Source organism: Dipteris shenzhenensis, chromosome 29 (genome assembly GCF_047967505.1).
Source record: "Dipteris shenzhenensis isolate YYH24624 ecotype China chromosome 29, Dip_SZ_1.0, whole genome shotgun sequence".
NCBI classification, from domain to species: Eukaryota; Viridiplantae; Streptophyta; class Polypodiopsida; order Gleicheniales; family Dipteridaceae; genus Dipteris; species Dipteris shenzhenensis.
The window spans coordinates 47103026-47247204 of NC_141624.1; the positions used below are offsets into that span (position 1 = coordinate 47103026).

The 144179-nt window shown below is 42.6% G+C and overlaps 3 protein-coding genes across 3 annotated transcripts; all 3 read left to right on the forward strand.

Annotated features, from left to right (window-relative positions):
• The first annotated feature begins 14961 nt into the window (after positions 1 to 14961).
• Positions 14962 to 70906, forward strand: LOC147882936 (DNA repair RAD52-like protein 1, mitochondrial). The gene is made up of 4 exons (XM_087400608.1): positions 14962 to 15319; positions 33339 to 33376; positions 61165 to 61259; positions 70254 to 70906. Exons 1-4 carry the CDS (start codon positions 14994 to 14996, stop codon positions 70398 to 70400), a joined length of 606 nt encoding a protein of 201 aa, XP_087256734.1. The 5' UTR covers positions 14962 to 14993; the 3' UTR covers positions 70401 to 70906.
• Positions 70907 to 88556: 17650 nt separating this feature from the next.
• LOC147882937 (uncharacterized) lies at positions 88557 to 89767 on the forward strand. The gene is made up of 2 exons (XM_087401119.1): positions 88557 to 89513; positions 89724 to 89767. The coding sequence occupies exon 1, from the start codon at positions 88854 to 88856 to the stop codon at positions 89259 to 89261; it is 408 nt and encodes a 135-aa protein (XP_087257245.1). The 5' UTR covers positions 88557 to 88853; the 3' UTR covers positions 89262 to 89513; positions 89724 to 89767.
• A 32854-nt stretch (positions 89768 to 122621) lies between these two features.
• On the forward strand, positions 122622 to 127035 carry LOC147882938 (uncharacterized). Its single transcript, XM_087400535.1, has 10 exons — positions 122622 to 122874; positions 123147 to 123286; positions 123369 to 123463; positions 123618 to 124177; positions 124307 to 125071; positions 125186 to 125343; positions 125604 to 125680; positions 125780 to 125927; positions 126069 to 126218; positions 126352 to 127035. The coding sequence occupies exons 1-10, from the start codon at positions 122622 to 122624 to the stop codon at positions 127033 to 127035; spliced, it is 3030 nt and encodes a 1009-aa protein (XP_087256661.1).
• The last annotated feature ends 17144 nt before the right edge of the window (positions 127036 to 144179 follow it).

Here is a 144179-nt window from a genome sequence, read left to right on the forward strand (position 1 = left end):
GGCAGCCTTCTTCAAAGAGCTCAGTCCACTTGGACAGCCAATATTCTAGGTACGGACTATGAAAGCCTTGAGGGGAGGTAATGCTATTTTTTATACCAACTCAAGGAATGGTAATTTCCTGGTTCAGCACATATTATATGATGATAAAGATTGATGACTTACAGGTATGTGGTTGTTTCTAGATATGTTTAACCTTATTGCCTCATTGGCTATACCCCCATTAGTTAGTATTGGACATTCCTTGGTATGGTTTTTGAAATAAAGGGGTTTCTAATTAAATGGAAACGGATTTTGATTTCAAAAAGGTTTTTATAAAAAGAGAGGGTACAAATTACATTGTAACTGAATGTGTGAGAAGCAGGCCACATGCAATATACTAGAGTCTTGGACTTTATCTGTTGGTAAACTGAAAGGAAAGAGTAGAGTGGACACAAACTCAGAATACTTGCATTACTTGCTTGTACAATGAAGAAGAGTGAGGTCCTTAAGTAGGCACCTCATACATGCTCACTGACATCACTGATGACTTCAGAGCTCCACAATCATCTCCTCAATCTGCTCCTAGATTCTCTCAATCATCCTATGTGGCTCTTCCACCACCTAACTGTGCTTGTGGGCACCTAACTGTGCCTCTAGCACTCACACATAGAAACATAAGGTGTGCCTGAGGCATACACCTTGAGATATCCCATCAAACCCCCCCTCAAGGAAATGCCTCAGGCTATGTCAAGGATACATCTAGTCTCATAGTTTCTCATGCCATCTCATGGTGGTCAAGGATAAATCTATGGCTAGGTTCTCATGCTAGCAAGGGTTCCCATGGGTGTAAGGTAAACAAAAAGGGATACAAAAAGACCTTCCAATGGTTATCTCCCCTGCATGTACATGCACACAATGTCTGCAAGAGGTACCATGGAGCAAAACATACACATGGCCTACATCATAAGGTGACTAGAGGTGTTTACAAAACACACAAAAACACAATAGTTTATTTCATTCATTTTGGAGGACTATCCAGGCTGAGTACCTTGACATAAAAAGAGAGATCTGGAGCATACATAGAGATGATTTAAAATGCATAATCTTCAAAGGATGCCTCATCTTGTGGAGGCTCATCAACTGAAAGTAGATTTGCATTTTCTGTCTTGGCTTTGGCTCTGCAAAACTTCTCATTATGGTTGTTCTTGCCACAGTGCTTGCATGGATTAATTTTGAAGCAGTCCTTTGAAAGGTGATTTGTCTTTCCACAGTGATTGCAAGGGGTATACTTGCTCTTCTGGACTTTTACAGCATAAACAGTGTCATTGCCTTTCCTGAGCTCCATATGCCTTTCTTCTTCTTGGAGGGCAGAGATAATACCTTCAAGATTAGGATTCGGAAGATTTTTCAAAGTGGTAACTATGTGATCATATTCTTCAGGCATACTCTTAAGTAACACTGCCATAGCATCATCTGGAGTAATAGGAGAGTTGATAGAAGCTAATTGAGTCATAAGACTCTGCATATAGTTGACATGAGCTGTCAAAGTAGTACCACTAGCCATCTTCAATTCAAAGAAAGAGATTTTAAGTGATAGTTTAGAGATGTGAGAGCTAGCACTAAAAATCATGTCAAGCTTCTGAAGGAGACTCCAAGTCAGAGATATGGTGAATATAATCATCTCCTAAAGCAAGAGCAATGATACCGTATGCTTTTTCTTCTCTAGCTGGATCCCTTGCCGGTCGTGTAAGAGTTGAGGATTCTCCAGCATTGGAGGCCGTAGAAGAAGCGGTAGGAGTAGGTTTGACAAGTTCCCATAAGTTCTCCCTCATCAATGCAAATTTCACCTTCATCTGCCATGTGTGGAAGCCCTTTCCATTGAACTTCTCTAGATTCAATAGGGTAGCCATGAGAGGGTCTAACCCAGATATTGGGCAGTGTCTATCTCTCTTACAAGGCAAAAAATAACTGAAAGACTTCCAAAATATGAGCACTTGATGTAGCAAAGACTAGTGACCAATATTCAATCAATGATGCTTCTGCTTACATGCTTCATAGAAGTGGCTAAAATGAATACTTTCCAATCAAAACCAGGTCTAGCAATTCAAAACAAAACTGAAGCCACACTTGTACTGAAGTTATTGAAAGATTCAAAAAACCAGAAATGCTAGAGTAGCATTTTATGTAGCATCATCTTCAAAAACTTGTCCAAAACTGTCAAAACTAAAAGGCTGAACTTGGAGGGCTTGTAGCTCACTCTTCAAAGCAAGGAAAAGAGGGCTTTCTAAAGCAAAAGAAAGCTCATATACCAGAGAGAGTCCAGCACAGAGGTTGGATGAAATGGTGTGCACTTTTGCCCGGGAGAGTTGCTACAGGATGAACCTGAGTTTTGACGATTTCTCCCTTGTTACTAAACCAAATGAGCTGAAAAATGGCTCAAAATCTTCGTCTTGAGGTCGCCCATCTACTCCTAAGAGGGCTCAGGCAATGGCAAAGTAGGCAGGGAGTATTGAGCAGTAGAAGAAATGGCAAAAAATGCGCTGTTTGGGGAATGGCAGCCACCACAGACGTTTTTTCTTCAATTGCTTGCAGGTGGAAGTTCGCCCATACTAGAGGAGTTACCAGCTCAGAGGGTTTGGGCAATGGTCGTTTGTAGGTGGAGAACCAAGCTCTCAAAGATTTTGGGAAGAAAGAGAAAAATGGAGAAGAAGAAGATGAAGAAGATGATGATGATGTGGCAGAAATGGGCTCAAGGGGGATCAAAGGGCTCTGATACCATGTTGGTAAACTAAAAGGAAAGAGTAGAGTGGACACAAACTCAGAATACTTGCATTACTTGCTTGTAGAATGAAGAAGAGTGAGGTCCTTAAGTAGGCACCTCATACATGCTCACTGACATCACTGATGACTTCAGAGCTCCACAATCATCTCCTCAATCTGCTCCTAGATTCTCTCAATCATCCTATGTGGCTCTTCCACCACCTAATTGTGCTTGTGGGCACCTAACTGTGCCTCTAGCACTCACACATAGAAACATAAGGTGTGCTTGAGGCATACACCTTGAGATATCCCATCATTATCGACCGACTAGTTGCATGGCCTATTGTGCATATTGGAGAACCTATAGTAGCTTTTAGGGCTACGGTCAGGAGCAGGCTAAGGTATTCATTAACCCTTCAAATCCATGAGAGGTATCACAAGCGCCCTGTTGCTCACTCTTACCTAGAGGAAAATACATGGTTACAGGAGATTTCATGTAGATAATCTGACACAGATTATTAATCTACCACTACAAGGGGTGGATATGGCACCAATGACCACCATAGTGCTGACAAGGGACAGTTTGGGGCAGAGGGCATACTAATGGCAAGCCCCAACTTTTGGTACTTATCGAGGTGTCTAGCATGATTCATTCAACTATGTTTGACATTGGATACTTTTGTTCCTTCCTAAGGTCTTCACTCCCACCTCAAACAAGATCTTAACGACTCTGATGAGACATCACAAACTTGGATTTGGCATTCATGGCATGGCATGGTGCTCTAAGCAAAAGGTGCATCAAGGCAGCACCCTCCATACCTAGGCTGACACCCACCACGTACGTCTATTTCTAGAGAAGCATCTTACTATAATGTTCATCTACCAAGTCATCTGAGCCCCTACTATCTTGAACTTTGGAGAATGGCTCTACTTCGCTTCCCATCACCCACTTGAGCTCATTCATGGGATTGTGAGAAACTCCCTAGGTTGAGCGCCTATACAAGGCATGATGATGCCCTTCACTCTCAACCCTAAAAACTATGAAGTCACTTGTGCATCTAGTCCACTAAAGCAACACATACTGCTTGTCACCATGGTACCATTCTATCATGGTTTCCCTTCATGCCCTAAGGTTTTATGCTCACATTGGGCCTTCTGCCTTAGCATGAGTTACATAAGAGAAGATGCACCACTTCTTACATCGGTAGTGTAACTACTCGTGGAAACTATGTCCAAGGAGATAATATGCTCTGTATAAGAGGTGAAAGCATAAGTGATGGATACTAGAATGGAATAACCTAAAGAGCTAAATGCGTTGTGGCATATATCTCTAAATGTGGTAAAAGAAGTGAGTTCCTCATATTGAGGACTTGCCTCTGCTGAATAACTTCATGATCAATCGTGATCTCCTGTTGAGTATTTGTAGCATCTATGGCAAAAGATGGAGTTGGATCCATGCATGAATATGATTGCTATGTGTCATGAGAATCATACTGTGCTGATATGAGTGGGACTACCTCATTGTTGGCTCTTTCCCATGGTCTTTGCAGGAAGAGTAGGGTATTCTAGGTATATAGGGTTCCGAGGCTTTTTGTCACCTATAGATATATCAGTGTCATCGTTTCTAGTATAAGTGTAGCTTAGGACCTCGGTTCATATTCTGGTGAGAGACGTAGGCTTTAAGTGTGGTAAGCAAACATAGTGCATGCATGTGTGAAAGGAACGTGCATCATCATGATTGGCATAATGAAGGCTTTCTCCTTCATTGGGGGTTGAAGGGTTTAGGAGGAGTTTTAAGGGTTAGAGGGAGGCTCAGGGTTCAGAAGGAGGTTCCAAGTTTTAAAAGAAGGTTCCATGGTTTAGAAGAGGGTCCAGGGTTTAGAAAAGGTTCCAGGCTCAGAAGGAGTTCCAAGGTTCATAAGGGATCTAAGGGTTAGAAGGAGGATCTAACGATAGAGAACATGGTGGAGAACTCCTCTCCCTCGTGGATCATGGAGGTCAAGGATTGAGGGACTAAGGGTTTAGGGGGAGCATAGGAGTGGGAGAGGAAGAAGTTGTAAGAGAATGGGGGAGGAGAAGAGAGAGAAGCAAGAAGGAGGAGGGAGGAGGAGAGGGGAGGAGAAGGGAGGAGAAGGGAGGAGGAGAGGGAGAGGAGGAGAAGGGAAGAGGAGAGGGAGAGGAGGGCTTGCAAGGTTGGAGGAGAGGGGAGGAGAAGTTGCAAGGTTAGGACATGATTTAGGACGTGGAGTGCAAGAAAGCATGGACACTTGGAGACAATTGCTTGGAATGCCAAAGTAGAACTCAACACAATTCTCCAAAGAGTGTGGGCATCATTCCATTATGGGGTATTTATACAAGTTGGAGAGCTTCTCTCTCTGCATGTAGGAATTGTAAGACATTCTCTCTCTACATGCAGAACTTGCATCTAGGATGTGCATATAGAAGTTGCATGTTGCATGTTGCATGTAGGAGTTGCATGTTGCATGTAGAACATGCATGTAAGAGTTGCATGTTGCATGTACAAATTGCATGTAGTAATCATATGTAGAACTTGCATGTAGAACACACAGGTAGGAGTTGCATGTAGGACTTGCATGTTGAAGATGCATGTTGAGGATTCCTAAGAGAGATTATTCCTAGCCTTATGCAAGTACAAGCGGAGCTTTGCCACTACTCTACACACATTCTGTGCTACCTAAATCCATGTTGGCATAGAGAAAAGATCATTTTATTACCCGCCCATCCTCGGGTTATGGCTTATTGTGATCATGGAGTTGGGATGCCATGCATGTAATCTAGTAGCTGTGGAACTTGTATCATGCTAGTTGATCATGCTATAATGCCTTGGCATCAAACAATTTCTACTCTATTTCCAAGAATTCTGTATCCACCATGATTTGTTCAAAAAGAGATATGTGGCATGCTTCAAAGAAGATGACTCTTTGATAAAGTCTGCTTGTACTCTAAGCATCGATCCATTCATTGGGATTGAAACTAAGTGTAGGCAAATGGCGGTCGATGTGGATGGGGACCTCCAGAATGTATTACAAGATTTTGCAAAAGATAGCACTTTGGCAAAGGATGCAGTCAATGTTGCCGCACATTATTTTCTCATGCTGTTGAAGTGCTCAGATCAATGTGCCTTGGATGTTCCATTCTACACCACAGTACGGCTCGATCATTGGTCAATTAATGGTGTGATCCTCACCCAAAGTGTGTATGTTGGCCTCCCATTTGTGCCATCATGGAGCTGCATAGAACTTGGGATGGGTTCTGAGGCATGGAGGTGCACGTAGGTACTCTTTCAAGAAGATAACATCAAAGAGCTTGTGCCAATCAAGTTGGGGATACAAATTTCTAATCCAAGATTCATTAATTTGAGGCTAGAAGGGAGGTGCACGTAGGTACTCTTTCAAGAGATAACATCAAAGAGCTTGTGCCAATCAAGTTGGGGATACAAATTTCTAATCCAAGCTTCATTAATTTGAGGCTGGAAGGGAATTTGTCCATCCATCCACCTCAAGTTTTCATATCAGGATATTTGTTCTAGAAATCCTTGATGGGGTTACTGGGAAGTGGTATTACATCAAAATCATACCCATCATTGAAATTTGGCATGGGAGTGCGAATTGGATAATCTAGACCTCGATATTCAAAATCAAATATTGGGTCATTTTTTGTTGATGGCATCACAAGTAGTGTCGAAGGTGATGGCTAGACAAGGAGAGAATCTGGGGACATGGGAGAGTAATATGGAAGAGTGTCAGTTGTGGGAGGGGAATCAAAGGGGAGGGAGGGAAGAACTGGGCAAATGGTTTGAGTAGCTTGGTAATCCTCGAGGGTAGGATTAGCAAGGTAAGGGAAGAAGTTAGGTGTGAGGGGCTAATAAGTCTATGCCTATTGGGTTAGTTAAAAGTGGTGAGAGGCATGAGCGAAGAGATAATGAAGGGAATAGATGTTAGGCTAGAGCTCAAGGAAGGTTAAGAGGGTGGTAGATAGTAAGGGTAAGTGAGATTATGAGATTGGCACAGAGAGAGGTTAGATATGGGAAGCTAGATGTGAGATAGACCATGATATCCTCCGGCACTTCTTTTTTGTTGGTGCAATGGGATCATCAGCTGCTGCAAGGGTGGGATGCTGGTTATGTCATGCCTTATAGTGATAATAGTGATGGCTTTTGTAGAAATGGTAACAAACTACCAATGACCCTCAGGGGAGTACTACCCATGAGGCATACATATGCGATGAAAGCATCCATCCTGAGTGCAGTAAACATGGCATGTGTAGACAAGCAGATGAATTGTTTTCATCTTTGAACAAGTCTTGGAAAATTTTGCGTAGAGCTTTTGCCCCTATGGAACATTCCCATTTAATGTTTGGATGAGTGGATATGATCTTGAGTTGGAGTTGTTTCCATTGGATAAGCACGCGTGCTTTTAGGTGATCTTCTACTTGTAGAGTGGCCATAAGCTCCTAGTATACCACCATCATGCACTGAAGTGGGACTTCATTTGTGGTGTCTTCCATTGCCTCATTGTTTTGCACTAGCAATTGGAGTTCAAGATTTGAGATGGCTATCTTTTGGGATTGCATCTCATCCATTTTTTCCTTATGGTAGATGGATGTATATGCATCCTTAAGCTTTTTCATTTGCAAGGTGACTTGTGCTTGTTGACGAATGAATTCACTAGTATTGGACCATTTGTCGAAGACTTGTGCTTGAGCAATGCTTGCCTTTGTAGCGGTGGCAAGTTCATCCTTTAATACTTAGCATTCTCTTGTAAGCTCTTCAATGCAAAAGGTGAGTGTTGCCAAATATTGTTGCATGTCTACAAGCTTTTCTTGGAAATCCTAGAGCTCTTCTTTGTTTTGGATTAGAGTGATTCGAGCTTGGGTAAGTTCCTCCACCTACTCAGCATGTGTTAAGGTCAAGTGGTCATAGGATATTTGTAGGATTGCCGTAGGTTGTAGTGCTACTATTAGCTATATTTGGCTTTCATGGAGGTTGAAAGTCACATCTTGCACTGCCTTCTCTTGAGCTTGGAGAGCTTGATTCATGCACACTTCTTTAACCTCCTTCTCATCTATTTGCACCCAAAGTGCCATGGCCTCTATGGTGATTCCATGGAGTTGGTCTTGGATTTCTACTACAGTCTATCTTTCCAATTCTCGGGCTCCTCTTTGGCCAAGCTAGTGAACAGTTTTGACATTTGAAGAATTTGGTTGGCTTGATAATGGAGGATGACAGATGGTGATGAGGATTGGTTAAATTGTTGATACAATTGGTGCCCGTGTAGCCATCCTAAGGATTCTATAGTAATTGTTGGGGGTTATTCCAATGGTAAGTCAGCCACTTGGTTATAGTAGTTGTATTGCAGCTCTTGCACTAGATCTCCTTGTGGCTCATTGACTAGCATGATGTTGACAGGCAGTGCTGGTGTCGATGTAGCCTCAAGCTTTGGCTATTGTTGTTGATGGAGACATATTGGTTGCAACTGTGTGTTGAGCTGTAGCATCTCATGGGGCAATTCCTCATTTCCTTCCTCTAGAATAGGCATTTCTTCCGAGGTGTTCGCATTTGCCAATGTGATAGTAGGAGAAGGTGGTGATAGCTCCCATGATGGTGATATGGGGATGTCCAGATCCTCAAAATCTTTTGGCGACTGGGGCAGGGTCATTTATTTTTCTTTTATTGCCTTACTGATGATTACAGCCAATAAGTATGGAATCTTGCATTTTTTTTCAAATGAACCATCCAATTTCTTTGTGAAGAAGATGACCAAATAGTGAATCCAGTCTTGCTTTAGCTACCTACTCAGCAAAACAAATGTGTAGAGTGGGAGGGATCAATTGCCACACTTGACTCCCAGGATTATTGATAGGAATGTTGCTAGTTCCTTGAGATGAGGGTTGATGATGGTGCGAAGTAATATCTCATCCCTATGGAACTTGGTACCCTTGGTGAGAGGAGAGGCTGTATTTCAAGAAATTTGAATCATGGTACTATCGATTATAATATTGAGTTGGCTCTGATGTACTGTGATGGTGCCGTACTTGTTGCCAACCTGTGCATTGCTGGAGTGGTAAGAATGGAGAAATTCCATGATGTACATGGTCATTGTAGGACTGTCTTCCAAGGATTTTAGGCACTCAAACAAACTTCCAAGACCCCTTTTCTCTAAGAAATTCTTTGTTGCATTGGAAAGTGCATAAGTCGGTGTAGATGGCCACACAAGCTCCAAGGATTGGGCCCCATCAATGGTTGTGTAGGCCGATGGTGACTAGGGTGGCATTTGTACTTCTTGTGTCTCCATGTCATGCACTAAATACTCATTAGAGCTATCACTTTGAACCATAAATGCATTTGGTTGCCTTGGTTGAGAGGAGGTAGATGGATGCAAACTCTGGAGGGGGTTTCGTGGTTGAGGTAGTAGGCTCTTTCTTTGCATCCTCTTTAGTGGTGGCATTGTTTCTGAACCTGCATCCGTTTTGATATGGTGTACCATTGATCATTAGATTAGTTGGTATGTAGGTATGACAATTGTGTGTGTGTAGAGTGAGAGATCTTATTTTAGCACATGCTTTGAGAGTGTGGAATAAAAGTGTGTGGCATAATTATTCATGCAATCAACTATGTGTCTAAGTGAAAGTGTGTGAGTGCACATGACCTAATAACTAGGTTGGGGCTAACTATATGCTTCTTCTTTTTCTTGGATTTCATAGGGCAGTTATGACTCAAGCATCACTTCTGAGCCCTAGGTTGAAATCAGTTGATGCTACCTATATGTGCAAAGATGTACATATGTGAGTGAATGCTTGTGATACAATCTAATACTAACTAAGACTTGGGGTTCCCAAATCTTCATTATTGTTGGGGATGGCTTGTATGTTGATGCAGTAGCATGCTTCAATTGGCTCCCATTTATGGTTGTGTTGAAATAGACTCCATCCAATGTTTCTAGTAGCATAGCTCTGATGGGATTCATTTTTTTAACTCTATAAGGTCCTTGACCTAGATATTTGAGTTTGCCCTTATGGACTTTGGCATTGTATAGCAAAACCAGGTCACCTTCCTTGATGTCTTTGGATTTAATGTTTATGTCAAACCATGCCTTTCTTTTGCATTTTTCTATTGTCATGGTATGGTAGGTAACTAATATGGTCTCTATATGCTTCTCCAATTGATAGAGTCTTTCTTTCAGGGATGCATGATCTCCCATGCATTCATGTACTACTATGTGTAGGCTTGGTATTACAAATCCCAGTAGGACCACAGCTTCAAGGCCGTACACGATTATGTATTCCTTATACTGACCTTGAGTGCAGTTTGGTATGCCCATAAGGCTGCATTTAGTTTCTCTGCCCAATCAAAACACTTTGGCTCTACTGCCTTGGTGAGGATAATGCATAATATTTTGTTGGTGGATTCCTGTTTATTACCTTGGGGGTAGTAGGGTGTGCTTTTTCTATAGATTACCATAAAGCTAGACAAGAGTTCTTGGATAATCTCATTAACAAAATGTGTACCTCTATCCGACACATTTTCAATGGGGCATCCAAATCGAGTGATCACATTCTCATATAAGAACCTTGTTTGCTTCTAGCATCTGCCTTCGTGACTACTTTAGCTTCAGCCCACTTGGTAAAGTAATTAATGGCCACAATGATGTAGCATGCCTATGCTCCCTTTACTACTAGATGGATGGGACCCACAAAATCAATCCCCCATTTTTCAAATGGTTTTTGTGCAACGACTATTGTTAGGAGATTGAAGTCCTTGTGTTGTGGTTTAGTAGTCTATTAGCATGCATCATAGCTTTTGGCATATTCATAGGCATCGCCCCAAAGTGTTGGCCACACCAATAGCCTACAAGGAGGACTTTTCTTGCTGTTGCCCCCCTTGGAAATGTCCTCTTGCAATTCCTTCATGGACTTCACTGAGGACTAGCATGAAATTCTGACATAATTGATGCTTAAAGGCTGGAACAAGATTCAGAAGTTGATCCAATGTTATTTGCATTTTGGACTCCAAAATCTCTTGAAAAAAGAGTGTGGGATTTTCCTATTCCTGCTTGTCCTTTTGTTGTATCTAACTTCTATTTTTTGAGCGGGGTGTCTAGAATTGGAACTGTCTATTCCTCTTTGATTTCTATTATCTTGATTTTGTCACCAATGTTTTGCTACTGTGTTGAGTTCGAGCTGGGTCTAGCCACCAAATCTTGTCTATCTTTTGGAATATACTTCTGGTTGGGGGAGTCTTGTACTCTTCTTCATGTGTCTGGGGTTTTGTTAAATTGTTGTATGTTGCCATGCTAAAGTTGACTAGCTATAGCTTGTTGTCGGACGTCTTCTATTGGAAGACTGTCGGACTGTGTTTGGAGACTTTTGAGGTTGAGCTTAGCCTTACCCTTGTTTTGGAGTTGTGATCTTCATGCTTCTGATGTTGCATTATTCTCTAGTATTTGCTGTAGAGCTTGATTTCTTACTTGTGCCTAATTGGGCCACTTCATTGGCTTTGCTATCATTCTTGGTGCATCTCCAAGGCTGGGCATGGGCTTTGTAGCTTTAGATCTAGTCATTGCTAGTGCTTGTATATTACTCTGACTTCTTTGAGTTTGTTTATTGTAATCATCATTGATAGGATCCAAGTACACCATATGCACACCTGGTGGTGGCTTCTATTGCTGATTCTGATTACATCATGCATTATAGTTGATAATGGGGATTTCTCTTTCTCCTCGGTGCTTGTAAAAAAGTTCACACTGAGGAGTTATCTGTGTCCTTCCATGCCATAGTATATGCATGGTTGATTCTGGTTTTGCCCTTGTTGGTTTCCCCAATTCTATTGATTGCGTCTTCTTGGTTGTGTATTGTTGAATCTCTGTGGTCCTTGGTTGCCTACTATAATCTGATTGGCTGCCACAGGTGGGGCTTGGTTGTTTGAGTTTTGTACATGAGGAGGAACCCTTCCCCTATAATTTGAATTATACCAGCATCTTTCTTTCTCTGATTTCACCAAGGGGTTCTACATCCTTGGTTGTTGTTGTTGTCTTTGAGGTGGAACTTGTTGTCTTCTTTTTAGAGGTGGAGGTAGTGGATTGAAGTCGAGTTTCCTTTAAGCTTGTACAAATAAGTGTGCTATGAAATTTGTCACAATACTCCTCTTGATTAATTCTTCAGCAGGTGATTGCACCATCAATTGGGTAAGTTCGAGCTATACTTCACTTACTTTTGTGCCATGCATAGAATTCTCAGAAGAACTTGTTCCACTTGATGTGTAATCTGGATCGTGGAAAATGTCATCTTGATCATCTGTATGTGTGCTTGCTTCCAATCTAGCACGGTTTCTAGTGAAGTACGTGTAGCCAATTCGGTAAGGCGACATTTGCTCTTGAGGGTTATCCCCAACATGGACCAAGGTACTCACCATGTAAGAGAAAAATAAAGCACCTTAATCACTGACTACTGTAGAGTTGCATCTAGTGCATTTTCATGGAGTAGTCTGTTGGCACTTTCTTGATCTTTTAGTCTCAGTAGTTGATTATACTTTGTGCATAGTAGGACATTGGTTTGCTTGTTTCTCCCTTGTATTATCAGATAGGAGTCGAACCAAGCTCTACTTGGATTGATTGTGGATTCCAAGGTACAACTTTGTAGGCACCCCACTCGTTGCGGTGTATGCACTTGTCCAAAGTGTGTAGCGGCAATCCAGCTGATTTTGTTTGAAGGAAGTAGATAACAGAAGCCTTGAAGGAATTCTGACCACGAGGTGGCATTTTGTTGGATTTAAGGAGATGCCATATTCCCTGCATTTGATTAGAATTGCTTCAAGACATTTCAAGTGGTCTTGCTTGTTGGAGTGGATGCACAAATCATCCAAGAATACCTATAGGAACTTATTCAAAAATGACTTGAAAGCAATGAACATGACTCTCTAAATGTGGCCGGGGCATTACATAGGCCGAAGGGTGACTCTATATGCAAAGATGCCCCATTCTATAGCAAATGCTATTTTGGAGTCATTTGGCAGGAGCAATTTGCACTTGGTTAGAGCCACTAAAACCATAAGGATTCTCACAAATGGATTACTAATGCTCATAACTGGATTTACTCCATCTTGTCCAAACTTCTTATGAAGATCTATACACTATTAATGAATGTATTAAAAGAATGGGCCATTTAAAAACCTTTATTTTTGTAAAGTTAATACTTCATTACTATGGATAATTAAACTTCATATTTGAAGTGTCTCTTAATTTTCCAACTAATATTAATTCTATCTTTTGTGTTGATATAGCAAAGTGCTATGAATCTTAACCTCAACATGGAGATGGTGGATATACTTGTTGCAAAGCTGGTTATGCTTGCCTTTAAATAAAAATTCTTGCAGCCCTTTATCTTGGCCCACTTTAATGAGTCTAAAGGGACATGCGGTCAGCCAAAGTGGCCTAAATCTTAAACAAGTATGTAGGGTTCAATTTTCTTAGACCACAATATATTAATTTTAGTACAATTTTGGCCTATCACTCATTGTTTTACACAATGTGGTGATAGAGTTTGGAAATAAATTAAAGGATCTCAATGGGGTTTTCATGCTCATCATTTTGGTGCAATTTATATTGCTTTTGGTATGAGTCTTCATTCACTTTAAGGCTCATGAATCTTGGTAGAGCTGACTTATTACCCCTCTATGAACTCATGTTTTGATACATAGATGACATCCTATGTATTAACAATAATCTTATATAAAAATCATTCACCCAAACGTTATCAAAGATCAAAATAATCATTTTTGGATTTATCCTTTACCTCTTATTGAAATAAAAGAAACCATTCACAAATCCTTGAATGTTACTTGAATGTTATACATAAAATAGTAACTCTATCCACAAATTTCATGAATATCTATATTGAGATGTTAGGGGATGGAAGCTTTACACTATAAAAGTTTGATAAAACAAAAACACTGCCTATTTATTTGTAATACTGCCACAGCATTAACTGCTAACTGTCAATACCACTGAATGGTATATATTACAATTGAAAACCAGTACGGTTCATATAGATTCCTATTCCTAGACACACAAAATCAAGAAACCTATCTTGATATGTTGACCGCCTATTTTAAATATGAAATTTTTGCAAAGACACATGAGCTTGCTAAAAGAACTATTCATATTTTGAGCATCAATATGAAGACATTAAAGGTATTATTATTTTAAGTTGAGTACTAAACATTTTGAATATCATTAAATTGGAACATTTTATTTGCTCAAAAGAAAATAAATTTTCATGTTGCTAGATTCCACTCACACCACCTATTTGATGCCTATCTAATTATTCATAGAAGTTTAGAATTGTGCGATTGGCTACGTGGGTGCACTAGGTACATGTGGACTATTCAAGCTTCCTATCAAGGTGAAACCAACACTTCATGCCTCTCACTATACTCATTTCCACTTCTCCTTGTCACCTCCTTTCATCTTCAACATTATGAACTTGCTTGCCTTGGACTTGGTTAGTACACATTTCAGATTTACATGCATGGGTGCTTTGTTGGGTGCATGTGCTATCACATAAAATGAGAATGTATGGTGTTGACAACAATGGTCAAAGATTGTAAATTGACCTTGGGTTGATTTGGAAAACTAATAGCATGAGTTGATGAGGACAAGGGCCAAACAATTTGAAAACTGAGGACTAGGTACTTGTTCAAGCAAGTTTAATTAACAATGAGGTTTAGGGTTTTTCATTTTATTGACCTACGCAGGTTTGATTAACAGAAAGATGGCTATTTGATTTTTCTTGACCCATTTAGCGAGCGGTTTTACTTTGTTTATTTTGCCCTAATACTGAATACATTTTTGAATTCTTTCCAATTGGGACGACCTATTCGTAATTGTGTTTTATGTGCATCTTTTAACTCGACAAGCTTTGATCTCACCCACTTGGTGTTACAAATAGTGAGAAAAGTTAACATCATGGAACAAACGAACTTTATTCACAACAAGCATCAAGCTTTGGGGCAACATCCACTTAGGGTCTTAGCTCCCATCCATATTCAAAGGCGTATTCCCTTCTCACCATGTGCTAAAAGTCGAAAGAACTAGGGATGGGATGGGAGAACCTGTCAGCCTCGTCACCAAGGGGGGTTAAATCCACGTGTGGGATAAGCTGAGGATCAGGTAGGGTTGGGTTAGATTGCTTTCTTTTCTACTTCCCTGCAGAGGTTGTTATGTATTGTGTTCAAAGTAATGGAAGCCCCGGCCTTTCTCAAATGGCCTTCTCCACCTGTCGCCTCCTTTCCCTTCTTTGGCTCGCCCCTTCCCCCTTGCAACTTCGCTCTCAAACCCTCGCCCTTTAAGCCCTCATCCCCTTCTACCCCTTTAGTCTTTGCCGCCTCCTCTGATAGCCCTCGCAAGCTTGTCGTCCCCTACGCTGTTCCCCTCGAGGACTCCCCTCTTTCTTCCTGCATCACTAGACCCCTGGTGGAAATTCTTCGCGATTTGAATAAACGCGTACCCGACCAGGTCCTCAAAACCAAATTGGACAACGGAGTGCTGCTCAAATATATACCTTGGTACCTCCCCATACCTTGCTATTTGGTTTGCAATTATGCGAGACTGCTGTGCATAGGAATGCTGCAGCATTGATTGTAGTAACGTCTTGTGTATTCACCATTTTCAATATGCTGCCATCATAGATATGATAACCATATTAGACGTCAAACTTAGATGCTAGGGTTTCTTACATTGTTGCCAGTACACGGTGGAGTTGAAGCCCAATAAATTTCCCAGGTAGGGATGATCTCTCAATAAATTTCTCATGACAAAGGAGATGCCAGTATACAAGAATGAGTGGTGTCCTAACTGATCGTAAAGGCCTTATTTAACAGCTTAGCGAAATACGTTTATTGTCATAGTGCACGTGGGCAAATTGAGTAGGATATATGGACTTTGCGAACACAATGCAAGAGGCTTTTGGAACCACGTGGCTGATGAGAGCATGCCAATACGTGGTCGGAAGGAACATAAAGGAAAGAACTGAAATGAAATTGTATCAAAGATGGGCCCAAAATTGATTGCTTGTCAGTAAAGTGATGTGGAACAAGCGTGTTGTATAAGAGCACCGCTGGACTTATTTCAGATAAGACTAAGAACAACTATTAGGGAGGCTGCCACTGTATCTTACTGGGATACTTTGTATGAAGGGCTTGCAAGGAGGCAGAATTTAAGTGCTGGGCTACAAGACACAGACGCCAGGGATCACATATTAAAAAAAAAGCAGTATAAAACTTGTAAAGACCGATAGGAGGGGGCCACCACTAAAATTTTTGGAGAAGCATTTGCACGAAAGCAAGTGCTAAGAAGGAAGAAGCTGAGTTTGGCTCCAAAAGAGAGAGATGCTGGAGATTACTCATACCGAAACAAGCAGGTATAAAAGTAGTGCATGGAGTTTCAGCAGACAAACCCACTGGAAAATTATTGAGGGAAATGTCGCACATGTTTTTATGGGGCCCATGAATGCAGTAAAACAGGTATATATGAGGAGGGGGCTGCAATGGATTTCCTTGCCGCTCAAAAGACAATGATGGCCAACACAAGTGGCAAGGAACACAATAAAGTTAGCTAAATGAATCAGGACGTTGGGACAGGCTGCAAACAAGTGAGAATAGCCAAAACAGCGTCAACAGAGAGTTGGGCTTTATCTGGAGAGCAGCAGCAGCTCTTTTGAAGCGAATAGGCTTTGAAAGGAAGTAAGAAAGGCTCGCTTTTGGATAGTGATAAGGATGGAATGGAAATTATAAATGAACAGGGAGCTTATGAACTACCCCCCCTCCAAAATACATGACATGACACGTAGCCTTAGAAAACAATTTTTTTATCTTTGACTTGGAAACCTCCCACACCAATGTTCCATATCCATCATACTTATGTGCATCACATAGATGTGCAGACTCATCAATAGACAATGAACCAGCCAGATATAGAAGCTACTAAAAGGATATATATTTCCGTCCAAAGCTATGGACACAATACAAAAGAGAGATAGATCCAAAGTCCCACCAGAGCATGGTCCTTTGATCTTACCACGTACTTCTACTATCTGCTGGATATATCTAGACTTGAGTCCGCGTGCTCCACCTCAAGCGTATGTAGACTCTCTGTCCAGATCTCAGCACCTTACTGCCCTGATAGATAATCTAGGTCTCAGCCAAATGTAGAGCTAAGGCTGCAGCACTCCTGATCCTCCTTGACCTCCCTGAAGTAGGCCCAAGTATAGGCCTGCTGCTGCTCCTTACTGCTCCTGGAAGGCTTCACTGCTGGATGATTTATGAGGCCCAAGGTCTCTCCTTTTATAGGCCCAAGGCTGTTGGGGTAAAGGCACATTGCCACCCTTTAAAATGTTACGACCACTATGACTGTCTTAAGACAGTCATAGGGTGAATACCTAATCCTAATAAAACCTTTGAGTTTGTGGTGTGGCTCCGGGCATTCTTCACACACCCACACTCCTTGTGTCTCTGTCTCCTATCGTTCCACTCCCCTCTTTCCCTCACAAGTGGTATCAGAGCCACTCTCTCCCTCTCACTCCGGTCTACCCCTCCCTCTCCCCTCGGGCCTCGTGCCCTCTGTCAGCTTGCAGCTCCAAGGCGGGCGCAGCGCGCAGGAGCAGCCACGCGCAGCAGGTGCGCGACCAGCCGCGTGCAGCAGGCCCGCGAGCAGCTAGCTGCTACCAGCAGCCAGGCGTCCGCAGCCTACCAGGCGGCCGCAGCCAGCAAGGCAGCCGCAGCCAGCCGACCGGCTGCAAGGCAGCAGCCGACCAGCCAGTCGCGACCGCGACCAGCCGCGATAGGCAGCCGGCCGTGCAGCTGTTAGCTGCCGGGTCGTGTGACCAGCAGCAGCTGGCTGCACACAGGCAGCCGACCTCTATCAGCGGACGCGTGCACGTACAGGTACAGCCGTACCGGCTGTACCCTCAGCCAAAATTTCGACATTTTTTTTGGGGATCCGTGCCCTCGCAAGTACAGGGTACAGCAGGTACTCTGTGCGGGCATAGCAGGTACTTGCAGGTACAGCAGGCACAGAAATTTTTTTTTTGGGGAAGAAGGAAAAGAGTGAAGAGCACTCTGCTCTTTTGCGTGGTACATGCAAGTACGCGCAGAGGGCTTTTATGCTTTTGCTGAGTGCAAATCTCAGTTTTCGGGTGACAATTTCAAAGGGCTTTTGCCTGGAAGTGTATGCAGTGTATGCCTTGAGGTAGTGTGGAGCCAGGGTGCCCACATTGGTCTCGTTTTCCGCAGTGTATCAGTGACATTTCTTTGCAGGTCACATTTTGTGTACGGCACTTAGAAAATCTCAGTTGAGCCACGCTTGGCCAGGGCGCATCGAGTTTACTCGGTCCCTAACTGTCCATCGTTGACAGTGCTCAAAAGATTTTCTTTTCGGTGTTTGTACGTTGGGATCTGTGTTGCTACTGTGCACACAGGCAGTTTATGCATTACATTGTCAGGTGAAAGTGCCAGGAGAGTGCTGAATTCTGTATGCTACCTCATTGTTGAGGGTGTTTTTTTTCACTTGGTACAGGTGTCAAATCAAGGGGCTTTTGCCCAGATTTTGCTTGTGGGCACTTGAGTTACCGTTTGAGAACTTCAGATGCCTTTTATCCCCTTGGCAGAAGGGTGATTGGTTGGGATTTGTCCCATGCTTTGTTGCAGGTTTGTGACAGGCTGAGGTGTTTGGAGCTTTTTTTTTCAAGTGGACAAAACAGTGTATGATAAGTGGTTTATGCATATAAAATCAGTGCAATACCTCATCTGAGGTGGGAGAAGTGTCCAGGACAGCAGTGTTTTGTGCTTCGTCAGATGATGATGCACTGATAAAACACTTGTGGAACAGCTGCAGCATTCTGTAGTTACTGTTTTATGCCTATTTGAGCACGGTACAGTGTGTCAGAAGGTACAGTGACTGGAGGGAAAATTTTCTGTTTTGCTGCAGATTTTTTGACAGTAAAAAACAGCACTATTGTGAGTGCTCCTGGCTCTTGATAGAGCAGGTTTTCTGAGAAATCAGAATTTTATTTAGTCATTTTTTTGACTTACAGGGAGTCAGGCACTTTCCTTGTCTGATATGGCATCAGGGGGAAGTGAATCCTCAATACTGAACATAAAGAAATTGGAAGGGGCACACAATTATGCATTATGGGCAGAACAGTGTTTGAATGTACTTCTGCTAAAGAAGATTTCTAAGCCCATAAGGTTGAAGGGTGTCAAGCCATCTGGGATGGCAGAGGATGAGTGGGAGGAGCTTGATTTGTCCGCAAGGGCGGCTATCATGCTTACTCTCACTGATTCTCTTGTGTTCAATGTTCAGGTAGAAAAGACCTCTTATGGCCTATGGCAGAGGCTAGAAGAGTTGTATGCCCAAAAGAGTTCAGCCAGTAAGGTTTATTGGTTGAAGAAGCTTGTCGACCTTCGCATGAAGGAAGGTACAGCTATGACCTCACACTTGAGTGAGTTCAATGCCATCTTTACACAGCTTATCGCACAGGGATTGAACCTTGATGAGGAGTTCAAGGCTACTTTCTTGTTGTGTACCCTCCCTGAGAGTTGGGACACTTTCAAGACCACTCTGTCAAATTCAAATGTCACTCTTATGTATGCTGATGTGGAGAGCTCTCTCCTCATGGAGGAGATGAGCAGGAAGAATAATGCGGGCAGCAAGTCTTCCAATGCTTTGCAGGTACAGGAAAGAGGTAGGACTCAGCAGAAGGGGAGATCTGCTGGCAAGTCCAAATCCCGCAGTCAGTCCCGTGGCAAAAAGGATATTGAATGCTTTTACTGTGGCAAGAAGGGACACGTGAAGTCTAAGTGCTTCAAGTTTATACGGGATCAGAAAGCCAAGAAGGCTGAGACAAAGGATGCAGGCAGTGGAAGCAAAGGCAAAGGCAAGGCCAAGGCAGATGACTTGGATGCAGTGAATGTTGCAGCAGAGGACAGTGACAGTGACAGATATGATGTATTATGTTCTTCTGCTGTAATTGCACATACATTGGTTGTTGATGGCCATGACATGCACACCTGGCTCTTGGATTTAGGTGCTTCTTTTCATGTTACGCCTCATAGGGAGTGGTTTACTTCCTACACAGGTACTCATGGAGTTGTTCACCTTGGGAACAACTATGCATGTCAGATTGCAGGGATTGGCAGCATACAGATAGTATTCCCTGACAGACGCATATTTATGCTTGATGGTGTTCGCCATGTGCCGCAAATCAAGAAAAATCTGATTAGCACTGGCTTGTTGGATGACAGTGGTTACCACACCACATTTGGGGATTCCAAATGGGTGATTACCGATGGCCAGGTTGTAGTGGCTGAGGGTTATAAGAGTGATACCTTGTACCCTCTTTATGTTTCCAGTGTAGGTAATCATGTTGTTGCCATAACCGAGCTGCCGAAGGTTTCATTGTGGCATAGCCGGTTGGGACACATGTCCGTTAAAGGAATGCAAGAACTGTCACGTTTGGGTTATCTGCCGTCTCTTTCATTTTCAGATTTACCTACTTGTGATCATTGCATTTTTGGAAAGCATTCTATGACTCCTCATAAGAGGAGAACTCCCCAGAATAGAGCACCGCTTGATCTAGTGCACACTGATTTGTGTGAGATGCCACAGATATCACTAGGGGGTGCAAAGTATTTCATTACTTTTATTGATGATGCCACACGCAAAGTGTGGGTCTATTTCTTGAAGCATAAGAGCGATGCCTTAGATGCTTTCAAGAAGTTTGTCGCTCAGGTTGAGAATCGGACAGGACGCAGGCTGAAATGCCTCAGATCCGATAATGGGGGTGAGTATGTGTCACATGCTTTTGTACAGTTATGCGAAGCTAAGGGCATTAAACAGGAACTCACAGCCCCTCATAATGCATCTCAAAATGGTGTGAGTGAGCGAATGAATCGGACTATCCAAGAGAAAGTTCGATGTATGTTGTCTTATGCTGCATTGCCCCATGGCTTTTGGGCAGAAGCCGTGCAAACAGCAGTTCACCTAATTAACAGGTCGCCGAACAAGGCTTTGGAGTTGAAAGTGCCAGAGGAGGTGTGGTCTGGCAAGCCACCTTCATATAAGCACTTACGTGTGTTTGGCTGCGAATGCTTTGCTCATGTACGCAAAGAACTGCGCACCAAACTGGAACCAAAGTCTTTCAGATGCATCTTCATGGGTTACGGTGACGAAGGGGAAATGGGGTACAGGTTATGGGATCCTGTCAAACGGAAGATTATACGCAGCAATGACGTCATCTTTAAAGAGGATAGTGTACACAAAGAACCCATGCAACCTGTGGAATACAGGAGGGTTGTTTATGATGATGTCGGACAGCAAAGAATGCCCACTAATATGCAGTAGCAGGCTGCTGTAAATAACCCTGTTCAAGAGGGTATACAGGCTGAAAATCAGCCAGACAATTTTGCCAATGATGCACCACTGGATATGCCAGCAAATGGTGCTGTAGGACAGCCAAATATGGTGGTACAGCCACCCGTCATGCATGATGAACAGGCTAGACAGCAGCCTAATACGGAGCATTTTGTTAGGAGGAGCACCCGTGTACAACGGCCTCGTGACAGGTTTGTTCCAGGAGCCAATAATGTGGCTGATTTTATCATGCTGACAGATTGTGGTGAGCCTTCCAGCTTCAAGGAAGCTATGGGAAGAACAGAGAAAAGGAAGTGGGAGAAAGCCATGCAATCAGAAATGGACTCCCTACTTCAAAATGATACATGGGACTTGGTGCAGCTACGTGCAGGCAGAAAGGTTTTGCCATGCAAGTGGGTTTACAAAGTCAAAGTGGATTCAAATGCTTTACCGAGGTATAAGGCCAGATTGGTTGCCAAGGGATTTAAGCAGGAGAAGGGCATTGACTTTGATGAGATCTTTTCCCCTGTAGTCAAGATGGCTACTTTGAGAGCAGTGTTAGCTCTTGTTGCTCATGAGGAGATGGCTTTATGTCAGATGGATGTGAAGACTGCTTTTCTTCACGGAGATCTCCATGATGAGATCTACATGAGTCAGCCAGAGGGATATGTTGTTAAAGGGAAAGAGCAGCTTGTGTGTAAGCTCAAGAGGAGCTTGTATGGACTCAAGCAGGCGCCAAGAGAATGGTACAAGAAGTTTGATGCCTTCATGCAGTCCCAAGGGTATCATAGGTGTGAGACCGATCACTGCTTGTACACCAAACGGGCAAAGGATGGCAGTTTGATGCTACTCATTCTATATGTGGATGACATGCTGATTGCCAGCAAATCTCAGCAGGAGATTATTGCTTTGAAGAAGCAACTACATAAGTCTTTTGACATGAAAGACTTGGGTGATGCAAATCACATACTAGGTATGCGGATTACTCGTGACAGGTCTAAGGGACTTTTGTTTCTGTCACAGGAAGAGTACATTGGCAAGGTAATGCAGAGGTTTAACATGGAGGGGGGGAAGTCTATTAGTACCCCGTTCCCTCCTCATTTAAAACTCAGCAGTAAGGACAGCCCCAGATCAGATGATGATAAGGCTGAGATGGCCAAGGTTTCGTATGCATCTGCAGTTGGTTCTTTGATGTATGCCATGGTTGCCACTCGTCCGGATATTGCTTTTGCGGTGGGAGTCATCAGCAGGTATATGGCAAATCCAGGCAAGCGGCAGTGGGAAGCAGTGAAAGGCGTCTTGAGGTATCTCAAGGGTACCAAAGACTTGTGCATATGCTATGGTAGGCAGGATGCATTGATGCATGGTTTTACAGATTCAGACTGTGAGGGAAAGAGAGGAGTGGAATGATAGGAGAGAGAGACACCAGGAGTGTGGGTGTGTAAAAAATGTGTTGAGCCACACCGCAAACCCAAAAGTTTTATTAGGATTAGGTATTCACCCTATGACTGTCTTAAAGGGTGGCAATGTGCCTTTACCCCAACAACCTCCCACCTAAAGGCCAATGTGCCAAAAAGGGAGAAAAGAATAAAAATTACAGCAATATACAGTTACTGTATACAAGACCATAAAATAAGAATGGTCTCATCCTAATCCCATGATGTGGCGACAATGTGCAAACCGCTCTGTAGGCAAGCTCTTAGTGAGCAAATCTGCAGGATTATCATCAGTATGCACCTTCACAAGCTCAAGCCGCTTGTCTTCCAGTACCTCCCTGATGAAATGGTATTTCACATCTATGTGCTTGGTCTTCTGATGAAAGACCGGATTCTTTGCCAACATGATAGCACTCTGACTATCACAATGCAAAATTATCTCCTGTAATGCCCAAATCTCCCACCAGCCGAGTAAGCCATATTGCTTCCTTGCAAGCCTCAGTGGCTGCAACATATTCAGCTTCAGTGGTTGACAGTGCAATGCATTTTTGCAACCGAGACACCCATGATATAGCACCTCCTGCAAATGTGAAAATATAACCGGTAGTAGACTTCCGGTTATCTGCATTCCCTGCATAGTCTGAATCTGTAAAACCATGCACCAATGCATCCTGCCTACCATAGCATATCCACAAGTCTTTGGTACCCTTGAGATACCTCAAGACGCCTTTCACTGCTTCCCAATGCCGCTTGCCTGGATTTGCCATATACCTGCTAATGACTCCCACCGCAAAAGCAATATCCAGACGAGTGGCAACCATGGCATACATCAAAGAACCAATTGCAGATGCATACGGAACCTTGGCCATCTCAGCCTTATCATCATCTGATCTGGGGCTGTCCTTACTGCTGAGTTTTAAATGTGGAGGCAACGGGGTACTAATAGACTTCCCCCCCTCCATTTTAAACCTCTGCAGTACTTTGTCAATATACTCCTTCTGTGACAGAAACAGAAGTCCTTTGGACCTGTCACGAATAATCCGCATACCAAGAATATGGTTTGCATCACCCAAGTCTTTCATGTCAAAAGACTTATGCAGTTGCTTCTTCAAAGCACTAATCTCCTGCTGAGATTTGCTGGCAATCAGCATGTCATCCACATATAGAATGAGTAGCATCAAACTGCCATCCTTTACCCGTTTGGTGTACAAGCAATGATTGGTTTCACACCTGTGATACCCTTGGGACTGCATGAAGGCATCAAACTTCTTGTACCATTCCCTTGGTGCCTGCTTGAGTCCATACAAGCTCCTCTTGAGCTTACACACAAGCTGCTCTTTCCCTTTAACAGCATATCCCTCTGGCTGACTCATGTAGATCTCATCATGAAGATCTCCGTGAAGAAAAGCAGTCTTCACATCCATCTGACATAAATCCATGTCCTCATGAGCAACAAGAGCTAACACTGCCCTCAAAGTAGTCATCTTGACTACAGGGGAAAAGATCTCATCAAAGTCAATGCCCTTCTCCTGCTTAAATCCCTTGGCAACCAATCTGGCCTTATACCTCGGTAAAGCATTTGAATCCACTTTGACTTTGTAAACCCACTTGCATGGCAAAACCTTTCTGCCTGCAGGTAGCTGAACCAAGTCCCATGTATCATTTTGAAGTAGGGAGTCCATTTCTGACTGCATGGCTTTCTCCCACTTCCTTTTCTCTGTTCTTCCCATAGCTTCCCTGAAGCTGGAAGGCTCACCACAATCTGTCAGCATGATAAAATCAGCCACATTATTGGCTCCTGGAACAAACCTGTCAGGAGGCCGTTGTACACGGGTGCTCCTCCTAACAAAATGTTCCGTATTAGGCTGCTGTCTAGCCTGTTCGTCATGCATGACGGGTGGCTGTACCACCAAATTTGGCTGTTCTACAGCGCGCATATCCAGTGGTGCATCATTGGCAAAATTGTCTGGCTGATTTTCAGCCTGTATACCCTCTTGAACAGGGTTATTTACAGCAGCCTGCTGCTGCATATTAATGGGCATTCTTTGCTGTCCGACATCATCATAAACAACCCTCCTGTATTCCACAGGTTGCACGGGTTCTTTGTGTACACTATCCTCTTTAAAGATGACGTCATTGCTGCGTATAATCTTCCGTTTGACAGGATCCCATAACCTGTACCCCATTTCACCTTCATCACTGTAACCCATGAAGATGCATCTGAAAGACTTTGGCTCCAGTTTGGTGCGCAGTTCTTTGCGTACATGAGCAAAGCAGTCGCAGCCAAACACACGTAAGTGCTTATATGAAGGTGGCTTGCCAGACCACACCTCCTCTGGCACTTTCAACTCCAAAGCCTTGTTTGGCGACCTGTTAATTAGGTGAACTGCTGTTTGCACGGCTTCTGCCCAAAAGCCATGGGGCAATGCAGCATAAGACAACATACATCGAACTTTCTCCAGAATAGTTCGATTCATCCGCTCACTCACACCATTTTGAGATGCATTATGAGGGGCTGTGAGTTCCTGTTTAATGCCCTTAGCTTCGCATAACTGTACAAAAGCATGTGACACATACTCACCCCCATTATCGGATCTGAGGCATTTCAGCCTGCATCCTGTCCGATTCTCAACCTGAGCGACAAACTTCTTGAAAGCATCTAAGGCATTGCTCTTATGCTTCAAGAAATAGACCCACACTTTGCGTGTGGCATCATCAATAAAAGTAATGAAATACTTTGCACCCCCTAGTGATATCTGTGGCATCTCACACAAATCAGTGTGCACTAGATCAAGCGGTGCTTTATTCTGGGGAGTTCTCCTCTTATGAGGAGTCATAGAATGCTTTCCAAAAATGCAATGATCACAAGTAGGCAAATCTGAAAATGAAAGAGACGGCAGATAACCCAAACGTGACAGTTCTTGCATTCCTTTAACGGACATGTGTCCCAACCGGCTATGCCACAATGAAACCTTTGGCAGCTCGGTTATGGCAACAACATGATTACCTACACTGGAAACATAAAGAGGGTACAAGGTATCACTCTTATAACCCTCAGCCACTACAACCTGGCCATCAGTAATTACCCATTTGGAATCCCCAAATGTGGTGTGATAACCACTGTCATCCAACAAGCCAGTGCTAATCAGATTTTTCTTGATTTGCGGCACATGGCGAACACCATCAAGCATAAATATGCGTCCGTCAGGGAATACTATCTGTATACTGCCAATCCCTGCAATCTGACATGCATAGTTGTTCCCAAGGTGAACAACTCCATGAGTACCTGTGTAGGAAGTAAACCACTCCCTATGAGGCGTAACATGAAAAGAAGCACCTGAATCCAAGAGCCAGGAGTGCATGTCATGGCCATCAACAACTAATGTATGTGCAATTACAGCAGAAGAACATAATACATCATGTCTGTCACTGTCACTGTCCTCTGCTGCAACATTCACTGCATCCAAGTCATCTGCCTTGGCCTTGCCTTTGCCTTTGCTTCCACTGCCTGCATCCTTTGTCTCAGCCTTCTTGGCTTTCTGATCCCGTATAAACTTGAAGCACTTAGACTTCACATGTCCCTTCTTGCCACAGTAAAAGCATTCAATATCCTTTTTGCCACGGGAATGACTGCGGGATTTGGACTTGCCAGCAGATCTCCCCTTCTGCTGAGTCCTACCTCTTTCCTGTACCTACAAAGCATTGGAAGACTTGCTGCCCATATTATTCTTCCTGCTCATCTCCTCCATAAGGAGAGAGCTCTCCACATCAGCATACATAAGAGTGACATTTGAATTTGACAGAGTGGTCTTGAAAGTGTCCCAACTCTCAGGGAGGGTACACAACAAGAAAGTAGCCTTGAACTCCTCATCAAGATTCAATCCCTGTGCAATAAGCTGTGTAAAGATGGCATTGAACTCACTCAAGTGTGAGGTCATAGCTGTACCTTCCTTCATGCGAAGGTCGACAAGCTTCTTCAACCAATAAACCTTACTGGCTGAGCTCTTTTGGGCATACAACTCTTCTAGCCTCTGCCATAGGCCATAAGAGGTCTTTTCAGCCTGAACATTGAACACAAGAGAATCAGTGAGAGTAAGCATGATAGCCGCCCTTGCGGACAAATCAAGCTCCTCCCACTCATCATCTGCCATCCCAGATGGCTTGACACCCTTCACCCTTATGGGCTTAGAAATCTTTTTTAGCAGAAGTACATTCAAACACTGTTCTGCCCATAATGCATAATTGTGTGCCCCTTCCAATTTCTTTATGTTCAGTATTGAGGATTCACTTCCCCCTGATGCCATATCAGACAAGGAAAGTGCCTGACTCCCTGTAAGTCAAAAAAATGACTAAATAAAATTCTGATTTCTCAGAAAACCTGCTCTATCAAGAGCCAGGAGCACTCACAATAGTGCTGTTTTTTACTGTCAAAAAAATCCTGCAGCAAAACAGAAAAATTTTCCCTCCAGTCACTGTACCTTCTGACACACTGTACCGTGCTCAAATAGGCATAAAGAATTCAACGAGCTCAGTCCATATTTTTTTGCCAGAATGCTGCAGCTGTTCCACAAGTGCTTCACAAGTGCATCATCATCTGACGAAACACAAAACACTGATGTCCTGATCACTTCTCCCACCTCAGATGAGGTATTGCACTGATTTTATATGCATAAACCACTTGTCATACACTGTTTTGTCCACTGAAAAAAGGCTCCAAACACCTCAGCCTGTCACAAAACCTGCAACAAAGTATGGGACAAATCCCAAACAATCACCCTTCTGCCAAGGGGATAAAAGGCATCTGAAGTTCTCAAACAGTAACTCAAGTGCTCACAAGCAAAATCTGGGCAAAAGCCCCTTGATTTGACACCTGTACCAAGTGAAAAACACCTCAACACTGAGGTAGCATACAAAATACAGCGCTCTCCTTGCACTTTCACCTGACAAAGTAATGCATAAACTGCCTGTGTGCACAGTAGCAACACAGATCCCAACGTACGAACACCGAAAAAAAAAATCTTTTGAGCACTGTCAACGGTGGACAGTTAGGGACCGAGTAAACTCGATGCGCCTTGGCCAAGCGTGGCTCAACTGAGATTTTCAAAGTGTCGTACACAGAATGTGACTTGCAAGAAATGTCACTAAGTACACTGCGGAAACAAGACCAATGTGGGGACCCTGGCTCCACACTGCCTCAAGGCATACACTGCATACACTTCCAGGCAAAAGCCCTTTGTAATAGTCACCCAAAAATTGAGATTTGCACTCATCAAAAGCATAAAAGCCCTCTGCGCGTACTTGCATGTACCACGCAAAAGAGCAGAGTGCTCTTCACTCTTTTCCTTCTTCCCCAAAAAAAAATTCTGTGCCTGTTGTACCTGCAAGTACCTGCTGTGCCTGCACAGAGTACCTGCTGTACCCTGTACTTGCGAGGGCACGGATCCCCAAAAAAAAGTCGAAATTCCCTTGGCTGAGGGTACAGTCGGTACGGCTGTACCTGTACGTGCACGCGTCCGTACAGCCGGTACGATTGCCTGTCGCGGCGTCCGTACAGCCGGTACGGCTGGCTGCAGCCGCTGGCTGCGGCTGCCTGGTAGGCTATGGCCGCCTGGTTGCTGGTAGCAGCTAGCAGCAGCTAGCTGCTCGCGTAACTGCTGCGCGTGGCTGCTCCTGCGCGTTGCGCGCGCTGGCTGCGCCTTGCTCGCGCGCTGCTGCCCTGCTGCGCCCTGCTCGCGCGCCTTCTGACAGAGGGCACGAGGCCCGAGGGGAGAGGGAGGGGTAGACCGGAGTGAGAGGGAGAACCTGGCTCTGATACCACTTGTGAGGGAAAGAGAGGAGTGGAACGATAGGAGAGAGAGACACCAGGAGTGTGGGTGTGTAAAAAATGTGTTGAGCCACACCACAAACTCAAAAGTTTTATTAGGATTAGGTATTCACCCTATGACTGTCTTAAGACAGTCATAGGGGTCGTAACATTTTAAAGGGTGGCAATGTGCCTTTACCCCAACACAGACTATGTAGGAAATGCAGATAACCGGAAGTCTACTACCGGTTATATTTTCATATGAGGTTCTATATCATGGGTGTCTCGGTTGCAGAAATGCATTGCACTGTCAACCACTGAAGCTGAATATATTGCAGCCACTGAGGCTTGCAAGGAAGCAATATGGCTTACTCGGCTGGTGGGAGATTTGGGCATTACAGGAGATATACCAGTTTTGCATTGTGATAGTCAAAGTGCTATCATGTTGGCAAAGAATCCGGTCTTTCATCAGAAGACCAAGCACATAGATGTGAAATATCATTTTATCAGGGAGGTACTGGAGGACAAGCAGCTTGAGCTTGTAAAGGTGCACACTGATGATAATCCTGCAGATTTGCTCACTAAGAGGTTGTCTACAGAGCGGTTTGCACATTGTCGCCGGATCATGGGATTAGGATGAGACCATTCTTATTTTATGGTCTTGTATACAGTAACTGTATATTGCTGTAATTTTTATTCTTTTCTCCCCTTTAGGCACATTGGCCTTTAGGTGGGAGGTTGTTGGGGTAAAGGCACATTGCCACCCTTTAAAATGTTACGACCACTAAGACAGTCATAGGGTGAATACCTAATCCTAATAAAACCTTTGAGTTTGTGGTGTGGCTCCGGGCATTCTTCACACACCCACACTCCTTGTGTCTCTGTCTCCTATCGTTCCACTCCCCTCTTTCCCTCACAAAGGCCTGGTCAAAATAGCCGACTGGTCAGCCCTATTTTGGCCGACTCAGTCTGGCTAAAAACTGACCTGATTGGCGGCCCCTACCAGTCCAACCAGGGCCCTATATAAGGGTCTTTACTAGGCCCTTCGCAGCCTTTGTTCTAGGCAGGGACCCAGCCCTCTTGACCAGCCTAACCAAGGCCTGGCTGGCTGGCTCAACCAGCCCCAACCAGCCCTACTGTTGGCCAACCTATTTGCTGATCTGTCCCGCCATATTCCTGCGCCATTTTTAGGGTATGTTGCAGGCCATGTGCCTACCCACACGCCTCGCCAGATAGCTCGCCATGTATGTGCCTGTACCCCGAGATACCCCGCGATCTTGTGCTGCTCCATATCTGCCTCTTCCAGGCCAGATCCATGCCATGTATGCATCGCCATCTGCCATGGTCTTGGCGCCATGTGTTGCAGCAACTTTGATGCGTCTAGGTTCTTTCCTTTTTCTCTCAGATCTCTACCCCCATGGCAGCCATAGTGCTGCCCATGTGGCCTTTCATCGGTTCCCAGGTCCACCCCGCCATGCTCCCCTCATATGTGTTCTCATATTTTTTCTGTTTTCCCGCACACCATACAAGTCTTTGTCAACACACCGATGCACAATTGCATGTGATGGCTGGTTAGATAATAGGCGGAGACCTATTGTAAATATTATGGCATACTTCAATCGGTGGAACAATATTTATGAAGTCTGTTGATACTAGTGGACATTATAAATCAAGGGATACATATTTGGCATTTTAAAAGAAAAGATTTTGGATGTTGGGCCTAAAATGTTGTATGCTGCAAATTGTGTTCGTGCAGGGTCACTTATTGAGCAAGAATGGCCTTCTATCTTCTTCACAAGATGCACATGCCATTGTTTGGATTTGTTGTTTGAGAACATAGGGAAGTTGGCTTGGGTGGCTCCTATGTTGAAGCAAGGCACCAAAATTGTGAGCTTCATCACAAGAAAGCCACGTGTTTTGGCATTGTACAGAAAGTGTAGCTCAAAGGAGCTAGGGAAGCCTGGTCCCCCGAGATTTTCATACGTGTACATTGGGCTAGTAAACTTGTTGGACAGCAGAGTGCTCAATGGATTGAGAAGAATGCTTGAGAGTGATGAATGGCTGAAATTGAAGCCTTGTCGCACTAAGAAAGAAAATGAAGTCTCATTTATTATCTTGGGGTCTTTGTTTTGGCAAAATGCAAAAATGATAGTGAAAATTTGTGCACCAATCTTGAAGATAGAGAGGAAGGTACTACGGGGCTGATTTATGAGCACATGGATCGGATGGTCGAGAAGCTTCAGTCTATGAATGATGTTGATGCAGGGAGGCTTGATGATGTCAAGAATCTTTGTATTGATCGTTGGGATATGATGCACTCCCCCTTACATGCAGTGGGCTTGTTTTGCATCCTTTATGGAGAAGTAAGGGCCAAGATAGTGATGCAGAGGTTAATAGTGGATGGATTTAAGTTGCAGAGCGCTACACTAAGTATGGTATGGAGCAACAAGGAGTCCTTATTGATGAGCTAGATGTATATAAATCAAAGGGGGGTTCATTTGCTCATTCCATTGCAAAAGATGTAGGATGCAGTTAAATGGTAGGAAATATTTGATGCTAGCACTCCGAAATTTCAGCAGCTTGCAAAAGGATTCTCTCTCAAGGAAGTTGTGCATCCTCTTGTGAGAGGAATTTGAGCACCTTTTCTCTTATACACACTAAAACAAGGAATAGGTTGAAGCCCTAACTTTGGAGATGATCGACAAGGAGAAGGATGATGACAGGCTGATTACTTTGTAAGACTTACAAGAGCCAGTGGAAGAGACTTACACTAGAGGTGAGACAAGAGGACATGCAAGTGCAGGCTCAAGTGCTGAAGGGTCACATGATGTTTTAGATGCAGCTGCTATGGCTGCTACTGCTGTTGATGATGACGACAACGACGACGACGATGATGATGATGATGATGATGATGGTGATGGTGCTGATGCTGATGATGATAGTGATGATGCTGGTGCTGATGGTGATGATGATGGTGATGATAATGATGCTGATGATGATGATGATGATGAGGGAGAGGAGGAGGAAGAAGTTGACCATTGAGACTCTAGAGCTAGCACACTAAAGCTAGAGTCTTGACTTTTGTAGCCTCATATCTTTGTTGCAGCCTCATTTCTTTTGGCCTAGGCTTTAGAAGCTTAGAGTTTTCAACTTTGATGCTTGAAATCTGAAAGTTGGAACTTGGAAGTTTTTCCTAGACTTGTCTTTCTTGCAGCTTCTTTTTCTGCCTAGATTACTAGGCTTTAGAAGTTTAGAGTTTTCAGCGTTGATGCTTGAAAGCTGAAAGTTGGAACTTGGAGTTTCCCCTAGACTTGTCTTTTAAAAGTTTTTTTCAATCCTTTATCATTGATGTATTTGGCGACCGATGAATCATGAAGTAATAAGTCTTTCAAATTTCAATCACAATGTTTGTGGATCTAGATTGAAGATTCTATAGTCTGTTTAATGGTTTAAGAAATATTTTTGGAATTCTTAAGTAGTTGAACTTGAAACTTGAAAGTTGAACTTGTTAATTAAATTTCATATACCTTGTGTTTTGACAGTGTGGTTGAGCCAGGGGCATCTTTTCATACTTATTCCATACTTTCATACCCGTAGCGTATGCCGAATGGAAAACTATGTTAACGGGCTCTGCAGATGATTATGTGTAATGGAAAATAGTGTTGCTTTCAGTCTCCTCATGCTGTTGTCTATGATGCACCATTTCTGTAGGAGGTTGTAAGGGATGCTTGTTGGAGCCCTTCCCATGCCTAGCCTTGTTGATATCTTTGTTGCTCTTGTAGAGCTGCTTGAAGCTACCAGTTCACCATATCACGTAATTAATGTTATGTTTATGGGCAAGAATTGCTGGTCATATCATATTCGATATATCTCTGAAATATTTAGCTCTATAGAGAAGCGAAAACTCGTGTGCCTTGCCCCTCGCAAGAGACTTTCCCATATCGCTAAAAGCCCCATTGTTTGGGCACTGTTGAATGTGGATTTTATAGTATATGGTCGCTACTGTGCTTGATGGAGATGATTGTTTTTTATCGTTTGGAAGATTACCAATGAGCTTAAAGGCTGCACTCTTCATTTTGTTCTCACACGATGAGTGTACATATGTGCTTGGCTTTATCAAGGCTTATAAAGTGATGATAACCGAGAGCGAATATTTCCTGTAATGTCAAGAAACCAGTGGAACTTACGAGTTGGACGAGGGGGAGTGAAAGGATACCGATAAATGATGTTGTTGAAATTGTATAAGGATTCGGAATGCCCCACCAGGTGCCTTCTAGCAGGCTAGCATTTTGAGGCCACTTCTCCTTTAGTGCTAGCCTTCCTCACGGCTGAGTCTGCCCTTCACCTCCGGAGTGTTGACAGAAACTCAGTATGAAGACTTTGTATAAATGGATGCTCAAGTATGTGTGGGTGTGTGGATTTGTATGTGTGAGAGCATATGTTTATATTATGGTCTACACCCACTGTTGGGCGCTGATGACGTCAGTGGGGATGTCATAGTAGCTAGTCCCTGCTATGCGTGATGGAGTTTATGGTTTTCAACCTTATGATTGACTATCATGAGATTGAAACTACACTATGTTGTGTTTTTGGCAGATGACTTTGGGCATGTTCCTGGACTCATCTAGATATATACACGTCATGGCTCCCATTCTCCTTTAAAACTCATGTGCTTTTTCGGAATAAGTCAGATGTCATGGTCCGATTTATCATTTGAAGGGGGATTACAGGTGGCTCTAAGACAATTTGGTGCCCCAATCTCTTTCTGCAATTCCATGGTCACGTATGCCAAAGTGTCTCTCTTCTTATAAAAGGGATGAATGTTGAAGTGTTCTGCCATCTCATTGGTATTTGAAGAAGCTTTAGCATGGAAATCATTTATAGCTATCTTGTATACAGTATGTGATTAAGCGTTGTTGTCGTCGAATGTGGGTACAGGTACCATGCGAATCGAATGCTCAGTTTCTATGCACCAGGTTGGTCTATTACCTTCTTAAACCATTGTCAAATACACAAAGGGATAAGAGGAACTTATAGAGTGCAGATCCTGAGATTAGGCGTGTGACTTGTATGTATTGATGAACTTTGGTGTAACTATAATTTAATTTCAAGTTTCTAGTCTTGATCACAATACATGCGGTGTGCTTAACCTCTTGGGTCTATAAATCTCTTTGGCATTTCTATTGCACAGTAAATGTGTGTATTTTCTCTTACTGACCTAGACTATATGTAGATGTGCTAAAAATATCTTGCACAGGCTTGCCAATTTATTGGAAAGTCGTTGTCTGATCAGTCATGACTCTCATTCGATTGAGAATTACTAGTCATTTCCATAGAAGCAACCTGGATCCTGTTACTACATCAATTGATAGTTGAAACGTGCCTTTCTGATGTACTTTCAACATGTTGAATTCTTCTCAAGGTTTGCAGAATACGACAATTGAACTCCATTCGTGGATTATACATTTTGTGTTATTCATGCACATTCCTGTGTGCATGGATGCGCAAGATGTGCCTCTTATTTGAACAATTTTAAGTTTGGCTAGGTTCTGGTAATGATGCATTGGTTGAGGACTCCTCTTTCCATTTGAGTTTACTCCCAATGCAATCACATTGAAGAGATTCTGGAGTCTAAAAGTCCTAGAGGCAGGCTATGCTTGGATCTCCCATTCCCACTTTTCTTCTGTCTCATTGTTCCTTTCTCTTGCAGTGTATGCTTCTCATATTATAATGTATATGGGAACACACTTGCATAATGCAGGCACATGCCTGTGCATGCACGCACAATAGCTGCTGACATGCACTTAGTCCTATTTGCCTGCCTATAGTCTCCTGCAAAGGAGCCTGATCGTTAGGGTTATATGATAGCTGATCTGTTAGTAGTAGGGGTCAATGCCCTGCTTGTGAACTCTCAAACGAGGAGGCAGCGGGGCTTGATTTAAGATTAGGTGTTTGTGGAATAGGGCATCAGGGCTGTGCCTAAAGTCCTGGACTGTCATGCATGAGCCCTTTTAGGGCTGTTTCGGATTGCCACTGAGCAGTGGAGTGGCCAGCTCTGGGGCTGGTATGCCCTGGCAATAGTTAGTCTATATAGGCAGGCTTTGGCCTGCAAATATCCTGATTGAGGGTCTGGAGGACAGTTGATGGTTTAGGGCAGGGGATGGTGAGAGAGCAAAATGTGAGAAGCCACAAACTGAACCTGCAAGAATGAATAATGAGAGAAAGGACTTTTGACATGACAAAACCCTAGGGCAAACCAAGCTAGGGTTTAAACCCACACGCACCCCTCAACTCAACCACTAATTGTAATGGAAAACCTCAGATAAGGGGAAAAGTGCCTTTAACAGTGCCTTAATATGTAGGAACTGAAAACAAAATATAACACACAAACCTTGTCCCCTCCTCTCTCAAAGCACTTGAACTGTTAATGAAAATGAAGCTCAGACTAAGCAGATTATAAGGCAAAAATACTCTAAAATCAAACCAAAATCTGAGCTCATCCCTAGCGGGCTTTAACAAGTCTTACTAACAGCTGTGTATAACCAGACTAACCTACATGCACATGCAAAGCATTAAAACCACACTCACACTGTAGAGAAATAGAACCGCCTTGCTCGGCAGCCCTTTCATATTAGAATATGCCACCGCTTGCACCGTATTGGCCAGTCGTGACCTATGCTTGCACACGCACAGCATGGCCACCCTTGAAACTCATGAAGTCCTCATACGAGGTTTAAGACCCCAACATAGACCGCGTAGGGGAAGAAATATGATGCTCCGAGCTACGTAGTCATGGCCAAGCTCCAAAATCAACAACAACAAAATGGAACCAGCCACAAAGGGTGAGGTTGATGGATTCTCCCACTTAGACACAAAAGTAACTAAAGATCATTGGAAAAAGTTAAAAATGTTGTCTCTACCATCTTGAGATTTGTCAGCAACCACGAAGTTTGCAAGATCATCCATCAACAGTGCATGCCTTTGTCTCCCCCACTTAGACACAAAAGTAACTAAAGATCATTGGAAAAAGTTAAAAATGTTGTCTCTACCATCTTGAGATTTGTCAGCAACCACGAAGTTTGCAAGATCATCCATCAACAGTGCATGCCTTTGTCTCCCCCACTTAGACACAAAAGTAACTAAAGATCATTGGAAAAAGTTAAAAATGTTGTCTCTACCATCTTGAGATTTGTCAGCAACCACGAAGTTTGCAAGATCATCCATCAACAGTGCATGCCTTTGTCTCCTTGCACTACGCATCATAAGCCTTCTTGTAGCGAAACTTTACTGAGTCACCTCCTCTCCCACATCACTCACAAGCGAGTTTGCCCTTGTTGTTTCTGAATTTTGTCTTCTCTTCATGTTTCACTGTGTACACCAGTTCTTCTCCAAGAATCATTGTTTCAGATCGACATTCTTTACAAAGAAGCGATGAAATTGTCATTAAAGTCCATGCTCGCTGAACTTACTCTAAGTATTGTAACCAAATCTGCATATTGTGGAGGCAAGCTGAAAAGAAGCATTGCCCTGGCGTCTTCATCGTCTCTTCTTGAATTAACTATCTTAGAACTTGTTAATTTTGCTCCAAACAAAGTCTCGAGCATGTTCGAGTTCTGTGGTGCTGTCTTAGTTACGTCAACATGATGGAAATAGTTGGATCCTAGACCTCTGCCAAGCATGACGACTGTCTTCTCAATCTTTTGCTCCGAGGCTGGTATCTTTTCGGTTCCTTGATTGTTGCTTGGTTTCTTCTCAGTACCAAAAACACATCCCAAAGTCCTTTATCCATGAATAGGAGTCGCATGGCCAATTGCTAGGATGGAAAGTTCATTCAAGTGAATTCTGTGACAAATGGTTCCATCCTACATCTCGAAGAGCAAAACCATGGTCTGATACCTATTGAAAATAAAATCTAACACACAAACCATGTCTCTATGTCTCTCAATGGACTTGGATAGTAAATGAAAATAAAGCTGAGACTTGGCAAATTGTAAGCTAAAATTAAACAAAAACAGAGCTCATGCAAAGCATTCAACAACCCTATAAGCATGACTAACTTAGCTGTTGCACGACTCTCATTAAACCTCACATATAAATTACTTGATACCCACCGTTTGCATCATATTGGCGAGCTGCGACCTATGCATGCACACACATGCATTGCATGGACAGCCCTAACCCCTAAAGTTCTCATATGAGGTTTTAGACCCCAACATAATATACCAATATTTCCAACACAGTGTGTTGGGGCAGGACAACACATGTGGCTGGGGACATTTATAGGCCCAACACCCTTGTTGGCAGCATCATTATAGAAAGCAAGCCATAGATGTGTCAGCCTGTCACGTGGTAGGCCATAGATGGGCTAGATCTAGAGTATGTAAGAAATCCTAGATTTACTATATTTAGAAATGTGCTAAGGAACAGAAAGGAGACTGAGATAGCAGAGAACAAGGAGTAATTGTATTGCTTGAATGTCTGTAGGGTAGATGTCGTGTCATCCATGCAATTGGGCCTCTCTTATATAGAGAGTGAAGAGTCACACATGAAAGGGTGTGTACTCCAAAGGGTATGTGCATGAAGAGGTGTGTACCCCTTGTGAAGGGTGTGACCCTTGATGAGAGGGTACATTACAATAGAAATGTCTCTTCAATAGAATGTCTCTTGTGAAGAGTTGTGCCTCATTAGGAAGTGTCCCGTCGAAAGGGCAAGAGTTGTGCCTCATAGGAAGTGTCCCGTCGAAAGGGCATACCCTTCCACAAGTGTCCATTCATCAAACCATCCATAAGTCTAGAAATAGAGAAAGGAATACATCACAGATCGTGACATCCCCTCCCACTCAAAAGAAGACCCTGGTGGAGATAATGAACTGATGTAGAAAATATCACTGTAAATTCTGAAAATACTGCTGTAAAATGTCAGGGTACTGCTGTAAGTCTTCATCAAATTGCCAAGTAGCGTCGGAGTCGTCCAGATCTCGCCAAAGAACAAGGAATTCCGTGATAAGTCGATGTTGAGTCTCTCGCTGTCGATGGTCCAGAATACGCTCAGGAATAAGGAGAACATAATCGTCTTCGATTTCTGGGACATAATCACCTGCAGGAGGAACTGCTTTATCGCCTGGAATGTACGTCTTTAGCCAAGAAATATGAAATGTTGGATGGATTTTACCCCATGATGGTGGTAATTCCAATTTATAACTTAAAGGTGAATTTTTCTTGACGATCCGGGAAGGTCCATAGTATCTTGGTCGCAACTTAGGAAACACAGACTTAACCGTCTTATAGCGATGTGGGGCTACAAATAATAGCACCATGTCACCAGTGTTAAATTCCAGGTGACGTCGATGTTTGTTGGCAGACCGTTGATACCGCTCTTGCGCTTTTCGCATATGATCCCTGACTTGGAGTAAAATGTCTTGCATTTCTTGAACCAGTTGCTCAGCTAGGGCCACTCGATGTTGAAGTACAAAATTCGTTGGTACAATCGGAGTGTGTCCATAAGCTGCTTGGAACGGAGTCATGCTGATGGCACTATGGAAAGAGTTATTATAAGCAAACTTAAGTAGTGGTAGATACTCTTCCCAGGCAGCGAGGCGTGACTGAATATAATGTCGAAGCATTTCTTCCAGAACTTGGTTGACTCTTTCAGTCTGGCCATCTGATTCTAGGTGGTAGGCTGAACTGAACAGTAGAGTTGTACCCAAAGATTCGAACAGTGAAATCCAAAAGTGACTGGTAAACTTAGGATCTCTGTCGGATATGATATTCTTGGGCAATCCATGGTGTCGGAAGATGTGTTGTATGAAGAGTTTGGCTATGTCTGGAGCTTGTGCACTGCTTTTGCAAGCAACAAAGTGTGCTATTTTGGACAATCGATCAACAATTAGCATAATCTGAGTGTTACCTCTGGATGATCGTGTTAGTGTTGTAATGAAATCCATGGAAATACTTTCCCACCTTTCAGTTGGAACTGGAAGAGGCTGAAGAAGTCCTATTGGAAGTCGTCGGCTTGCTTTCATTTGTGGACAAGATAAGCAATTTGATGACGTCGCTTTTTATCTGAGGCTAATAGTATGTTGCACTGAGTAACCGATAAGTCTTGTTGATGCCTGGATGGGCAGCATAAGGAACTACATGATGCTCTTTTAACAAAAGACGTCGAACATCCTTGTCATGTGGTACACAGAGGTGATAATACAGAAGGTCGTCTGTATAAGAATAGGATGAGAAAATCTTCTGTTCGGAAGTCGAAGGTTGATCTTTTGAAAGAACCTGTACTGCTGTGCCGAAGTCTTTATCATTGAAATACTTCCCTTTGAATGAATTCGGAACATCCATAGATAATGTAGAGATTACCATAGCTGATGCTAGAGGTAACCTGCTGAGAGCATCTGCAACTACATTGCATAGTCTTGGAATGTACTCAATGGTCATGTGAAAGTTGGCCAGAAACTCAACCCAGCGTGCTTGTCGAGCGTCCATGACTGGCTGAGTAAAGATATACTTTAAAGAGTGATGGTCTGTTTTGACCACAGAGTTGGCTCCCATGAGATAATGTTTCCAAGAGCGATAAGCATGTACAATGGCAAGAAACTCCTTATCATAAACCGGGTATCGGGTTTGGATATCAAAATGTTTATGGCTGTCAAAAGCAATAACTCTGCCTTCTTGCATCAAGACTGCTCCTGTAGCAATATCGGAAGCGTCGGTCATGACCTCAAATGGAAGGTTTGGGTCAGCAATAGCCATAATTGGTGTGGTAGTGAGTGCTTGCTTGAGGTGTTGGAAACTATACTCTGTTTCGGGAAGCCACTGTGAAAAACTGCTGTGCTTTTCAATAATTCGGACATAGGAGCTGCGATTTCGGAAAACTGATAGACCTTGGTATGGTAGAAGTTTGCCAATCCGAGAAAAGAGCGGACATCATGAACATTCTTAGGAGTAGGCCAGTTTCGGATTACCTCGACCTTCTTGGGATCCACAGAGATGCCTTGAGCGGAAATAACATGGCCCAAATATTCGAGTTGGGTCTTGAAGAACTCACTCTTCTCAATGTTGATGTAGAGAGAATTTGCGCGGAGAACTTCAAAAACTTGGTGAAGATGTTGTTTGTGCTCATGTAGGGATCTGCTGAAAACGAGGATGTCATCGAGGTAAACGATGACGAACTTATCGAGGAAAGGCCTGAAGATGTCGTTCATTAATGTCATGAATGTGGCCGGGGCATTGTTTAACCCAAAGGGCATGACCAAACATTCATAGTGTCCATACTTTGTTCGAAAAGCTGTCTTGTACTCATCGCCTTCTCGTATGCGAATTTGATGATAACCTGAACGAAGATCAATCTTTGAGAATTGTGTTGCATGTAGAAGTTGATCGAAGAGGTCATTGATGCGAGGCAATGGATACTTGTTTTTGATGGTGAGCTTGTTGAGGGCTCGGTAGTCGATGCAGAGGCGCATTGACTTATTCTTTTTTTCCACAAGTAGTACAGGAGATCCGAAAGGGCTGCGACTGGGCCGAATGTGACCTTTGTCGAGTAGTTCGGTGACCTGTCTTTGGATTTCTTCATTTTGAGTGTAAGAAACCCGATAAGGAGGTTTCGACGGTGGATTACTGCCGGGAATAAGTTCGATTGGGTGATCCAGTGGTCGTCGAGGTGGTAACTGCTTTGGCAATTCTTGTGGAAAAATATCCAGGTAGGGCTGGAAAAAAGGTTGGTTGAGGTATTCAGGAGGATCCTTTGTTGGTGTCTCCTCTACTGTTGTAACCAACAGAAGTGAAGTCTTTACTTGACGTTTACGAACCCACTTCTTTACTTGTAGGGCAGAGGCAACTGGGGTTGAAGGAGAGTCCCTTAAACCAGTTAGCTCAATAAGTTTTCCCTGGTGGACAAACTGGATAGTATCGCTGCGAAAACTGATTGATGGATCATAGTCGTAGAGCCACTGTTGTCCGAGTATGACATCGTACCGAGAAAGAGGCATGATGTCGAAGTTCAACTTGTCCGTATAATGTTGGATGCGAAAAGACATGTTTTTGATCCTGGTGTTGCACAAGAAAGTAGTTCCATTTGCGAGTTCAATCTGATAGTCCATGAGACTAGGACTGGTGGTCAACCGAAGTTTGTCGACCATAGAACTAGCAAGGAAGTTATGAGAACAGCCACTGTCGATGAGGATAGTGACCGTTGTTCCACGAATCGATCCTTGAACACAAAATACTTGGGCCAGGGAAGGTTCGGGGTTACGGGCAAGGCTCAGGTGGATGGTGTTGGGGTAAAGGCACATTGCCAACCCTTCATTAAAAGATAGGACACCTATGACTGTCTTAAGACAGTCATAGGGTAAACCTAATCCTAATAAAACACAAGTGAGTTTGTGGTGTGGCTCATCATTCTTTCACACCCGCACTTGAGTGTCTCTCTCTCACTCTCATTCTCTTGCTCTTCTTCCTCCTTCACTCCCTCTTCAACTGGTATCAGAGCCATTCCCCTCCACTCCCTAGTCTACCCATTCCCTGAACTCCCTAGTCTACCCCTTCCGTACGGATGTACGGACAGCGCCGTACGACCGTACGTCGTACGGACGGACTGCGACGGCGCATTTTCGCCTGCAGGGCAGCAGACCAGTGCGCAGGCGGCGCAGCAGATCAGGGTGAAGGCGGGCTGCAGGGCGACAGCGCGGGCGCGGGCTGGGGCGTGGTCGCGGGCGCGTGCTGGGGCGTGGTCACGGGCGGCGACGCGGGTCGCGGGCCTCCTTGCACAGTAGCTGCTAGCTGCAGCTCGAGGCGCCGCATCAAGCAAGCAGCCAGCAGCTGCATAGCAGCTGCTAAGCCTCTCGAGGCATTGCGCAGCTGGATCTCCTTTGACGTGCGTGTGTGCGCGTAGAGAGCCAGGCAAGGACTCGACATATTTTTTTTTTGGGGGAAGCGTGCCTACTGCAGGTACATAAAGTACACCAGGTACTCTGCAGGTACAGAAAAGTACAGCAGGCACACAAATTTTTTTTTGGAAGAGGAATAGTGCTGAAGCACTCTGTTTTGTGCGTGGTGCATGCATGTACGCGCAGTACATGAAGCATTCCTGATGCATTCCTGAAGCATTTCAGCTGTATACTGTGCATTTGTTGAGGTACAGCAGCAGGTACTCTCGTGTCACTCACGCTTGAGGTGACTTGTGCCACAGTGGTGGTGTTTGCGCAGTTACTTGTCTTTCAGGAAGGTCAGATGCTTGTTTTGCAGAAGCTTCTATGCATTTACTGAGTGCAATTCTCAGTTTTGGGTGACAATTTCAAAGGGCTTTTGCCTGGACGTGTTTGCAGTATATGCCTTGAGGCAGTGTGTAGCCAGGGAGCACACATTTGCTTTGTTTCCGCAGTGCATTTGGTGACATTTGTTGCAGGTCACATTCTTTGTACGCACTTTGAAAATCTCAGTTGAGCCACGCTTGGTCAGGGCGCATCGAGTTTACTCGGTCCCTAACTGCCCATCGTTGACAGTGCTCAAAAGATTTTCTTCTTGGTGTTTGTACTTTGTGATTTGTGTTGTTACTGAGTACACAGGGGCAGTCTATGCATTGCACATTGTCAGGTAAAAGTGTCGGAGAGATTTTCATATTGCATGCTACCTCAGTGTTGAGGTGTTCTCCACTTGATTCAGGTGTCAGATCAAGGGGCTTTTGCCCAGACTTTGTTTGATAGCACTTGGGTTACCGACAGAGATCTTCAGATGCATTTTCTCCCCTTGGTATAAGGGTGATTGCTTGGGATTTATCCCATTTACTGTTGCAGGTTTTGTGACAGGCTGAAGTGTCATTTTTTTTTGGGAGTTTGCCAAGTGGTTTCTGCAATTTAACTCAGTGCAATACCTCATCTGAGGTGGGAGAAGTGATCAGTACAGTCAGTACAGCAGTGTTTACAGCAGTGTTTGTGGTTTGTGAGATGATTATGCATTGTTAAGCACTTGTTGAGCAGCTGCAGCAGTCTGAAATTACTGTTTTTATGCCTCTTTGAGCACAGTACAGTGTCTCAGAAGGTACAGTATTTGCAGGGTCATTTACTGTTTTGCTGCAGATTTTCCTGACAGTAAAAACAGCACCATTGAGAGTGCTTCTGGCTCTTGAATAGAGCAGGTCTTTCTGAGAAATCAGAATTTCTATTCAGTCTTTTTACTTCCAGGGAGTCATACTTTCCTCATCTGATATGGCATCAGGGGGAAGTGATTCTTCAATTCTGAACATAAAGAAACTGGAAGGAGCACACAACTATGCATTATGGGCAGAACAGTGCTTGAATGTACTTCTGTTAAAGAAGATTGCTAAGCCCATAAGGGTGAAGGGTGTCAAGCCATCTGACATGGCAGCTGATGACTGGGAAGAGCTTGATTTGTCCGCGAGGGAAGCTATCATGCTCACTATTTCAGACACTCTTGTGTTCAATGTACAGGCTGAAAAGACCTCTTATGGTCTATGGCAAAGACTAGAAGAATTGTATGCCCAAAAGAGCTCAGCCAGTAAGGTTTATTGGCTGAAGAAGCTGGTCGATCTTCGCATGAAGGAAGGTACAGCTATGACCTCACACTTGAGTGAGTTCAATGCCATCTTTACACAGCTGATTGCACAGGGGTTGAACCTTGATGAGGAGTTCAAGGCTACTTTCTTGCTGTGTACCCTCCCCGAGAGTTGGGACACTTTCAAGACCACCTTGTCAAACTCGAATGCCACTCTTATTTATGCTGATGTAGAGAGCTCTCTCCTTATGGAGGAGATGAGCAGGAAGAATAATGCGGGCAGCAAGTCTTCAAATGCTTTGCAGGTACAGGACAGAGGCAGGACTCAGCAGAAGGGGAGATCTGCTAGTAAGTCCAAATCCCGCAGTCAGTCCCGTGGCAAAAAGGACATTGAATGCTTTTATTGTGGCAAGAAGGGACATGTGAAGTCTAAGTGCTTCAAGTTCATAAGGGATCAAAAAGCCAAGAAGGCTGAAACAAAGGATGCAGGAAATGCAAGCAAAGGCAAAGGCAAGGCCAAGGCAGATGACTTGGATGCAGTGAATGTTGCAGCAGAGGACAGTGACAGTGACATACATGATGTTTTATGCTCTTCTGCTGTAATAGCACATGCTTTGGTTATTGATGGCCATGACATGCACACCTGGCTCTTGGATTCAGGTGCCTCTTTTCATGTTACTCCTCATAGGGAGTGGTTTACTTCCTACACAGGTACTCATGGAGTTGTTCATCTTGGGAACAACTATGCATGTCAGATTGCAGGGATTGGCAGTATATAGATAGTATTTCTTGATGGACGGTCATTTATGCTTGATGGTGTTCGCCATGTGCCGCAAATCAAGAAAAATCTGATTAGCACTGGCTTATTGGATGACAGTGGTTACCACACCACATTTGGGGATTCCAAATGGGTGATTACTGATGGCCAGACTGTAGTGGCTGAGGGTTTTAAGAGTGATACCTTGTACCCTCTTTATGTTTCCAGTGTGGGTAATCATGTTGTTGCCATAACCGAGCTGCCAAAGGTTTCATTGTGGCATAGCCGGTTGGGACACATGTCTGTTAAAGGAATGCAAGAACTGTCACGTTTGGGTTATCTGCCGCCTCTTTCTTTTTCAGATTTGCCTACTTGTGATCATTGTATATTTGGCAAGCACTCTGTCACTCCTCATAAGAGGAGAACTCCCCAGAATAGAGCACCACTTGATCTAGTGCACACTGATTTGTGTGAGATGCCACAGATATCACTAGGGGGTGCAAAATATTTTATTACTTTCATTGATGATGCCACACGTAAGGTGTGGGTCTATTTCTCGAAGCATAAGGGAGATGCCTTAGATGCTTTCAAGAAGTTTGTCGCTCAGGTTGAGAATCGGACAGGTCGCAGGCTGAAATGCCTCAGATCCGATAATGGGGGTGAGTATGTGTCACATGCTTTTGTGCAGTTTTGCCAAGCTAAGGGCATCAAACAGGAACTCACAGCCCCTCATAATGCATCTCAAAATGGTGCAAGTGAGCGTATGAATCGAACTATTCAGGAGAAGGTTCGATGTATGTTGTCTTATGCTGCATTACCCCATGGCTTTTGGGCAGAAGCCGTGCAAACAGCAGTTCACATTATTAACAGGTCGCCAAACAAGGCTTTGGAGTTGAAAGTGCCAGAGGAGGTGTGGTCTGGCAAGCCACCTTCATATAAGCACTTAGGTGTATTTGGCTGTGAGTGCTTTGCTCATGTACGCAAAGAACTGCGCACCAAACTGGATCCAAAGTCTATCAGATGCATCTTTATGGGTTATGGTGACGAAGGTGAAATGGGGTACAGGTTATGGGATCCCGTTAAACGGAAGATTATACGCAGCAATGATGTCATCTTTAAAGAAGATAGTGTACACAAGGAACCCGTGCAACCCGTGGAATACAGGAGGGTTATTTATGATGATGTTGGACAGCAAAGAATGCCCATTTATATGCAGCAGCAGGCTGCTTCAGATAACCCTGTTCAAGAGGGTATACAGGCTGAAAATCAGCCAGATAATTTTGCCAATGATGTACCACTGGATATGCCAACAGATGGGGCTGTAGATCAGCTAGATATGGTGGTACAGCCACCTGTCATGCATGACGAACAGGCTGGACAGCAGCCTAATCCGGAACATTTTGTTAGGAGGAGCACCCGTACACAACGGCCTCCTGCCAGGTTTGTTCCAGGAGCCAATAATGTGGCTGATTTTATCATGCTGACAGATTGTGGTGAGCCTTCCAGCTTCAAGGAAGCTATGGGAAGAACAGAGAAAAAGAAGTGGGAGAAAGCCATGCAGTCAGAAATGGACTCCCTACTTCAGAATGATACATGGGACTCGGTGCAGTTACCTGCAGGCAGAAAGGTTTTGCCATGCAAGTGGGTTTACAAAGTCAAAGTGGATTCAAATGCTTTACCTCGGTATAAGGCCAGATTGGTTGCCAAGGGATTTAAGCAGGAAAAGAGCATTGACTTTGATGAGATCTTTTCCCCTGTAGTCAAGATGACTACTTTGAGAGCAGTGTTAGCTCTTGTTGCTCATGACGACATGGATTTATGTCAGATGGATGTGAAGACGGCCTTTCTTCACGGAGATCTTCATGATGAGATCTATATGAGTCAGCCAGAGGGATATGCTGTTAAAGGGAAAGAGCAGGTTGTGTGTAAGCTCAAGAGGAGCTTGTATGGACTCAGGCAGGTGCCAAGGGAATGGTACAAGAAGTTTGATGCCTTCATGCAGTCCCAAGGGTATCATCGGTGTGAGACCGATCATTGCTTGTACACCAAACGGGCAAAGGATGGCAGTTTGATGCTACTCATTCTATATGTGGATGACATGCTTATTGCCAGTAAATCTCAGCATGAGATTAGTGCTTTGAAGAAACAACTGCATAAGTCTTTTGACATGAAAGACTTGGGTGATGCAAATCATATTCTTGGCATGCGTATTACTCGTGACAGGTCCAAGGGACTTTTGTTTCTGTCACAGAAAGAGTATATTGACAAAGTACTGCAGAGGTTTAAAATGGAGGGGGGGAAGTCCATTAGTACCCCGTTGCCTCCACATTTAAAACTCAGCAGTAAGGACAGCCCCAGATCAGATGATGATAAGGCTGAAATGGCCAAGGTTCCGTATGCATCTGCAGTTGGATCTTTGATGTATGCCATGGTTGCCACTCGTCCGGATATTGCTTTTGCGGTGGGAGTCATCAGCAGGTATATGGCAAATCCAGGCAAGCGGCATTGGGAAGCAGTGAAAGGTGTCTTGAGGTATCTCAAGGGTACCAAAGACTTGTGCATATGCTATGGTAGGCAAGATGCATTGGTGCATGGTTTTACAGATTCAGACTATGCAGGGAATGCAGATAACCGGAAGTCTACTACCGGTTATATTTTCACATTTGCAGGAGGTGCTATATCATGGGTGTCTCGGTTGCAGAAATCCGTTGCACTGTCAACCACAGAAGCTGAATATGTTGCAGCCACTGAGGCCTGCAAGGAAGCAATATGGCTTACTCGGCTGGTGGGAGATTTGGGCATTACAGGAGATATGCCAGTTTTGCATTGTGATAGTCAGAGTGCTATCATGTTGGCAAAGAATCCGGTCTTTCATAAGAAGACCAAGCACATAGAAGTGAAATATCATTTCATCAGGGAGGTACTGGAAGACAAGCGACTTGAGCTTGTGAAAGTGCACACTGATGATAATCCTGCAGATTTCCTCACTAAGAGCCTGCCTACAGAGCGGTTTGCACATTGCCGCCACATCATGGGATTAGGATGAGACCATTCTTATTTTATGGTCTTGTATACAGTGACTGTATATTGCTGTAATTTTTATTCTTTTCTCCCCTTTAGGCACATTGGCCTTTAGGTGGGAGGTTGTTGGGGTAAAGGCACATTGCCAAAACTTCATTAAAAGATAGGACACCTATGACTGTCTTAAGACAGTCATAGGGTAAACCTAATCCTAATAAAACACAAGTGAGTTTGTGGTGTGGCTCATCATTCTTTCACACCCGCACTTGAGTGTCTCTCTCTCACTCTCATTCTCTTGCTCTTCTTCCTCCTTCACTCCCCCTTCAGATGGTATTCGTCATTTGAACAGCTTTGCCTTTCTTGTCTTGTGCTGGGGTAGCATCTTCTCTTTGGAAAGTGCTAGGTTCCATATTGGAATTTTGCTTTGGTCGCTTGGGACAATCGAACCATCTATGGTCACCTGTACAGATGGTACAAAGTCCTTTTGTGCTGGAGTTGTTCTTCTTGTCAGTGGCCGCACCTTTATGTTGGGGATGTCGGTAATGACTTTGTGAAGAAGAAGAGGCGCGATCCTTGAAGGAGTGCTTCTGTTGGAATCCAGCATATGATTTCTGAGTCTTCTAGGGATCTTGAGACTGTCGCTGACCTTGATTACCGGAGTTTTTTCGAAACCTGGTGTTATCTTGAGGGCGAGCACCTTTGGCCATAGTAGAGTTCTGTGTGCGATTAGCACTCTGCTTCCCTGTGTTTTGGAAATCTGTAATGCGCTCTGCGTAAGCAATAGCGCCAGCTGTGGTGGTGATGTTTGCTTTAAGTCATCAAGATAAGACCGATCACGAGAAGCTTGCTCTTGCCACATTGCATCTACAGAAAGATGCTTTGATGTGGACATGAAGTGCAAGGAAACAAGGACACTTGGAGACAATTGCATAGAACACCAAAATAGAACTAATGCGTAACGAGGGATTTAGGCCTGAGATGAAAGCATGAAGGCGATCATCCTTAGTTAAACCATCAATCTCCAGCACCAATGTGGTGAACTGAGAGATGTAGGAAGACAGGGAGCCCGTTTGCTCCAACTGTCGGAGTTTCGAACGTGCTTGGAAGTCCGCATTGGCAGGTACGAACTGCACGTGTTCAAAACGTTCTCATGTTAACACACTTTTGCCGTCCTTTAAGCGTCTTTGCCACCATAGAAAAGTTGTATCCTTGAGGAGGGAGGCTGCCAAGGCGATCTTTTTGCCTTCAGTGAGGTCAACAGTATCAAAATACATGCGCATTTTTGCGAGCCATTGGTCAACTGTTCGGCGATTGCGTTGACCAGTGTAGGCTTCTGGAAGTTTGATGTCAAGTCTTTTAGTTTTGGAAGCTTGAAGTAAACGGTAGAGGGCACGTAGTTCAGTGTTTTCCACCTCTGGTGGGAATGAATCCGCATAGTCGTCTGGTTGCGTCACGTCATCCTCTGTATGTGGTATTGCGAGAATCTTGAAGTTGGACTTTCTGGACCAAGTCGGAGATGCTATCCTGAAGCTGGGATATTTGAAGTTGCAATAGTGATTCGCCTTGTACGTTGACTTTAGGGGTCTTTTTTAGACTTGAGTCTTTGATCTCTGGAGAGGCTTCACGCGAGCGTTGCGACATATCAGAGATCCCTGTGAGAAAAGCGCGAACTTGCGCTCTAGTTTGTACCATTCCTGGAAGAGGATTCGGGCTGCTCCCTGAGGTTGCTCATGTTGGAGGGGGCAGGCGAGGCAGGATGGAACCACCCGTGGAAGTCTGGTAAAGGAGGTCCTGTCTGAGGTAACACCGGTGATGCCGAAAGTGGTGCTACTACTCGTGAGAGGACAGGAGTAGGTTGCAGAGTCCACGGATCTGAGAAGGGATAAGGAGCTGCTGTCGGAAATGGAGGATATCCAAGAGAAGGAGTGCCTTCGGAGTGTAAATACTATCTTGGGGAAGGTACAACCTGTATAGGAGGATATCTAGGAGCTGAAGGAGGTGGAGAGTACCCTGGAGATGCTGAAGGTGAGGGGTAATATTCTCTCCAAAGATGGACAGCAAACTCTTGAGGAATATCGGGTTCTGGGTATCTTCGTGTCTCGTGCAACACAACCTGTACTGTGCTGAGGAAGTAATGTAACTGAGGTGCCTCACGCAGAAGATATAGGATGTGGTCCAAATCACTAGGAGGGTAGGTGACACAGAAGACCCAAGATGCAAAAGCTCCGAAATGGGCTGGTTGTGCAATCTGAACACGATATTGTGTGGTAGGTGATGCCTGAGTTGTCCTTGAAATGCTGGGTGAATTACCAGGGGTTTCCATGCTTTAAGGGAGCGTCTTTCATTTGCTGTAATTTGATAATGACACGAGAATCCTTAAAAGCAGAATGGAAAGACTCCACCTGGCAAGGAGAGCAGGCTATCAATGGCGCAACAAGCTGCAGGTACCCGATTCTGGATTGCAATAGAGGTTGGCACACCAGGCTGCTGCTGTCATGGCGAAAATCTGTTTGCAGGCTGTTTTTCGACCGAAAGGCTGGCTGATGCTGTGCTCCCGTTGCAGGCTGTGGAAAGGAGCAGGGCTGCAATACCAGCGGGGCTGTAAAGGGAAAGAACCTGGCAGCGACAGAGGCAAAGGGCTGGCAGCGAAAAAGGCAAAGGGCTGGCAGCGTGATTCTGCGTGAAGGCTGCAACAGGTGGCGTGGGCTGGCAGCAAGATGGCGGTGTGCAGCAAATCTACGCGGGCTTGGCAGCGAGATGGCGAGGACTGAAGGCGGGCAGACCCTGCGTGGGCTGGCAGCACAATGGCGAGGCCAGGCAGGGCAGCGAAAAGGGGCTGCGCTGAGCGAAATGGCGAGGCTAGGGCTGCGCAGGTAGGCTGCGATATGGCGAGGCTAGGGCTGCGCAGGTAGGCTGCGTGCAGATCCGTACAGTGCAGATCCGTACGGGCTGAGGCGGGCTGCTGCTGCGAGGAGATCCGTACAGTGCAGATCCGTATGGAAAAGAGGTTCACCTCTTTTTCGTTGGGGGCTGCCTAAGGTTGGGTAGTTGCCAAAAAATTAATTGGGGGGTTTAATTAACCCTAGGGTAGCTAGGGTAAACCTAAGGGTAGGGGCTGGGTTTATTTTTATATAGGTGCTTGGTGCCTAAAAAGGTGTGCCTATTCGAAGGGGTGTGACCCTTGGAATAGGTGCACCTTTTCATGGAGGGGTATGTCCCTGTTTTTAAAAGGGATGTCCTTACATGAATAGGTGTGTCCTTTTGTCCACGATGGGGTGTGTCCCTTGAGTGAGGAGTCGAGACTCGTCATCAAAAGGTGTGTCCGATGGTGGAAAAGGTGCGTCCCTTGGTTTTGGGACAGCCCAAGCACCTTAAAAGACACGATTTTTGTCGTGTCCATTCACATTAACTTGTGATGTGTGGGAGATGGAGAGGCCATAGATGACTTTAGGCAGGGTTGGCGCTTAAAATTTTTACGCTCATTCTCTCCATCTCTTCCATGCACAATGTGCACGGATATCCTTCTAGCGGAAAAGGTGTATCAGATCGGCGCTAGAAGGTGGGGGGCATTTCCTACAGGTAGGAGCGAATTTTGCTCTGATACCACTGTAAGAAATCCTAGATTTACTATATTTAGAAATGTGCTAAGGAACAGAAAGGAGACTGAGATAGCAGAGAACAAGGAGTAATTGTATTGCTTGAATGTCTGTAGGGTAGATGTCGTGTCATCCATGCAATTGGGCCTCTCTTATATAGAGAGTGAAGAGTCACACATGAAAGGGTGTGTACTCCAAAGGGTATGTGCATGAAGAGGTGTGTACCCCTTGTGAAGGGTGTGGCCCTTGATGAGAGGGTACATTACAATAGAAATGTCTCTTGTGAAGAGTTGTGCCTCATTAGGAAGTGTCCCGTCGAAAGGGCAAGAGTTGTGCCTCATAGGAAGTGTCCCATCGAAAGGGCATACCCTTCCACAAGTGTCCATTCATCAAACCATCCATAAGTCTAGAAATAGAGAAAGGAATACGTCACAGATCATGACAGAGTATCTCTCTCTAGATCTGAAGTGCTTTTTCATACATGCATGCACATAGAGTGAGCTGGTTCTTGGAGTGACATTGTGTGATCTCAATCTAGCTATGTGGGAGTTGGCTACATCAAGCAACTCTCTTCTCTAACATCAAGTAATAGGTCTGGCATTAACTTGTTGAGACAAACCCCTTCTAACCAAGCATCATTAGCCATGGTTCTCAAACTGCCCCCAACAATATTCTAGTAGGCCGAATAAGATCTCTCTAGAGAAGCCATCCAAACGAAGTGCCTTGTTGTTTTGCATACCTTTCATGCTTTCATGGAGGTCATTGTCTCTCAAGTATACCGTTCTCCTCTTGAGAAACAAAGTTTAGGCCTCCAGCTTGGTAGAGTTCCTCCCCTCAAGGTTGTAGAGATTTTTGAGAAAAAATAGATTGTGGAATGAAATTAAAAATTTTAAATTCCCTTTAGCTTCTTCTAGGCTCAAAGCTTTCTCTTTGAACTAGAAAGCTTTATAATGATATTTGGTGTTCTTATCATGAACATGCTCCCGCTTTATGTGAGCCCTATTTGTCAACCCCGATCATTTTCAAACTTAAAAAATGGACCGTGATTAGACTAGGTAGAGTCATGTTGAACATGTCAAACTCAATCTCCACTCCAGTCTATACAAAGTCACATTGAAGAGAGACACTCAATGTCATCTCTGCACTCGGAAAGGTTTGATGACAAGGACTACTGTTTCCTCTTTAGTCATCTTTCTGTGCTTATCTCCTAGTTGAAGCCCATGTCTGAGCATCTACACATTAAGCTTGAAGCTAGGGGACTTGTCATATATAATTGATGAGGAGCCAATTTCTACATCCCCAGAGAGGTAATTACTCAAGATTGAAAGTTGACCAATGTGGGAGGGTGGACTTAGGAGGATACGTATATCAAGTATCAAGTCAAGGACACGGTTGCCCTCGTTTGACGTACAGAACGACCCGTACGTTCCGTACTGTCCGTACCGTACGATCCGTATGTTATGTTCGTTCCCCTCCCCTTTGGGGGGGTTGCGTTCGTTTGTTTTGGATGGCTGGTTTTGTTATTGGTGGTGGTTCTGCCAAACTGATTTTGGGCCTCTCAAATGGCAAGGTTCCATCTCTCCTTACTATGATGTCACTCTAAGCATCTACCTCTGACTCTGAGTCTCGACCCTCCCCTCTCCATCTCCAACACGTGACAAGGCTCAAGCTGCATCAAGCATCTTCATCTCTCTCCCTCGTTATCTCCATAAAGCTCCTATATAACATGTTTGTACAAGTTTTAAAGCTTGTACTACCTACTCCAAAACTCTAAAATCTTTCTCTTTTTTTGGGTATCGAACGTACCATCAGACGTATGCCTAAGATTTTTTAGTTCGTTTAGTACTGTACAGTATGCATCATACGTGATCGTACGTGTCAACCATGGTCAAGGATATATTATTTTCTTGTTTCGAATTCAATGGTTTAGCTGTCCACTGTTATGACCCCAAGGTCATAGCATGAGTTGGCATTAATGATGGGGTTAGGTCCAAGCTTTGGACCCTCTAAAAGGGGTGGGCTAGAACATGGGTTCCCTTACGATAAGGACACACCTGCATATAAAGATGAGTTGTGGGCTCATTTGTGGGGGTCCCTCAAGATGGACTCCTTGGGATATTGAGACTTTGAGTAGGTCTATGCCTTGTCTGGCCAAACACCTAGATTGGTATACTCTGGTGGAATTAGGTTTAACTATTGAAGGAATGGACATGGTATGCCTACATCTAGGCCATGATATGGACTTGGTTTCTCTGATTTTAAAAATGCTAACCTTAGAAAGACCAAGCTTCATGAATATGTTTTAAACTCTTGTAGCAGCCTCTTCTTTCTACTATACTACAGACTGTTGGACACGGCTCTGTGCTTGGCTAACCTCATGCTTAGAGGGCGATCCTTTATACCAGATCAACGGCTGGAAGGTGGTCTTGGCGTCAGAGTAGAACCTGGATTACAGACAAGCTTTGGCCTAGCTAACCCTCGCCTTGGTTGCCTGTCGTAGTCGGTATCAGAGCCACTCTGTTGCCAGAAAAAGGCAGCAAATCCTTGTTTGCTTGTGAACTTCTCTGTGAGATTTGAGCATATCTGATGGAGTGATTTGAAGCAAATAGTAGAGGTTTGATTTGGTACAGGATTGCACAATTCCTCTTTGCTTCAGGTCGTGGATTTGACACAAGTCCAGATCGTGGAATTGCAGATTTATATCTGGATCAAGATTTGCAATTTGGGTTTCCTGAAGGGCCCCTAATGGTGGAGTGAATTTGTGATTTGTTCACAGTTTGCGAATTTCTATGATCATGGCAGCTAAAAGCTGTCATGACAATCATGGAAGTTTAAAGAATAGCAAATTGGACCGTAGTCAATTTGTGAGTTTGAGAGTTCTAATCGTGCCGCTTTGTCTGAACAGAATTCATTGGTTAGGCTGAAGGGCTGTTTTGTAAACTTTAACAAGAAGAAGAACGTGCAAATTAACATATTCTCCATCTCTGGACTGTTCGCTTAGTTCCTGGAGGTTGTGATCAGAAAGGTGCAGGATGTGCAGATCAAGGAACGTGTTACAATTCAGCAGAGCAGGAGACTCCTGATCTGGTCTATTTGAACGACCAGAGAGCTTCTTGAAAGAAGCGGTGGGTGCGAAGTTTGCATGTGCTGGGATAGCATGCAGTGCATGCAAGCACATGTTATACACCTTTGCATGCTCAGGATTGACGCAGTGCATGTTACATACCTTTGCATGCTCACGATTGGTCGCATGCAGTGCTGATTCGTTGCATGCAGGCCTTTGTCTTGATTTGCAAGCCTATATGAATTCTGATCTGATGTCATGTGTAAAGGAAATCTGCATGTATGCCTTGTTTTTAGGCAGTGGAGAGCCATGCATGTGAAAGCACTAAAATAGGTGATTCTTTTCTAGGTGTGTGGTGTGCCACTTATTTTGAGCATGCATGAGTCTGCAGGCAGTCGCTGGTGGGCTGTGGATGAAGCATGCATGATTGCATACATATGCATGTAATTTGCATGCAGTCATGTGGGTGCATGTTTTCTGCATGCAATTGCATGCGGGCTGGACTTTACTGCATGCACTTTGTTTACACCAGTATGGATCTAGTTTTAGACCTCCAAGCTAAAGCAGTCCCTATTTTTTGTGGCCATGCGAGGACAGCCTGTGCAGGAGCTTTAGGTGACATGCGTGCAGTCTTCTAGGGTATGCACAATCTGCCACATGCATGGGTAGTGCACATGCTACTTTTGGACCAGAAATGGTCATTTTTGGCCTACAATAGCAGAAATAAGTCAGCCCTTTGCTGCTCATACACTATCAGTGTCCCCAAACTTGCTCCTGCTTATCCATTGGCAAGAGTGCTTTGCTTGTCTACACCTTGTTGTACCTTCATTATCAGCCTTCCTTGCTCACGCGCTAGCACTGCGGATCTGAGTGCTTCTGTTACTTCATTCTTCTTCTAAACCTCGCGACTAATCTTCTCTTTTTACTCTTATCTTTTTAACTCTCTCAGCTTTGTTTTATTCCATCTACATGGCTTCGTCTTCCAATCATAGTGCCCAAAAATGGCATTTCTGTTGTGCCGTTTCCGCGCCGTTCTGAAACCAGAAACGGCGTTTCAGACAGGTCTTTTTTTTGGGGGGGGGGGTTTTGTGCTTTTGCAGTGCCTCTGGAATTTATCCAAGGAAACATATATATAGAGCTGCAATGTAAGAGCTTGCAGACACCAATGCTCAGCTATAGAAGCAAAAGTACCAGCACACACATGCACACCCGCCTCAACCATTGAGTAAGAAGTTAGAACCCCATCCATGGGTAGGACAGTTTTTGCTCTCCCTCTCCAGCCTCTCCTCTTGCTCTCCTCTCATCCTACAACCCCCCTCTCAACCCACTGCCACTCCTCCTTGCTCTCCTCTCTAGCATATTCTCCTTGCTCTCAGCCCTTGCCCTCTCCTCTCCTCTCCTCCTTGCTCTCCTCTCCAACCTCTCCTTCTTGCTCTCCTCTCCTCCTTGCTCTCCTCAGCTGTTGCCCTCTTCTCCTTGCTCTCCTCAGCCCTTGCCCTCTCCTCTCCATCTACAGCAGGTTGCGATAGCCCTTTGTGCCATAGGGACCTCCACTGTTTTTACCCATTTCCTTTACTAAGGAAAAGAAGGAAACAAAGGTCATGTGCGATCTTGGCTTAAACGTTTGGATGCCAACACTTTGATAAACTATCCGGAAGTTCATCGTGTTATTGCTATGGAGGTTTAGTTGTGTGATATTTGGCTCCAAGATTTAAAGAGGACATCGGAAGCATACCTTTCTTGGGCTGAGTTTAAAGTAAAATTCACAAAGAAGTTCTCAAAGGAACCTGATGAGTTTGAGCAAATGATGAATGATATATTTCGTCCATATCTGGGAAAGTTTGTCATCTTATTTTTTGATGGCATATTCTGTCTAGCCATAGTTTGGAGGTAGTTCTAACTATCCTTTGAAGAGAAGTTCAATATGTGAAAATGAGCAAGTGTGAGTCCTTCAGAAGGAAACTGTTATACCTTGGCCACAACATCTCTATTGATGGTATTTGTATTGATCCTGAAAAGGTCGAAGAAGTCAACAAGTGGCCCATTTTACACATTGTCATGGAAGTGAGATCTGTTTTAGGATTCACTTAGTTTTTTCAGACTTTCATCCATAAGGTTGCGTATTGCACTACCACTCTCCAATATTTTGAAGGGAGAGCATGTACTCGAGCCAAACTGCAAAACTGGAAAGGAGAGAGAGTGCAAGGGATCTCTGGGAATAGCCCTCCATGTTGAGCAAAACTTCTACTGAAATCAGATGAATACAACGAGAGAGAGAGAGCGAGGCGGGGGGGAGGGGATTATATATAACCTCACCCCCCTTAGGCCTGCTATAGTGGGCTGACCAGCCTGCCATAAAAGGGCTGTCCAAGCAGCCTAGGTGGCCAACCATTATGTCGGTCGACCCCTCCATGCCACCCAACTGCTGGGGCCTGCCGCCTGGTAAGATCGGGTCTGCTGCCCCAAAGGTGGCCTGCATGGCCCCCTCTAAAGGCCTACAAGAGGCGCCTCCAAAGGGCTGCCATTGCAGCACATAAACAGGCCCATGCGAGCCCTGAACAGCCCCAAACTGGGTAGGACAGCTCCGCACAGGTAAGCAGGCCACCAGGATACCGAAACCAGCCCTAATCTGGATTAGACTGATCCGCATTGGATTGGACCTCTCCTGCACATGCGCATGACCTTGGCGCACCCTCCACGCAGGCAGATCTGCCACGGAAATGGCTGGATACACCTGTGACCACATGCCTAGGTACACATCCAACCCTACCCAACACTATCCTCCCTTGGGCAGGCACACCCACAACTAAAGCACTCACTCATGATCTACACATGGTACATGAGGAGAACAAATCAGCCTGATAAAAGATGGTGCTCTAGGCCAAGGCTCTCTAGTTGCCATGATTGTTCCTTCCCATCTGATAAGGTACTCAATGTATACCTTGTTGCCAAGCTCTCTCTCTCTCTCTCTCTCTCTCTCTCTCTCTCCCCCCCCCCCCCCCCCCCCACCTCTTCGCTTAGCCCGAGCTGCTGCAGTACCAGTAGCCACCTTCAGCGTGGTGCGCAGCAGCAACACACACTGAAAAAATCCTTCACTAATCAAAGGGTGGTAGGATCCACTTTAATCACAGTAATCACCACAGATTATATCACAGGGAGCTAGAGCGCTCCTACCCAAAAACTGGTATAGGTAAATCCAACAACCAACTGCCTGTTGATAGACAGTGATATCACATGTACCGTTGCCATCCTTAGAAGAGAAGTGAAAACCAGGCTCTAATGGTGTGGATACTGGCTTGCAATCCTCAAACTGAAAACGTTGCAAAAGCTGTCCAATGTACTTGGATTGTGACATCAAAATGCCCCCCTCACTGCTAGCAAATTGGATGCCCAGAGAGTAGTGCAGAAGACCAAGATCAAACATAGCAAATGTCTGCTGCAAATCAAGTTTAAAATCTGCAATTTGCTGAGCATGTGTCCCAGTCACAAGCATGTCATTCACATAAAGAACTAAAATCAGCAAATCTGTCCCACGCTTGCGGATGTAAAGGGTAGCCTCTGTAGGGCTGTTCTGAAAACCAAGTGTGAGCAAATGAGTATGAATCCTCGAATACCAAGCCCGAGGCTTGCTTCAATCCATAGAGGGCCTTTTTCAAGCGGCATACCTTGTTTTCAGAACCTTCAACCTCAAAGCTAGGAGGTTGGGAAACATAGACCTCTTCTTGCAAATGCCCATGAAGGAAAGCTGTCTTGATATCAAGCTGATGTATTTGCCAATGAAAGTGGGCAGCAAAGGCAATAACAATGCGAATAGTAGTGATGCTGGAAGTGGGAGCAAAAGTCTCCTCAAAGTCAATGCCATCCTAGGATCTTTCAGCTTGTTGGTTTGTTTAAGGATCTTGACCCTTGAGCTTTTTTCTTTGAAGTAAATCTGTGCCTGGTTACCATTTCGAGTGATGAAGCTTATGTCATTCTCATCCCAATCGACTTGTGGTACTGCCCTCTTGAGTTGAATGATCTTGCTCTCATCAATGCGTTCCTCTTTCTCTTCCATTCCAAAACAACTAAGGTAGTTGTCTTGCAATCCTCCAATGCGTAAAATCTTCTTGTTACTTACTATGGTTTGCTGCTCTCTTACCTTAGTATAGAGATCACATTTGTCGATCTTGTTGTGTATTGCTGCTGTAATTTCATGTCCCATGGATTTGAGCTGAGTGTTGACCATTTCTTGGACCTTGACTACGAGCTGTGGTGTCAGAGCCGCAGTGTTGCATTGTTGTAGGACTTCTTGTATTACCTCTTGTTTGCCTTCGTTCTTCATTTCTGAAACTATCTTCTCCAAAGAAGCAATGTGGAGCTTTGCATCTCTGAGTTCTTGTTGTAGGAAGTAAATCCGTTCATGTGGATCAAGCTTACTTTGAGATCTGTGATAAGTCAGAGCATAGGGGGAAGGCGTCGATGCCATGGCAGCGTAGGATGGCTTCTTGGTGGCTGGAGTTGTCGATGGGAAAAGCTTCGTTTTCGAGAGCTCCATATTGGAAACGACTTGCGTAATCAGTGACCTCTTTATTTGAGCTAACACCTCAGACTAAGCCAGGGGCTCAGCTCAGCTTGAGGTTGGGTTAGCTGATGAAAACCCCCCCTGTATGTCGAGCTATACAGCAAGCAGCGGTGAAGGGGCTAGTAGGCGGAGGGGGCTAGCGGATGGAGAGGCTAGCGGGTGGAGAGTCTAGCAGGCGGCGGCGTAGAGAGAGCATATGGGGAGGCCCGGCAGAGAGGCGAGGTTGAGCGGCGGAGAGAGACTTACGACCATTTCCTTCTTTGTGGGGAGGAATGTGCTGACGTATCATCTCCTCGAGCAAGTACTGAAATCAAGGTATCTTTTTCAGGGACTGGAACTCCTCGATTCTTCCCTTTATGAATTCTTCGTCTAGATCTTCATCAAGTGCAATAGGACATCTCTTACTAGGTTGCCCTGTGGCTGAACTGCAATCATTTTGAAACCATCATGTTGGAGATGAAAAATTGGACCCATTGAACCAAGCTTGGCTGAGCCAAAGACAACCAGCGATAGTGCAAGAAACTTAGTTGCAACAAAGCTTTAGCACTTGGTGTGATGGCTACTCTTGGTGGAACTTCTGGAGTATTCGTTGTTGTTGCTGCTGTTGCTGTTGCTCCTACTCCAATGATTTGCATTTGACCACCCGCCTTCATGGAAGGCAAACTTGATGGTACAAACTACACTCTTTGGATGTTTAAACTAAGTGCAATTCTAGACTCATATGAGTTGCTCAAAACCATTCCCGAGAGTGATCCAGCACCAGTTGGCACTGTCGATCCTCCAAATCCCAAGAACATAATTCCTCCTAATGCTACTCTTCTTCAAGCATGGAACTGGCGTAATGCTGATGTACTTTGCTCCATTGTCACAAGTGTATGTGATTCGATGCTCACGTTGATTCAACACATGTCCAACGCATCCAAGGCTTGGAACATCTTGAAGAATCAGTACAAGACTCGCAATCAGACTTGGATTCACTTACGTTGCTACCTTCGGAACCTTTTCGGTTTGTAACTTAAACTTCGGCACCCAGATGACCTGCTTGCCGTTGTAACTATCTCGGTCTTCTAAGAGCTTGGTGGCGACCCAATGCTTGGGGAGATGTTGCGGTTGAGGAGGTGGATTAGGGCCTGGAAGCCGAAGCACCGGATGGCATCGTGTCCTCCTCCTAGTTGGGGTTGCCTTTAATAGAGATGTCTCTAGAGCGATTAGGGAGTCATGCCCTACCTGGATCCTTCATGGTGGTCGGTTGCTATTGAAGTAGCGTTGAGCGTAGAGAATAGCCTCTTGTACTTGCTCTGCACGGCTTTCCTGAGTGGGGGACAGCAAGGGTGGCAGGGTCAGACTTTCTTTGGAGAGTCGGTGTTTGGAGGGTTGGAGGTGGATGAAGCTTCAGGTCCGTCCTCCTGTAGAGCTTCTTCCTTGGGCCGGCGAGGGTGCACCAAAAGGAGCAAGACATGGATCACACGGTGGGATTATCGTAGTTCTACCACTATTCGTGAGGGAAGCTGTTTTGGCCCGCTTGTCGATTTGGCAGTTCACGGCGTAACACCAGGTCCTTCCCAATATGATCTGTTCATTAGTTGCTTCTGTGGGGAGAACATAAAAGCGCATTTCTACTGCTTGGCGAACAACCGTTAGACTTAACTTTACAAAACCCAAGGTACTTAAGAGCTGGCCATTGATAGCCCTTACCGAAGCAACGACGAGATTTAGGGGTACCTGTAGCTTTTCCCATACCTCGCGGGAGATGAAGTTGTGGCTCGCTCCTAGATCATGGAGTGCTCGAATGCGCAAGCCTGGACCCTGCAATTGAACCTGCAACCTAGCTGGTTCTACCGTTAGTTCATCCCTTACGGAAGCGATGGTGAGGTTTAGGGGTACTTGTAGCTTTTTCCATACCTTGCAGGAGATGAAATTGTGGCCTGCTCCCAGGTAGCTCACAGCTAATTGGAGCAGCCCCTTGTGACCAGCCCGTGCCCAATTTCTCAGCTCGTGCTTCAAAATGATGACCTTGACCGGCTCGAGGGCACATATGGACAGCTCGTGCTCCAAAACATCAATCAACTGCAGCTCGTGAATGCACGTAACGGACCTTCTTGCAGGCTTAGCGAGCCCATGGTCACGTATGGACCTCCTTGCAGCCTCAGCCAGCCCGTGAAACCACGTATGGACCTCCTTGCAGCCTAAGCTAGCCCGTGATCACACATACAGACCTCCTTGCAGCCTTAGCCAGCCTGTGATCACATGTACGGACCAATCCCATCAGTGTGTGGGCCCCGTTCAGCTCGTGTGCAATCGTGAGCGTCAACTTGTGCACCTTATGTCGTCCTCATCAGTCCATGTGTGCCATACGGCTCCGTACACTACCTTCAGCCAGCTCTTGCACGTCGTACGAGTGGGATTCATAACCTTCAACCAGCCCGTGAGCGGTGTACCTCCTTTTGGAACTGTTGTTGGCTCCTCCCTTTCCGTCGACCAGCCCTGTCGTGGTTTTTTCTTTCAGGTGCTTCCCAAAGCCCCTCCAACCATGCACGTAGCCTTGCTAATTCCATTGAGGCATGGGAAATGCCACGTGGCTTCCCCTCTCATTTGTTCCCATTGCCCCCTCTAATGGGCAATTTTTAAGACCACACCAATGGACCAACCTTGGATAATTAGGGCTTTTTGCCCCCTCTTTGGACCCAACCTCAATTCTACGCCCAAGGCATTAATTGCCAAGGGTTCTAGCACATGGTGCAGAGGCAAGTCGATGGTAGGAAGGGAACAGCCTGGAAAGGAACCAGGCAGGGAACAGTGGGGGGTGGGGGCAGAGCTTCAAGCTCCCCACATTTGACCTGAATGCTCACAGTAGGAATTGATGGATAAAAAACACCCGTCCTTCAGGGGTGGGTCTTTCGTGGGATTTTGGTCTGTTGTGTGTGCAATCTTGCAGTCATCGTCATGGCTTGTGAAGCATTTAGAAGAGTCAATAGAAACAATAACATTTTGTAGGACCTGGTTTCTATTGGAGGGTCATGCCTGATGTAATATTCCCTTCCCTTGTGCTGCATCATGTATTTTGCAATGGAATCGAAGATTGTCATTTGGTTTTTGCATTTAAGATCTTTCCTAATGAGTTCACGTTTTATGCATCTTATGTGATTGATTGATATTGTTGCAAATAAAGTCAATTGATGATGGAACATGTGAAGATCTGCTTTGTTTACAGGTTGCAAGACTTGCAAGTTGACTAATCATGACCCTGCTTTGCAGGATGGTGTGGAGAAGTCCGTAGTGTTGCATATTCTAGTGATGGAAAAAGTGTGACAGTTGTGTATCGAGTTACCTTACGGGGATCAGATGGAGAGGTAATATCGATTCTCATACCCATTTTGTTTTAATATCTGTGAGTACAAACCCTTTTGTTTGTAGATTCAGTCTGTAACCTTTTGAAAATGTTCATGGCTGATGCTTAATCGTTGTGAAAACTCAAAAGATCTTTTGAAGGACGGTATGAGTTCGTATTTGTACCCAAAAAATACTGGATATTCTATCAAGTGAGGGACTTACTAGACTGTTATTGCTTTCTAGCAAGATCTGAAGAGTAAAAGGGAAGGTGGTAAATGAAGTAGAGGAGACGTTTGGGAGGATAGCATGTACAAGAGTGTGATAAAAGATCGCACACAACAAGACTCAAGCACTATTCTAGACCTAGCTGATGTGGTGGGGCCATATGGCAAGATTGAATTTTGTTAAAGTAAAAGACTTCAATAAGTTAGCCTCTTGTGTCATCAAGATGCACACGTCAAGATGCCGTATCTTAGATTAAGTGATGCTTTTGTTTAGTAATGAGTAATTCTTGGTCTTCAAACTGCATCTAAAGTACAAAGCATTAATCTGTAAAAAAAATGAGGTTGCACTTTTAAATTGATTGGCTGGGCAAGGGCAAGGTCAAACTTAGAGTAAGTGCAGCAAGGGCAAGCCAAAAAAAAAGAATGACACAGATTCCTTAGATGAGGCCGAAGACTCTTGAAATGTTGGGAGCAAAGAAGAAGGAAACACACTTCTAGTGTGACGTGAGAGTTTGAGTGAGAGAGGAGGAGAGCACAGTGACACACAAGTTAGGGGATAAGCAATGAGTAATGTGTGTACCTCCCCAAGCACACGGTAGACCTTTTATATTAATGGATAAGGTTACAACCACTAAGTACACTGTACTTAGTGTACCTAGCAAACAAATGTACTAACTGTACTTAAGTGTACTAACTGTACCAGGGTGGCATTAGTGCCTTTACCCCCACAACCTCCCACTTAAAGGCAAAGTGCCCTTAAGTAAATAAAAAAAACAGCATATACACAATGGAGTACATAGCCCAGTTGGGCTCATCCTATACCCATCAAGTGTCGACAGTGTGCTAACCGCTCTGCAGGCAAACCTTTTGTCAACAGATCTGCTGGATTGTCATCCGTATGAACCTTGACAAGCTGAATCAGCTTATCATCTATCACCTTTCTGATGAAGTGATACTTCACATCAATGTGCTTTGTCTTTGCATGGAAGACAGGGTTATGTGCCAACTGAATAGCACTCTGGCTGTCACAATGCAACAATGGAATATCACCTGTAATGCCCAAATCTCCCACTAGCCGAGATAGCCATAAGGCTTCCTTGCATGCCTCTGTAGCTGCAATATATTCAGCTTCAGTGGTGGACAAAGCTATGCACTGCTGTATCCTTGATACCCACGACACTGCACCTCCTGTGAATGTATATACATAACCGGTAGTAGACTTTCGGTTATCGGGATGACCAGCATAATCTGAATCAACAAAACCATGCACCTTTGCATCCTGCTTGCCAAAGCATATGCACAACCCTTGTGTGCCCTTCAGGTATCTCATAATACCTTTCACTGCCTCCCAATGCTTCTTACCAGGGTTTGCCATATACCTGCTAACCATTCCCACTGCAAAAGCAATATCAGGTCTGGTAGCAACCATGGCATACATGAGACTGCCACAAGCTGAAGCATACGGAATTTTGGCCATCTCAGCCCTGTCAACATCTGACTGTGGGCTGTCCATTGCACTGAGTTTCACATATGGAGGCAATGGAGAACTAAGAGTCTTCCCCTTCTCCATGTGAAACCTTTGCAAAACCTTGCCAATATATTCTGACTGAGACAAGTACAACAACCGCTGTTTCCTGTCTCTCCGTATCCGCATGCCCAGTATGTGATTTGCATCACCAAGGTCCTTCATATCAAAGGCCTCATGCAATCTCCTTTTAAGATCATCAAGCTCTTTACGAGCTTTACCTGCAATAAGCATGTCATCCACATACAAGATAAGGATGAGTAAGCTGCCATTTGCAGCCCTTTTAGTATAAAGGCAGTGATCAATATCACTTCTCTTGAAACCTTGGGACCTCATGAAGGTATCAAACTTTTTATACCACTCCCTTGGTGCCTGTTTGAGCCCATAAAGACTCTTCTTTAACTTACATACAAGTGACTCCTTGTCCTTGACTGCAAATCCCTCTGGTTGCTGCATATAAATCTCCTCTTGAAGATCTCCGTGAAGAAAAGCTGTCTTCACATCCATTTGGCATAATTCCAAATCCTCACATGCAACCAAAGCAAGTACAGTCCTGAGTGTAGTCATCTTGACCACTGGAGAGAAGATCTCATCAAAATCTACACCATATTCCTGCTTAAATCCTTTGACTACCAACCTGGCTTTATACCTTGGCTTAGCATCAGGTGTGACTTTCAATCTGTATACCCACTTGCATGGTAGTACTTTCATACCCTTTGGCAGATGCACCAATTCCCAAGTACCATTTTTATGGAGACTGTCCATCTCGGACTTCATGGCTAGTTCCCATAGCCTTTTATCATGCATTTGCACAGCTTCCTTGTAACAGGAAGGCTCCCCACAATCAGTAAGCATTATAAAGTCTGCCCCTGGAACAGACCTTTGTGGCTGCCTTGTCCTCCGAGTGGACCTTCTGACCCATTGGTCTTGCTGTCCAGCCTGGTTTTCACCTAAAACAGGTGGCTGTTCCATCAAATTCTGTGGCAAAACAATGTCTGGAACATCTTCCACATGTGGTACATCATTTAAGATGTCTTCCGCCATAGCGGGCTGTCCATTTGGACCTGCTGCAGCCTGTTGTGGCTGATTTACAGCTTGCCTGAACTCTACAGAATGTCCCAAATCATCAATGTCAATATCTGACACATGTGAGGGCTGTTTTACAGCTTTAAACATGCATGATTCATCAAATAAGACATCATTGCTGCGTACAATTCTTCTACTGACTGGATCCCATAGGCGGTACCCCATCTCACCCTTGTCACCATATCCAAGAAATATGCATTTAAGAGACTTAGGATCTAGCTTGTTGCGCTCTTCTCTGCGTATGTGCACGTACGCAGTGCAACCAAAGACCCTTAAGTGCTTATAGGACGAAGATTTCCCTGTCCAAAGCTGTTCAGGCACTTCGCCTGCTAGCCTCTTATTAGGCGACCTATTTATGAGATGTACTGCTGTCTTCACAGCCTCAGCCCAAAATCCATAAGATAAAGCAGCATGTGACATCATAGAGCGGACCTTTTCCTGTATAGTTCTATTCATGTGCTCTGCTGTACCATTTTGCGGTGGACTGTAAGGAACAGGGAGTTCCCTTTGAATACCTCTAGCATCACAGAAATCACTGAATGCTTTAGATAAATACTCCCCTCCATTGTCTGAACGCAAAACCTTCAGTGTTTTGCCTGTCTGGTTCTCAACCATGGCAAGCCATTTCTGAAACACTGTAAAGACCTCACTCTTCAGCCGAAGAGGATACACCCACACCTTCCGTGTGGAGTCATCAATGAAAGAAACAAAATACCGTGCACCTCCAAGTGAAGGACTAGGCATCTCACACACATCTGTGTGTACAAGCTCAAGCTGAGCATCCTTATGTCCTATTTTCCTTTTATGAGGGCACTGTAATTGTCTGCCATAAATGCAATGCTCACAAAATTTAAGATCAGAAAATTTGAGAGACGGTAAGTAGCCAAGACGAGCCAACTGCTCCATTCCACTTATGCTCATATGTCCCAACCGGCTATGCCACATAGAAATATTCGGCAGCTCGGTTGCATAAATATCAGCATGATTACATACATTGGCATGAAGAGAATACATAGTGTCAACCTTGGGACCTTTGGCAATAACCAAGGCACCTTTGGTGACCTTCCATAAACCATGACCAAAGCTGGTCACAAAACCTTCATCATCCAACATACCAGTAGAAATCAGATTTTTCTTGACTTCAGGAACATGCCTGACATTGTGTAGCATAAGCTGAGTACCATCGGCAAATACAAGCCTCACATCTCCAATGCCAACAATATTGCATGCATGATTATCTCCCAGAAACACGACTCCATTACTGCCTCCTGTGTACCTGACAAACAACTCTCTGTAAGGTGTAACATGGAATGAGGCACCTGAGTCAATAATCCAAGAGTGCATATCTGCAAGACTGCCTGCATGAAGAGAATGAGCATCCAAAGTAGAGAGAAAGAGAACCTCTCCCTCACTGTCATCACCATGTGTAGAATGAATTTCTTCAATCTTCACTGTACTCTTGCCCTTGCTTACTGGTACTATTGCCTTTGCATCTGCATCAGATTCCTTGGCCTTGTCTCTCTTATCATTCTTCAGCTTATAGCATTGCTTCTTTGTATGTCCCTTCTTGCCACAGTAGTGGCACTCAATATCTTTGTTGGAGCGGGACTTGCTCCTACTCTTTCCCTTTTCCTGGGATTTACCCCTTTGCTGATTTCTTCCCCTTGCATTCAAGGCATTGTTAGGCTTTGACACATTCTGAGCTTTCAGCTTTTGCTCTTCCTGCATAATCAGCCCTGTAATATCTGCAAAACTTATAGAAGCATTTGCATTTGTAACAGCCGTGACGAACGTATCCCAACTCTCAGGAAGGGATATCAAGAGTGCCATACCCTTGGTTTCCTCGTCCACCACATACTTCTGATTTGCAAGCTGAGTTATGATAGAATTGAACTCATTCAGATGTGCATCAATGGAAGTGCCTTCCTTCATCTTCAGGTTGAAGAACTTCTTCAACCAATATATTTTTGTTGCTGCACTTTGCTGCTCATATGTGTCCTGTAACTTTTTCCACACACCCCAGGCAGTATTCTCACCATCAACATTCCAAACAACACTCTCATGGAGTGACAATTCAATGATGGATTTTGCTGACAAATCAGCCAGTGCCCAAGCATCATCTGTCATGCCCGTGGGCTTTACACCTTTGTGCACTATTGGAGCATGAAACTGCCTGAGAATAAGAACATTCAGGACCATCTTTTTCCACATAGGGTAGTTAGCAGCACCCTGCAACTTCTTGATGTTAAGAAGTGAAGACTCCGATGATGAAGCCATTATAATCAGCAAATAAACAATTCAACCCAAGTTTGGGTGCCTGACTCACTGCAAACCAAGTGCACACTTGCACTTGAACTGTGCTCAAATATTTAATTCCCGCAGCGGAATAAATAGGAACTGAAATGCACACAATATCTCCCACTTAAACAGAGATGTATCACTGTTTACTGCTTGCTGCAGTTTCAGTACAGCAACTCTGTTTGCATCATTTAATGCACTTTTGTACAACCAGCTTATCTCTGAAAAATCAGAAGCATTTGCCCTTGTAAAATCAGTAAAAAATAGCAATAATAAAAGCTTTTTGTACCGCTGTACGCTGACTGAATTCAGTCAAACCTGTTGACTTTTAACTGTCCTTGACTGTACCAGAAAGTACAGCAACAGATTTTCACTGTTTAACAGTTCAATGTCATGAATTTCAACCTCCTTGACACTCCTAAAACTGTATTTAACAGTTTAGGACAGAAATTGGGCAAAAGCCCCTTGACTGGAGGTAAAAAAAATCACAATTTCACTGCATTACTGCTCTCCTGACATTTATAAGGCATATGCATAAATCTCTGGCAAAAAAAAACATTCCCTTTGCAAAAGCCCCTTGTTTGACTAGCACATTCCGTGCTGAAGTCTGCATTCACTTCCTGTGTACCATTGGTCACAAATGCATTTAAATCTGCAAAATTCAATCTCCAATGTGGAGTCAGAGACGCAATTCCTGCGTACACAAGCCCAATGTAGGCTCTGGCTACAAAAGCCCCCTTGACTCTGCAAAGGAAATTGAGGATTTCCTCACACAGTGGCATACAAGCTCACTGTATTTGCATCTGACACTAAAGATGCTCAGTTAGAGCTCACAGGACCCTGTGGCTGTTCCTGCACCTGCAAGGACAATTTTGTACCTGCTGTACAACTGTACTACTGTCTGTACCTGCTTGCACGCATCCCAATGCAAAAAAAAAACTTCTGCTTCTATCCTGTCACTTGTTCTCTCAAATCACATTCTTATCCGCAAAGAACAAAGATGTACCTTGCTGTATTTCTGATTTTTTCAGACAAAGAATCTGATTTTCATTTTCTTTTTCTTCGTCAGGTGCGCTATGAAAGGGAAAAAGCCTCTATACCAGAGGAGGTGCGCAAGACGAGGATTGAAGAGGGAAGGCTAGTCGGAGGCAGATGGCTGTCGGCCCACAGCCGACAGTCGGCAGTCAGCTGTAGGTCGACTGTCGACCTGTTAGAGGTCGGCCCTGTCGGCCTTGCTCCTGGCCGACAGAGATGCGCGCGACAGCACGCCTGTATTGCGCGCTTGCCTGCAGTAGATGCGCGCGACAGCGCGCTTCGCTTGCGCGCTTATCTGCTCCTCCACACCTCCTGCTGGCAGTCCTTGCGCCCGCGTGCTGCTTCTGACCTTGCCTTAGGCCAAGACTAGTGGCCTTCGGCTGCTCTTGCAGATGTCCAGCCGCAGCTTAGCTGCCGGCTGCTGTTTGCCCTTGCCACAGCAGACGGCTGTTATGCAGCCGACCCCTGCTCAATACCTCGCACGACCTGATGTGACAGCAAGCTGCACGCCTAGCTTCAAAACGCGCAATGAGGTAGATAGACTCGTGCGCAATGCAGCCGCCTCGATGGCTCCTGGAGAGCTACTCCTTCGAAGAAACAAGGACGAGCTGAAAAATGAGATAGACGGAGAGAAGAGCTAGAAGAACTCGGAGGGAGAAGGGGGATGGGCAACCCGGAGAGGGAGAGATTGTGTTCCTCGCTCTGATACCAGTTGAGAGTTTGAGTGAGAGAGGAGGAGAGCACAGTGACACACAAGTTAGGGGATAAGCAATGAGTAATGTGTGTACCTCCCCAAGCACACGGTAGACCTTTTATATTAATGGATAAGGTTACAACCACTAAGTACACTGTACTTAGTGTACCTAGCAAACAAATGTACTAACTGTACTTAAGTGTACTAACTGTACCAGGGTGGCATTAGTGCCTTTACCCCCACATGACGAGCCTTGACACTATGCAAGAGATTGAAAGAAGAATAAGGTAGATCGGAAGGAGGAGGACCAACCCAGAGAGAAAGAGGCACATGCATGCTGTGATAGCTGAAGAGGTCTTCCTAGCGCATGCTCTTTGGCATGAGTGCATGCACTGAGTTAAGATTTTGGGATATTTAAGCGACCATGTTTATGCCAAACATAGAGAAGTGGTCTATAGAGCCTACAGATTGAGTCTTATGTGAAGGTGGAGGATCCCGGAGTTGCTTAGTTATTGAGAATAAGGATGTAGTACTCATTACCATAGGAGATGAGGATAGTTGGGACACTCAGATTTGAGACATGAAGAGCATTGAGACATAGCCTATTGCATGAAGTGAGAGTAACACAGGTGTAATGAGGTGGATGGACTTCGACCATTGGTGGGCACTTCAGGTATATGACTTGTTCTGATGATAGGCCACATACTAGCCATTAGAAGGCTTCTTGGTGGAGGAGCAGCCACAGGATTCTTTGAATGAGTTTGATGTTCATGCTAGATGGTGGACAGGTTCATACAAATCCTTGACATGTGGTGCTTAGTCAGATTTTGGGGACAGCTGGATGACCATTGGTGTGTTAGTGGATGTCAGGGTCATCAGTGAAGTTTACATCTTTGTAGCTCACTAGATGGACACATGGGATGGTACATGGGCATCTCATAGATTCTGATGTGTTTGTGACTGGCAATGCCAAAGTTGGTGAATACTGTGATTCTGATTGATAAGGAAAAAAAAGAATAGGAGGTGATAACTCATACAATCGAGGTGAATGAAATAACCCCGACTGAGGCACACAAGGGGAGACTTCATTGAATGGGGGTAGTAAAAATGGACAATTTGAATATTAGGGTGATTGGGGTTGAGGAAAGTACCTCTGTCCTGAGTGCTGTACTCAATGAAAATGGAATTGAATGACCTTTAAGGGTTCTAAAGTATACATCAATGAAAACCATACCTTGTTGGAAGAATGCATGCATGTACAAGATGAGGGATACCTGGAACATTGAAAGTGTGCAGTTTACAGTGCTGGAAGGTCTATGAGACTGATAATAAAGTTGACACGTGATTTTTGATTTGCTATGGCCCTTAAGGATCAGAACTGGGAATTTGGTGGAGAGACGGACAGGATTGTCAAATTTTTTGCAGAGACACATGGTTTTTGAAGGAAGGAGCTTTCGGGCAGGAAAATTTTCGCAGAGACACATGGTTTTTGAAGGAAGGAGCTTTCGGGCAGGAAACTAGAGATGGTGGAGCAGTATGGTGCTTGTTTTCCTTTGTTCTGGCTTTGCATGGCTGCATGCACCATTCCTCCATGGAATGTACATTCATTGACCCATCTAAATTTTTCTACATGTACCAAGTTTGTGACATCGATGCTAAATAGTTGCTAGCTTGGAGTTAGGACTCAGTGTGTCCATACTAGCATCATTTTTGTATTAGCAGATCACAAAGTGGCACTGCGGTGTGGCAATACCACTTGGTCACTGAGACCTTGGATTCCAAAGTGCATGGCAAGAAGTTCTAATTGTTTTAACCAAGCCTGTTGTCACGGGCTATTTCCTAGCTCCTAAACCATGGAAAAATTGTCTTCGAAGCACAGCTTCAATAAGTATGATGAGCCCTATGATCTGTTCCCCTGGTATCACTGATTTACCATCCGTGGCCCTTTTGATTTGGAGTATTGATGAAGGCAGGGTCTTTTAATGATGTCAGTGCACATCTTGTGAAGGTGTGCATTATAGTGTAATTGATATGATGTCTTGATGTCTCCTACTTCCTTACAAGTATTTTTTTCATGTTTACTCGCAAGGAAAGGCACCAGTGATATGCTTTTTTTTTGTCAGTGGCTGAGTCTTTTGTATTTGTATGGCAGATTTTTCGGGAATCATCTGGAACAGTTTCTCTAGATGACAACCAATTTGAAGATCCCGTACAGAAAGCTGAAGCAATTGCATTTGGGAGGTCATGCGCCCGTTTTGGGCTCGGCTTGTATCTGTATCATGCAGACGATTCTGTGTGAAGTGAGAATTTCTAGAGAAAGCACGACACTTGACAAGAGATTGGGATTTCTTGACATGCAGGCGTTGTGTTGAGACTGCCTCTTACTCAAGTGGCAATGATTGGATACACAGGACGTATTTACCACTAGCATGCCAAGGGTGAGGGTGGGACAAAATAACTCACATATATTCCTTGAAGAGGCTGTAAAAGAGTAAAAGGTTAGGGAGGAGCCTAAGGAGCTCTGTAAAATATGCTATATACATTGAAGGCAGAAGTCACTTGCGTATGATGTAGTGCTCCGTGTCTTCCTGATCCTCTTATAATTTGATGGCAATGTAGCTTGGTTTCATACAATTTTGGGAGGATCCAACTGCAAACTGCAAGGCTTTTGTAATTAAATTGACTTCTTAGTATTGTGATACCAATTTTATTTTCTTGTGAAGTATGGTCGTGTAACTGTCCTTTAACTGAATTGTATGTACAAATCTTGCAATGCGCTGAAGAGGAGGGGGGAAGCCTATGGTATGCAGAGTTTTGCTCAATTGTAAATGTGCATGGTTTTTTACAGGCTGAGAGATAGGAGCAACAATGGCTGGACATGGTAAATTTTCAAATTTTAGTAGGATTGAGTTAAGTTTTCTTATAATGGGTTATTATATGGGGAGAAAGGATTTCTTGCAATGATGAATGGACTTCTGCATGAACAAGGTAAGAAACTGTTCATCACTTAAAGATACATTTGCACTTCCTGCATGCAGGGTTGGGTTGCTAAAAACTAGAGCTCAATCAATCAGATTGAGATGGACAGGGCGGTGGTTAACAGTACTGGGAGACACGTTGGTGGATGGTCTGCTATGAGCACTATTGTCGATCATTACTTGATGAGGGACTGCCTAAATTTGCATGTGCTTTTTTTTGTATGTATTCAGAGAATCTGTAATCCATAAAAATAAATTGCAAAACCACCGGAAAGAAAAAACGGAAGCAACCCACACACCCACCCACCAGGAATAAAAATAGGGGGTAAGGGGTGGGTTGCGCTCACCTTGGCCTTTCATTTCTTCACCTCCTGTCAACAAAGTGTAACTCATTTTTGGTTTACGTTTGCTATCTGGACATGTCAGTGTTCTTGTGGGCCCCCACTTGTACATTTTGCTTGCTCCTTCGTACACTCTCCCTTAATAATGCTCAAGTTGATGTCTTGGAGCCCAAGCATGTTAAATTTCTTGCCACCCAATGGATTTGTGAAAATATCAGCAACACGTTTTGCTGTGCAAAAGATGAGATCCATTTCTTGTGATGTAATCTTTTCTTTCATAAATGCTCCAAATAATTGCACCTAAATCGAGAGAATGCAGTCTGTTGTGGTAGACCTTTTATCATCGACTAAGCTTGTCCAATGTGCATCAGCAAAGCCGTGAAGATCTCTATCTTCAGGTTTTGCATAAAGTGCAGAATACACTTAAAATCTTTTTGACTGATTTTCACAACTCCTTGAGTTGTTGCATAAATTGACTCCATTTATGGTTTGCATATGCAATGTCAAGCCTTATAGTGGCAAAACAAGTAAGGCTGCTTACATGTTGCCTAGAGAGAGTGGCAGCAACGAAAGTTGAGTTGTCATTCTTTGTCCGCTTATTGAGTTATCTTTGTCAGATAGTTGCATGCTTTTATATCCCAACAATAATGCAGTAAGTCCAAATCTGTCATTTCATGTGACTTGTATAACTCTGTTTCTGTTGCAATAATTGCATCATTGTTCCATTGATGAGTATATCATCTGCATCAAATACACCGAGCTCCAGATTTCCTCAAATGCTAAAGATTTGAATTTTTCAAAGCTCTTTCTAAATGAGTGGCAATTCTAGTATACAATGCTCTAGGTGTTTGTTTCAGGCCATGAAGAGCGTTTCTTTAGCTTACACTCTCTTTTTAAAGAAAGCCTTTTGGTTGGCATCACATACACCTCCTCTCCTAGATGACCCTTTGGAACTGCAGATTTAACATTCATCTAGAAGATGCTATCTCTGTTGTGTTAGCGAGAGAGGCAAGCTGTGTGGACTCCTTGTAAAGGAAAGAAGCTGCTTGTATAGACGTCCACAAGACATCGTAGCTCTTATGACCATAAGAAGACTTTGATCAATGCTCAGTCCAGGGATGAGACACGGCTCTTATACACTTGTTGATCTCAGTCAGTAGTTATATTGCCCATAGACTTCTTGAGCGTAACTCTACCTTGAACGTAACACTTGAGAGGAAGGATCTTACGGCATTGCTAAAGGCCTGAAGACCACTCACTATTGACGGAAAGTTTCTGCAACGAAAGCAAGCCAGGTATACATTGATTGACACCCAAATAAAGCCATACCACGAACAAGTATTCATCGTGGCGGTCTAGCTTGTTAAGCTTTGTATGATCGCTCAATCTTGATAGCTACACAGATACTTCACGTATTGGCCAACGGAGTCTTCTACGTGAAAGGTGGGTGCGCAAAGATACTCCATACATCTACATAGTTACGCTTCAGAGTCACGGGGAGTACGCAATCACAACCAACTACTTTGTGCCCATTCAACGCTCCAGCATATGACGCTCTGCGCTACCAAGGCCAGTTATCACGATATGCGATCTAGGATATGACGATCTAGGCATGCTTATCAACACAAATGTTGACAATAAGAGCTAATCTAGAGACCGGTAGGAGCTCCTTTTCAAATCTATACGTTACTCTTTTATGGTTGTATATGATCCCATAATCTAATAACCCACCATCAGTTAGCATTAATATTTGGGCCCTAGTGAAGCTTTATAAGGGCTAGATGGTGGTCAAAATTTTTGAACTTTAGTTGGAGCACTCGAGCTAGTAAGAGGTAACTACTATCTCAAATGACATGAATTTTAACACTAATGATAGGGTGGAGCACTTAGTACTTTACACCATTTATAGCATGGTAATAGTGAGTATAATGCCAATATACCTCTTAAACATATGCCATTTTTTCATGGGTATATACATAAATGAAATTTTCTTGTTTTGAAAAGGGAAAATAATCAGGGATTCACTTGGATCTTAGACGTGATTTGGTGGAGACTCAGGAAATTCATACTCTACTTCCTTGTTGTCTCTTATTCTAAAGGTATGATGATTTTTTCACTAAGCATATTATTGTCATATTCCTATAGACATGAATCAGGACCACTGGATGTCTATTTCTAAATTTCAGTAAATGGTAATCTATATGATTAAATCCTGGTGTCTCTATATGAAGCTTGTTTATAGCTTCAATGGAGATAAAACTTTCTCCATATCAGACTAGACTAAAGTTTCTTCTGTCCTCTGTCCTGGGGTAATTTGTAAAAATATGTTTCAGAAAGTGTGAAGAGCTCACACTGTAAACATGGAGCATCTGGATGCCTATGACTCAAATATTGAGGTACCACACGGTGTACCACCATCCAAGGTCAATTCAATTTTGCTATATTAGAATAACCTATGATATTGTGACATCGATAACAAGTGGAGCTGTGCATTGAAGCCTATAGTCCCACAAATAAGGGGTCTTGTTCTAACTTGTCCTTGTTGTGGATGGATGCAGGTGAGTGGAGCTCCTTCAATATCATCCTGTATTTTTTTGAGCAAAATTATTTGATCTTTTCGGAAGCTTTCTTGGTAGAGGATATCCTATCACAAATTGTCTTGATTGATAAGTCTAAGATGGATAATGTTTGTCTTGTAATTGCACACACACACACACACTTCCTTTCTTTTACCCCCCCCCATTTTTTCTTTAAACCTCCTTTAAAAATTCCAATTGTTCATCACCCTTTAAAATGTCCCTATTTCCTTCTTCAAGTCATATTTTTTGGGATAAACACCCAAAAAAGAACCCCCCATACTTTCCTTTATAAATATATTTTTCCCTTTTTCTAAATTTTAAATGTTAAAATTTTAACCTTTTTTTCTTTTTTTGTGTTTTACCTCCTTTAAAAATATATTTTCTATTTACCCCCTTTGTTTCAAATTTTCCTCTATTAACTTTTTTCCATTTAATTATTTATTTTATCCTAATTTATTTTTCCTTTACTATCCCCTTTTGATAATCTTCTAATTATTTTTTTAAAAAGAGAGAAAATCCCAACCCCCCCCGGCCCGCCGCATTTTTTTACCCTCTATCCTCTTCACCAGGCACGTGGATTAATGCCTTCCCTAGAGCCGCCTAACTGGCCGCCTCCCTAAAACATTTATTACACACCCGACTACCCTAGAACCTACCTACATGCCCGACTACCTGACTACTAAGCCTATAAAGTACCTATGCTACCCTCCTCTCACTCCATTGACTAAGCCTTCACTTAGTCACTACCCGCTGCTCTGCGCTCCTGCGACCGTGCTCCCAACTCTCTGCACTGAGTAAGCCTTCACTTAGTCACTACTCTCTGCCCACTGGTCTGTGCTTCCGCAACCGTGCTCTCAACTCTGCTGCTGTGCGACCTCGCCTCCCATATCAAATCGCCTCCCACCCGTACTTCGAACTCTGTGACCTCTCCCTTCAATGGATGGCACGAGCTACACGCCATCATATTGCTCTACGATAGTACTGTCGCTCACGACCGCGCCATTACTCCAACAATCCAAGTCACCTCGACTTTCAACCTACATGGATGCTCAGATTCTAAGTTTTATCCAAGCCCCCTTTCTTTTCCCTTTAATTTAACATACATGTCACCCCCTTACCCCCTCTCCTCTTCCACCCTCTACTTACACATCCTCCCTAGTCCCCGGTGGCACCTACCCCCCCATCCCTTTCTTTATTCTTTATGTACTAAAATTCCCCCCTCTTTTCCTATCTACCTCGTTAAAAAAAAAAACCCCATTTCCCCCCTTAGTTAATCCTTTTTGCTACCTCCCCCTTTTTATTTTTTCTTTTAAGTTAAACAATTTCTTAATTAATTACTTAAATTCTTCTTCCATTAAGCTATTTATTGGCTTGTTTAAATTAAAGCATTTGCCAAGTTAGCTAAAGGTTTAATTTTTAAGAATATCATAGTTTAGCCTTGTTCTTTACCTCTTTTCTGTAGCAAAATTTTAACATTAATATGGTGGCCTTGGAATACACACCGTGGCTTATTTAAATATGATAGCATTGTTTACCTTGGCTTCATGGACTATAACTCAGTTTGTGTTACTTAAGATTTGCTTGGTAGTTTCCTCTTTTCGATTTAATTTTTTTCTAATTCATTTTAGGTGCTTATGTAGGGCCTTTTTACAAGTACCATATGAAAATTTATTCAATTTGCCTAGTAGTTGTAGAAGGATTCACACAACAATATGGTCAGTACTGTGATGAGACTTATGCTCTAGTAGACAATATGGATTCCATACGGTGCGTGATATCACTAGCGACACTGAGCAGATGAAATGTGTACCAACTAGATGTCATGAATGCTTTTCTCAATGCTTATCTAGACGAGGAAGTCTACATGCAACAACCGATAGGTTATGTTGAACTAAGAAAAGAGAATCAGGTTTGCCATCTCAAGAAAAGTCTCTATGGCTTAAAGCAAGCACCCAAAATTTGGTATAGCAGGATCGATAAATAATTTGCTAATCTGGGATCCATGAAATCCAATGCAAATCATACTCTATACTATAAAGTTCAAGGGAAAGACATTACTATTGCACTTTTGTACATAGATGATCTGATTGTGACCGAAAGCAATGATAGCTTCATAAAAAAGTTAAAACAAGACTTATCTGCAGAGTTCGACATGAAAGATCTTAGACTTATGCACTATTGTCTTGGTATTGAGTTCTGGAGAGATTTACACAACAGCTTTATGAGTCAGCTAAAGTATGTTGACAGTCTCCTAAAGAAGTTTCATATGGCAAATTGCAAGATTGCAGCCACTCCCATGGAACAGAGTTTGAAATTTACAAAAGATTCAGAAAAGCGTATTGTCAATGATAGGTACTATCGACAGCTCATCGAATCTCGTATGTATCTATCACATGGCCACATATCTGTTATGCAGTAAGCTCACTAGCACAGTTTATGGCAAATCCAAAATAGTCTCATTGGAATGTAGCCAAAAGAGTCTTGAGATACATCAAAGGTACAAGATAGTTTGGAATAGAATAAAGAGGAAGTCATCCAAGGTTGCATGGATACTGTGACCATGACTATGCCAAAGATCATGAGACCAAGAGATCCACACAGGGATATGCATTTTTCCTTGGTTAAGGTGCTATATCATGGTTTTCAAATAAACAACCAACTGTTTCTTTGTCTTCAACAGAAGTAGAATATAGGGCACTCACTATAGGTGAATATGAGGCTATATGGCTTAGAAGACTATTGTTAGAAACAGATTACTTTAATGAATCAAATCCAACACAACAATATACTGTGATAATTAATCGGCTCAAGCATTAGCCAAGAATCTAGTATATCACTCTAGGACCAAGCACATTGATGTCAGAGAGCACTTCATCAGAGAAAGACTGCTACTTGGTGACATCACACTACAACATTGTGATAGCAAAGAGAATGTTGCAGACATCTTTACCAAACCACTTGGCAACACAAAGAGCTTTTCGAGAAGCACCACCAAGCTCTTGGTTTGATTCAGAGGAAGGACATTCCCATTAAAAGGGTGTGATCGAATGTAATGCTGAGTCCTTCTTCGATTCCCTAGGATCATCATCTTGAGGAAAGGCCTACTTTAGGATGTTGATCTTGAGGGAAGGTGTTGAGAAACCATCTCAACATCTATGTTAGATATGTGCATAGCACTAACCCAATAGGGTGCTATAAAGGAAAGGGTTAGATGCCCTAACCCTAACCCTAACTTTAATGCTAAAAGGGTTTGTATATATTCTACATTTTCAACTAAATCTATTATATAGGAAGTCATTTGTGGTGTGCTCTCTAGCTGTGCCCTCTCTCCTCATCTCCACTCTTCTCCTCTCCCCTCTTCATATTTGTCACATGGTGTGCAAAATGCATGTGGAGGACATCAAGCCTGAGCTGGTGCAACTTGCAAAGTGAGAACTCTACCTTTCCTTCACGGGCAAGGTGCCATCTATGGACAGACTCTCTTACTTTCTAGTCTATGAGCGTGACCTTCTCGACAGCGGGTATGGCAAGATATATGGGAAAAGGTTTCTTTTTAGTTTGCTATGTGTCCGAGAGTATCCGCAATGAGATTGTCAAAAAATCATTTGTGTTTGTTGGGTCAATTGTCATTGTTGTTCCTTGCAGTCTGTCATTTTGCATTGATGATTTTTTGTTTCAAGATTGTGCCTTGTTTGGATGGAATTTCTGAATCTACCACACTAGCTCGGGGATGCTGTGGAATGGATTGCTTCTACCCTAGATAAGGTCCTTGGCATTCCTTCTCCATCTTGCATTTTATTCACTCGTAAACAGGCATGAATTTATGGGACAAAGCACAGCTCATCCATGAATTTGTGGAGATCAAGCTCTTGGAAGGGGTTATCATGATGACATGAATTTATGAAAATTTCCATGTGTGACTTGTAATTTACATGTGACTGCCTTTGGTCCTCTCGGGTGCAGAAGTCTTGCCACGTGTGTGGGACTTGGGGAATTAAAATTCCTAGCGAGCCCTTGGAATATGTGAATGTGAATGTGCAAGCCAATTACTAGGCAATTAATTCCTAGGACCAGTTGTGCAACAGTGGGTTAAAAGAGTGGTGTAATTAAAATTTGCTATTTTTGGCATGAGGCTCCAAAATCAGCATAGGGCACGTGTTTGGCATGTAGGAGGCCAAAAAGAAGGGCAAAATTCACAATTTTCTCTAGAGCCTTCCTGGAGCTAGGCGACCTATTGTTAGGTTGGATTTGGACTTCTACTGCTATTGGTGATAGTCTTTCAATTTCCCCTTTGGTGCCAAGTTATCATATGTAGGTGTCAAAGCAAAAGGAACAACAACACTCACACTATCTCTAGCACCAACACGATGAGGCAAAGCTACGTTATTCAAATTAGCTCCTAAATTTTGCATATTTTGCATAACCATATTGCCTACTTCTACATTAGGCATTCCCTTTTGCATCCCGGGGGCTATACTAGCATTTGCATACATTAAATTCTGTCCCATGGGCTGCATAGTAGGCTGAAACCCCACCATCTGGCTTACAGGCATCCTAGCAAATTGTGCTTGAGGGCTGGCCATAGCCTGAAAAACTGAACCTCCACCAAATAACCCTGTTGCACAGGGTGTGCAATAACTCCTTGCTGTCCAAAAACTATAGATTGAAAATTATTCCTTGATTTGGCCCTAAAATAACATTATATTGCTACAGACCATAGAGGATTTGTGGGGGCTAATCTTGACAGTTAAGATGCGATCTCTTGTTAACTTCGAACTCCTTATCTGCATCATCGAGCGTCCTTTTCTTTGGCTATGTTTTAGAATGCAAAATCTTCTGAAGACGAGAGTCTTGTGAGAATTGAGTAAAAGCACTCATAAAGCTCTGCAACTATGCCTTGAATAAATCCATGTCCTCCTCAATCAGTATTTTCAACCTGCTGCCTAGCAACATGCTAGGATCTCTCTCTCATACCTTGATTATCAATAGGGATCTTTGACCTCCTCTCTTCTTCTTCCTCTTCCATGAGAATTAGAGATCTTTCCCTGTGAGACATATTTACTGGACTGTATGGTGCATCCTTTGCCTAGTTTGTTGGACAAGCCAACCATAGGCTCACCTCTTAAAAATGTTAGGTGTATCCCGCAAAGGAACCATGAAACCATCCTTCACTAATCAAAGGGTGGTAGGATCCACTTTAATCATAGCATACACAGTAAATAATCAAATTATTAATCACCACATAAATCACAGAGACCTAGAGCACTCCTATGCAAAAACAGAGACACTGATTGGCCCCAAACACCCGCGTTCCTTGTGGTATTTCTTTAATATTCAAATAAATCCAAGAGGTTGATTATAAGGTCCCTTGAAATATGAACCACACGCAAACCATTACCCACAAAATTCCAATATCCTACACACCTTGCAATTCTTGCTCAACTTTATATGGAAAATATGCATCCCATCACTAGGCAATCATGCACTCTTCCTTCCGACCAAGCATGCAACAGAACCTAAAGGCATAAGCTATGTCTCTACCCATTGCACCCACACAACCAAGTGCCCAACCAGCCAGACACAGCTAAACAGCTACAAAAAATCCAAAGACAGTGCAAACCTTGGCATAACCAACTAGAAAACCCTTCCAAAATAGGTCGCCCCTCTTTGTAGGCATCCTAGCCACTGTCCAACAGCATGAATCAGCATTCCTCTACCTGGAATCAATACCAAACACAATAACAAGCTAACAACCAGTCTGGAGACAACAAAAGAAGGCAAAGATCAACCTTCCTCTACATAGGATCCATAGGAAATAGGTCGTTTGAACTGGAGTGTATAAAAATCCATAGGTAGGGGTTGTTTTTAATACCCGTTGATCACACCTGCTATATGGGGTTTTTACATAGTGGCCCTTCTGTGCTGGTGCTCAGAGATAAATGAAAACAGCCTGTAGAAAAAATCACCACCCCCCTAGAGCCCAGAAATAGCATATCCAGCTTGTGGAGAAATCGCAATCCTTCGTGGTCAGCTTTTAGTAGCAAAAATAGCATCCAAACAGGTCACCCACTAGCATATTGACCTAACAAACCAAAGAGCAACAAGGATTGATGCCACAAGTCACCGAGATTGATAGAGCACAGACACTTGTTACAAATTTCTATGCATCCGAGTTAGCCACTGGTGAGGCTAAGGGAGAGGAGCTTGATGAGATGAGAGCATCATGCATTAGCACTGGGAATCTCCGTCACATCGCTAACAATGGGTGTCTTTGCCACAATGCTGCTAGACGAGAGACACGCACTCCAAATGCGACACAAAGAGCGATGCGACACAAAGAGGGACTAGGGCATGCACTATCAAGGTCTAATCTATTTCAACCCTCCTTAGAGGTGACCACCAGGGATGAAGCGTTACCCTTGATGTAGCCCATAGGATATAGACTCCACCGCATCGAGAGACAATTTGACATTCATAGATATGAGATTAAGATTTGTACATATTTTTCATAATATGTGAGACCCAAGGGGGGGGTATTTTGGATGAGGGGGGTTAAAACAAAAAATACACTAAAATATAAAAACCCAACTCCTTTCAAAATCATATAACTTTTTCATATGTTACCCAAATGTCAAGGTATAAAGACATATTTGAAGCTCTTTTAGAGTAGCACACAATCATGCTAATTTGACTAACTTTTACTCAGGGCATATCTTGAATGCTCCCACCAATCATGACACCACAACTCGGGTTCTTCGCTCCGATGGCAATGATCGATTGCGTGCATCTGCAACACCTTCTAGCTACTGCTTTGCAAGGAGTCTTCTTTCTTCTTGTTGCTTCTCCCTTCGCAAATGTTGCAAAAGTGTCTTCCATTGCTGATTCGATACCGTGCCAGTGCTTTCCTCGACCTGCACTCTGTTCCTTGTGCCTTGACCTAGCTTTTTGGCTTTCTTGTCTCACATCCTCTGTCTGCTTCTCTTGCAAGCCATGGCAAGATGCATGTTGCGATTGATGCCATGGCCACGATCAATCTAGAATAGACGCGACCCAGAGAAGCTAACTGCTGAGGTGAGCAAAGAATAGAAGACAACTTACCCGAAAGAAGACAATGATAAACGCAAGGTCACGTCGAGGTGCGTGCGGGTTACAGGGCGTTTGCAGGGCGGGGGCAGGTTGCAATTACTTAATCTTCCAAGATTTGATGGGTGGAAGGTGTGAAAATTTGAAATTCATGGGAGTAGCAAAATTTCAGCTGTCGGTTTTTCCCCCCTCTGATGATACACATCAGCAGACTTGGATATCCCAAACAAGTGCAATGTGGACTAAAATGCATCACAACACAAATAGGCCAAAGGGCACATTATTGGGTTTGATGCTGTGTATTATTAAATGCAATGACCTTTGGCATGCTTATGAACCATATAGCAAGCAAGTGCATGGAAAAAGAAACAATTCAAAATTGTAAATACCGTTGGATTTATTAAAATATCTTTGCACATGCACAAATTGCACTTTTTCGACTTCTTCCATTTTAGGGTGAATCTAGATACCAATACCAAAAACTATCAATGTTTTAGACCACCATGCACTAGTCCCAATAGTTTGGATTCCAAATTTTCAATCTGTTTTGGTTTTCAACAAATTAAAAAAAAAGTTATGGGGTCTGTCCTCAAATGGGTATGCATCACTTTAGCACAACATTGGAGGCCTGTTAACCCATGCATAATAATCTCATTTAGGTATGTCCTTGGGTTGAGGAGAAGCTCACATAGTGTACTTTAAAATGATTACTTGGTTGCATGTATGTATAGAACAAAATTTTGATGTTTTTGAATAAATTGCTATATAAAAGTTATGGAGTGTGCCCTGAAATGAGTATGCATCACTTTAGCACAACATTGGAGGCCCGTTAACCCATGCATAATGATCTCATTTAGGTGTGTCCTTGGGTTGAGGAGAAGCTCACATAGTGTACTTTAGAATGATTACTGGTTGCATGTATGTATAGAATAAAATTTTGATGTTTTTGAATAAATTGTTATATCCTATAGTCTTCAAGATGCATGCTTCACATGCAACATAAAACTTGTAATGCTTGCCTATGCCTCCATATATGGTAAGCAAAGGGGAATGCACAGAGCTGCAAAGTCAAAAGGCAATAATTTTCAACCTAGAACTCCGATTACTAAATTAGGCTAATAATGATCTACAAGATCCAATGCAAGAGCTATTGCTCCAAAGTACCATAGCATTGTACAAAGAACTGATTGTAGTCCTCAAACAAGATGATTGCCTTGAAGGAAGGGCTCAAATATAGTGGAGACACTTGTAGCTCAAAATGTTGCATACATTGCCTAAACTAATGTGGGACAGGATAGTGGATGAAGATACTCTCCTTGACCTATGCAACAAGATGGATATAGATGAGGGAAATGTGTTTTTCCTCTTAGTACATGTAGGCCTCCTACATTCCAAATAGGATATAATAAATATTTATGAACACTTAATGGAAAGCCCTCCTCTTTAGCTAGTTGCCAGAATATTACTTTTGTTGTAATAAGCATCATAGTCTACCTCAAATCCAACCTCCCCTACCTCACCACCCACTCCCTACCGTGGACTTGAGTACCATACTCCTTATATTTTTTGAAATCTAAGCTAACTACTATTCCTTACTTTTCCTTTTTGCACATGCCTCTTTCCACTTCCAACTAATTCAGGTCTCTAACCTACCATCTTAAAATGCCTTTTTTCCATCTCTCAAAAACATCCTTATAGGACTATCAAGTAGCCCAAACCATTTTCCCTACTCTTCCTCTACTTTCTCTCACCCTACCTCCCCCCCTTCTCTAATTCTATCCTTGCTTCCACCTCTTCCCTATCCCCGGACCCCTACAACTTCATCCTCTCCTTTAGTATTCCTTATATACTCTATGCTACAAAGACATCAAAAACAACAAAATACCCATGCTCTCTAGAAAAAATATGAAAATGGTAGACGTGAAGACTTAGACTTAAAAACTAAATGATATTGAAGCACGCTTGGTTGCTATCATAATTCCATTTGCTCAAATTAGAGGATTAAACATACGAAGGGCAAATAGGACATAAAAGTGTCTTAGGACATTTTTATGTCCTTCTACCAAACTAGTGTTGACCTTTGCTCCTAGACCCTAAAACCTAGACCTTAAACCCTAGACCCGAAATCTTAAATCTTAACCAACCCTAAAGTGCAAGCAATAATATGTAAAATATTTTGATTTAAGCTATCACTACAAGGATGAACAGTTTGGCAAATATGGCACCATCATTGTAAATTAGAGTCCACTCAATAATATACTCAATAGTACAATGATAAAAAAGTCCTTCAACACTCCCAAATAAAGGGGAAAATTTCATGGAAGTGTTGTTAATGTTTTTGTTAACGTTGGCAAAGCACAACAAGTTCTACCATGTTTCTTGGATGAAAATGACACAGTTACTATAGCAATCAAATGAAAATTATCATACCAACATAACTACATGAGTGGCATTATTCGTCCAACATTTACAATGCTTGCCCTAAGAGAATTGTTGGATACACCACTATACAAACAATAGAATGTATGCATAGACAATCTTTGGGAACAACATGTAAGATATATTTAAAGTGTACAAGCAATCAATGATCAAATAGAACTCAATCCCGACAATATTGTAGAGGATGACCTTCTAACTAACACTTTAGTTCACGGCATATACAATAGCCAACAAGTTGTTGACTATGAAAACCAAACAATTACTGTTGCTCCATCTGAAGGTTTCTCTCCACTAGGCATTTTCAAAGACAAATTTTCCGTACATCATACCAAACCATAGCAAAGTGGGAATTAATGAACGTAGGCAGACACTTTGCTCTATCAATAGTTAACATTTTTTTCAAAACAATGAAAACCCTCATCAAACAAATACTTTCTTCATCTTGGGTCCGCACATGCAAAGGCCAACCACAAGGGAGGTCACTCCAAGCAAAAGATGCGATAATAGATACTAACATAGAGAAAATTTTGCAATCGAATATAGGTTATTGTGACTTTGCACACCTTCGAACATCACTAGACTATAAATACTACCTCAAAAAAAATCTTTTTGCAATGGTGAGGCAATTGGGAACCCCAACTTTTTTCATCACATTGTCATCTCCAGAGAAACTTTGGAACCCACTTATAGATTGCCTTAAGAATCTAAACCCTAATTCTAATACCTCAAACCAAACAAATTCAAACGATTAAGAACCTTATCCGATCAGACCCAGTTTCTACAGCAAGATATTATGTCCACAAATTTCAAGCTCTTAAAACATTGCTTCGCAATGATTCATCCATTCTCGAAAAAATGAATGACTTCTTTTTTGTCATAGAGTTCCAAAATAGGGGAAGCCAACACGACCATGGCCTCTTGTGGATCGACAATGCACCAATCTATGGAATTTCACCAAATGAAGAAATAGAAGCTTTTGTGGATAAAAACATTAGTACAAACATCTCTTTGTTTCCATTTGCTCATAAGGATATTCAAGTATATTCAAGTAGATAAACATTGCAAAACTTGCTACAAAAGACAAAAGCAATGCGGATTTGGTTTTCCAAGAGCTCCAATGAGCACAACAAAGATTCTAACTCGATTACAACTTGATTCAAATAAAAAGAGTCTACAAAAGAACATGAAGACAATCAAGTCAATCCTACTAGAAGAAGCAACATTCTCACTAGACTATACGTCCTTCTTGGCAACTATAAAACTATCACAACACGAGTATATTCAAAGCCTATATTCTTCTATTTCACAACCCACAATATTCTTGAGAAGAGATCCTAAAGACATATATACAAATAACTTCAATCCAACGTTGTCTAATTTATGGGGAGCAAACATTGATGTGCAATTCATACTAAATCCACATGGGGTTGTTGTGTATTGTACATCGTACATGACAAAAATAGATAAAGAGACTACAGAAGTAGTTAAAGCAGCTATGTCACAAAGTATGGCAACAAATGCTCAACCCAATGAATGTATCAGATGAATAGGCAATGCAATTCTAAACACTCAACATATAAGTTCCCAATAAGCAGTTTACTTGTCCTTGTCACTGCCTTTGTCAACATCCTCTAGGTGCTTTCAATACATCAACACAAGTCCACCAGAAAAATGTATGTTGCTATTGAAGCGATGACAACAAGTAGAGCAATTAGACCCAAATAGTACAAATATTTTCTTCGATGATATCATTATTAAATACTTGAAGCATCCCATGACTCTACACCAAATTTGCCTAGCAAGCTTTGCCAGTCAATACACCCTCTCAGCAACAATCCAAAAAAAATGCAAAAAAGAAAGAGTTATACGGTACAACAACTACAGTGCAAACGGTGATCCTGAGAAACACTACAGAGAGCTATGCACTTTGTTCCTACTATACCACATTGCCGAACCTACACTCGATGACTTGCATACTACATGGCACGATAAATACATCGATAACAAAGAGATAATAGACAAAAATAAGGCACATTTTAACAAAATTACTAAATCACTGTCACCGAATTATACAAATGTGTCTAGTACTACAACAACAGAAACCAATCCCCCGTACAAAATTTGAATATGTATGACATTGATATGCCGAAAACAAAAAAAACAAACTCAACACCACAATCAAACCTCTTAACATATAAACTACTTTCGCAAAATGAGCATTACACCACATTAAGACAACTAAATGAAGAACAACGACTAATTGTGAATGACCTCTTGCTAAAAAAGAGAGTGGATCCAGAAAACAAGATACATCTTTTCTTGACCAGCAACACAGGCACAGGGAAAACTTTCACATTACTAGTCATTGTCCAAGCACTTCTAAGGTATTACTCACACAAACAAACAACAAACATTGATTTACCAAAAGTTTTATTACTTGCTTACACTGGGAAGGCAGCCTTTAATATTGGAGGAACAACTATTCACTTAGCTCTCTATTTGCCTCCAATGGCATCCCACTACACAAGCCTCTCAGCAGAGATGCTCCAAGAACTATCGCAACTTTACAAAGACCTCCAACTAGTGGTCTTTGACGAAGTCTCTCTAATCGGCCATAGCAAGCTTGTCGCTGGAGATATGTGCCTTAGAGAGATCAAACACAACCACATGCAACCATTTGGGGGAGTAGACATACTGTTGTGTGGAGACCTATGCCAAGCTAGCCCCACAAAAGATTCATGGATTTTTATGGAAAAATTAACAAACAATTCAAAAGTTTCTACCTATTGGGAAGAAAATGTACTTCTCTATGAGCTAACCACACCTATGCATCAAACAAATCAACAATATATACAAGTGCTAAACAAAATAAGAGTGGGAGAACACACTGTAGATGACATAACATACATAAATAGAAATTACTTTCGCAAGACTTTGCAAAAACAAGACATACCTCACCTTTTCTACCCGAATGCAGCAAAAGACATTCACAACAAAGAAGTATTTGAATTGCTAACAACCAGTCCATACATCATTCAGGTAACTGAAAAAATACACAAAACATGTAGCAGAAAAGTAGCAGTTCTAGATGACCCAAAGAACACAGGTGGATTGCACAAATTGTTGCACTTGAAGCTTGGAATGATAGTCGAAATATGCTCAGAAAATTTAAACATTTTAGATGGCTTGGTCAACGGTGCAGATGGAATATTCAAAGACTCAAGTGAAAATAAAGAACCTCATGTTCTTTGGGTCCTCTTCAACAACAGTAACATCGGCAAAATGGCACGTCTCAACAACAAACATATCTACAACGATGAAATCCCATCCACTTGGACACATCCACTTGGACACCAATACATCCAATCACTCGTGAATTTCAGATCGAGAAAAACCACTTGAATACACTCTCTTGAACACAATTTTTGATACAACTAGTAGCTGCAAGGACAATCCACTGCATTTGATCCCTCTTCAATCAAATCCCACGGCCTTGCATACACAGCCCCCTCTCACATACACAACCCTCAAAATTTGTTCATCATCAATCCAATAGAGAACAAGCACATTAAGTAGATCCCAATGTTCTCAAAGAAATTGAGTGCTTGAAAAAAACAGAGATTATGGAATACTAAACAAATAGACTTCTCCAACCATAATAATAAACACATAACATTGCAATCACTCAATACTAGAGCTCTAAAATCACACTTTCAGGATATAATTAATGACAAAAGTCTACTAAATGCATCAATACTTTGTTTTCAAGAATTGCATAACCACTCATCCAACATCCTCCACTTGCCAGACTTCACATGTTTGCAAAGAACAAATGGCATTGGAATTGCAACATGTTACAAAAAAGACATCCATTTAATAAGAGAATAATATATCCAAAAGCAACGTTGTGAATGCCTGCCTACTTGCAATTTTCTCAACTAAAAGAAATGAAGAAATCGCTATCATCAATGTATACAATTCCCCTTCAACATCAACCAAAACACTTAACTCTTGCCTGCATACATTGATATACAAACATCCACAAAAATAACAATTATTGGAGACTTCAACATCAACTACCACAATTCCAACAATAGAACAAAAGAACTCACCACATTAATGGGAACATGACACAATGGATCCAACAACCAACTCTTGACCTATCTTCCCTGTCCCTTGGCGAATTGCGCTTCCCAAAATCGAGCTTGTTTATTCCGCAGTGTGCTTGCGCCTTATGGACGTTCGAAGAGTTCCTTCAGGAGGCAAAGCACCGCAATGGAATGTTGAAAACGGATAGCGGATTTGCTTAAGGAGCTTGTAGCACTCTTCTGTTATAGAGAGGGCCAAACTATGGAAAATTGGGGTATAAGATACAGATACTTGGATACAGCTTTTTTTTGCTTGTAGTCCATCTCCACAAAAGGAGATTGACGAAGGCGAAAGGAATGTGGCAGATGACTCTACGCTATCGTGGTCTGCGAGTGGAAGAGGTCCGGGCAGCACTACAAGCTGTGCCGGCTACTCTTTGGCGATGATGCAAAGTTTTGGCAAATCGGATCAAGTTCTCCCCAGGAGATCCATTTTTAGAAGCAGCACAGCTTTGCAATCGTGCTGGATTCAGAGGCTGAAACTATTCGAGCAGGCAACTGATTCTGAGGATGGTGAATCCGGAAGAAAGCCTCTAGGGAAGCAAGGCCGCGTATGGACTCATTTCACGAAGGATTTTAGTAGCTGCAGACGCCCTAATGCGATTTCCCATGTGCGATCTTCGTCTTGGCCTCCAGATGCACCAATGGCTAATGAGGGGGTTCTCTGCCAGACTGACTCAAAAATACGCATGGATAATAAACCTCGGCACCATATGGTTTCGGAGAATTCTGCAATCCATCGAGGGGATAGTCGCCGTGTTCCTAGTGACGAGGACACACAGAGCAGCGGCGCCAACTCTACGAAGAACTTGACTTCCACAGGATGGAGACGAAGTGACATGAAGTTCGTCTTTCTGCAGGACCCATGCTCACTAAAATGAGGCTCGCCAAACACACCGCAGTCGATCGAATCCGAAAAATGTGAATTTAAGGGCGACAACCTGGCGGCACAGCATCTCAGGCACGTAAATGAAAACGGCAGGGTTTCTGCTTGCAATTCTGGAGCCGGTGCTTGTTCCTCTCGGCATGGTCCCAACAGATCTCTGTTGCCATCCTTACATTTGAAGGGGAGATTGTTCTCCTCAGTAGCCTCAGCTTATAAAACGGTTGATATTGGCGGTGCTAGTGCAGATGTAGACAAATGGCTGTTTGTTTCACCTCTCGTTATCAAGATTGATAACTTAATGGAGCGTACAAAGCCACCACTTGTAACGGGTGTGTCTGAATCTCCAGGTGCTATCAAATTCATTCGACCTCCCCCTGCAAAACGCTATGATGTGCGTTCAGATGTATCACAAAAAATAGCACGGAAAGAGACTCGTGGCTTTATGGGGGCATCCAACAAGGGAGTTCTAGGGAGAGATCTCGCGAAGGTCTCAAAGGGTGGAGACATCAGCTTCGCAAGAATTCATTTATCCAAAAGGGAAGCTCTAGCGAGAGATCTCATGATGGCTTCCAAGGCTGGAGAAGACAACAGCTTGACGCAATTGCTAGGAGATTTGAATACCCAGAAATGGTCAGCAGGAAGTTGTTCTATTCCTAGTGATACTCCTTACAATGCAGATTTGCACCGCCTCTGCAAAAGCAACTAGTGGGATTCTGATAACCATCATGCCGTAGACAGAAAGGATGGGAAAAGGAGTGTGGAGACTGCATCAACCTTGGCAGCCTTTGCAAGCCGTTTCACTGACGAGAAGTTTCATGCAGCGAAGTTCAATGAAATTCCAAGAACAGGAACGAAAAGGTTTCCAGCTGAAAACCTGCCCTGTCTGGGAGGAGAGACTAGAAGCAGTGTGCCCAAATGTAAATCAGGTGCATCGTCTAGGGAAGATGTTTTCAGCCAGGTTTTGATCTGCTTCCTTTTCCAGTACACTCTCAAATAATGCGTGTTTTTTGTCAATTACTGGGAAACTAACATGTCAAGGTACATCTTCAAATGTTTCAGGTAGTAGTTTTGCTTGTGTGGTGAAATGTTCCACTCTACAGAACTAAAATGTCGATTTATGATATTGCCAGGTCCTGTCTCCCAGAAAGTCGATTTATGATATTGCCAGGTCCTGTCTCCCAGAAACTAGCATGACAGAGTATTGCAGCTGCCAGTTTACCTCGGGAATACTTCCTTGAAGAGTATGATCGATTTTGTCTCAAATGTGCTGCAAATCAATTAAGAGGTAACACAGCCGACAAACTCGAGGGACAAGTGTCTGGCCCATACCGACGGTGTGAAGGCTGATGTTGGAATCCAGTCTTCATGGGTTTCACCACATCAGAATTTCCCCCTGCAGTTAGCCAGTGATGTGACATATTTGGGACAGGGCAAAGGTCATATCCTTTCAAACCAAATACTTCCCAGCAAAAGACACTGTGCCCCTACCGATAAAAACAATAATGAAGGTATGAAATCCTTGATGAGGTTGTGGAACCATAGCTCTTAAACTTCCAAGGTTATAGTTACTGCTGTGCTGAAACTATTCGAGATGCTTTCCTAGGGTAGTAGAGTGTGCCACTGACATGATTGTTTTCTAGAGAGGAAATCTGTTGAATGTACCTTCAGCTCGTCCCATGTCTCTGAATTAGTCTTGCCTCATCATAGTCCTTCCCCTTGGTCTCATGTCTGTTTTATTGTGCTTGTCTTTGTCTCTCCTGTGCGAATTGAGGTTGGTTGTGCTGACCTTAGTTAGATTCCCTTGTCCATGTTTTGCATAGTGCTGATAAGATTTTATTGGCGATGACAGGAAGAGTGTCTGAGCCAGCTGACAGTAAACCTGTGGTAGGAATCTTGTACTACAGTGGATTCAAGTGAATGCCATGAATGCCTGGTATATATTGGCTGATCTATTACTTCTTCTATTTACAACATGACCTGTATTTTTTATTTAAAATGCCCATGATGCAATTGCTGTAAATAAGCACTGACGACAAAAGTAATCTGCCGTCCTCCTTGAGATTTGCCCTTCCTGTCCTTCCTTTTGGAGAGGGAATTGACCTTTCCACCTGGCAGGACGGGGCAGAGGCATCTTTGATGATGTAAAGGCATGTATTGGAATGACTCACAACAGGAAGCATCACCACCTCAAGAGTCAGATGGTCGGTTATACATCCTTGTCGTGAGGCATTGGAATCTCAATTAGGTTATAGTGGTGTTGTGACTGCCATGAGATTGAAACTGCACTATGTGTCTTCAGAGGACGAGTTTGGGCATGTTCCTGGATTCAACTTGATATATGTTCCCGTCGTATTAGTGGACATGTGAATTTCACCTTGTGAAGTTTTTGTCCATGTTGTGGCTTGCCGATATTCCAATAAATTCTATCTTAACTGCGGGGTTGCCCTATCAGCTAGATTGTCTGAGCATTTTTTGGTTAGAAAGGCTCATTTTGTGAGAGATATAAATGAATTCACAAGCAGGTGTAGTGAAGATAAGGATGAAGACCTCTGTATGAATGGATGCTCAACTATGTGTGTGTGTGTGGATATGTATGTGTGAGTGTATCTTTATCTATGGTCTCCACCCTACCGATGGGCGTTGATGATGTTGGTGGGGATGTCATAGTAGCTAGTCCCTCCTATGTGTTGATGGACTTTAAGGTTTCAACCTTGTGAGTGACTGCCATCAGATTGAAAATGCACTATGTATTGTGTTTGCAGAGAGTTTGGGCATGTTCCTGGCTTTATCTAGATATATGTTCCCACTGTTTAGCAGACACATATATTTCACTTTGTGAAGTTTTTGTCCATATTGCAGCTTGCTGATAGTGTATTAAATTCGTTCTATCTCAAGCAGAGCGTTGCCTTATCAGCTCTATTGTCTAAGCATTTTAAAAGTGCTTGTTTGGGAGAGACTATAATGAAATTGTATAGTCTTCACAAGCAATGAAGCAAACGGACAGTCCGTAGGTGGATAGTTAACGCGCATGTACGGGCTGGTGCTGTACAAACTGATTCGGCTGCTGCAGTATGGACTGCACGGGTTCCAAAGCTGAGTACGGCATGTACAGATTGCAGGCTACTACTACGTTATGGGCTGAATGAGAGTATAAGTTGTCTGCTGACTACTCTTATACGGCCAGGACATGACTTGAACAAGCTGCTGCCAGAGTGGCTGAGTGAGTTTCTGAAACCGGCCTTCCGTAAACAAAAGGGCAGTAAACGGTAACTAGCTTAGCATCCATGTCATTTATAGCCACATTGCATCTCTTTCAACCACTTCCTTAAAACTCAAAACCACTTAGAAACAACTTTGAAAAAGAAATTGGATGGAGGCTAGAATGCCCCTGCTCAATGAATTAAACACGAAACACCACACTGGCCCCAAATACATGGCGTCCCTTTCGGTATTTATTTAATTCTTCAAAAATGGAATTCTGCTTTACAACAAGGGCACACCCTTATACTGTTATGCTTGCATTTTCCACTACCAGAGCCAACACTGGGCCTTTGCTTGCATCCAATTCCAGTGCACCACTAGTACCCCAATGCCAGGGTCAAAACTAAGGCATATCTCAACAACTGTGTCACCTGACTGTGACAAGGCATCAATGCAAATCCCTAGAAGTGCTCAAATAGCCTCAAGACATCAAACTGCAACCAATCTGTTCCTCTGGCACCAATGAGGCATACCCTCTGTGATTGGGTATCTATCTACATCTTGTAATGCCCAGAAAGGACTCCAAACAACGAAATGCAAAGCAACAAGCTTCCAAGATAACAAAAGCAAATCAGAAGGAAGTTAGAATGTGCATTGGACCCGCTGTCCATGGAAGAGGGGCAAGCTCTTTCTTGCACTTATCCTCTGCTCAGGCCGAAATGACTCCCAGCCAAGGGAAAAGGGAGAGAATGAGAGAGAGAGAGAGACAGATTCTGGGAGCTAAGAACAGAAAGAAGAGCAAGGCTCATGGGTGCAGAGGCCAGGGCAAGAGAAGAAGGGCTAATCTTCCGTGGCAAAATCCACTTGCAGCTTCCGTGCAGCTTCAAATAACAGCCCTGCTTCGAAATGAGTGCTTCAGAATGCGTGCAACAGCAATTCAGTGACCAAAATCCACCCCGGGATGCGAGCACCTGCCTTGGGGTGCGTGCAGCTGACTTGGGACACGTGCAATCAGCGAGACAGCAGCAAAGACCACCTAGGATAGTGTGTCAATCAATGGGCAGCTAAGGGAGAGCTCCGTACTGCTGGAAAAGGTCCATACAGCAGGCCTTTCAGGCTCCCTACAGTCCATACGAGGGCATTAAATGTAGTTGCTGCAGTCTGTACAACGGGATTTGTGCAGGCCAAAAATGCGTGGAGTCGGACCTTGGAAGGCATGCCAAAACAGCCTTAGACCTTCAAAAACATAAGAGAGAGCATCCCTTAATGTTGGAAGAGGAGATAGGAAAGGGGAGGTGGTGGGTAGAGCATGAGGGGCTGCCACGTGGCCCCCTCATTAAAGCTCTAACCCTCCTCACCAATGGAACACTTGGTTTGCCCCCCACATTAAAGCCCTAACCCTCCTAACAAATGAAACGTTGGCTTCCCTTGGGCCTAACCTTTAGGCCCCTCACTTTCCTAGCATTTGGGCCTAGTGGGTGCACTGAGAATTGGACTAGGGACTTCGAGGAAGTGGGTGCTTCCTCTAGGCTAGTCCCCTTGGCCAAAGTAAGCACGACAGTAGCCACGGAGTTAGCTACACATGAAATTTACGTCCCCGTGACAGTTTCTCAGCTTGGCAGGGAGTTCTCATTGTGATTACCTTCAGCTGTGAATTGTGTTTTTTGAGGGACTTGTGGCCAAGGGTGATTCACTGTGGATGTTTTCAGAGCGCTTTCATGCTTCCAAGGCTTGGGGCAGGCTATCTATGCTTTCACCCATTGTTCAGGTACTCTAGTGAGTCAGTGGACACTTGGGCAGTTTGGGGAGTTGTGTGACCCCGTATGTGCTGCTAGTAACAGCTCCCAGGTTTTATCCAGGTGTTTACACTGAAATGGAAGCTTACAAGGGCATGAGAGATCGATTGACTGACTTAAAATGTCCACATATGAAAGAAAGCATATGGGACCAAAATGACATGTCAATGGGGGACTTGCTTGGGAGGGTGCACAGTGCACACTAACAAGGTGTAGGTGTGTAAATGTGCGCCACAACAATTCAAGAAACCTAACCACACAATGCTGTTCAAAGTGATGCTAGGGAGCAAATGTCGTGTAAAGCATCATCAAGTAGGCTTCGTTTAAGAAACCTAACCACACAATTCTGGTGCTGAAGACCCTTCTCAAGCTACATTCAAGGATTTTCAAGAAATGGATGGCAATTTCCTTACCTCAATGAAGTCAATGAAGTCGATCAAAGTTAGCATCATCAAGTAGGTATGTGTCAAGCATCCTGGGGAACTAAGAAATTGAGACTGCCTTGAAATCTAAGTTTCTTTCTCTGTATCTGCTGCAGAAAGCCCTTTCCATCTACATTCAAGGACTTCGAAGGAATGGATTGCTATTCCCTTACCTCTATGAAGTAGAAGTCAAGATGCTCATCTCAGCATTTTTTCAATAAAAATTTGGGACTCATCAAAACTCAGAGTGCAAATTCTATAAATAGCTCTACATAGCTACTTTATTCTAATGCTTTTTAAAACCTTTATCAGCTTTTCCTGCTTACAATGAAAAATTGGTGTTTGCTAGGCGGATGCTGAACATTCTTGGAGCTTGTTCTAGTGACTTAGGAGTTCCTTAATATGTTTCCCAGTTGTTTTATTGGCTGCCGTAAGGCTGGATCTTCTTTGCTAAGAATTTGTAAGGTGTGTGCCTCTAGGGAGCTGGAAAAATGAGGGGCATCATGCTTACAAATCTAAAAGTAAGAGCAGGGAAATAGTCTGCTGAACAGATTGCTTCTTTTCCATCAATCCCTTCTCCATCTGCCCACTTCCCTTCCAAATCATGGGTTTCAACTCCTATCTTAAAAGTTATATTTTCAACATTGAAACATCCTCACCTTAAAATCCTCTATGTGCATATATTAGCAGTGAAGAAAGTGCAAATTTTTTTGGTTTTTCCTTCACTCATAAAATACTTCCACTACTAAGCAAGAAGTATATCTACTAATGCACATACCCTTGCTACCTCCCATTTACTGTCTCAAAACCCTTTGAGCTGTTGTACCATAAAGATGCCAAAATGCATAGCACCCATTATCTGTAGGAGCTTTTTGGGGAGAACACCATGTTCTATGGTACAGCCAACAGGCTTTGCCCTACCTGGTGTAAGTAAAAAGGATGTATTTTCTGGGCTTAACGTTTGGCTTATGTCTCAACACTTTCTGGTACATGAGCCTAACATATGCACTCAAAAACTCTCAGATGAAACACACTAGCTTCTTGCTTAACAAGCCGGCTAGGATGTCATGCCCGTACATCTGATGATAGGGCAGGCAACTGCAGATACTACGTTAGCCCAAAACACAAAAGCCATACCTATATCCATAATAAGCTTACACACTGGCTGCCTTCATGAGATGCATGTACTTACTCTTTGCATTTCCGATTTGCTTTGATGTGTAGGAAGCTGTATGGTATTGCTCGAAAGCTTTGTGTGCTCCCCACTTTACTGATCTTCGGCTGGGGAATCACCGGAATCAAGCAAGAAAATGTGGTTTTGGCTGTGTGGTGAAGTCAATTGCTTTTGGGTCCAAATTTAAAGTGGTGTGGAAGAGTTTTTCTCCAAGTTTGAATTAATTAAATATTGGAAGAAGGTTAGAAGGATCAATGCTGATGTGTCCACAGATAACTTTGTTTTTGCCCCTACATCCCTTTGCGAGGGAGCAACTGGATGGTTCATATATTGAGTTTGTTTACATAGGCCTTGCAAGTATGAGAAAAAGAGAGAGAGAGAGAGAGAGAGAGAGAGACAGACAGACAGACAGAGAGCTGTTGGTCTAATAGGCAAAGCTTTCAGAGATGGTGGGTGCTACTATGAATCTCTTAAAGCTCTCCAAAGATCAGTACTCATGAGTCATAAATGTAATTAATATTCGTGCTGTTGATACATGCCCACATATTATCACATGATTTTTGTCAATTTTATTGGCAGATTTTGTGGACCATGGGAAACACACTCAGAATCGGGGTGTGTTATTCGCTTTGGGTGTAAAGGAAACATGAAGTCTTCTTGGATGAATACTTCTGTCCCTTGTTTGAGGAGGCTATCTTTGAGCTCTTCAAGATTGTTTATCTGATTATGAAAGAAATTGTCGACATTCTAGTTGAGATTGGTTACTTCAGGTAAAAATAATCATGTGCCTTGCATTTTGGTCCAAAAAAAAACAATGCATGAACATTTAGCCTCCACTTGACAATTTGACACATAGAAGGTTGGTTTTCCTGGAAATTTTCCTGTGTAACAAAGATACTTCCTTTTGATACGAAGCTTTTGTTGAACTTCATGTAAATTTAAAATTTCAGCTTCAGATGGTGTTTGCTATAGCTAATGTATCTTCTGCTTGTCCGTTGTACCCAGGGTCCTGGAGATACTGCTGTCAATTCAATATTTTGATTATTCAAAGAAAGTGTCAGCACCCTGCCATCACGGGACCCTGATATGAACTCTAAACAAAGGCCTTTGTATAAATGTATGGGTGCCTTCTTGCATGCTTTTCAATATCACCTACGGTCATGTGGGTGTTGGAGACATCAAAGCATGTCATATTTATGCATAATACGTAACTTGTGATGGTAAGGTTGGAAACACTTCTTAACCTGTTTGAAGTTAGTTTGGTCCTGTTCTTCGATGCATTTGGACATAGGTCGTAAACAAACTTTGAGTAACATTTTTTGTGTCACGTTTTGTGAGAAGAGCATGTCACATTGTCTCAAAAGAATGGCGAGACAATGCCTTTGAATATTCCAGATTTTCCTATCCTAGTGCCTAAAGTTACGAGGGGCATTGCATTATAGGCTATTCGGGGTCCTTGATGTATATTTCTTTGATATAGCCAATTATGCAAAATACATTGAGATTTGTTTTGTTAGGAGTGACTTTCATTGTGGCTCTGAGCCAGCTGATGGTTTTGTGAACTAAAAAACAGGCATATCTTGGAAGTGGCTTCAATAGGCATAGCCTTTTACTCGTCAATTGCTCACAAACAAGACCTGTTTAGCTAGCATAGAGCAAGTTTTAGTAGCTTGCTTTTGCACTCTCACAAAATTTCTTCGTCAAGGAATCAGGAAGTATTACAAGGATCATGCTCTTGCGCCTCTCTCTCTGACTATTCTTAAGATGGATTGTTTGATTCTCTCACTCCTGGGCACTCTCTCTCTTATCGCTAAAAGGTAGCACCTATGAACATAGCGTATGAATATTTGGAGGGGTGGTTAAGTGAAGCTGAAAAGAGAGAAAGTGGGGCTACCCATCAGCGTTGTAAGATGCAGTCTTCAATGACTCAAAATATGGCACATGATGTTTTTCAGATTCCGTTGCAACTGTCGGAATGATGCCTTCCCTACTACATAGGATGTGACCTAGTATGGTGCAAGGCAGGTTCTAAATTGCGCAGTGAGATTCAAGGAGACGTCGATGATAGATAGTATTTGTGTATGGAAGAGGCTTGGTTCAAGTATCGCCTTTGGGGTAGTTGGCGTCGTATGTAATGGCCAAAGGCGTAGTTGGTGTCGTATGTAATGGCATATGTTGTCGAGGATAGAAGTTTGGGGCTATGGACGTACGATTATGAGTGAAAATGATGTTTTGATTTTCAGAGATAGCCATAGTGGGGTACCTCTTCTAATCCGAGACGCGATCCGTGCGATAGTCCTACAATGGTTCGCTCTAGTAGAAAAATAACATTTGTTACAACAATCTCCACATTAAAGCAACAAGAATAATCTAATCAACATAAGATAGAGTTGAGATTGGATATTTGAGTGCAATTTATTAGTATTAAACATATCTAAATGAATGTTAGTTTATTTATATAATAATATCTAGCCATACTCGGTGTGGTTGGAGAGGTGGCACGCTTCCTCTTCGAGAGCTATAAAAACTAGGAACAGGTCCTTTCCTTGTGATGTATATTGGTGTAATGATCCTTCAGTCCATTGGTTTTGGTCCAATGATTTTGAATTGTTAAGCTAGTGTAATAGTTGAGGGAACGACATTACCTTTTGTGAATGTTTGTCAGGTGGCGAGAGTGTATGAGCAAGCGTTGTGAGACACGACCAATGATCTCTAGCTCGGTCTTCTTATGTGTGAGCCAGAGGATAGCGTCAAAAATGATATGACATACACTTCAATTGTAACCAATACAATGCTTGGTCAATTCAAGTTTGGTGCAATGCTTTTGAGACTATGGTATAATTAGATGAGAATCAAGATGGGGTTGTAGGATTGTAAAGATACTAATAGATCTTCATGGACATACAAGTAAAAGTCTATGCTTTGAGACTGTTGTAATTGAGTATCTGCACGGTCAGCAAAAGATTAGGAATGAAGGAGAGTAGAATGAATTGCATTCGAGAACAAAGCTGGAATTGAGCTTGTACAAGATCACATATATCCAGCTTCAAATATATTAGCATTAGCACTCCAAAACATACTCTAGAGGAGAGACGGATCATAGCCTCACGATTTTCAATGTTCAAAGCAATTCATTTCATGTTTGAAATCCAAGTGTCTGCTATTCACATAGATGTAGGAAGTACATTTACAAGCAATATCCGACTAGCATGATCCAGAGTGAAAACGTGACCAACAATAAGCAACATGAAGGATTGGATACATCTAAAGACGGATCATAATCTCACAATTTTCAATGTTCAAAGCGAAGGCAATTCACATTTGAAATCCAAGTGTGTCTGCTATTCACATAGATGCTGGAAGTACGTTTACGAGCAATGTCCGACTAGCATGATCCAGAATAAAAACGCGGCCAACAGAAAGCAACATGAAGGATTGGATACAGCTAATTGTTGCATTAATCAGCCTTCAAGCGTTGATTCTGGTGATCTTAGAAGTGTTCTGCAGATGATTGCAAGCACTTGTTAGAGGTTATGTGCAAGCTAGAGCATTCTTCCAGCTAGATGTGTCTTGATTTTTTGTTCATGCTTATGAAAAACAATTTAAAGAGGAGAGTAGATACCTTATGGTCGGTGTTTTCTGCCAGCATTTAACAAACTGCAAATAGAACTGCTATTTTGCATCTCTTCATGAACTCTAGGTAGGGAATTGCTTTCCAGTGGGTTGGAGTTACAATCCACACAACGATGAGCAGCGCGAGATTCTTATATGACTGCATCCAATTGTTTCCTTTTTCCTAATTATAGATTGCAGGTTTTTCGATCTTTATCCCCCATGAATTTCATGAATTGCGAATAGAAACCTACATATTTGCATCAGTTTTTCTTGTATTATCTGACTAGCAAGATCCAGAATGAAAATGTCACCAACAACGATTCAATTGTATAGTTTTGTAGCCAATCGGAGTGAATCAAAGCCGACACATTACAATGTAGATCTAGATTGATGGAAGATCCAATCGCATTTTTTTTAGTGGGCAACAAAAGGAGATACATCGTATCGAAAGAGGTATCGGCAGCTTCATAGCTTGTGGAGGAGGGGACGTAGAATTGATGTGCTTGGAGAATCCATCGTCAAGACGCTCACAAGGATGAAGCATACAACTGGCAATTGTTTCAAGGAAGCATGTACATCCTTATTTATGTGATCGCTACATGAGCGGACTTGGCGTACGCTCTTCAACTTGCCAGAGGTTTGTCAAACCTCTATTTACGGTAGAGGGAAGTTTTCGATTTTTGATCTCTCCTTGAACCACTTGTTCAATTTTAAGCCCTTGATTTTGGATGATCTCAACGGCCACAAGCACTCTTCCAAATTTGTGATGCTTTTCTCATGAGAAAGGAAAAGCATGCTTTTCTCTTACTATAATCATTGGTGAAATTGTATATTTATTTCACCAACTTAGAATAAACTATAATCATTGGTGAAATTTTCTTGTTAGGCATTCGAGAATGGGGCTGGTGAAGCAGCAGGTAAAAAGTAATGAAGCGAATGAAGCGGAATGCAATAGAAATTTGACAATGCGATGCAGGAATTGGATGTGTACGAACGCAAAAAAAGACGGAATAGACGAGGCAGCAGCAAATCGAGGCAAAATCTACGAAGGATGAACAGGAAAACGATGAAGTTATGAATGAGACGGCAAATTTCATCTTCTTCTTCTTTGCCTGCTGCTGCTTCGATTTTGCCATCATGGATGCAGTTCTTCCAGCTGAATGTCTGATAAGGAATGTAAGCAGATGAAATTTGGAAGCAGCTGTCGCCTCGGCAAACAGATAACGAAGACAAAACAAAGCGCAGGCCTTCTCCTTCTCCATCGCCGGCGCTCTCCATTTCCTTGTTTTATTCGCATCGTTTTGCCTCGTTTTTGTAGTTGCCTTGCAGATTTTTCTCTTTTTGCCTCTCGATCCCTTCGGAGATTTGATTCCGACTAGATGCCCCCCGCATGATTGCGAGTGCTGAAGCTAGCCATGCATGCATAGTATCAAGCATTCATGACCCCCCGTGAGGTCTTTAACACTGGTGTAGCGTACAAGTACATGATTCTTGAGACCTAGAAGCTCTTTGTTGTTGGTGGATTTTTCAATGTGAGCGCATCTCCTTCGACAACCCACGATTAAGCTAGAATAGCTTCTTTTCCCAACACTGGCCTAGAGCTACAATTCCCCAATTTTCGTGGAGCAATGGTCAAACCGCGGGAACGGTCTTTCGGATGAAATTTTACCAATGATTATAGTAAACAATTTCAAACTATACTATGCTTTTTGGGCCTCATACTATGCTTTTTGGGCCTCATTCTTTTCTCATGAGAAAGGATTCTATAATCATATGAATAAACAATTGACGATTGTATAATCATACAAACTATACTATGCTTTTTGGGCCTCATGCTTTCCTCATGAGAAAGGATTTTGATTGAGAGAAACATATGTTTATGACCTTGCCTTGTAGCTAAAATTTTAATAAAAGCTAGACTAATCATTTGTTCTTCAATAATATCGTATTTTAATACCATTTCCGACGTTTTTTTTTTTATCTTTTCAGAAAGTGAAGCAGACGTACATACTTAGTGCATACACGAATTTGGATGTTCAACTTGGAATACAAACACGCCCATTGAGATTTAGGTAATGTGTCAGTCTCTTACATATTCGTGATACTCAATCTCGACGCTAATATTCTCGACGATCCGAATCTCAGCGCATGGGAAAGGGCCTGTTCCCTCGGATTATAACTCTTTGGGGAAGGAAGCGCATCGTCTCCTCGCCCACACTATGTGTGGTTATATAAAGTATAATATATATATCTATAAATTTCACCTTGTTTGTTGACTTTGGCTTTTGCATATTTTAAATTCTTATCTGTTTTTGTGTTGAGGTACTCGCAAGAAGGGAACGCACACACATGACATTTGGTCAGACCTACTATTGCCTGCTTAGTTTATAGTAAGGTATTTCCCTTTCTTGACTTTCAAAACTTACAGAAATCATATTCTTCAGTTTTGTTCCATCTCCTTGAGTCATTAAAATGAATATGAGCCCCTTGATTGATTTTAGCCCTTACAATGATGAGCTTTTTGATTGATTTTAATTAATGTCAATCATAAAGGTTTTGTTTAAATAGCGTAAAAACTCGTGGGGGTAAAAGCATATCTTTTCTTTTTAAGCACAAAAAAGCCAAAAGCATAAAATTTTGATATTCTCAGCTTACTTTTTTCATTCCAATTTAAAACATTGTTAGTTTTAATCAACTTATTCTAAATTTCGTAATTCATTCCGTCATTCCTCTTAGGCTGCCTACTGCACCTAGTTTCTTATACAACTTATAAGGCATCTCGACGAGGCTTCCATCTGAATCCCATGAAAGGCTCACATGGTGTTGATACATATCCAAGGAAATTTGCACCAGGTCACCACGCCGTTGACCAATTTTAGGCTAAGATGAGTGTCAAAAGAATTTGGGAGAATTGCCGAAGCGAATATGCACCATGTCACTATGCCCAAGAGGTATGAAGAGTTACTTATTCACCTAAAGGATGAACCCAAGCCATGGTTTGTGGATGAGTAAAAGATATAGATGGAGACAAATTTCCATTTCCATTTGTTAACGTCAAATTCATGATTATAGTTATGCTGTGTACCAACACATGGGTTCCCATGATACACCCAAGGATGGGATATGGATCAATGATGGAATAACATAACCAAGATTTGAGTTTTTTTGGGTAATATGGTCACTTTAGAGTTGTTTTTTCCTTTAGGGATGCTCCCTCTAGAGTACATGTTCACTCTAGAGCCTTGTATCTAGAGTAATATGCTCTTGAGTTTGTTTTAGTAATATGTTCACTCTAGATCCTTGTCTCCCTTTAGAGTAATATGCTCTTGATATTTTTTTAGTAATATGCTCCCTCTAGAGCCTTGTCTCCCTTTAGGGATGCTCCCTCTATATAACAATCAACTTGGGAGCCCTTGCATTCGCAACCTTTATTCCAAGGAAGCGCAAACCTAAGCTAGTTGACTCCCCTATTGTAACATCATGATGTTGCAAGCAGGCCTTCAATCATGGAGTAATTCTTCTTCATGCATGCAGTTCTCTATGTGGAGTTTCTTGAAGATTAGCAAGGACAACCAAAAATAATGTGTGTGTACAAGGTAGGGCATAATGAAGCTAAATAATGTCATAAGAGAGTGGATGGTCTAGCACAAATGAGCTATATCTTATGGGGACTAGTGCATTAGGATTTGGAATGATTTAAGGCATCAATCTATGATGAGTTATCTATATCTATTTTTTAATAATAGTAATAATAATATTGTTGTTATTATTAGTAGCAACAAAAGAGCCTATTTATATTACTTGAAAAAGAAAAGTGGGATTTTCTCCCTTACAAACACTACTATTATAATAACTCACAAATTGATCAAGGACTTCTCAAAAACTTCCATGGATCTATAGCCATTAATATTAGTTGCTATATAATTGCACATTTTCTTGTGATGTCCAAGGTAGTAACTTGAACAAGATGTTAGGCAACTCCTCCTCCTCCTCCTCCTCCTCCTCCTCCTCCTCATCATCATCATCATCATCCCTTCCTCCACCTCGTCCCTTCTCCTCCTTCCTCCTCTTTCCTTCTCCTCCTTCTCCTTCTCACCCCTTTCCCCATGACACTGTGAAGCAGCCTAGCTCTCCATTCCTCAACCTTGATCTATTTCTAAATCCTAGAACCCCTTATTAGCTCTCTCAACCCTACCCCTTCTAAGCCCTAATCTTTTTTCCTAAACCCTTGAGCCCCTATAGAGGTGAGAACCTCCACCAATCATTGTGATCATTCCTTCTTTTTTACTAAAGCACACACTAGAGCTGCTTTCCACATTTTAGCCAACACCTCTTACCAAAAAATGACTCAAAGACCTATGCTACATTTGTGAACACCTATGAGAGAATGAGAAATGATATGGCTATAGGTGATCCACATCCTTAAAACCTAGAAATGAGAGAAACAATGAAAATAGAAGGCCAATTCTTATGTAAAGAAACATGGCATATACATAAACATTCTCAAGTATAGGCTACCTGTGGCCTTGATTGGATCATCATCATCACAACATCATTGTAGCCACCAACGGACATGATTGCGATGATTCAGCTATGGAGTTTATTGAATCTACTCCTCACTCTTATAGTAGCTAACAAAGTCATGATATCATCATCAATTTCAAGTGAAGAAAGTTATGGAAGGCACGACATTATTGTGGAGGAATTTCTATTCCACATTGCCGACTTGGGTTCCAACCAAAGGATCGAAGTTCTTGAAGTGTGTTCCAGAGCATGAGTTGTATGTTACACCGTTACAACCTTTGCAATCAGTGAAGGAGGTGCAACAAGCCACGAAGGAGAGAAGAGATGTAAACCCTGCAAGTTCAATCAATCAGATTAGAGACATAGTCTGGCATGCTGCAACATATTTTAAAGACGTGGTGTGGACATGGTGGAATCCATTCTTTGCAACTGAATATTTCATCAATGACCATGTGAATGTTTGAACCCCAAGATATATCAGATTTTAGTTGGCCATAATGCACTGAAGAAAATTTTGTAGGTGCACGTATGAATGCTTCCGAAAGTATGCATTTGCTTGCACCGCAAAAGAAGAATTACCATGAGGAGGAGAGAGAAATGTACCTTGGAGCAAGAAAGTATATATAATCCAAGTAAAGGGTTCAAGAAATGTGGAGTGGTAGCATCGAGGATTTGGCAGTGGGTATGATGGTTTGTCATGTGCTAGCAACAGATGATCCTAGTGATTTTTTTTTGGATTGCTAAAGTTGTGAAGTAAAAAAGGAAGGTTTAAAGACTAAGTTGATAGAAGTGCATTGGTTTGTCACCAAGTCCATGGATGCTTTCACAGGTCGATATAACCCAGAGATGGTGGTAACAAGGGATCGTGGAAGAGGGAGGCAAAGCATTGTCCAAGACTTGATCCTCTGTAGTTGGACGAGGTAGATATTGGCTGTATATGCATTTCAATTAACACAAGATGAACATTTGCCAAAGGGGACAAAATACATAATATCCCAAAAGATTCCAAAGACATTGATTGGATGTACTACACAAATGGAAGCCAAGACACGCCATGCTAAAGAGAGGGTTGTGTCGGCTAAACTTTCCCAGGTTGACTCAGAGAATGTTCTAGTGGACATCTTGGAGGAGGAAGGCTCTAAAAATTTCTACCCACAAAGCTTTGGCTCTATTGCATTTGAACTTGGTATAGGATCAGAGGATGAGTATTATTCTTTGTAGCATCAATGGCATGTATGTTTGTGTAGCAATGTAATTTGTTGCTTTTTAGGATTTTGAAATGTGCTTTGCCATGGCTCTTTTATCTGCATTGGATGCATAGGACCATATTCTAATGGTTTTGAGAAAATTGATGTATTTTATGCAATTTTGGTATTCTTGATGAAGGTTATTCTGCCTGCTTTTTCCCCAAAAAAGATTGTCATCCAAATTTTAAAAAACGTGGTTTCAAAGTATTTTTTCAAAAGTAGTTGTGCAAAATGCCCATCTTTTAAAAAAAAACATGAAATTCACATGAAAAAAAGAGAATCTTTCAAAGATTCTCCTAGAGTTCTCTTTTTGAGGTAACAGCTCTCAAATTAGATGTTACACTGCTCCCATCATAGATACACACTTAGGATAGAAGCATACGGATGCATATTTTAAGACACTTATGAATGACACGTGGTGAGAAACAATATGCATGCCCAACTATGCAAATAAATTCCAATAGGTTTGAAACTTTGGATTAGTTTAAGGCCCCTACAAGTATCATACGCATCCTCTACGCATCCAAATACACGCATACGATAGAAGCATCTTGATGCATATTTTTTGATAGTCATGCATGATGTGTGGTGGAACATAAGGAAATATGCATGCCCAATCATGAATATAATATCCGATGGATAGGATTCGTTGCATGGAACTTATAGTAGATAAGATAAGGGCATGCACAAAGCATCTTACCCATCCAAGGATAGAAGCACTTCGATGCGTATTTTTTGACACTCATGTATGACATGTGATGATGATGCTTTGCATTGGCATTCATGCATGATGCATGTCCAACCATGTAAATAATACTTTGCATGGACCTTAAAGCAGATAAGATAAAGGAATGTTCAAAGTATCATATTTATCAGAGATAAACACAAAGGATCAAAGCACTCCCATGCATATTTTATGATGCATGCCTGACGCATGGTGAGAAATAAAAAAATAAGCATGCCTAACCATGCAAATGGTATTGAATGGATATGATGCTTGTCATGGGATTTAAAACTCATGGATGATGAATGGTGAGAAACCATGAAATATGCTTGCCAAAGCATGAAAATGATATCCGATGGGTATGATACTCCGATGAAAATTATAGTGGATAGTAGTAAGATGTTTGCAAAGTATCATATGGCATCAAAGACATAGACATAGGATAGAAGCACCCCGATGGATATTTTTGACACTCGTGCATGATGCGTGGTGAGAAACAAGGAAAAATGCATGCCTAACCATGCAAATGATATCCAATTGGCATGATACTTTTCATGGTACTTAAAAGTGAGTAAGATCAAGGCATATGCAAAGTATCATAGCCATCCCAGCACTTAGGATAGTAGTATCCTGATGCGTGTTTTTTAACATTCATGCATGATGCATGGTAAGAAATAAGGAATATGTAAACCTAATCATGAAAATGATATCTGATGAATATGATACTATACACAGGGCTTAAATTGGATAATAGGGATAACAAAAGTATTATATCCATCATATGCACACACTTAGGATAGAAGTACCTTGATGAATTGTTTTGACACTTAATTCAGGACATGTCATTAGAAACAAGGAAATATGCATACTAACAATGCAAACGATATCCAATGGGTATGATACTTTGCATGAGACTTAAAATGAGTAATTTTAAGGCCCCTAGAGGGTATCATACTTAACAAAGACATAGAGATAGGATAGAAGTACACGATTGTGTATTTTGTTAAATTTCAATGCTCCAATCTCGTGTAACTACGCGCGAACCAACTAACTCTACTTGTGAGCCCCCATATGAGGAGAAGGCATTTGAGTAGCTTGATTATCCGGTAGGTCTTGGTTTGGACACCAGATGGGGGCCATGTGTGGCATGATGGCTGGCATTTGAGTAGCTTGGTTATCCGGTAGGTCCTGGTTTGGACACCAGATGGGAGCCATGTGTGGCCTGATGGCTGGACGGATTTAGATAGAGTTGGCACACTACAAACTAGGCTACATGCAAGTGCGGGAAGGCATCCCTTAACTGAGCGCATTGAGGGTAGACGGAGCATTTCTTGGGGCAGCCCACTCTTGGGTTGCGGGGCCCGTTTGGAGCCTCAGATGATCCTAGATGGCTCTGGGCCAAACGAAGACCATAGGTTAGTTGCTCTGTTTTGCGCACCGGTTCTATCGCATGGTCGGTGGCCTATTTCGGGACCGACCACCAGTCGACCGTTTTGGGCACATTGGGTCGGTCACCCAATTGAGCCTAACCGACTACGACTAGTGGCTATATAAGAGCAAGCTCGTGAAGCCCATTTCATCACTGGCTACAGCAACCCTGATTCCTTAGCATCTAGCCTCCGTCTTCTACTGTTTCCAGCATGCCATCGAAGCTTCTTTCACAGGAGCGCATGGTTGGGAGGCAACGCCATCTATTGTATCAGTTCTACAGTAATCAAATTTTTTATTCTCCGTACTATCTTGTTTTCTCTCTTGTGTACGAGATCCTGTTATCTGTTGAGCATAGACGTTGTATTATTTTAATATATATATTTGGCAGTCATGCATGATGTGTGGTGAGAAATATAAAAATATGCATGCCTAACCATGCAAATGATATTTGATGGGCATGACACTTTACATGACCTTTAAATTGTTGTGTATAACAAGACAAAGCACCTATTGACACGCACACAGACGCGTTTACTCAACTTTAAAAAAACTTACGGGCGTGTCTATTTGCATGTCTATAGACCCGCGTCTAAAGGCACATCTATATAGCAGACAAACGTACTTATAGACGTGCATATAGACGCGTAAATAAATGCTCTGCTAGAAAATTTTAAAAATAGACATACACATTTATAGACGTGTTTATAGATGCATTTATAAACGTGTTTATAGATGCGTTTATAGACGCACCTATAGATGCTTCTTGAACAGACAGACGCATATGTAGACGTGTTTATAGATGCCCTGATAGATGCGATACATAATATTTTTTAAAATTTGTGTGCTTGAATAGAATGCTGTGTATGTTGTGTATGCTATGTAGTTACCAGAATCCCATTTCCACATTGTGTAATTCAATTCTTATAGCCAACTGCATTTTAATTAGCACTCTTGTAAGCACATCTATAGCCGACAATTACAATTCCAAATAAAACATTACAACTCCAAAACATTTAGTTCACAAGGCATTAATTGATAGAACGTTGCACAACAAAATTGAAAGCCAAAAAAATTAAAAGAGTATATATGAATTCATAGCTCAAAAAGTGCTTGTATGTACATATAGCACGAAGCTAAGCCACGTCTTGTGGCTTCAAGTACAAAAAATAAGAGGAGTGTATATACAAGAGGCACGAAGCTAAGCCAGTGGCTTTAAGTACAAAAAAGAGTAGCTAGCACTACTTCTACGACTAATCTAAGTTCTCCACGTCCTCGCTCCCTTCTGCACTCCCTTCTCCGCCTCCTTCTTCCTCGTCTTCTTTCTCATCTTCTTGTGTAGGGTCTTGTAAACAAGGGACAACATATATCAATGTACGAAAAATCAAATCTTTACTTATAATATTGACATTATTTAATTACTTTCAAATACCTCAGGGAGCGCTCCAATAGCCCAAATATACTGCTCCTCAGTAATCAACCCGTCATTATAAAAGTGCCTCCATGTATCTCCTCTGCGATGGTGGCGGTGGTAGGCTATCTCGACAGGAGTAGGGTACTTGCCCACGATATCAAGCTGCAAGGTGACACAATTTGCGGAGGGGTTAGTACAAAGAAACAACCTCCTAATAAACTAATAAACAATATAATTTGAGATTGATACTTACAAATTGGGCCTCCCATGATTCAACACTCCTTGCTCCAAAATGCACGCTTCCGTATTGCTCCATTTGAATCCTTCGTGCCTCCACGTGCTGCAGACTAGGTTCCTCTTTCGCTGACTTCATTGCTTTCTTCCACTCATGCTTGTGAGTGGTGTGGGGCGGGCCCCTTAGTGGTTGACCTCCCTCGAGCTTGGAAAGCTCTGCTAGTGCCTGCATTTTAAGCGAAGATCTTTTATTGCCAAGTATCGTAACAATCTTTGACTTGGCCCACTTATCTGTGAACTAAACATTAGGGGGCTTAGGATACCTAGAGTAAATAGCAGCGAGGGTCTCATCAGCCAACCTCTTTGGATGGTCAAGCAATCTCTGTAATTGTTAGCAATTACAGAGCACATGAAGGCCATGATGTCCTTTTTCCCGTGCATCCATCAAGATGCCTCCTATCTGAGTGATGTCATAGTAGATCGTACCATCACCCAAAGGCACGTCTAAATCATCTGAATCATCCTCGTCCCCACCACCACCCCTCCCAAAGCACTGTGCCATGCATCCCCCACCTCTCTCCCTGCTACTATGCCTACTACTATGTCATGTCGAGCTAGTACGATGGCCACTCGTAGCTGAAGAAGTGACTCTCGACTACACGAGACTACGTGGATCACTCGTAGCTGGAGAACCGAGTCTCGACTGCACGGGAGTACGCCAACATCTCTGCGAGGCAGAAGGACCTCCTGACGGCATGGGGAAAGGGACATAGGACGGCATGGGGGAAGGGGCATAGGACGGCATGGGCGAAGGGGCTCGGCTGTGTAGCTGGCTGGGCTGTGTTGACTCCGCTGGGGTGATCTCATCTGGTGTAGGATTGAGGTGGTTTGGATTCTGTAGTGCCGACTCCTGGGGGGTGTTTAGAGTACCTATCATGTAGCCATATAACTCCCCAGGACTAGGAGGGTGCCCCAAAATATTATATAACTATCGAAAAATGGTCTTCCGAAGATTAGGTGAGCCTGAAGGGCTTCCTGGCCACATGATGACTTGGAAAAAAGAAAAAAAGAAGATTATTGATGAGCTGAGAAGAGAAAGAGAAGAGAAAAAGAGAGAAAAGAGAAGGAAAGAGAGTAGAAAAGAGAGAAAAAGTGGGGATAAAAGAGAGGAGAAAGGAGAGGAAAAGAGAGGAGAAAAAGAGAGAAACAATGGAGACAAAAGAGAGGAGAGAGGAGAGGAAAGAGAGGAGAAAAAGAGAGAAAAAGTGGGGATAAAAGAGAGGAGAAAGGAGAGGAAAAGAGAGGAAAAGAGAGGAGAAAAAAAGAGAGAAAAAGAGAGGAGATAAGAGAGAAAAATTACCACGAAAAGAGAAGGAAAGAGAGGATAAAAGAGAAAAGGAAAGAGAGGAAAATAGAGGAAAAGAGAGGAGAAAAAAAGAGAGAAAAAGAGAGGAGATAAGGGAGTGGAAATGGAAGTGGAAAGAAAAAGGGAAGAGGAAAGAGAAAGGAAAGGAAAGGGAAGGGAAGGGAAGGAAAGGGAAGGCTAGGCCAGGAAAAAATAACAAAGCGCGTCTATCTTCACACATAACAGTGCGTCTATAAACGCAGCTATTTGTTTCCAAAAAGTAGAGTATATGCGTCTATAAATACGCTCTTAGACGTGCTTTTAGACGCGCTCTTTGATGAGTCTATAGACGCGCTTCGACAGACGGACTATTCTAAAAAAATGAAAAGGACATGCGTCCGACACAAAAGCACAACACTAGTACAAAAAACATTCGTTTGGATACGACAAAGGACGAATCCAAAGAGAGCAACTTTCAAAGAAGATCAACCGTAAATAGACTTACCTTGGATAGACGTATGGAAGCTTCTTGTCCTTCTTTAAAGCTTCTTCTCTTTCTTCTCTTCCTTGTTCACCCTTTGCTTCTGTTTCTTCTTTTCCTTGTTCACCCTCTTCTCTTGTGTGCTTGGAGTGTGTGCTTGGAGATGATTGTGTAAGCCTGGAGATAACTGTGGCTGCTTGGAGATAAGTATGGATGCTTGGAACTATCTGTTAATAGCAAAGTAAGCCACACGACACTAAAAGTATGTGAAGAAAAGCAAGTGTGCTAAAAGTAGGTTTGAAAATCGCATCTATAAGCACGTCTATAGGCACGTCTAATTGCGCGTCTATATACGCATCTAAATGCGTGTTTAATTACGTGTCTAAAACATACCACAGAATAGACAGAAGCAATTTTAGACGTGATATTAGACGCGTTAGTAGATGCACATCACAAAATAGGCAGACGCGGTGTTAGACGCGCCACAGAGCTTTTTGAAAACATCAATATAGACCACAAAAACACAAATAGGAGGATGGGGGTTTGGTGGAATGGCAAGCTACATCTACCTGGAATGGGAGAAAACATCCAAGTTCATAAAAGAAAACCCACATAAACAATACATGTGATTAAAAATAGTCGCAAAAGAGGAGTCGCAAGCACACGTATCTCAAGATGAACTTCTGATGCATTTGAAGGAGAACATAGCCAGTTTTTCTAGAAACCATGTTGAAGTTGCCAAAAACAAAATGCAAAAAAACTAATTTGAGTATACAATAGAAACATACTGCAATACACATTTTATAAAAAACAACACATATTCTTTAAAAAATACATTCAAGCATGCAATATATTAATTGTCATTCAATCACGTTCTATTAAAACAATATGAAATATTCATCTAAAAGAAACTGTATGAATAAGTAATAAAAATTAAGACATTGATTCAATTATATTGAAAGATTATACTCAAATTGAAGATCATTAATTCACATTCTATTGAAAGAATATTATATATTCATTCAAAAGAAAGTAAAAGAATTGAGTAATAAAAAGAGATATGGATTTATTTCTTTTTTAAGAATACACTCAAATTGAAAATCATTCATTCACATTCTATTGAGAGAATATTAAATTTTCATTCAAAAGAAACTATAAGAATGAGACAACTCTTCTAATAACTTTTAAAACTTGCAATTCGTACACTTTAAAACTCTTTGTATTCTTTCACATTCTATTGAAATAATATTAAATATTCATTCAAAGAAAGTGTGAGAATACAAACACAAAATAAAATCATATTTCTCACAAGAGATCTAGGAACTCAACGAGGAGATCCTAGAACTCCCACATACAAAAATTCTCACAAGAGATCTAAGGAACTCAACAGAGAAATCCTAGAACTCCCAGAAACAAATTTCATAATTTTATAGACACAAAAACAAGCCCATTTCTCACAAGAGATCTAAGGAACTTAACAAAGAGATCCAAGAACTCCCACATACAAAGTCCTCATAAGAGATCTAACGAACTCAACAAGGAGATCCTAGAACTCCCACAAACAAATTTCATAATATCATAGACACAAAAACAAGCACATTTCTCAATGGAGATCTAAGGAACTCACCAAGGAGATCCTAGAACTCCCACGTACAAAAATCTATCCATATGAGATCTAAGAAACTCAACAAAGAGATCCTAGAACTCCCACAAACAAATGTCATAGACACAAAAACAAGCACATTTCTCACAAGAGATCCAAGGAACTCAACAAGGAGATCCTCAAATTCCCACAAATAAATTTATCTCACAAGAGATCTAAGGAACTCAACAAGGAGATCCTAGAACTCCCACAAACAAATTTCAGACACAAATATTTAAAACATTTCTATCGTGACAAGAGATTATAGGAACTCAATAAAGAGAACCCAAAACTCCCACAAATAAAAGGATAAAGACCAAAACCAAAAACATCACAAGAGATCTCAGGAACTCAAAATGGGATCCTAAACTCCCTAACAATAAATCCATCTTATTTCTGACCTTCTAGATTGCTTTCACAACCTTGAGGACCTTTTGTCTTCTTTTTCTTGTTTGATCTCTTATGCTTGACTGGGAACCCAAGCATGAGATAAGAGACATTGGCAAACAGTGAGCTTATATGCAAAAACGCAGGTTATTCGTACAAATACTTTATTCATACGAATACTTATTCGTACGAATAACATTTATTCGTATGAATAGATGTGGATGACATGGTAATTTATCTAAAAAACATGATGTGTCACCGCTTTTTAAACCAATTTTTTCTTCCATCTGAATCATTCGAGCGATTTTTCCGATTTTTTCGAATCAGGAATTCGAATTTTACTACTTAGTTAGAAATACGATGCATAACCTCCAAGAACCAAAAAAACTTGCTGACTCAAAAATTGTGAAAGAGAGGTCACAAGAGACAATCACAAAATTAATAGATGAGAAGAACAAACTGTTGAAAAAGACTTGGTGTATCCAATAAGAGCTTGCTACATTGACTAGGAGATTAGAAACAATAAAAAGAACCCCTCTAGGTTACAAGCATAGGATCAAGCCCATGCAACCAATGGAGAGCTTGGCATATGGTGGTGGAGCAAGGAGGCATACGGTGAAAGCTACAAGGTATGTATATTTGGACTATTTTGTAATTATGAAGCATTACTTACAAATGACTCATTTATTTTTCTAATGTTATCATGATTTCTGCATAAAGAGGTTATCAAAAGAAATTCCTCTGACAAACTTAGTGCCAGAAATAGTGTAGATAAGAAGAAAGAATTCATTTCTATTTTGAGGGACCCCCGTCGGCGTGCATTGCGACATGCAATATTACAAGAGGTTGCAACTGATTTCGAGAATCTTGTAGATCCATCAGAAGTTGCTCCATGCATGTGATGTTGCTGGCATTAGTCGGCAAGGGTACTTAGCTATGTATAATGTCTTTGTAAATGCACTTTGAGGTCAAGGCATTAAGAATCCTCTATTGTCGAGACCAGTATACATTAGAAATGCAAGGAAAGAAACAAATTTTGATGTTCAAGATTTGTTGGGTGGATTTATACACATCTCAAAAAGCATGATGTTGGAAGGCACAAACATGACAAATGTCCAACATAGCAAAAAGAAAGGAGGACCAACTACTAAAGGGGCAAAGCAAGGACCAAGAACCTTTATGGTACACAGAGCATAATAATGTTTTTTTGGATGTACTTAGGGTCCAAGCTCCAATGGTGGAGTTTTACAACATGAAAGCATGGGGTAGGTTCAAAATATATTGTTTAGAGAACTATAATTTTTATTGAAATATTTTCTAATCATGTAAATCTTTTAATCTTTCCGATTGTGAAGGAAAGTTAGTATTCGTTATCAAATTGGATGAGTGTGAGGTTGTAAAAGGCCATTGATGAATAAGGCCCTCAAACATGCCAAAGATAAGGAAATTAGGGAAGATTTTAATGTGGAATCAGAAAAGCACATTTGGTGGCTTGCCACGTTTGAACTTCCTAAAGAGACATACTCATTCTTGAAATGGGTATTTGATAGGATCTCCAATTCCAAGTGTCATAGATGCACAAACGAAAGGAGAGTTGCTTCAAGTTGAAGGGTTTGGATTATTTAAAGTTGAATGGCACATGGTAGGCCCATCTTGAGACATTGAAGTGTATGTTTCAAATGGAATTGAGTGCAAATGCAACATATCCATGTCTTTATTGTATGCACTCACACTAACTTGGAGGCAGTAACATAGGAATACATAGAGGGAAAGAGCAAATAAAAAGAGGAAAAGACTTTGGGAATGCTAAAGATGTAATGAATGGCATCACAGATGATAATGCTAACAAACGGATGTATTAGAGCAATCGAGTAATGAGCTGCAATCAACATGTTGCACCCAACAGAGATCAAAACGATAAAAATTGGGATCAAATTTTAAACATTCCATTACAAAGAGTGCATTTCTATGTGTTACAAGCGAAGATACGGCTCACTGATAAATTGCTTTACTTGCACATTGTATATGTATGGAACATGAAACTGGCAGAGAGAGCGGCATCATGTATAGCAAGGGTCGAAGCTTTACTCTCGAGCATGGCTCTACATGGGGGGAATGTAAAGCTAACCAAAGACACACAATTGTCAAGAAAATCAGGAAATCTTCCAAATAAAGTGTCCATGGGAGGCTCTAAGGCACGAACCAACATGGCAAGAACAAAGCAAATTAGAAGACCGGTTGATTCCAAAACAAAGCTCCCAATACCTCCCGATGTATACAATGCAATGATCAAAGAGAGAAGAAAGAGGAGGCAGGAGGAGGAGGAGGAGGAGAGGACAGAAACCAATGAGCAAACAGATGACGATGAAGAAGATCATGGGGAGCAATCAAATCCTCAAACTTAGCCTGAGGCACCTCAAGAGCCAAAAAGCAGACCAGAAGAACAAGAGCACAAAAAAGATGCAGATTGGAAGAATGGGCCAGAGGACAAGAAGATGCCAGGCAAATGCGGATTCAATTCGCTCAACAACAAAGGGCACAAATGGAGAGCCAACAATGATGACCTTCATGGCACAATGCCACTATAGAGTTTCCACATTCTAGATAGGGTGGAAAATCTTTGCCAGAATTGCATCACACAACAAAAGGAAAAGGCAAAGCCCACAGTAGGCGGGGTGGAGGTAGAGGTAGAGGCGGAGGCAGAGGTAGAGGTGGAGGGGGAGGTCGAGGGTCGAGGTTAAGGTGGAGGTGGAGTCCCTAGAAGACACCGCGGAAAGCCTGGAAGGAAGGCACTTCAAGAGATAAGAAAGTATCAAAGTAGCATGAACCTTCTAATCCCAAGAGCTCCGTTCGCTCGATTGGTGAAAGAGATTATGCAGTCCTATAGGGACAACTACTGTATTCAATCAATTGCACTGGATGCCATACAAGAAGTAGCAGAAGTGGCAATCATAACCCTTCTTGAGGACACAAACTTGTGTGCAATCCATGCCAAGAGGGTTACGATCATGGCACATGCAACTAGCAAGGCAGATCAGAGAAGACCCACAACTTAGGCCATAGATCAGATTTTTTATTGTATTCACTATGGACACCAATTTTGGTTGTCAAAAGCAATTTTGTGCAAAGATGGTTGTAAATATTTTTTGTAATAGAATACCTTTGGAAACTATGTTTCTTGTAGATTTTCAACTTTGAGCTTTCATTTTCAAGTGGAATCTTGCAGTGTGTTATTTAGTTCCATAAATGATGTATGTACATCAATAATCATGGTAGAATGCAATTGATTGTTGATAACAAATAATCATTACATTCTATGTAATTGATTGTTGATGGCTAATTGATTGTTGATGGCACTAGTATGTGATGGAGGATGCATGCCCCCAAAAGAAAATTAAAAAAAAGCCCCTGAGGGACCCTGGTGTGCGCAAGTGTGACTTTGGGCCAGATGGGGACCCGTCTGGCTCAAAGTCGCGCTTGTGCATACTAGGCCCCTCGGGGTTTTTTTTTTTGTCTTTGTCTTTGTCTTTTTGTTTCTTGTATGTGTGATGGGTGTGTGTGCGTGTGATGGGGGAAGCATCCCAAAAAAAAGAAAACATAAAGAAGCCCCTGAGGGGCCCTGGTGCACACAAGCACGACAGACAGGGCCCCCGTCTGGCCCAAAGTTGTGCCTGCATGCACCAAGGCCCCTCGAGGGATTTTTTATGTTTTTTTTTTTTTGGGGGATGCTTCCCCCATCACATACACACACACACACCCATCATGGCATGGCCACCTTCCGATCAAAGAGGCAAAATTTGTTCCCAAATCAATTTGCTTCTTCATGCTTGAAATGTGTCCCAATTTATATACCCATTGTTGCTCATAGCTATCAGTGCATTTGTCAACATATATGAGCATACCTTACCATTTTGTATCAAACTTCATTGCAGTCATCACCACCGCCTTTAGAATATCAAGGCATAGTTTTAAAGTGATTTTGGCCATTCCTAGCATACTTTACAAAAAAATATATCTTTTAATAGTTTCTAATAGTATTTATAATGTAAGTATTTTCTTAATATGTTGTCTTACATTTGGTAAGTGTTGTAGCACTTATTTTTGTAATATTGAAACAACATGAAGGCACAACATTTTACACCATAAGGGCCTACATCTTCAATTGTGTGTAACACCCCTTAGCCTCAATTTCCATAAAAGTCAAAACCCAATTTCCTATGCTAGGATTGAGTCAGTCATATGTGTGTTCCCTATCCAAATTTGATAATACACAAACACCAACCAAGTATACATGTGGATTATTACCATCTCCATGTGGAACCATTGGCATAAGTGAGAGCTTGCCATCTCAATCATGGAGCATATATCCTCTTATTTTACATTATATCTTCTAACTAACCATGCACATAACTAAATTAGCCATGATATTATTGTTCTATTTTCCTCCTAGATTTGGGATGCAAAACATTCCTAGTCCCAAGATGAATCTAATCTTGATCTTGTCTATTCATACACCTAGTAACTTGAAGAATTCTTGAAACCTTTGATAAGAGAATGCACTTTTCTTCAAAATTAACCATATGTTTAAATTAAGAAATTTCATAGTATCATTGCCATTAAGGAATTTCATAGTATCATTTATAATTATCCACTTTTGCAGCTCATCAAGTTCAAGTACAGTACTTTCCCTCTTTCTCTAGCCTCATGTCCTACTTGACTTTTTTAATTAAAAAGCAAGCCCTACTTGATGCAAATTTTGGAGAATACAAGAATACACTAAAATCCAAGAAATGAAACTCAATTATAATGCAAAACACCACCCATCTAAAAAACAAGAGAAATATATATTAAAATTTGATGTCTATACAATATTTCTTGTATATTGCATCGAATAGATGCACTTTTTGTAAAATATTTGCTTGCTTAGCTTTAGCTACTATTGCTACTCTCCTCTGAGTTGACAAAACAGTGGGCTCACTGAAAGATTCTACAAGCTGCCTAGCATCATAAACACCTACCGAAGCACCCATAGCAGCAACCACCATGATTCTTCCTGCTAGTTTCTCTCCAAAAGTAGATAGTGCCAAATTCTGCCTCACCAAAATACACTTGCGCACAGAAGCGAGTAAAGGCACAAGGGAGACTAGCTTTGAAAGTGCCCTGCACTTTATCATCTCCTCCTTCCCATAAGGGGAGAACAAACTATGGAAGCACACTAGGCTATGGTGCTCGAACATTCCCATGTAGTGTCCTAGTACTGAATCCACACCGATGTTGTCACCTCCGTGACCCCCTTTACATGTCACAAACAATCAACTTCGATGATGTCCTGAAAATTGAGATAACATCAGTAATCTTCTCAATGCCAAACTAAGAACATAAATTCATTCATATTAACAAAAAACCATGAACTTGCAATGTGGGTAGCATCTTGTTCGACCATTCCCGGCTGAGTTATATCGATGGAGCTTTTGCTCTCAACAATTGCTCAAGTTGGTGCCGATGATGAGGCCTCTGTAGTATTCATAACTCTTTGGCGTTTCTGCGCCCTCTCTGCCTCCAATCTTTCTTGGACCTCATGGAACTCCTATTGAGAGTTATGGTGCCATGAGCACTTGTAAAGCAAAGGTATGAGTAAAGGGCAAGCTGCCACATGGCATGGAGATATCCCACATGTGAGCAAGCAAATGGATGTAAGTACTCTCACCTATAAAAGGGAGGTTCATTTGAAGTAATATCAATCAAGCACTTTGCACTATCTCAAGATTCTCTTTATGAGTCCAAGCTAATTTATCTTGGAACCTAATTGACTTGAGATACATGTCATGAGCACTCTCTTCATCCTGTTTCCACATAGGTTCCATCCACCTTAGAGCGTTTCATAGATCCTGAGGCACGCATGCTTTGTCATGGTATCAGAGCCTAGGTCTCTAGTCTCCTAGATTAGTTGTAGGTATGTCGTAGGAGCTCATGTTTTTCTCCTAGATTAGTTTTAGTTTTTAGATTGAAAAAATTCCATCCATGAGAGTTGAAGATTTCCATTCAATTGTTTTGTGAGAGTCCACTCTTTGTGCTGAGAGAGAGATAGAGGGGTGTTCCAAGAGTGTTTCTTTTGTTAAAGAGAGGTGAGAGATTTCAGTCTTAGTGATAGCACTCCTTTCGACAAGCAAAATAGTGCTCCTTCCAACGAGCAACAAACTCTACAAATCCCCATCTCCAAGAGCAAGCTATCAAGTGCCTCCATAGATGGCTCTCCATTGACATGCTGTAGCACGACCTCTTCTGAACTGACCTCCTACAGTATCTCTTGGCAGCTCCATGCACACGGGCTAGCTCCAGCTTCCAAATCTTCAATTGCCTTCCACACAGCCAGAGCCTTCAAGTGCTCTAGTCCTAATGAAATTTTGCCACGTGGCAGATAAGGGTATGGTCAACTTAACACACCATGGTTATAGGCTTAGTTAAGCCACATCAGCATGCACAGTCAGTAGTGCTTTCTAAGCACACAGCCTCTTGTTAAGCACAGTATGGAATTCAGCATGTGAATCCCTGTGCCATATCATCAAAGGCCCTCTTCTTCATAGAATCTTTGACAAGCCATAACTTGCAATCCAAGAGGAATTTGCACATGCTCTAAAAAGGAAAAGTGATCGTCTTTTCGAGATTTACATGCCTGTCAGATCGGAATCATTGTATGCAATTAGACATTGCCAATATTGAAAGAAATCAATTGGTAAGACCTTTGCAACAAATGGAAAAGCAAAGCATGAATGCACACATCATTATCATAAGCATGCCAAAAGCACAAGTGCATGAGATGACCATAGCATAAAGCATGGCATCCACACATAAAGCATCAAGGCACATGGAAGAACAAAGCATCATGCATAAAGCTACACAAGGAAGAAGATTGCAGATTGAAGAACCAACAAGTCAACTACGTGGAGTCATCATCAAGCCATGAGCAGAATGACAGGAACAAAATGTATTGAGAAACAAAAACCTTGCCAACCTTGTCTATATTTTGTAAATCAAGCTTAACCACCTGAGAGTAGCTATGTAAGCACCCAGGGGAGGATTTGATCTTGTAACTCACATCTGACCACCTTGCAGTAGCCAAAGGATTATGGCACCAAGGGCCTCTTGAGAGTTATGGTGCCATGAGCACTTGTAGAGAAAAGGTATGAGTAAAGGGCAAGCTGCCACATGGCATGGAGGAGATATAGTACAAGAGGCAAGCAAATGGATGTAAGTACCCTCACCTATAAAAGGGAGGTTCATTTGAAGTAATATCAATCAAGCACTTTGCACTATCTCAAGATTATCTTTATGAGTCCAAGCTAATTTATCTTGGAACCTAATTGACTTGAGATACATGTCATGAGCACTCTCTTCATCATGTTTTCACATAAGTTCCATCCACCTTAGAGCATTTCATAGATCCTGAGGCACACATGTTTTGTCAACTCCATCTCTATAACTGCTGCATTAGTAGAGTCATGCATTTCCTCCCACACAATTAAGATCAGATGCTCCAAAGTGTTTGTAGGTGCCAAATCTGTGCACCTATCCAACCCCTCTTCTGGGTAACCTAAGTTACTACTACTCTCCCAAGCGGAGTGTGTCCCCAGTACTTCATCTTCTCTCAATTTTTTAATGTATTGAATGTCAATCAAAAATAAATATTCTCTGTTTTCAATCAAAATATACGGAAGGGTTTGCATCAAAACCTCATTCGTCATACCTTCTTCCTCATCTTTTTGCTCTCCTTCGACTTGATATTTCTCCAATTTCCTAATCAATGTAGCAAGCCTTTACTATATATACAGATTAAGTTGCTTTCAATAAATTTATCATGTCATTAATTGCCTCATGTGACCTTTCTTTAGCATCAAAATTTTTTTTGGATCTCAATTACAAAATTTGTTGAAGTTGTTTGTTAAAAGTAGAACATGCTATTTGCTCTTGAGTTATCTTTTCACATATATTTTGCATAGTATCTATAAGTTTTTCCAATTTTCCTTCCATCAAAGACAAGCGTTTGAACCTTTGTGAATTGGGCTTTAGCACTAGTATCACCAATGCATTTGTAATAACGAAGTAATCCTTGAAGACTATCTCCTACTTATTGAATCAAACGTAACACATTTTCAAAAATGGTATCAAAGGATCCACTAGATTATGTCTATCAATACTTCATAGGTCCACATACCTTGCTTCTTGATCTTCTAGTTGGTTTGATGTTTCTTTGTCAATAATCATGTGGCCGTTGCACTCATGAGTTGTAGCATACTTAGGTTTTTGGTTCTTGTTGCTTTAAGATCGTAAAATGGAGCCATAGGAGGACTTGACAAATAGATTTGAAGATGAGATGTCAAAGCAATAAAGGTTTGAGATTAGGACATGGAAGACTATGATTCATGGGAGCAACAAAGGTTAAAAATTAGAACAGAACAATATGGTGAGAAGAAGAAGGATTTAGGGGTTTGAAAGTGGTTTTGGTACATGGAAAGGTTTGGAGGAAGGCTTGGAAACGTTTTAAGCCATTTTTGGCACTTTAAAAAATGTTAACATTTTGGGGCGAGTGGTACACATGTGAGAATTTAAGGGAATGTGGAATGCCTTAGAGAGAAAAAAGGGGCAACATTTTGCAAGTAGGGCCCCCCTCAAAGTGGGAGAGGGACATCCACTTTTTGAGGCATCGTTAAGACCACCAAAGCCTAGGGGGATAGACTTTTTAGTGGGTGATGGAACCTCTGTAAGCTTTATTAGTTCTTGATCCACTCCTTATGATGCCCTTTTTGAGTCCAAATCTCCTCTAATGATGAGCAGCTCTGGGTGGTTTATGTGGGAGGCAAAATATACATCCATTGATTGTATGCATGAGTTTTATTTACAGATTTCAAGCATGAGATTCTTAGGTTTTTGCTTATCCATCATGTTTGCGAATAATTGTGTGTGTGTGTGTGTGCATAAGTGCGTGCGTGTGTGTGTGTGTGTGTGTGTGTGTGTGTGTGTGTGTGTGTGTGTGTGTGTGTTATTGCTTTTGTCTTCTTGTTTGGGTTGGGTTCTACGTCATTGGGTTTCGTTATAAGCTACACTCTTTGTTCGACCTCAGTATCTGTTGATTGTGATGCCTATTGTGTTTCTTGTTTTTATTGCTTTGTGAGATGTGAGGTGTGTGTATGCATTATTGTGTCTATCCCTCATGTACCATTATGTTATTCTAGTATCGTGTTTAATTTGGTGCTTTTGTCAACTTGATCATATCTTTTACTCAAAAGCTTAAAAATTGTACCAAAGCTAAAGTTGTAAAAACTGAATTGAAGCTAGAAAAACTCTTCTCATGGTGAGAAACTATTAGGAGTTAAAAAACTGCTTTTGAAATTCGAGAAACGTGCTTTCATAGTTAGAAACCATTGGGATACTAATTGAAAATTCCAAAAGACTTTTGAGGGCTTTACAAAGGTTAAAGCAAATGTTATGGAGCAAGAAATTTTATTTGAAGCCATAAAGTATTGTTAAACGCTAATTTAACTTACAAATTAGGTTGTAGATGAAAATGGTATGACACTCACACAACTATTTTAAGATTGGAAAAGTTTTTCGAGTTTTAAAAAACATTTTCAAGTATTTATAAAGCTATTGGGAAGCTAAGAAGGATTCAAGAGCCTATTTTGCATGGAAACCAAAGTATAGCTTGTACAAGAATTGAAATGGAGTTCCACTTTGTATCCTATAAGATTTGATCGTATGGAACATTTGCGATGATTACTTTGCTATAGTGTACGAGAGAGAGAGAGAGAGACTAATATTAATTAAGAACGTGGGTTAAATCGCGGGTGAAAAACCATGGTTTAAACTTTGACTAGGGCGTTGCGAACATTCTTGGATTGTGTCGTTTGCGAGAAGCGGCGGAGAATGCAAAGACGTGATATTATGATGTTAGTATAGAAATTGAGAAAAGGAACGACAAAGCCGCCTGAGCGATCTTTGCATGTGCCGCCCTCACAAGGGTGCGACACGTCAACGGCTCCATGCATGCATACTTACAAATCTTCAATAATAGTACGTCCCAGTTTCCCAGCCAACGAAGAACGAACGCGCTTTGCCTTTGCCTTGCTTTGACGCTACCATCATTCGTCCACTTTTCCATTCATCGTCATTCACAGCTCCTCGTAGCCGACACCATCTTGTGCCCACCACAGGCAGAAGCCAGTCGCAAGTTCGCAACATTTGCTGCCACTCTAATTGCAATACCTATTGCGCTACTCTGCGAGGTTGTCCATGTTGCTCCTCAGCAGAACGTCACTCGCGCCGGCGTACCTCCTTCAGTCATCGCTGGGGTACAGCCCACAATATGCGCTGCCTCCGCCCTCCTCCTCATCACTCTTGCTTCTCCTTCGTTAGATTTAGACGCGATCACCGGGTAATGGCTCCTATCGTTCTCGATCATGATAATCTGCCACCTGGGAGTGCTTTATCCGAGTGGAAAAGAGTACGGAAAGCTGCAGAGATTGCAAAGCTGGGAGATACGGCAACCGTTGCAAGAACTTCCTCGAGGTCGCAGACCATCGTGATCGCGATTAATGCCACTAAGCAAATCACTAGGCACGCGCTAGAGTGGACGCTCAACAAGGTCGCGCAACCTGGAAATCGCATCACTCTATTGGCGGTCATACCAGGATACTCCGGTAAATTTATTACTCAAAAATCGTTGTATAAGTACTGTTACATTAATCCTATTTTATCCTGTTGTCCTCAGAGACTCCTCACGCCTTTTAGAATTCTTTGAAAGAATGCCACGGCCTGCTCAATGAAGTTTTCCCATGATTAATTACTTCATACAATCTAGCTAACCGCATGGTTTTGCAATGACCGCTATCAACACATTCAATCTCGTTCCAATACCTACCGAGGAAGCCTGCATATATTGCCTCAACAGTGAATTGTCCATCTGTTGTGGCAGCCATTTGGAGATTTTGGGCGAGATTGGGTCTAGAATGTTTCGAAGGAACACGCGAGAACGAGTCTGATATAACTGACTCCTGCGTTCAGATGCTGCGGGAATTGAACGGTCGGTGCGTTGAGAAAAAGGTTCGTTGTTGATCGGTATTCTAATCCTTCCCATCAAATTCTAAAGCTTTACTTAAATCGCTAATTGAGCGTTGATTGGCAGGTTCAAGTTAACGTGCAAATACTGATCTTGAGCGGCAAAACAACTATAGCAACAGAGGCATCAAAGCTCTGTGCATCGTGGCTCGTCCTCGACAGGTAATACCTCAACCCGTCTGGCAAATTTCGATATATTATTTCCGAGTTCCCGCGTATGTTACAGTTCACTTATATTGTTGGTGCCCAAAGCTCGTTACTAACTTATCTTCAATGCTCTGTAGAGCTTAAAAGCCACTCTTGTTTGCATGTACAGAAAGATGAAGAAAGAGGAGAAGCGTTGCATGGCCCTGTTGGAGTGCAACTTGGTCATTGTGCACAGCAGCCATAATGCTAAGATTCTTCGATTGAATTTGAAGCGGGAACTCGCTCTTGAGGCTGGAGGTTCTACAGAGGGTAGTTCTTCGTCCGGACTCTTGCCAGGATTAAGCTTTACCAATCTTCCTGCTGGTTTCGAGGGATTGGTGTCCCAAATAAATTTAAGCTTCACATCAAATAAACCTGATCAACAAAAGTCACCAGTAAAAGAAAACGAAGACAGCAATTCGGATACCGGAACGCCTTATACTCCGTTTACAGGATCGGATTTTGGCACATCCTCCCCATCCTCAACAACTGTCTCCGATCGCAGTAACATACGATCATTCCCAGCAAAGAGATCCGAGTATGGGAGTGATATTGAAGCACCACTTTCAAGTTCAAAAATGTGCAGTAGTGCACCTGCTGGCTTGAATTCCGGAAGAAACCCTCCAGAGATTAAAGTACGAAGTCCTGCTTTGTCGCAAACCCCGCTCCGTACTAACTTAAGCAGTAGAGGTAACTGTTATTACTCCTCGATTTGTTTTCTAGGCATCACAAGTGTTCCAATGCAGCGATGACCTCGGTCTAGCTGGCCACAATCTGATTCTCAGTGAAGCTGATGGCAAACTTCAACTATCGTCGCAGGTCAGAAATTGAGCCAACAATCCTTGAAGGAGAGAAGCCGGACCCCTGCTATCTCGAGAGCCACTTCTGTTAGAACTTCATCAAGTCTTGCAGACAGTGTCCACCCTCCGACCACCCTAATAACTTACCCCGAAAACAGCGGACCCGGGAACATGCTTTCCAATCTCATGCTTCAATCCTTCAAGAGAACCGACGACAATATGTGGTCGTCGGATGCAGAAAAGGGGAGTCCTGCCTCCAGAGGATTCACGGAGGGATCGCAGTCGGAGAGATTCACACAGCGTGAATTGGCGTCCAAGAGCAGAAAGGAGTCCAGCAGGAGGTCAGGAGGAACCGTGGCCGATTCGGAGAGATCGACAAGCAGTGCATCTATAGCGTCATTGGCAAGAACAGCTCCAGGAAGTCCACCGCCATTGTGCTCAGAATGCAAGCACAGGGCGCCGGTGTTTGGGAGATCAGCAGTTACGTTTACCTATGCAGAATTGAGCAACGCAACGATTGGATTCTCGCAAGAGACGTTCTTGGCAGAAGGAGGATTCGGCGCAGTGCACAAGGGGGTGTTACCTGATGGCCAGGTGATAGCCGTGAAGCAGCTAAGGGCTGCGAGCTCGCAGGGCGACAAGGAATTCTGCTCTGAGGTTGAAGTCCTCAACTGTGCTCAGCATCGCAACGTTGTGATGCTCATCGGCTACTGCATGGAAGGTGGTCGCCGACTCCTCGTCTATGAGTTCGTCTGCAATGGCTCTCTTTCCTCCCACCTCTTCAGTATGTTCATCTCTCCTCTATTTAGATTCCGCAATCTGCCATTAATTTGCAAGTCTCTTCTATTCAAGCTACAACGAGTTTCCTCCGGTCTAAGTTATTGATGGCGATACCCAGGAGATCAAGGTACTCTTGAATGGGCATCAAGGCAGAAAGTTGCCGTCGGGGCCGCAAGGGGCCTCAGATTCCTGCACGAAGATTGCCGCGTGGGGTGCATCGTTCACCGTGACCTTCGCCCTAGCAACATTCTTGTGACTCATGACTTTGAGCCATTGGTATGTTGCCATCATCCATGCCCTGCTTGCCCTTTCAATTCTTGTTTGTGGGTTATAGTTCTTCAGAATTCGCTTGTGACCTGGATGTTGTTTCACTCTGTACTTCTCTACACTTCACGTCTGCTGAGTCTCGAGTCTCGACTCTCAAGTCTCGCTAATCTTGTCAGCCGTCAGATGAATCATCATAGCCACATGCAGTAGTAGCTTGTAGCTGTTACCTCTTTTAAATATATGATAACAGATTTCCACATTCTTTGCAGGTTGCCGATTTTGGGCTCGCAAGGTGCCAACGCCACGGACAGCTAGAAGAGGAGACGCGAGTGATTGGCACGTTTGGGTACTGAAATCCTGACGTATTTCATCGTTTCATCACATCTCTATCTGATTCCAGAGATTGATCGCTCACTTCATTCACAAATCTGTCACTGCCAATCAGATATTTGGCTCCAGAGTATGTCCAAACAGGACAGCTCACAGAAAAAGCCGATGTCTACTCGTTCGGAGTCATCCTCTTGGAGCTACTAACTGGACGCAAAGCAATAGACTTCAATAGTCCCAGGGGAAAACAATGCCTCACAGAATGGGTAAAGCTCATGCTCAGGCCTTTGAATTCCTGAACGGAATTAGCACTCAATTCTTTTTTGGAAAAGGGTCGTGGAAAGTAATAACCTGAGAGCTTCGTTTCAAGAAATTCGCGTGAGTATTCTAACGGGATTGATGTCCAGGCACGCCCTCTTGTGGAGGATCATGCTCTCGCTGAACTGATAGATCCCCGATTGGAGGACATATATTCGGAATATGAGGCCTATTGTATGTTGCATGCAGCATCACTCTGCCTTCGACGGGATCCGCGTTCTAGGCCACGAATGTCTCAGGTGGTTGCCCAAACTCTTCCTACTTAATTCTCTTCCAAATTGACTCGATCCCTTGCAACTCGACTGTATTTGTTTGGCATGATTAGTTTGCCAACAATTGAGAAGAATGTCGGCGAATGCCACTGGATGACAGGTCCTGAAGATCTTAGAAGGTGATTTGCTTGGAGGCTCCCCGACGCCGTTCACTAGCCACAGCATTCCAAGGTCCGGATCAGTAAATGAAGTAACCTCATACCACCCGAACAGAAGTCAAAGAAGCAGACGAGGTTCTCTCTCAGGGCACAGTGGCCCAATACTTATGCCGAGATTTCCCCCCAGCACGGCCAAGTCGTCGCTTCTGAGCTCAGGGCTGGCAAGCTCGAGCTCATATTCAAGCACGGCGAGTGAGTGTCCCACAGATACGTCGAGCACGACAACAGTGTCGAGCACACCAAAGAGCTATGCAGGTCTGAGTTGCAGATCAAGGCCCCACAGGCGGCCTGCTTCGCCAGGAAAAACCTACACTAGCGATAGGTTGACGGAATCGTTTGGCTCGTCGATGGCTGAATCAATGGCATTTGAGCAAGAAGAGCGGCATGATGTCTTGGCCACGACACCCCAGTGCGAGAGCAGGTTTCCTCGGAGCCTTGGTAGCAGTGGTGAAATTTCGCCCGCTATGTCTCCGAGTGCTGATGAGCTTTCCTCGAGTAGCAGTGCTCGGTGGAATACCCGTGAGCGCAAGCTACCCGTGAGGGCATTGCAAGCCACATACAGGGCTAGGGAAAACAGGAAGTTGTCTACGCAAGTTTTGCTCAAGACCCATGTGTCCAGGGACTAAGCAACTTGCAGACGTGATCGCATATGATATTATGGCTGCAGGATGAAGCCGGCTGCCACCATTGCGATACTCGAACTGTCTCTCAGTACACACTAGCAATATGAAGTGCAACATCTACTCCACCTCATACTGTGATTGTGTGACCATACAGATGGAGCTGCTAAAATCGACAAGCCTTGACACCCCCTTTTCTCTAGCTCTCTCATGGTTTTTGTATATTATCATACATGATGCCCTCACAGGAGCAGGCCTTACACATCTCGATACAAATTTTACCTTCCCCAGCATTCAAACGCCTTTCTTTCGCTGAAACGATAACATATTCAGCCAATCCGGATTCATTTTCCAAATAGTTTGAGAGCCTTCAGAATGTAATTAATATTCACGAGCGTCACTTACACCAGCTGGAGATGTAACAGTAGCGATACTGAAGTTCTTCATGATCGATATGATTCCATCTCGGCAGCAGCCAACCTGTAATATGCGTAATGTGCAGAGTTACAGAAATTGCAATCAACCTTGGGAATGTAGCTAAAGCGAGGCAATAATCCATAACATTAGTGTTCTTTGAGCTAAAATATTGTAGTCATGAGAATTTTAGAATAACGGCGGCTTAATAGCAAGGCATTCTACACAGGCGGCCGCTAGAGGATGAACGAGCTACAGTCTACTACAAACTTTTCTTTTTTTTGGTGAATAGAGTCTACTACAAATACTTCCACCATGTACGGCTAGATATGTACTCAATTTAGTGCTGTACACTACGACTAGCTTGTAAATGGGTGGAGTGTTCTACACCTATAGAAGTTGCACATTATGTGAAACAAATTTGCACGAGTTTGCAAGGTTTTGTGCATAATCGTTTGTACTTCGACATGGATTTTGTAGAGATCGGGCATGTGCAAATACGCTTATATCATCCTCGGTGTTAGCATGCAAGGCATAGCTTGAGGCAATGTGTTTTCTACACAAGTGAAAGTAACATTTCAAATATTAATAGGCAGCTACAAGATTTTGGCTAGCAATTACAAAATTCAGAAAGTCGTGTGTCACTGAACTAGTGCCGTTGGTTTTGGTGCCACTTTCTTGTTGCTATTGTTTGCTTGACCATGTTTAAGCATGAGTTTTAGCTAGCATTCTCACTGAGAAGCAATTGCATGGAAGGTCCTATGCAAGCCCAGGCCTTGAACTTTCTTGGAGCTTTGGATCTACAGCTCATGGACTCTCTCTGAGATTATTTCTCACAAGAATAGGGTACTTTGTAGGTGTTAGATATGCTTCGAGGTGCTTTTATCCTACGTGTTTATCCTCGATGGGTATGATAGTTAAACTTACCCATTTCAAGGCTTGGGCAAAGTATCATACCCATAGGACATCATTTGCATGCTTAGGCATGAATATTTTCTTGTTTCTTACTATGGGTCATGCATGAGTGTCAAAAAATATGCATTGCAATGCTCTATCGTAAGTGCATGTCTTGGATCGGTATGATACTTTTCAAGCACCTTAAATTTACCCCGTGCAAAGTATCATACCCATTGAATATCATTTGCATACACAACAACACAAAGCAACTATAGACGCGCTTGGTAGACACGCAAAATAGCGGGCGCTCTATAGGCGTTGCTCTAGTAGAGAAATTATGGGCGCGTCTATTAGCGCGGCTAAATGCTCGTCTATTTGCGCGTCAATCACCGTGTTTATTTGCGCGTTAGACCTGAGAAAATACGGGCCCGTCTAACATCCCGTTTATTAGTGCGTGTATTTGCGCGTTTATTTGCGCGTTTACACTGAGAATCAGACGCGCATTTAGACGCGTTGTTAGACGCGCTCCAGAGAATACAGAAAGTGAGATTTTGGTGTACATCATTACTTTCCAAACATTGCCCATGATTACCAAAGCACATAATTTTTTGCAAGCCCACATATACAAGAATTAAGGGAAATGAGGAGAATGAGACAATATGTAAAATAGTTTTGCCAATATCAATTGTGGGGCTACGATTCAATCTCATCCTCAATGAGATCAACCCTTGCCAAACTATCTACTTCAAAATCCAAACAAGTGTTTAGATCTACAAATACATTCAACCCACTACTACTTGTGCCACTCATGTGCTCATTGAAATCAAGATCTCCAATGGTAGGCTCGTCCTCACGGGTAATGCCGGCCTCAATATCTATATCTCCTATCTCATGATCATCCTCCTCTCTTGTATCACGGTCATCATCACGTCCATGGCCATGATCATCCTCCATACGCTCCATATTAGTAAATGTACTATACATCACTTTGGAACGTGGCATAATAGGTATGACATGCCACCACCTATTATTATCCACCATTGGTTGATAGACAACCTAATTCAAACACAAATACAATCATGTTACTTTTCTTGCATCAAATATTTAAAAGCGAGTATTTTTATGTGTGTGCACAGTACCTGTTCACATTGTTGCGGTAGTATTAGTGTGTCCTTCCTACTTTGCCAAAACTTTGTGGAGTCAATAGTTACAAAGCCACTTGCATGGCGTTTGATTGTTGCATTAGGGCCTCTTTCCACCACGTCCTTAAACCACTTTACATCCAAAATATACACAAAGAAGCGTCGAAAGTCAAGCATAATGATATCTTGGATTATGCCACAATAATCATCCATGACTCCATTGGCTCCCTCAAAGCTAGCAATGACGCCGCAATCTTGTGTGTTTCTCTTATCATCAATCCGTTGTGTTCGAAAATGCTTGCCCTCACACCATATAGCATTGAACATAGTGCACTACACCAAGAAAAAATCAATTAAATAAGCAATCTAAATTATAAAAACCTCCTAACTTATGCATAACATTCTATATACCGACCTTGCTCATGCATCCCCTAGCATACTCCCATTCTTCCATTGTGATATGCATCCCCTCGTCTTTCTCTGCTTTCTCCATTTCATCAAGTAGCCAATCCACATGAATATCCTTTGGAAGTGCTGTTAGACACTGAGGGTATGGCACACGAGATCCGTGGTGTGTACGAAAGAGGGCCCTTTCTTCTTGTCTTCTTGCCTTTGCATCCTCATATCTTGTCACCCATCTTTTCATCACATCACTATTAAGCACGCAAAAGAGGTTGATACTATTACGCAACTCCATGTCTATTACTTTGTTGCGTCCTTTTCCTTGAGGCACAATAGAGGTCATCCTTAGGTCTTCATCATCTCTCCATAGTCGTAAGAGAGAGCTATCCACATCAACAAGAAACTCAGAAATATATACAAGTGACTCTTGTACCAACCAACCCTCGGCCATGCTACCTTCGGGTCTTGCATTTTGTCTCACGAAGCCCTTCAAGGTCTTCATGAAGCGTTCGAGGAAGAACAACCATCGTGCATGTATAGTACTGCATATAGCAATCTCATCCACCAAATGCACTATGAGATGTAGTTGGCTTGTGAGAATAGAACGTGGAAATGTCTCCTCCACTAAACAAACCGCCTCCATTGACATAACTCGAGCATTCTCAAGCGTGGTGGGATCTATTTCCTTTGAGCTCACATACCTCACAAGCTCGCCCATCTTGTAAATACAATCTTTCACGTCCTTTGATGCACTACGTGAAATGCTAGTAGGTAGTATGAACTGAACCCGCGAGGAGGTGGTTGATTAGTTGCTTATAGCTATTCACTCACAAATTTGAAAGGAAAAAGATATTATGCATATAAAATACTTACTTGGAGCATCTTGTGCCAATCATGAGATTTCAAGCCATATAATTGCTCTACACCTCTTTTCTTGCTCTTTGTAAAGGGTCCCTTCAAACACCTCATGCATCCAGTGGGAGTACGAATTGTAATAATAGCGCACTTCACCGTCGCCATCTCTAGCTTTGATAACATCCATGGTGCACGAGGTAAAAAAACACGCCCATTTGGTCTCTCTTGAGGCCAAGCTTCACGCATCCTCCCTGTGGTACGTAGATCCTCCCTTATGCCTATCGAATCTCGTGTCCCATTCAAATGCTCCCAAATGGTAGATGCCACATTCTTGAAGATATGCATGGGATCGAGCAGGTGATTGATCTTGAGGTGGGACCAATATGGTAAACGATAAAAGATGGAGTATCTAAACAAAATAAAGTGTTAGAGTGCAATCCTCACTTTCAACCAATATAGCCAATCTTTACTTCCAGCCAATAGTTACAAATCCTTACCAGCTCATGCCAAGTGGTGGACGAGTCGTGGAACCGTTCCAAATTCTCATCCAATCTCCCGCGGTGAGTGATTGTGGGAGGACTTCATTCCAAGGGGCAACATATCTAGGATGATCAGGTGGGAGAAATCGATGGTGATTCTCATAGATGACCTTATTCAATGCGTCTGCCCGTGAGGCAACTAGCGAAGGACCACAAACAGGACATGCATGGTAACTCGATGTAGTGAGACCTGAAACAATAGATGCAATTAAGAGTGGAAGGTGGGTTTAGGGTGCCACGTCCTTGCCTAATTATAATTAAAAAATGCAATGCTTACCTGAACACTCGCCATAGCCTGGGAAGTCATGCATCGTCCACATCAAGACTGCTTTGCAGTTGAAGTCTCGTGACGAGGGAGGCTTGCTCACATCATGCACCTTGATACCTCTCCAAAGTATCTCTAGCTCATCAATCAAAGGCTCCAAATAAACATCAGGGTTTTTGACTTTATGTTTCCCTGGAATTAGAAGGGACAGCATGACATGTCCTTTCTTAATAGCCATAGAGGGTGGAAGATTGTAATTCACCAATACCACTAGCCATACACTGTAAGACGTGCTTTTGAGACCAAATGGGTTCACACCGTCCATACCGAATCCAAGTCTCAAGCTCCTAGGTTCTTCCTTGAAGCTTGGCCATGTGTCTTCAATATGCTTCCACGCAGGAGAGTTCGCGGGAGTTCTCCACTTGCCATCGGTTGATCGATGGGAGGAATGCCATGACATGAGCTCTGCAATAGATTTGCACTTGAACATATGTTGGATGCGAGGGATTATGGGAAAATGTCGCAATACCTTATGAGGCACGTCCAAGGTTTTGAGATCTGCTCTATATCTTGCCTCTCCACAAGTAGGACACTCTCTTGCATCCTTATGTAGTCCACGAAACAAAACGCAATCGTTGACACATGCATGGATGCGCTTGTAATCTAATCCTCCAAGAGAGGTCACATGTTGCCTTGCCATATCTCTTGAGGTCGGTAATTTATTCTCCCTTGGAAGCATTTTACACAATAGCCTGCACGTGAAGACCATAAATGAGGAAAAGCATTCGAGTAATTGACCCACTAGCATAATTCACCATGTTTGCAAAATCGACTTTAAAGCTTACTTGAGTAATGCATTCAAACTTGCATTGCTCCATCCATAGATGATTTGCAAGTTTAGTAACTCAAGGGAGGCACGTAGAACAGAGAATGTGCACCCCTCAAACAGTGGAGTCGATGCTGCGGTAAAAAGATCATCCTGCTCCATGCTATTATCCCTCCCTTGATGGACATATAAATCCCGCACCATATCATCAAACACCTCCTCCTCCACGGCTTCATGAGGTAATGGTGGAGGGCTACTATCACCATCACTCCATGCATCCGTAACGGTCCCTCCTGAAGATCCCACCTCATATCGCCGACGCTTCGCCTCCTCACGACGGGCATAGGGTAACATGTGCGGGTGTGGCACTGCATCCTGTATCAAATTAAAACGGGATCATTATAACTCAAACATATGAACACCCATAGGTATCTCAATCAACCTTAACTTACAAATCCTTACCCTGTTTACGGTCACATCCCATTCTCCATACTTTGAGATATGATTGAGCGTAATCCTGCGTGCACGATACATGTTTCCTCGACATCGATCACACAGACATTTGATTTTTTGCTCCAACCACATTTCGCGATGGTGGATACGGAGGGATTCATCCTCACTGGAGCTGCTTGTTGAAGATGGAGACATCCTACAAACAAACAACCCACCAAATTTGCTCTTCTTCAAATGCTTAACTTAAAAACTCTGTGTTGCGTCTATCGCCGCGTCTATCGTCGCGTCTAATGTCGCGTCTAACTGCGCGTCTAAATGCCCATCTACTCTGTGTATTTAAACGCGCCTGTAGACGTGCTAATAGACGCGACTATAGACGCATCTACTCTGTGTATTCAGACGCGACTATAGACGCGCTAATAGACGTGACTATATCCGCGACTTTTAAACCTGCTTTTCGGCGCGCCGCTCGCTTTGCTTTTCTTTTGACTACTTAAACTTCGCGAGCGGCTTTCTTCCTTTTTTATTAGCAGTTCTATAGATTCGAAGCTTAAGAGAGAGCCTCCCATACACAGTTCCAAGCTTTCACTCAAGACAAAGGGACCGTACCTACACAGCTTGCTTCCAAGCCTAAAGAAGAGGAGGAGTACGAACAAGGAGAAGAAACAAGTTTGGAAAAGAAAGATCCTTCCATACCTTTTTCCAAGTAAGTCCTTTTGAAGTTGTTCTTGCTTGCTCTTTCCAGTTTTGTACTTTTTCACATCCACGAAACGCAGCATCTAGGTATGAGCGACACGTTCTTTTGTCGGGCGAAACGTCCTTTTCGACTTTTGAGTATTCTTGACTGTCGGAGTGCGTGTATAGAGGCGTCTGAGGGCGTGTCTAAACGCGCATCTACAGGCGCATCTACAGGCGCGTCTATATGCGCGTCTGGCTTATTACAGACACACACAGACGTGAATATAGATGCTCACACAGACGCTCTGTTAAACGGAGTTTTAAACAAATTGTTAGACACGCTTTTAGACGCGTTGTTAGATGGATGTTTGGACGGACTGTTAGACGCGGTGGTAGACGCGCTTTTTAATGCACTGTTAGATGGATTGATGAACGGACTGTTAGACGCGCTTTTACTTGAATTGTTAAACGCTCTATTAGACGCGTTTATAGACGCGAAGATTAGACAGGTCTATAGACGCGCTCTGACAGAGCCTCTTTTTTTTTTCCCCCTTTCTTCTCAGCTCCCAAAGTAATAGATTTGTTTATTTTTTTCCAGTTTAACATGTGGGGAGGAAGTGCTTCTAGCTCACTTGATCCGCGTGAATCGATATGGAAGGATTTATATAATATTTTAGGGCACCCTCCTAGTCCTGCGGAGTTATACGGGTACATGACGGGTACCCTTAACACTCCCCAGGAGTCGGCACTACAGACTGCGAGCCACCCCACACCGCCTGAGATCACCCTAGCGGAGTCCGCACAGCCGTCTTATGCCCCGTCTTATGCCCCTTCCCCCGTACCGTCTTATGCCCCTTCCCCCATGCCGTCTTATGTCCCTTCTGCCATCCCGTCTTATGCCCCTTCCCCCATGCCTTCAGGAGGTCCTTCTGCCTCAGCGAGCCGTCGACGTACTCCCCAACCGTCGAGACTCGGTTCTCCAGCTACGAGTGGTCAGCGTAGTCCCGTGCAGTCCTCAGCTACGAGTGGCCAGCGTACGAGCTCGACACGACAGGGTGGCAGGTGTAGTAGCAGGGAGAGCGGTGGCGGATGCATGGCACAGTGCTTTGGGCCATGTGGCGGTGAGGAGGATGATGATTCCGATGATTTAGACGTGCCTCTGGGTGATGGTACGATTTATTATGACATCACCCAGACAGGAGGCATCTTGATGGATGCGCGGGGGAAGGACATAATGGCCTTCATGCGCTCTATAATTGCTAACAATTACAGAGATTGCTTTATCTACTATAAAGACCACCCAAAGAGGTTGGCTGATGAGACCCTCGCTACTGTTCGCTCTAGGTATCCTAACCCCCCCAATCGCCAGTTCACAGATAAATGGGGGAAGTCAAAGATTGTTACGATACTTAGCAATAAAAGATCTTCCCTTAAGAGGCAGGCACTAGCGGAGCTTGCCAGACTTGAGGTAGGTCAACCTCCAAGGGGCCCGCCCCACACCGCTCAGAAGCGTGAGTGGAAGAAGGCAATGAAGTCAACGAGGGAGGAGCCCAGTCTGCAGCACGTGGAGGCACGGAGGATCCAGATGGAGGAGTATGGGAGCGCGCATTTTGGAGCAGGGGGTGTTGAATCATGGGAGGCCCAATTTGTAAGTATCGATCTCAAATTATATTGCTTATGTAGCTTATTAGGAGGTTGGTTGTTTCTTTGTACTAATCCCTCCACAAAGTGTATCGCGGTCATGCAGCTTGAGATCGTGGGCAGATACCCTACTCCAGCGGAGACAGCCTACCACCGCCACCATCGCAGAGGAGATACATGGAGGCACTTCTATGATGACGGGTTGATTACTGAGGAGCAGTATACCCGAGCTACTGGACAGGCCCCCCAGGTATTTGAAAGTAATTAAATAATGCCAAAATTATAAGTAAAGATTTGATTTTTCATACATTCATATATGTTGTCCCTTGTTTACAGGCCGCCCCTGCACAAGACGACGAGGAAGACGAGGAAGGAGGTGCAGAAGGGAGTGCAGAAGGCAGTGCAGAAGGGAGCGTGGAAGGTAGCGAGGATTAGTCGTAGAAGTAGTGCTACTATTCTTTTTTGTACTTAAAGCCATTGGCTTGGCTTCGTGCCTCTTGTATATAGACTCCTCTTATTTTTTGTACTTGAAGCCACATGACATGGCTTAGCTTCCTTATTTTTTGTACTTGGAGCCACATGACGTGGCTTAGCTTCGTGCTATATGTATATACAAGCACTTTTTGAGCTTTCAATTTTATTGCATTTTGGAGTTGTAATATTTTATTTGGAATTGTAATTAAAATGCGGTTGGCTGTAAGAATTGAATTACAGAATGTGGATATGGGATTCTTGTAACTATATAGCATACACAACATACACAGTATTCTGTAAAATTTTTTATAAAAAAAAAGGCGCATCTATCAGTGCGTTTAAAAACGCGTTTATATTCGCGTCTGTCTGTTCGACTTGCATCTATACGTGCGTCTATCAAAGCGTTTATATGCATGTCTATTCACGCGTGTATGAGCGCGTCTATATGCGCGTAAGTCTGATATATAGACACGCAATTAGATGCGGGTCTCCTGACACGCAAATAGACGCGCAAATAAGTTTTTTATTTAGTTCATGAAACGCGTCTGTACGCGTGTCTATGGGTGCTTTGTCTTGTTGTGATAGTTTTAGAAATGCATATTTCCTTGTTTTTCATGATAATGAACGTAAAAATATATGCATTGGGATGATTTAGCCTACGTGCATTTCTCATATTAGTATGATACTTTGCCCCTGGGGCCTTATTCTTACCCACTACTTTGACGCCCATCAAGTATCATATCCATCATATATCAGTTTCATTGTTGGGCATCCATTTTTCCTTGTTTCTCAAGATGCATCATGCATGAGTGTTAATAAATACTCATCAAGGTGATTCTATCCTATGTGTTTATCTCCGATGGCTATGATACTTTACAAGGACCTTAATCTTACCCTCTTTAAGGCCGTGAAAAGCATCATACCCATTAAATATCAAAAAATATTTCCTCAAGCTTTATGCACCAGTGTCAAAAAATCTACATCAGGTGCTTCTCTCCTATCTGTATGTATCCGTTGAGTATGATACTTTGCATACACCTTATCCTTATCCCAATATGGTGTACGGCAAGATTTGGTCATACATGATGGAGATACAAAAAGTACATGCCTCGGTTTCTTTCTTGCACTATAAATATTGTGGACACAAGTCCATAGGCGGTTCTACTTGCATCGGAATAGGTAGTGACGTTAAAGCTTGCACATGTACTTCCTCTTATGTTCTTCCATTATGCAAATTATATTTAGATAAAGTGAAGAAAGTGGGTAATTCAACCCTAATAAGAAAATTTTTAAATCGACAAGATGTGAGCGCTGAGGTTGATGAGACAGTTGAAGGAGAAGCACCAATAAATGCAAGGAGTGTATCCATACATGAAGGTGACGTAGATATGCTAGCAAGTGTGTCATAGCCTATGAGTTTTGATGCGACTAATGCCTATGAGAGGTAAAGAAGAGAAAAAAGGGAGAACAAAACTCAGGCAATTTTGTCAAACTAGATTTGCCACTTCTTTTCTAGTTGCTAGATTGTTGGAAGTGCGTCAAGCTTTAATCAAGACTGTTGATAGATGATGGGCGAATGGGCTTGAGAAAAAGACGCAGTACGCAATACCAAGCTCTAAATGTGTGCATCTTGTACAATCATCTCTATCCTAGAAGAATGTCGAAAGAATAAAAGAAGGTATAGAGCCATCTGTAATAGTATTGAGGATAGTTGACACTGATGCCTTTGTTATGGGTAAAGTGTATTGGAAGATGTCAGAAGCAATACGACACGTTAAAGAATTTGTGCGCTTTGCACCCTCGGGGGGGTCACTCATCATATGTAACCCTATCACGTGAGTTCAACAAAAGGATACTTTTTATTTCTAAAATTTACAAAAATAAATATACATAAGGGACTATTTTAAATAGTTTTGGAAAAAATTTATAGATTTATATAGAAAAGGGGTACATTTTATTAATCAAAAATTTACATATAAGGGATTTTAAATATAGGCCTTGAACGCATGTGATATAGAGGGTTTATGCATAGTGACCCCCCCGAGTTTGCACCTAGGGAGAAGCAACAAGTGGTATATTTGGCCGATAAGAGATGGAAGCAAATGCATACCCCTTTGCATGGAGGTGCATTTGTAGTACATCCACAATATCAAATGCATGCTTACTCATAAAATCCTGAAGTCATAAGTAACTTTCGAGAGGTTTGTAAAAACTTACTTCTGAGAGATTAAGGAAAACTGGCCTACTAGTAACAAGTGAGGTATACGAATCGCGAAGGCTCTTTTGGAGCTCCTTGGAATCTTGATGCTATTAGACAACTATTGCATCTAGTTAGTGTAAGGAATATGGTGGAGACATTGGAGTTGCAACATGTTGCAACTCGTGTGCTCTCTGTTGTTGCATCATCAGGTGCATGTGAGCGAAATGGGAGTGCATATGATTTTATTCATTCTAAGAAACACAATCAATTAAAGCCATCAAGTGCTACAGATTTGGTATTTTGCTTTGGAAATCTACGATTGTTGAAAGGATTCAATGTTACGGATAGGGCAACAAGCAAAGTTACTATAATGAGAATTGTTGGACAACGATTGACTACATAATTAGTTGCTAAGGGTGCATTCAGCGAAGAGGAAGATGAGCTTGAGCTACTCACAGTGAGAAGAGCGAAGTCAAAGAGATAGATGATATTCACTACAAAGCATAGGCCCTTTTTTGATGGAAATATCGACCTTTTTTACACTAAAAAGTTTTTCTTTGACGGGCGCAAAGGTCGGTATTTATGTTGCTATAAGTGTCGAAAAAGAACGGTTGCTATATAAGTGTCACTATATAGTGACACTAATAAACATCGCTATATAGCAACACAGGTAAACGTCACTATATAGCGACAATTAATAGAAGCTTTAAAAAAACATTAGTGGGGCTAAACAGGGCCACATCAAGCCCTGTTTTTTATTTAGTAATTACAAAAGAATGTTTTTTGTTACAAAATTTCCCTTGTGGAAAGGGTGATACAAAATCGCTCAAATGAACCGAGCGATTATAGAAGCATATACATGTCGAAGATATACAACATTGTTTGTTACAAAATTACCCTTTCGAAAAGTGTGATACAAAATCACTTAAACGAACCGATATACAAAAGCATATACATGGCGAAGTATATGCAACTACTACTAATACTATACTACTACTACTGCTCATCCGAATCGTCATCCTCGTCCTTGTCCTCATCGTGCTGGCCTGATCTCTGGCCCTCGTGAGCTGTGCTTGATCCCTGGCCCTCGTGAGATGTGCTTGATCCATGGCCCTCGTCGAAGCTGTGTAAGCCTAATCCCTCATCATCACCACTCACCTCCATTGATGGGATGTTCGAGCTTTGATTCTAAGAGTGAAACCATATTAATTAGAAATTAGATTGGAACTTAAAGAATAAAACAGTTTAAAAAGTGAGATTACAAGCAGGAGTAGACTTATACCGTGCGAGCAGCCACCTCAGCCCAATCGACCGTCGCTCCCAATGCCTCCTGCTTAATAAACCACAGCTTTGTTCCTACACGAAACGCGCGTCTCGTCTCTATGTCTGAAGAAAGGCAACCCATCACAGCTTGCTATGGGCCCAATTTACGAGAGTTAGATAAAGTTCATGCAATATGTAGTAAAACAAATAGAACAATACATTAAATGAGAAGAAGTAGACTTACCACGGTTGCCTCGAATGCCAACCGTCCGCCTGCACCAAAGTGCGAAGTATCTACGGAGTCCAGCCATCTCCTTGCAGCCCTCCTCTAACCCTTGAATAGTTTGGGATGGTCCTTATATTGCTTCTTGAAAAACTTCCAATTACCTTTGTCTGCCCAGTTGGGTTTAGCCTTCCCCTTTGCAATGGAAGTACGCAAGGTTGACCTACGATGCTTCAAGAGGACCCCCATGCGCTCTTTCATGTAATCCGAATTGAACTCCCAATTTGGAGGGTTAGGATATTGTCTTTTCAATTCATCGATGACTCCCTGCTTCTTTCTCTCATCTTGGTACCGCCAGTCAGCAGCTATGTCGCTCCTAAAGTGGTGGTTCATCAACTACCTCATGGTGGCCATCACTGCTGTGCCCTTTTTATTTTCTATTATCTCTCTAGCAATCATGAGTTCATAGGACAGGTCCTCGACCAGGTAAGGAGGATTCATGGTAGTGGCAAAGTGAGAGCGAGTGGTGTTACTACGAGCGCTTACGGAGCGAGGAGTAGCAGTGGGACTAGGAGAGGGCAAGGGACCTTATTAGGTCTCAAAACCAAGTGGAGACCTGTAGGGATGTGAGTGTGCTGACTCATCTATATCTCTCGAGTCAGCACAACATAAGCGACCCCTCCTACTCTTCCTTCCCTTACGATGGGCATACCCAAGTGATGACCCCTCAATCGAAGGGGCTAGATGGGGCAGCTGGACAGTACGTCCAGCCGTCAGTGTAGGAGAGGGATTTGCTGAGGTCCTCTGGGATAGCAGAGAGAAGAATCTCACTGCCTCTGCATCAATCATCTATGCGACAAACTCGTCAAGACTCTCGACAAAGCCATGGGCTGCTAGCAAAGGAGTTCCCCGAGGGGTAGTCACAATGCTAGGTCTGAGATGAGTCGGGCCAGGGGTAGTCATAGGGGTAGGCCCCTGAGGTGTTGCCTGAGTGGAATCAAAGTCCTATGGAGAATAGAGATCATTATGTCTCCTCCTACAAGGGTTCTCATACTCGTCGGACGTGCGACATGATCCCATGTCTAATTTGGGGGGATTGGACAGATGTAGACATAAGCACGAAAACAAAAAACAAAAAACAAGGGCGGGTAAGAAGCAAAAAGCATATGAGGGAAAGCATATGCATAAAAGAAGGAGAAGCATAAGAGAAGCATAAGAGAAGTAAAAGAGAAGGAGAAGCATAAGAGAAGGAGAGGGAAAAAGAAGAGAAAGAAAAGGGGAAAAGAGATTCAAAGAGGGGAAATGAACCAAATATGCATAAGAGAAAAAAGAGAGAAAGCATATGCTTATGCTTATGCATAAGCATATGAGCATATGCTCATGCATAAGCATAAGCATAGGCATATGCTTATGAAAAGAAGAGAAAAGAAGAGGGAAAAAAAAGAGAAGGAAAGGAGACGGAGAAGGAGGAGACATGCTCATGCATAAGCATAAGAGAAGGAAAAACATATGCATAAGAGAAAAAGAGCAAAAGCATATGTTTGAAAGAGGGGAAAAGAGATTGAAAGAGGGGAAAAAGAGATTGAAAGAGGGGGAAAAAGAATAAAAGGAAGAGGGGAAAAGAGATTGAAAGAGGGGAAAAAGAAGAGGGGAAAAGAGCATAAGCATAAGAGAAGAGGGGAAAAGAGATTGAAAGAGGGGAAAAAGAGATTGAAAGAGGGGAAAAGAGCATAAGCATAAGAGAAGGAAGAGGGAAAAAGAGATCGAAAGAGGGAAAAAAGAAGATGGAAAAAGAAGAGAAGGAAGAGGGGAAAAGAGATCGAAAGAGGGAAAAAAGAAGAGGGGAAAAGAGCATAAGCATAAGACAAGGAAGAGGGAAAAAGAGCATAAGCATAAGAGAAAAAGAAAGAAAGCATATGCTTATGCTTATGCATGAGCATATAAGCATAAGAGAAAAAGAGAGAAAGCATAAGCTTGTGCTTATGCATGAGCATATGAGCATATGCTCATGCATAAGGATAAGCATAGGCAAATACATATGCTTATGAAAAGAGGAGAAAAAGAGAGGAAAAAAGAGAGTGGAAAATAAGAGAAGGAAGAGGGGAAAAGAGATTGAAAGAAGGGAAAAAGAAGAGGGGAAAAGAGCATAAGCATAAGAGAAGGAAAAACATATGCATAAGAGAAAAAGAGAGAAAGATTATGCTTATGCATGAGCGTATGAGGGAAAGAGGAGGGGAAGGAGGGAGAAAAAGAGGAAAAGAGGGGAAGAAGAGGGAATAAGAGAAGAGAGGGTTCCTACGCCCATCATTACAGCTAGTACTTAAGGTGTTAGCTGTAGGCCAATGCAAATAATGAAAATAACAAAAGGGAAAAATAGGAAGCACTTTCTTACCTGAAAAAGTCCCGAACCATGTTTCGTGGATTGGCCTACAAAAAAGAGAAAACATACCATTTTTTCAGATAACTAGTTAGAGAAAAGAGGAGTTTGGAGAAGCAACTTTTCAAAGGGATTAGATGAGTTTGGAGAAGCCTATAAACAAGAGAAAGCATAAGCCTACAAACAAGGAGAAAGAGGAGGAAGAGAAATACCAAAAAGAGAAGAGGTGAGTCTTCTTTCTTTCACTAAATCTTGGTTTTTATCCTTAAACTCTGAAAATCAAGCATGAAAATTAACACATAGCCTTAGCAATACAAGGAGAATACAAAGAAACATGCTTCAATACTCACAAAACGAAATCTCACAAAAAATGAACCTACATTGCTTAAAAAGACCCACCTTCTTGAAAAACTTCATTTCACAAAAGCAGAGAGGGAGAAGGGTGGAGAGGAAGCACAAGTGTTGGGAGAGGGGCTGGGTAGGGGTGAGGAGTGGGGAATAGAGAGGAGGAAAGCGAGGTCATCGAATATAAGGTGGGAGAAGAGATTTTTGCTTTTCTTGCAATAGAGATATAAAAGATAGCTTTGCGTGGGGTTTCGGGTTTAAGCCCCCAGTGTCGCTATATAGCGATATTGGTCAGTTACTATATAGTCCCCAGTGTCAATGCTCCACTCTCATGTAACTATGTGGGAACCAGCTAACTCTACTTGTAAGCCCCCCATATGAGGATAAGGCATTTGAGTAGCTCGGTTATTCGGTAGGTCCTAGTTTGGACACCAGATGGGGGCCATGTGTGGCTTGATGGTTGGACGACTTCAGATAGAGTTAGCACACTGCTAACTAGGCTACATGCAAGTGTGGGAAGGCATCCCATGACTGACCGCACTGATGGAGCCCCAGATGATCCCGGATGGCTGTGGGCCGAACAGCGGCCATAGGTTAGTTGCTCTATTCTACGCCATTGTTCTATCATGTGGTCGATGGCCTATTTCGGGACCAACCTCTAGTCGGTCGATTTGGGTAGAATGGGTCGGTGCATTGAAGCTTCACGTGGGGAAAAAGAGAGAAGGAAAGAGAGGAGAAAAGAGAGGAAAAGAGAGGAGAAAAAAGAGGAGAAAAAGAGAGGAGATAAGAGAGAAAAAGAGAAAAAGTGGGGATAAAAGAGAGGAGAAAAGAGAGGAAAATAGAGGAAAAGAGAGGAGAAAAAAGAGAGAAAGAGAGGAGATAAGAGAAAAAAAGAGAGGAGAAAAGAGACAAAAAGAGAGAATAAAAGAGAGTCACAATTCAAACATACATAGGCTTCGAATAATGATGATTCTCAAACATACATGATGATTCTCAAACATACAGGATGATTCTCAAAACAAACAATATCCAAATAATGAGTCAAATTAATGCAGGAGCTAACTTCATTAAGACCGAGACACTTGTATCCAACCACCCATACTTTGCTTGCAGATTCAAGATTGAGAGACAAGCCCATAGTTTAGACATCCTAGCACCCTCGTACAACTGTGTTGATTGCAACTCTTGCATATTAACCTCAGACTCTGACATCACGTGTACATGTGATGTAGTTCCCCTAAAAATAGAATCCATCATGTACACCATACCCTCGTCATCATCTTGCACATCTAGGAGACTATAGTCTTGCTCAAAGTGTGAAGGTGTATGTGCACCCTCGCCACCCTCCTCATCCTGTCTCAAGATTTCGTGTAAATTTAAGATCTTGTCTCAAGGTTTCGTGTCATAATGGTATCCAATACTAATCATGAACTCAAATAGCATTGACTTATCGATGATACATCACCACGTGCAACACCAATGGTGGGTACTGGTTTGGGCTCCTCCCCATACATCCACAAGTGGTGCATGACAATACAACGATGTCGTACTTCTCACTTGTAATGAGTGCAATGGTAATACAACCTCTCCGTAAGCCACTATGCACTCCCAGGAGTTGGCGCATCATCTGAGGAGCTTCCACTCGTCCCTTTCATCTGCACACTTCTAAAATCACAACATGAGCTGTAAGGAAATCTATTAAGATCCAAAAAATAGCCACCCATGAGCTCCTTTTCTCTTTTCTAATAATAATGCCCTGAATCGTCACTATATAGCGATGCTTTGCCCTATTCCATCGCTATATAGTGATGCTTTTTGGATATAAATGTCTGTAAGAAAACAATATTATGTATATGCTCAACAGATAATAGGATCTCGTATGCAAGAGAGAAAAGCAGATAGTATGGAGAATCAAAAATTTGATTGCTATAAAACTAATACAATAGATGGCGCTACCTCCTAGCCATGCGCTCCTGTGAGAGAAGCTTCGATGGCATGCTGGAAACAGTAGAGGACGGAGCCTGGATGCTAAGGAATCAGGGTTGCTGTATCTAGTAATGAAATGGGCTTCACAGGCTTGCTCTTATATAGCCACTAGTCGTAGTCGGTTCGGCTCAATTGGGAGACCGACCCAATCCGCCCAAACCGACCGACTG

Coding starts and splice junctions, on each gene's coding strand:
- LOC147882936 (XM_087400608.1), top strand. CDS start 14,994: ATGGAAGCCCCGGCCTTTCTCAAATGGCCTTCTCCACCTGTCGCCTCC. Junction 15,320..33,338: donor CTGCTCAAATATATACCTTG/GTACCTCCCCAT, acceptor ATGTGGGTACAG/GTACCATGCGAATCGAATGC. Junction 61,260..70,253: donor TACGGGGATCAGATGGAGAG/GTAATATCGATT, acceptor TTTGTATGGCAG/ATTTTTCGGGAATCATCTGG.
- LOC147882937 (XM_087401119.1), top strand. CDS start 88,854: ATGGAGCGTACAAAGCCACCACTTGTAACGGGTGTGTCTGAATCTCCA.
- LOC147882938 (XM_087400535.1), top strand. CDS start 122,622: ATGGCTCCTATCGTTCTCGATCATGATAATCTGCCACCTGGGAGTGCT. Junction 123,464..123,617: donor TCGTGGCTCGTCCTCGACAG/GTAATACCTCAA, acceptor TTGCATGTACAG/AAAGATGAAGAAAGAGGAGA. Junction 125,344..125,603: donor CTCATGACTTTGAGCCATTG/GTATGTTGCCAT, acceptor CATTCTTTGCAG/GTTGCCGATTTTGGGCTCGC.